The 144,179-nt window shown below is 43.2% G+C and overlaps 4 protein-coding genes and 1 pseudogene across 7 annotated transcripts; 1 reads left to right on the forward strand and 4 right to left on the reverse strand.

The window, feature by feature from the left end:
- The first annotated feature begins 8,819 nt into the window (after window positions 1-8,819).
- Window positions 8,820-52,945, forward strand: DAPP1 (dual adaptor of phosphotyrosine and 3-phosphoinositides 1). The gene is made up of 9 exons (XM_006264508.4): window positions 8,820-9,096; window positions 30,846-30,968; window positions 34,068-34,201; window positions 44,512-44,642; window positions 46,928-46,975; window positions 47,865-47,927; window positions 49,922-50,007; window positions 50,624-50,711; window positions 51,315-52,945. Exons 1-9 carry the CDS (start codon window positions 8,996-8,998, stop codon window positions 51,363-51,365), a joined length of 825 nt encoding a protein of 274 aa, XP_006264570.1. The 5' UTR covers window positions 8,820-8,995; the 3' UTR covers window positions 51,366-52,945.
- A 1,882-nt stretch (window positions 52,946-54,827) lies between these two features.
- LAMTOR3 (late endosomal/lysosomal adaptor, MAPK and MTOR activator 3) lies at window positions 54,828-62,926 on the reverse strand. 4 transcript variants are annotated; one of them, XM_059722342.1, is made up of 7 exons: window positions 62,788-62,926; window positions 62,573-62,621; window positions 62,248-62,282; window positions 60,091-61,507; window positions 58,741-58,874; window positions 57,455-57,518; window positions 54,828-55,697 (listed from the first exon to the last, which is right to left on the reverse strand). In XM_059722342.1, the coding sequence occupies exons 4-7, from the start codon at window positions 60,194-60,196 to the stop codon at window positions 55,624-55,626; spliced, it is 378 nt and encodes a 125-aa protein (XP_059578325.1). In that variant the 5' UTR covers window positions 60,197-61,507; window positions 62,248-62,282; window positions 62,573-62,621; window positions 62,788-62,926; the 3' UTR covers window positions 54,828-55,623. The 4 variants fall into 4 exon arrangements, with proteins under 4 accessions (XP_059578325.1, XP_006264562.1, XP_059578326.1 ...); XM_006264500.4 differs by having other exon boundaries at window positions 60,091-60,149; window positions 62,788-62,924; XM_059722343.1 differs by lacking the exon at window positions 62,788-62,926 and having other exon boundaries at window positions 60,091-60,149; window positions 62,573-62,781.
- Window positions 62,927-72,210: 9,284 nt separating this feature from the next.
- DNAJB14 (DnaJ heat shock protein family (Hsp40) member B14) lies at window positions 72,211-105,332 on the reverse strand. The gene is made up of 8 exons (XM_006264501.4): window positions 105,071-105,332; window positions 95,627-95,801; window positions 83,407-83,552; window positions 78,201-78,386; window positions 77,795-77,889; window positions 76,800-76,909; window positions 75,393-75,565; window positions 72,211-72,757 (listed from the first exon to the last, which is right to left on the reverse strand). The coding sequence occupies exons 1-8, from the start codon at window positions 105,201-105,203 to the stop codon at window positions 72,633-72,635; spliced, it is 1,143 nt and encodes a 380-aa protein (XP_006264563.1). The 5' UTR covers window positions 105,204-105,332; the 3' UTR covers window positions 72,211-72,632.
- A 1,501-nt stretch (window positions 105,333-106,833) lies between these two features.
- Window positions 106,834-114,291, reverse strand: LOC102562945 (histone H2A.Z). Its single transcript, XM_014600122.3, has 5 exons — window positions 114,160-114,291; window positions 113,647-113,724; window positions 112,422-112,535; window positions 107,409-107,538; window positions 106,834-107,253 (listed from the first exon to the last, which is right to left on the reverse strand). The coding sequence occupies exons 1-5, from the start codon at window positions 114,160-114,162 to the stop codon at window positions 107,192-107,194; spliced, it is 387 nt and encodes a 128-aa protein (XP_014455608.1). The 5' UTR covers window positions 114,163-114,291; the 3' UTR covers window positions 106,834-107,191.
- Window positions 114,292-115,671: 1,380 nt separating this feature from the next.
- LOC109283323 (histone H2A type 2-B-like) lies at window positions 115,672-116,015 on the reverse strand (annotated as a pseudogene).
- Window positions 116,016-144,179: the final 28,164 nt, after the last annotated feature.

Consider the following 144,179-nt stretch of genomic DNA (forward strand, 5'->3'; position numbering starts at 1 on the left):
GCTGCATTCTTCTAGTAACATAATATTGAACACCTGTACAATCTTCTGCATAAATATGTCTGTATGTAGTCAGGGTAATTTTTCGTCCCATGTTTCAAATTAACAAGGTTTTCCTGTAGTCTAGTTAGTTTCAGTGAAAATTGAAAACGAACTGGTCATTGGTTTAAAGGAATGAGATAAGAAAAAGAAACCAATGCAAATAAATACATTAAGCTTTTCATATTCTCTGGTTTCATTATCTGGAATGTTATTAGTAACAGAAGGAATAACATTTTTCAATTAATTCTTAAATTAACATTGAATAAAACAATTATATAAACCAAGTGATACTTCTTAAAACACCGATATGTCTTATGACACCAATCTTCAGATTTACACCAACAACATTTAGCTCACAATTTTTTCCTATTACTTCCATTCATGTCAATACATTTCTACTATAAGCATTTACTTTAGGTTGGTGTTTATTTGAAAGAGAATTGAAATGATTTCAAATAACTTCAAATAATTGCTTCATAGGTTTTAAAGACCATTTTGATTATCTCATAACCTACATATCCAGATAGTCCAACTTCACTTGGTATTTATTTATTATTTTCCACTTAGTAAAGCCTGTAACTTGTGATTGAATAGGAACATTTGTTTCAGAAAGGCTTCCTGTCTTGATGTAAAGACTTCAAGAGTCTGAGGCATGGGAGCCTCTAATTAGATAGTTTTATTGGGATTTAAAGTCTGTTTATTAAAGTTGTTATAACTGTGGTGGCCTTTAAGAGCCTGAAGTCAGTGATAATACATTGCAGGAAGCAAAGGAAGCTATGACGATGTGTGTGGTGTAGATTTGCATGATTCGTTTTTTTCCTCCTCACTCTTTTTCTGGCCAACAAATTCTTCCTTGTCCTTTATTATGAAGTGAACCTGAAACAGGGACAATGTGGGATAGATAGCATTTAAAAGATCTGTAATTTATGTTTTTTTAAGTATCAAAGGAAATATTTAAAAGTTATGAGGGAAAGGGAACACTTATGAGGCTGATCCTATAGTGGCTAGGTGGGTGAGTGAGGATGGGGATGCAAACAAACTATACAAACGTGTCTTATCATATTGCTTCTGTTGAGGATGATAACATGCAGCATTTCTATTAGGTGGCCCCTGAGGGCTAGAACACTGGGGTTATGTACAGGTATCTACAGTGGCTGTCCTCCATGTATGTCTCAGTCCCCATTATGGAAGTGTGCCTAGTAGCTGGAACTTTGGATCCGAGAATGAGAATGAACCCTGACACTACAGTCTATGAGAAATGTAATTTAGGACTCAGGTAACCTTTCTGATTCTGGTGTTTTTGGAATTAAAATAATGAATTGGATTTTAAGAATTATATTAGGTTGAATTAAAGTACATTGATCTGGATGGCTAGGTAACTTTCATCCACCACAATGCACCTGTAAACAGGTTATCGAGTCTGCTGGCTTTGCCCCCTGAGAAGCAGCTCAGTCAGTCCTTGAAATAACGTAGTCCTTAAATTACACACAACCACACCAGCTAAAAAAAAACAGAACAAAACCCTTGTGCCTTATTCTAGGCACTCAAAGAGGAACTCTTTGGCTCTGGCTCACAGAACTGCAGCCTGGCACCTTCCAACAGTTAGTGCTTGAACCCACCGCTTGCTTCCTCCTCTCCTGCTTCCTCTTCTGGGGGTTTATTTTAAAGCTCCTAGCAGGGCAATCCCTCTCTATCCAAATGTCCTACATCTGAGCTCTCCCAACAAGGCTGCCTGTTGCTTCTTAAAAGGACAGACCACCTTGTTATTGCACCACTATAAGGAATGCAAGAACAGGCAAAAGGGTGCATGAGCTGTGAGCTTTGGCCTATGAGTGTGTATGCCAATTTCTGATGAAGCTAGAACTCTTTAAACTGGGCTGTTGCAGTTTGTTATATGGATTTTACTAAATTTCTTATTTTGTTTTTTATCCAAATGAAGAGAAGTTTTGATAAGTAGCTTTCTTGTTCTCTCAGTAAGACAGTGCAACTAAATAGACCTATAATAGTCAGTGCAAACTTCTCTGAAAATTTTGCTAGGAACAAAATAATTCAAAAGACAAAGAGTAAAGGTCAAGGGCCCGTGTGCTTATTTTGATCAGGGCACACCAGTTCTGAGGCCAACAGCACTCAAAGGAATTATGTAGCGAGTGCTACTTTTGATTAATTAGCCTAAACAATCTTCAGCTGGGTCAACTGGGGACACACTTTGGTACAAGTCCACAGTAAGACTTGAATCCAAGTTGTATAGTAAGGAGCCAACACAGCTCCTTGATCAATGCACAGTACTTGCATATGCTATTCTTGGAATGCCAGGTAGTCTCTTTAACTTACCATGGATGCATTCAGGAGGCAGACAGTAGGCCATTCCCTTTCTCTGTGGACTGGAAAGGATACCCCATGTCATGAACCCATGCAAAGAAGGATTTATTTGAGGGGTTTGTGGGGCATCGTGTATAGGTTTTTTCCCAAATAGTATTTACTAATGTAACAGAAGAGTGGAGCAAGGCACGGTCCCGGACCATATCAGGGAGTCAGTCCTCCAAAAGAGGTGTCAGCCACAGCATCTCTTTCATTTTCCTGCTGCCTCGGCCCTCAGCATTGTCCAAGGTAAGTGGTGGGGAGTGGTGGCAGGGTAATGTGGGGGGGGGGGGGGGGGCGGTTTGGGGAGTGGCGGGGGGATGTCCCCAGGGCTCTGGAGGGTATGGACCCAGCCCAGCCCTGTGCAGCTCACTAGTCCGGCTTTGCACCAGAGCGGGTTGCAGGGCTTTGGGAGGCACGCACTGGACCCGTGCCTCCTGGAGCCCTGTGACCCACTCAGGTCCAAAGGAGGACTAGCGAGCCACATGGGGCTGGCCCAGGTCCTGCCGTGTGCCATCTCCTCCCTCCCCCCGACAGGCACAGCAGTGCAGAGGCAGGACCCGGTGCGGCATGCAGTCCCTGCATGCCACGCCCAGCCGGGTGCTACCAGCCCTGGGGTCCCTCTGCCGCCCAGCCAGGCCAGGCCCTTGGTGGCAGGACCTGGCGCAGCATGTGGGGACCATGTGCCAGGCCCAACTGGGTCCTACCACCCTTGAGGCCCCTCTGCTGACTGGCCGGGCCAGGGCCAGCAGGACCCATCTGGGCATGGCGCGTGGACCCCACGCTCCGTGCCAGGTCCTGCCACCATGGGAATGGCCCAGCTGGGTGGCAGAGGAGCCCCAAGGGTGGCAGGACCTGGCTGGGCCCAGCACGCCGTCCCCATGTGCCACGCTGGGTCCTGCCACCAAGGACCCAGCCAGGCCGGGTGGCAGATGGGCCCCAAAAGCAGCAGGACCTGGCTTGGCCCGACATGTGGTTCCCGTGTGCCGTGCCAGGTCCTGCCACTTGGCCCAGCCTGGATGGGCAGCAGAGGGGCCCCAGGGCCTGGCTGGGCCCCGCACGTGGTCCCCGCGTCCTGCTCCAGGTCCTGTCACCATGGCCCAGCCCTGCCAGGTGTCAGAGAGACCCCAGGGCTGGCAAGACCTGGCTGGGCCTGGCGCATGGTCCCCACATGCCACACCGGGTCCTGCTGCCATGGTTCAGAGTGCCCCACTCCCACTGCTGCTGATAAAGGTAAGTTATGGGCCCTGGATGGGGGGGGCTATGGCCCTCCAGGGGGATATGGAACCTTGGGCAGGGGGACTGTGGCCCTCCAGGGTGCCTGGGACCCTGGGCAGGTTGGCTGTGGCCCTCCAGGGGGGAGCTGGGACCCTGGGTAGGGGGGATGTGGCCCTCCAGGGTGCCTGGGACCCTGGGCAGGGGGGCTGGGGCCCTGTGGGGGATAGGGGCTGTGGCCCTCCAGGGGGGAGCTGGGGCCCTGTGGGGGAAGTATTCCATGTGTGGGGGGGGCTGCACCCCTCCTGAGCAGCCCCCCCACAAGGTCCCCCACACCCACAATCCCCCAGCAATCGCCCCACACCTACCCACAGACCAACCCACATCCCTCCACACACACCCACCCTCCCTCCCCTACACCCCTTCCTACCTCCTTCCTGCAAACACCACATCCCCCCATCACACACCCGTTATGTGCAAAGAAAACCAAAAGTACACATCAACACATAGATATTTAGAATGTATTTTATCATGGTGATAGAGACACTGGTAGGCTTCCACATTGCTTTAACATTGTAAATGTACCAATAAGCATTGCCCAACTGATCACTCTCTCTCTAGATATATGTGTGTGTGTGTGTGTGTGTGTGTATAGAGTGGTCTTTTGTTTTAATTGTGGAAAAACATGGATTTTGAAGTATTTTTAAAAATGGATTTGGGATGCTGCTGCAGCAGTCTAGCTGGCACAAGGGGTAGTGTCCCCAGGTACCAAGTAGCTGGGCCCCAGAAGCTCTGGAGAGCGAGTGGCCCTGAGCTGCTTGCCAGGGCAGCTTTTTGTACTGAGGGGGCCAGGACAGGGTAGCTTTTTATACTGCTGGGGACAGCACAGGTGCTGGCCCCAGGTTCTAGCTCCCCTTGGCTGCAGATCCGGGAAGAGCCGCGGCAGGGTTATTTTGCCGCAAGCGGCACAATTTGCTCCACAACAAAGTGCATGTCCGAGCATGTGCACTGAGGTAAAAAGCCCCACCTCAAATTTGCACCGCTTCTATTTGAGCTGCTGCAAGCACATGTGCTTGCATGTGTGGGTGCACCCTGAGAGTTTACTAGGCATGGGCTTGTGTAGACAAAATGAAATTTGAGGTGATAGTATGCACGTGAACATAGGCCCAACCCCAAACAACTATTGTTTACATGCTAGAGGAAAAGGCCATTAACAGGACAATCCATTCTCAGGAGAGGGACACCTGAATACAACCAAAGACTGATATTTTTTTACTTTTGATCAGAATAAGAGGGAATCTATTTATCCCCTAAATAACTGTTAGCTGAGGATATTGGATTAGATCTGCAAAGGTGTGAATATTCCTACAGTTCTTGGATAAAATTGTAAGTCAGGACTGTCCTTTGGCCTGATAGAAAAGCTGCTTATTTGGGAAGAGGAAGTCATGCTCCCTAATAATTGAATACAATATAGATGAATGGATAAGGGGAAGGTACTTAGGGGATATCTTGGGGAAAGTGTCTTGGTATAAAATTCTCCAGGCAAGGTAAATGCATCCAGATGCATTTGGATGATTTAGTCCTGCAGCTAGTGCAAGCTGGGGTAACCAGTATTACAAGGAGAAGCTGCTCCAGGATTGCCTCTTCTCTGGAAGAAGAGACCTATAATTTTTACAAATTGCAGTGGCAGGCCTCACAAGCTAGCAACACTTCCTCCACTGGAGCTGTAAACCCAGGACCTAGACAGGTGAAACTAAGATTTATTCAATAAGAAGGTAGCCCAGAAGTAAATATTAGTTGTTTTAGTGGATAAGCAGTGGAACAGTGGAGAGAAATGTGGAGCAGAAAGGCACCCCAACGTAAAACCACCTCAGTTTGTTACACTACATCCAAACCAATCAACTAAATTGATGGATGTGGCAGTTGAGTCTTGACAGGCATGGGCTGTGGGAAGAAATAGGCAACAACCAAAAAAAAAAAAAAGCCCAATCAATGTGCCATTATGGATGCACAACACCAGGAGAGGTAATGGGGACCACACCAGCACTATGCTTCCTTCCTCCTCCTTTTCCCTGTTTCAGACTTCCATAGTTTCTGCACCTCTAAACATATTGCTTAATGCACCAGACCTTCATATTTCTGAATGGTAGCTCTGCAACGTCCCACACTGCATCCTACTGTCAAAGTTGTTTGTTTGTTGATTTGAGCCATTGGGAGGAAGAGCAGGGAGTAGATGGATCATGGTCATCACCAAAACTGCCTGTCATCCAGAACCAAATTAGAGCAGAAACTGGGAAAATGAAGACCTGTAATTCACTGAAGCAGCTGCATGGGGCAGCACCATCCAAAAGGCAGTGTAGGCAAGATGCGGGTGTTTTTTGTACCTTGTAATAACCGTGCTCTGCACAGCAGGGTGGCTGTTGCTACCAGCAGTGGAATTGCACCAGTAGTGAATGGCATTCTCTAGTTTCCTTACTCTAGGAGCAGTCAGAGTACTAAAAGCTAGTGCAGCTTTTACCCCACCCTTCCTCTGTGCACTGCTGTTTCTGAGGTACAATAACTTTGTGGGCTCCCCCTGGGACAGTGTGGCTGTCAGAGAGCCATAGCCAGGCATTTTGGTGCCTGATGCAGGTCATGTGCAGAGTGCTCCCCTACATATGTCCATTTGATTTGGTGCCCCCCATGCAAATGCACCCTGCGGTGGTGCACCACTAGTACTGTCCTTTCTATGGTACTGGCAGCTGTGCATGACCCTGGGACAGCACTGAAATTGTACACTCTGTAGACAAAGAGCTAGACAATATTCTATGAGCATGGATCCAAAACACTAATGAACAAATTTAAAAAGGAGCTAGCAATCCTACTGTCAGGTCTGGACACATGCTGTCATTGGCATGTTACAGTCATATATAAAAGTAATTTATAGAGCAATGTAACCATATATCCATTAAACTGAGAGGGTCAAACATACAGCCCATGGGCTAAATCCATCCTGATGCCTGGGACATTCAACCCATGGACTTTTGCCCCATCTCTGGCCATGGTGGTGGGGCTTCCTGAGGTGGCAGCCAGAGCCCCTGGGAGAGCAGCACTGAGCAGCACCACCTGCAGAGCCCCTGCCACCACCGCCAGACCCAGGACAAAAGATCCAGCTCAGCAGGTTCTGGCTGTGCAGGTGGGGCTTCTGCCCATGGTGTTGTTGGAGCTGCCAGCCTGCCTCACAGCAAAAGCTAAGGCACTGGCTGGCGCTGCAGGAAGCCTTGCCACTGGAGCTAGAGCTAACTGCTGGGGGAACCCACAGTGCTGCTTGCTCAAGTTACGTGTCCCCAGATCTTGCTGTGCCCGGACTGCTGCTGTGGGAAGACCCACCACCACTGCCACAGTGCCAGCTCTAGTCTCAGTGAAGAGGCTTATGTATGCCAAGCTGGTGGAGCTGTAGCTGCTGGAGCTCTGGCTATAGAGGCTGAGCCTCTGACTAGTGTTGCTCGGGCTACTGGTTTGACCAGCAAAAGTGCTCCCAGCTGCTGAAGACCCAGCTCTGGCCACGTAGCAGTTTTAGTTCACTGTGCTGCTCAGGCTGCTGTGCCCTAGCTGTCACCAGAGTGCTGACTGCTGCTACAAGAAGCCAGCCAGCTTCCTGTGGCAGCCTCAGCTCTGGCCAGAATGACAGTCTTTCTCTCTCTCTCTCTCTCTCTCTCTCTCTCACACACACACACACACACACACACACACACACACACACACACACACACACACTGTGTCCCTACAGGATCAGGATGCTTGTTGCCATCATGGGTTTATGCACACGTTGCACTGCTAGGGCTGCCATTGTGAGCTAGGGTGAGGCCCATGGGCACCTGAAAAGGAGGAGATACAGCTGTCCAACCAATTTGAGTCTGACACCCCTGCATTAACCTATACAGATTTTCCTCTGTGTGTCTACTTTGCCTTCTACAAAGGGGCTCTCAAAGCAGGAAAAAGAAGTATACTAATGCGCATACACCAGTGGTAATGTGTATGATGTAATCTTCACGTGCTTGTATAATTCATATGCATACATCCTTTATACATCAGTGTAAATCATAGCTTTCTTGTGTAAGGAAAGTTTGGTCATTTTTTTTTTTTTTTAGTATTAACTCATTTTTGTGACGTCCTCAGATATTTGCATAGTATTTATAGGCTATTGCAGGAGTCATGTATCATACAGCCACTTCATTTTTTTTTGCGGGAGGAAGCAGTAGAATCATAGGCCAAACCCTTTCACCTGCTTTATATATATATATATATATATATAATTTTCCAGTTGCAATGATGCATTCAAAAGAGCATAATTAATGCTGAAAACATTATTAGAAGGGATTTCAAACCTCATGCTTTAGGGCTTGAGCCAGTCTCTACATGTTAGAGACCAGCACCAGACCTACTGCAGGGAGAAGTTGATTACCTCCATCTGTCTACTGCAGTGTTTTAATACCTTCCCCTGAGACAGCTAGTATTTTGCTGCTGCCAGAGATGGGACTAGCTCCACCTCAGGCCTGATCCAGTTGGATAACTCCTACATTAGTAAGAGCAGCACAGTAGCCAGAAAGGAACAGAAACTACAGCATCTGAAAAAGCTGGGAATGCAGGGGGAAAAAATGAATCCAACTCAGTTTTAGGAGCACATTTCCTCCTAAAACAGAACTGCCACAACAGAAATCTAAATGCTGAGTTAGGTGTGACTTAAATTATATCCTTCAAAACCTTCAGTCTCAAACTCTTGGGCACCATGCCGGTACACTTATTAGTGCACATGGCATACTGTGCATAGGTGTTTAAGTAGGGGAGAGAATACTTTCACACTTGTGTTTCCTGCATGCAAGGAACAGGGGCGCATTAGCTGTGCTAGTGATGGTGTATAAGCTCTCACTGAACTAGGATTAGTCGCTCAGTTTCTGGAATGGAGAGGGGAAGCCACTGTGAGGACAATCAGAAGTTATACATAATTAATACATCCCTGACCTGAATGGGGAGTTACTAAATGTGAAAAATCAGAGAAAAGATTGTTTAGGGAAGGGAAATTACACAGGCTTCTCCCCTGTGAATAAATCACAGCATGGTGGCACACCCACACACATGCACACCCATGCACGTGCACACACGCACACACCCACCCACCCAGGGGCCAGCCCTTCTTGTCTGCCTGCGCCTTAAAGGCTGGGTGATTTGGTGCAGGGAGGGACTTGCTCTCACTTCCTCATTGCATTTGACGTGCTGCAGCAGGTTGCTTTGCTTGTGGACTTTCCCTGCTGCTAACAGAGGAGTGGGAGAGACGGGACAGAAAGGCCCGTCTTCCTTCTCCTCTTGAAGTAGCACCCAGTGTGGGGAGCAGTTGGTGGTGCGGATGGGCAGAGTGGAGCTTGGAGAAGGAGGGAAGATGAGTCGATGCCGAGAAGACTACCCTGAGGGGCTAGAGGAAGTAGAAGAGGAGCTCCAGAACCTAGAGTAAGGGGAAAAACTGCTTTGTGCTTTCCACCGATGCAGCTTTGAGTGAACTGAGTATTTGAGACCCTATCCCACAAAAGGCATTTCTGGCACATTTGGTAACTGACTGGAGGTTGCTCTTGAGAGTTTTGTTTTGCTTGACATTGCTTTTGTCTCATTTTCTTCTCAGTTTGATGTCAGAGAAATTGAACAGTAGAGTGAATGCCATTGCTTCCCCTATATAGCCTGAAGTAAAAGCTGATCTGCTGCTACCCTGGCAGGAGAAGGGGATTTGTTTGCCACAGGAAAGGATGGAGACCTCCGAGGCAAGAAAGTAGTTGTGCGGCTGGTAGGGTTTTTCTTCCTTGGGGAAGTTCTTTCCATTAGTGCTGAGTCTTTGTTTGCTTCTCTCAGTCCAGTTGTGTGAATCTGTGAGTTGGTGTATGTACAGATGGACGTGTTTCATTGCAGATGTGCGTTTCAGAATTAAAGAAGGTGATATGTTAAATCCTCCCAAAGTGTAAAAGGCAACAGAAGTCTGCACTAAATCTTATTTATAAATTAACAAGTACCACTTAAGCAGCCATTTGGATTTCAGTTTTCTTCTGCTGAGTATTGTCAGGGACAGTGTTTTTTTAGAACATTTTAACAGATGTGACTTTTATATTTAAAACATAATTAAAAATAAGCTGCCTCTCTGAGGTGAAGGGGAAAAGAAATCAGTATGAGGGTTTTTTGGAAGACTATTTGCCTGACTAGTTGTGTTGTATTGTATGTATGCAGATACTGTTTGGTGTCTTCTCTCATATAACCCTTATGAAATGGGAGACAAGGACTACCCGAAATGTGTATCCTTTGGTTGAGCAGTAAAAAGAAACATTGTAGCACTAACATGTAGCTGGTAAATTATGGGAGCAACATTACTTCTGCCAGTGCACCTGAGCCTCCCAGTAACTTCAAAGTGTGTGTGTGGGATGCTTTGTTAACACCTAAATACATGATTTGGCCTTCTTGCTCTCTCTCTCTTGCACACGCGTACACACACACATGCACACACATGTTTTGTATGAAGCCTGAACTGTGCTAGACTCTAGCCTTTATGGTATTACAAATCCTCCAGAGCATGGGGTAGCTTGATAAGCATCTTGGACTGTTGCCAAGCCACTGGTGGAGTTTCAGAAAACAACAAAAATAATGTCTGCCTGCCTCCCCCCACTGACATCAGCTACCGCTTCTGGCAATTTCATCAGTAGCATTATTTTTAATTTTTTTTTTCCTGGTAAAATTAGCTTCACAATACTAGACGTTAGGATAGTATGCTTTTGATGACTTTTTTATGGGTGATATCTGATCACACCTGGTTATGTAATGTTTTATTGTGACGACATGCTACACCCAACATTGTGTATTATTCTAATGTTGCAAAGGTACAATCCCTGATATTGCACCTCCCTAAAACATTTTGTTGCCACAGTACATTTTCTCTTTCAGGTCTCACCCTACAATGACTAGTATTAGAGAGCTGCAGCCAAAGGGACATGGTTAAATAACATTATGAACTTGTATCAAACATACCTGTTTTAGGCATGAACTACTATATTACACACACACATACCATATAAATGCATGCACTTGCAGTGCTAAAGAGTTGCCTATTTAGATTCTTTTGCCTCAGCCCTCACCAACAGCTGAGTGCATCTGTCCCACTGCAAGACTGAGATAAAGCTATGGATGAGAATACACATTTTCCAAGGTCAAGAAACTTAAATAAAAGGGGGGGGGGGGGGAGATTGCTGCCATAAAGTTACAAGCATCCCACTTATTCTCAGTACAGTCTCCTCACAGTTTAAACATTTTCCTTCAGGACAATCCCAGAGAAAAGGTGTGTTGTTTTTGCTGGCATAGCTGCAACTCCAGAGAGGTTCCCCAAGGTGAAAAAAGAAGCAGCAGTAGAGAAAAAATGTTGGAAATCCTTCCCATTACCAGTAGCCAAACCAGGACAGCACTTTTCCCACCTGCCTTGGGTTGAGTTTTATCTGACAAAAAAGGCAAATTGAAATGCTAAAATCAGTCCTAGATTTTTCATCCAGTTTTGCTGCTCCCAGAGGTCCGGCCCACAAACTCTTCATCCCATATCCTAGGTGCTTTCTTTCTCTTTCTCTCTCCCAAACACACACCCCGAAACTCTTCCTGTCTCCTTACTACCTGCTTGAATTAATGAATCATTTGAAACAGAGGTAGTTAGCTGTGTTATTTTGAAGCCAGGCAGAAAGTAGAGCAAAGGGACACCTTGGCGACTGTCTGATTCAGAGACATGCACTTCTGTAGGCAACAATCTACTTCGACTAAACAGGCAGGGAAAAAAAGATTGTCTACAGAAAGCAAAGGGACAAAGGGTGGGACTGAAATACTGAGTTTCAGTCTGAAAGAGTTCAGTAAAATACAAAAAACATTTTCTGACAGGATCATTGTCTGTGAACCCGGTCAGGATGTCAAACACACCCAATTTGTTACACAGAACTTTTGAACACTGGAGTCCTTTTAATGCATCTCAGTATTCAAGACTGAGTCACTCAAAACCATTAGCCATTTTTTTTTAAGTTTTGGAGGGTTGTTTTTTTTTAAATTAAAGCTGCAATTCTACAGATATTAATTAGAGCCGTCACCAAGGCCAGTTTCTTGTGCTTGTTGCTGTCAAATGGCTGACAGCATTTTGCAAGACCTTCCTGTAATGCTGTCATTATGGCCTAGAAAGCAAAAACGATTATGCTTGCATCTATTTGCTGTCAGAAAGATTGGTCTGGTCAAGATGTGCATACGGAAGTGGCAGCACAAATGGGAACTGGGCAAATAAAGAAAGAGGCATGACATCTGCAGTGAAGGGGACAGACAAAGTCAAAGGGGGTGAACAAGGAGGCAGAGACCAATGAAGTCCCCCAAACAGAAAGGCTAGGCTGTCCTCTTTATATTGAAAGGAAATGGGCAAGGATTAGAAGAGCTACAACCAGTATGAAAAAGATGGAAGTGCATTGTTTAATGTATAGGTGCAGATTGGCTCTGTCATTCTTTTGTGCCCAGTTTAACTGATGATGGGAGCAAATCTTTAGAATATAGACCACATAGGCCTTATGTGGTCCACTGCTCATTAGAGGGAACCAAACCCTCCTTCCTGCTGACACAGTAGTCATTCCACCTGTGGTGAGTGCAATGGGACTTTGGCTGCTGCCTGGCAGTGAGGTGAAGGCACGTGTAGACACTCCTAGCTGCTACAGTCCATTCAGCAGCCTGTGTCTTCCTAGGGTATGCTTCACGCTCCAGAGGCACAGCTGCTGAATGGCACTGCTGGAAGCATCTGGCTGCATGCGCTCGCCTGCAGTGGCAGCAGCTGGTGGCTGCCAGAAGCTGTGGTGGCAGAGAGCAGGGCAGCGGGGTGGATACATCCTCAGAGGAGTTAAAACATCCTCCCAGCTGATGCTGTGTTCCCACGTCTGAAAGTGCTTGGCTCAGGCAGCCTGCATGTGGCAAAAGTGAAATGAAAGCACTGAGTAACAGTTCCCACTGCACCTCTATTGTATTTCTCTTTTTCAATCTATAATATTGCTGTCATGACATACAACTTGTGCCTTAGCCGTGTACAAAGAGTCTGAGTTGCAGCTCTTGTGGGAACTATTGTTTCTAATTACCTGTTTTATTTTGGTTTTTGCTTAGGCCCTGATCCCAAGTTAGTCTGTGAAAAAGGCCTGTGCCCAGCTCTCCCCAGTACCCCAACTGGGGTAGCTGGGGGAGAGGCAGCCCTGCAAGGCAAGGGGGCTCCTTTCTACTCCTCCCACCCTCTCCCTCCCCCCAGCTCTGGCCATTCAAAAGCAGCCAGCAGCTCCATGCTGCCATGAGCATTAGCCCAGCACTGTCCCTGAGTGAAAAATTAACCCTGGAGGAAAAACAAGTTCCCTAAGGTGGCCTCCTTTAGTGCACATTAATCTAATACTTCATTGGATCAGGGTTAATGTTTCATGTGCTCAGCCATTTATAAAATGCTCTACAGCCATTCATGTGTTAAGTCACAGTTGCAGAAAGCTTTCAGGGGCCCGATCACACAAAAAAATTCACTTGTATAATCACCCAAAGTTAGATTAGGTGGCCATTTTTAACACAATTTAACTTCTTCCTAATCTCCCCAAATTCTCTACCTAGCGATAGGGTTTTAGGGGGCCTGAATAATTAATGACTCTCTGTTTGCTTATTTAATGGCCTGTGTTGGCTTATTTTTTATGTTCAATGCATTGAGGGTGTTGTTTGTTTTGCTGGAGGTCTTCTAATCCTGGGGGTCATGTGCATGCTTGAAAGCTTGTATAAAATCTCTCCCAACAATGTACTTAGTCCAGTAATATATATCACCCTCCCCACTCCCACATATCTTTGCCCTTCTGAAAATGTAAGGGGACATGGTGGTGGGGAAGAAGTGGAAAGGTAAGAACACAAGTTTTTGAAAGAAAGAGATGTTATAAAAAAATAATGACTAGTTACTGGAAGAAGGCAGGGCAGGGGGCACCTTAGAGACTAACTCATTCAGCAAGGCATAATGCTATCATAGGCAAAGTAGACCATTGCCTGCAAAAGTTTATGTCTCTCTGAACAAGTTAGTCTTTAAGGCTAGGGACAAAAGACATTGCACGCAAGCCAGTTTAAGTGATCAGAAACTGGTTTAAACCTGGAACAGAACAGACGTTCAGTGCACATAAACCAGTTTGAAAATGGCTGAAACCGGTTTGAGATAAACCTGGTTGAATGTAGTATTAGACTTAATAGATTTGATTCAAACTGGTTTATGTATTTTTTGTCCCAGACCCCTTGCTGGTTTAAGATAAACCAGACCCTCCCAGCATCCCGGCATGCTCTCTGGGCTAGGTGGGGCTCTGTGCTCCACAGCAGGGCTAGCCCCTCCCCTCTGCTCCCTGGCTGGAGCTTGGCAGAGACTGCAGGTACAGCTGAGTCTGCATGGCTTCCCTCTGCTCTACACCCCCTCTCCCTCGCTGCTTGCTGGAGAAGCAGGGACCCCTGCCCTTCCTCCCTTCTATCTCCCACAGCACAGACCCCAGCCCCACAGACCCTGGGCATGTGGTATGCTAGCTAATGATGAGAGGTATCTCTGTTTGTGAGTGTCTCCAATTTCACTGGGACAGGTAGAGAGAACAATCACCGCTTAGGACCTTTTGGAGCTATTATTTTGCTGATGAAGTGATAAACACTGTTATCAGCCTCCCGCTGGCTTGCTGGCCGGTCAGTTTGCTGTAGACAGTAGAAAGAAGGAAGGAGGGAGATTGAAAAGCTCCATATCATCAGCAGATGCATGCACTGCACCCTCCCCTTTCCTCAGAGTGCTAGCAGAGGCCTGGGGTCTGGCAACACTCCCGCCCCTTGAGCAGCCAGTGAGGAAAAGCCTGGGATGGTGCAGGCAGACCTCCATAATCAGAGCGTCCTGTTGGGGTCTAGCCATGCCCCCACAGCTCAGCACTATAGAAGAGACAGGAGGGCTGCTCTAACCTGAGCCACCTGAACCTGGGCTTCTAACCTGAGCTACTGCAGGCATATGCCTGAATTTCCTCAATCCACAGAGAATGTCTGTCCAGTTACAAACTGGTTCAGCCTAGACAGGTTAGACTAACCTGCAAAGATTGAATCAATTCAGGCTCAGGCTTTTTGAATGTCTGTCACTAGCCTAAGGGTGCATCTACACATGTGCTTTAATACACATTAGCCTATTTTAATGCACATTAAAGCATCACAAAAAAAAACCATGGGCACTTTTACACATGCTCCAGGGGTGGTAGCAGGGGGAACACTTTAATTTCAGCATCTCCAAGAGCCACGCTAATTAAAGTGCCTCAGTCTCTTGTGTTTTAGTGTCCCTGTGCTTCAAAATGGTGGTGGGACATGCTTGAATGTTCAACAAACTTTAGTTCAAAAGCCCCTGCTGACATTTTGAAGCACAGGGACACTAATACACAAGATGGGGAAGCTGGCTGGAGCACAGTAATTACCATGCTTCAGCAGACTTGATTAATCGAGTCTGCTCCAAAGCACTTTAATTACAGCATGCTGGAGCAGCCCCACAGCACGTCTACAAGCACCTCATGTGCTTTAACTAATGGGCTTTAAAATAGACTAATGCATCTTTTTCTATGGTGATTTTCTCACAATAGAGATACTAAATGTAACGCACATTAGCAAAAGCACATTAATGAACATATAGGACCCAAAGGTCCTAACCTACCCTACTTTCTGGCTGACTTCAGACTAACATCTGAAGGAGAAAATCTGGTTTTAACTGATTATTCAGTGTATTTGATCTGGAAATCATGGAGATAATAAATAAAGTACTCAGTGATGCCACATTGCAATTACTTTTCAGAGTAAAGTAATCTGGTAGGCTAACAATCTCTCTCTGACCAGTTACTGTCATTGGAATAGATAAAAGTGGGTGTTTCTAACCTCTCTGCCATGATTTTGTTTCAGCTCTTGAGTAAGAACCAGTTTTCATAGTGGAAAGAAACACTGCAAAAAATTCCAGATAATTATTCTAGAACAAAATGTGCTCAATTAAATATAAGTTGAATGAGCTCTAAGATGATCAAATCATTGGCACACTTTTCTGGGTATGTAAATGTATGTGGAGGCAAGTCAGCATGGCATACCTTCTCACATTTTGCTGTGCATCACTGCTAAAATAAAATCCACTGACCAGAAGACAATCTATGTCACCGGAAAAAAAAAGCAGATGTGTGTGCCAGTGGAGAAACTGAAACAGAAACATCTTCTGCTTTCCTGCCAAGAAATAAAAGTGATGGGTAAGGTCTGAAGAAGTAGATAACAGGAATGGAAAACAATTTCAAGCTGAAGAGCGAAAAAGAAAAATACTTTGATATATTTGACAGCAGTAGGAAGGAAAGCCTCAGAAAGCATGCAAGGGCAACAAAAGTGGGCATCAGTGCCCACTAAATACCTAAAACCCATGCACCCTATTACTATGGGAGAATCGTTTCCTAGGTATACAGGGCTTGCTTACCTTAGTAACATGTAGCTTTAATTACACTGAGAACAATAGAATTGCCCAGAGAAATGTTCTAATGAATAAAAGTTAGTGCAAAAGCTTTAGTACTTCTTGCTAGTGACCCCTGTTTTACCAAAACTTTGAAAGAGCTATATGTAAAAACCCTCTTTTTATTCCCATATGCCAGGTAACTCATTCACCTTTCATTCAACATGATGTAGGATATACAAAACTAGGAGACAGATGGTTTTCTCTTAAAATTATATAATGAAATAATTTCAGGAACTTTACATTCAGACATTTGGGGTCTGCCTGAAAGTTTTCCTTCAGCTGGGAAAAACCTTGGGCATCTCAAATAACTTGGGAGAAACTGAAATCATCAGTTAAAAATCTTCTCTGAAATTATGGGAAAAATGAAAGCTAAGAATTGAAATTCACCAAGACATACACAGACATTTCTGCAAAAAAACAGTTTGCAAGACTTACAAATTTAAAGGAAATAAGGCATTTTTTAAATATTGTTTTTGATTGCAGCTGGCATCCAACATTTTCCGCAAAGTGTGTACTGTTGTTTCTGTTAATATTTGTGTTGCAAAGAAACTCTGTTATCCAATCATGGGCATTGTAAGCTCAGGGAAACTCCATTTTCTTGAAATTCATGTTTTGGGCAAGATATCAGAATGTGGATTAGCTTGTCCCCAGAGCAGCAACAGGCTAGTTCTGTAATGCATTTCCAAGAATCATGTAGAAAGGTGCCACTAGCTCATTTTCTGTTTTTCTGTATGAATGAAACTGAAGTGTATGAAACTGTTTGAAGTGTTTTCCTGTACATACCAAGTATTTCTCTCTTGTAATACATTTTCAAAATACCTCTTTTATTTTCCTTCCCTGCCTCAATAGTATTTTGTTAGGCTGAACAATAAAGTTGCTAAATATTTTAGAAGAACACAGAAGGACACTAGAACATGTTCAGAACGTTGTGCTGTGATGATAAATTGGAATTTATTCAGACATTAAGGTGATTAAAACTGGATAAAACGGCCAATGTGCCCTCTTTAACCCTCATGTATATATGTGCCTAGACAACAGAAGATTATTAGTTCATAAACAGATAAGGTCTAAATTACAAGGAAAGAGAATGAAATAAGATATAAAGAGAAGGAGGAATTGAGAAAATAGAAGTGAAAGCTAGAAGAGGGCAGGGTATAAATAAACTGAAGTAAAGAAAGAATACAGCTAAAGAACATGAGCATGGGACTTAAGGTGAGATAAATTCACTTCAGTTACTTGTTTTCTTACATTTTATTACTTTTTGGTAGCAGGACAGGGAGATGGAGGAGGAGATGCCCTTAAAGTGTGGTTTTGCTCTGAAAAAATGTCTGTGTAAGCACTTTCTTATTCAAATGATAAACTCCCTTTAGGCATTCATTTTGTGCTTACTTGTTAAAATACTTTTTTGCTTTTATCTCTGGAGTGTCCATGCAGGTAAGGGAGAATAAGGTAGATGCCCTTGAAATGCCATCCACAGAGTTCATAACTATTCTGCTTAAGGAATTCTTATTGTTATTAATATATGAGGCTGAAAGAACACAATTTGACTTTCAGGTGCTACATGTAGTTTTGAGGTTTGGCAAGTAGAAAATCTGGTTTTAACTGATTATTCAGTGCATTTGATCCAGAAATCATAGAGATAATAAATACAGTACCCCGTGATGCCACATTGCAATTACTTTTCATGGTAAAGTAATCTATTGGGCCAATGCAATCTGCTACAGTGAAAATCTTTCCCATTCACTTAAGTGGATCAGGTACTCTAGGTCAGGGATGGAAGAGAGAATTATGGATCATGGATTAGAGAGATCTTGGCCCAGCACTAGAGTAGGTGAGGGAAGGAAGGAGGACATGCCATACTATCAAGTTTCATTCATATTCTGTTTTAGAGCATAAAGCTGGGATCTCTCACCTAATGAGGAAAAAAAAGTCCTTATGGGAGTCATGTCCAGCTCACAACCACTTATTGTGAGGCTGTTCCCCTCTGAAGATGATGAGGTCACATACAGAGGTCTGCTAATCTTAGTTAATAAAGTTCATTCTTTCAGCTCAGGCAGTAGAGGCTCTGGCATTAAATTCCAGATACAGTAGAACCTGGACTTACGCATATATTGCGCTCCTGAGAAACCTTGCATATGCTGAATTCATGTGACTCGAGGTGAATTTTCCCATAGGACATAATAGAAAAGTGAGGGGTTGCATTCCTTAGACCTCACATTTATAACACCAAAGGTACCAAAATAAATCTTTTTCAACCAATACTTTATATATTGTTACAAAAACATATTGTAAACATATGCTGCTACCACAATGGCGACACTGAGACTGAGCGAGCCTCCAGAATCCTGCTTGGGAACCCAAGCTGCGCATAACTCCATTTGACTCAGTTTGCACATCTCGTAAGGTGTTCACGTATGTACACGTATATACGTGAATGACCCGTGTCTCGGGGTGTATTGTTAATATTAATTTGTGTAAATGCGAGACTCGGATAAGTTGAATATGCGTAAAACGGGGGTCTATTGTATCATGGTTCTATCCCCACTGAAAACTTAAAAGCATGGCCACTGCCTGCTTTAGACATCTGATAAGCAGGAAGACTAGCAAATATGACAGAAGACCAGCGTGACTGAGCAGGGAACTCTTCAATGAGCTAAAACACAAAAAGGAAGCTTACAAGAAGAGGAAACTTGGACAAACAACTAGGGAAGAGTATAAAAGTATTGCTTGGCCATGGAGAGCTGAAATCAGGAAGGTCAAAGCACAGTTGGAGTTGCAGTTAGCGAGGGACATGAAGAGTAACAAGAAAGGTTTTGACATGTCAGCAACAGGAGGAAGATCAGGGAAAGTGCGGGTCCCTTACAGAATGTGGAGGGCAACCTAATAACAGAGGATGCAGAAAAGGCTGAAGTACTCAATATCTTTTTTGCCTCAGTCTTCACAGACAAGGATAGCTCCCAGACTACTGCACCTGGCAACACAGTTTGGGCAGGAGGGGAGCAACTGACAGTAGCAAAAAAACAGATTAGAGACTATTTAGAAAAGCAGGACATGTACAAGTCCATGGGGCTGGACATGATGCACATGAGGGGGCTGAGGGACTTGGCCAATGTGATTGCAGAACTGTTGGCCATTATCTTTGAAAACCCGTGGCAGTCAGAAGAGGTCCTGAACTATTGGAAAAGGGAAAATATAGTGCCCACCTTTAAGAAAAGGAAAAGGAGGATCCTCTGTGAAGAAGGATGTTCCTCATTTGATGAGGGTTAATTTGTTGCATGATCAGCAACTTTAAAAACACTCAGAAGTTGTGCACATGTATCACGGCACAGCTGTACAGTGCTTTCAGGAGCCAATCATACAAAAAACATAGCTTCTGTCTGCACCCTAGAAGCACTATTAATATCTTTGTTACATCATTAACAATACTTATTTTAAATAACCACTGGGCGAAGATACACTGTCTTCTCCACATACATGTTGTTTCCTTCCAAAGCTTGCCCCAATCCTTCCTGTATTTAAAAAGTCACTAAAGTGGATGGGATTCTCAAAATCAGGGCTGTCAAATATATGGCCTGCAGACCAGATCCAGCCTACAGAACTGGTCCATCCAGCCCATTGGTAGTCCAGTGGGCTAAAGGAAATTGGGGTAGGGCTAATGAGATATGTCCTGCCATAGAAAGTGGGGTCCCTAGGCCCTGATGGACATAGCTTTTAGTGGCAGGGGAGGCAAGCAAGGGCTGTGAAAATACAGCCCTCATTTGCCCTGCTATGACCCAACTCCTGCCACTGGCTATGGACCCACTGCCTAACCCCAGATCCAAGCCACTGCGTAAACACAGACCTGGTGCCACTGGACCCACTGCAGCTGCTGCTGGCCCTGCGTATCCATATCCATCCTGGGGCCCTTCTTAAGTTTGACAACTTGGCTTGAAGTCAGTCTTCTCTCTCAGGCATTACTTAGAGTGAAAACCGAAATTAAGTTAAAGTTGACTACTGCCCAGCGTAAAGATCTATTGATCCAGATCTTCTAGCATGTTATATTACAATCAAAGCCAAAGAGCTTTGCTTCAATAGATAATTAAACAAATGTACTCTTGTTGGTAAACAGGGTTAGAATGAGTATATTATTAGATAATCACAACTTTATTTTATGCTGTCTTTTATCATTCAAAATTAAGGTATTGATTTAAAAGTTATTGCTAAATTTGAGTATTTCATAGTGTTTTCCAGGTAAGATTCAATCTTACGGTAATCTATTTGGATGTATGCCAGCCAATTACTGGGAAGTTTTGTTAGAGTTGTATGAGTCAAGCTGGTAATTATTTGTGTTTTTAAGCAATAATGGTAGTTTGATGGCTCTCTGGATTGATACAGGATGATTTAATGAGCTTTAACTTGTGACAAAAATTGCGTGGAGATAACAATCATTCTTGACTTCGTAGTGTCCAGCACAATGGTATATAATTAAGGCTCCTGACAATACAAGTACACAATATAATATAAAGGACGAGTTTTTAAAAATTAATGTTTTAACTTAATTTAATACCAAAATTTTTTTATTCATTATTAAAATAACATTATAGTAAGTCAAATACCTTTTACAATAGGCTGCCCTGTGGCTAGGGTCACACATGAAGTACCCATGCAAACCGATAACCAGCACTAACAGCGGTAAATAAAACTTTATTGCCAGATACATTTCATAGCTAGTTTGTACTGAGAATAATTCTGACCTTTTGAACATCCACACTTCTGATTGGAGGAAAAGGAGATCCAGCATCCTTTAAGAGACAAATGTAGTCCTTTTGCATACATTTTTGAGCTCAGTTACCAAGCCTGAAAGTTCATATAATCTATTTGTACATACAACTGGCTAATTATAAACCTTCTTTGTGTTTTGTTCATGCAGATATTTGATTTACTGGTGAACTTTAAAAATGTTATTTTCTAAGTATAAGCTATAGGCAAAAAGAGAAGCCCTTGAAGTGATATCTTTGGAGTGATCACTTGAGGGGCGAATCCAATAGTATAACTGGTGGTGGGCAAAGGAGACAGACCTGGTGCTAAGTGGGGGCACTAAAACAGAGTTGGGGGGCTCAAGCCTTTGGTAGCTATGGCTTCCAGCAGCATGTAACAAGCAGAAGTGGCCAGGAACCAGGAGGCAGTAGGGTTTGAGGCCCCGGAGCAAAAAGGGGGACGGGAGGAGAGGGAGCCTGAAGCCAAGGAATTAATCCTATTGCTGAATTTGGTGTTTTATATCATTGCTTGGCATGGCTTTTGGCAGTACCCTTGAGTCCCTTTGCCTATACTCCCTGGCTAGTGGGTCCTGGCTACTCCTGGTGCTCTATGCTGACAAGACCATAGCTGCTGGAGCCTGGTTCCACTATCTCACATGCCAGGTTTGCCTCTGTTGCCAAGAGTGCTGAAAATATTAGTTAATGCCTCTGGGTGTGTCAATATAATAACAACTACATTTTAAGTTTACCTAATTATCTCTGAGCACAGAGAAGGAGCCTGTTCTCTTAAGCCTGTTCTCTTCCTACCCACAGTCAGGTGGGTAGGAACCTGGCTGTGGGGTAGGACCCAGAGAGTTCTAATGAATGGATCTGTGTCGTCTTGGCAAGAAGTGGTCAGTGGTGTCCCTGAGGGGTCCAGGCTTGGTCCAGTGCTTTTCAACATCTTTATCAATGATTTGGATGCGGGGATGAAAAGCTCACTGGCCAAGTTTGCGGACGACACCAAGTTATGGAGGAGCGTGGTCACACTTGAAGATAGGCTACAGATACAGGCGGACCTGGATAGGCTGGCAAGTTGGGTGGATCGGAACCAGATGAAGTTCAACATTGAGAAGTGTAAAGTGCTCCATCTGGGGATGAACAATCCCCAACATACTTACAGGCTTGGTGGCGCCAAACTGACTAGCACCAGGACTGAAAGGGACCTAGGGGTAATAACAGACCACAGTATGAATATGAGCCATCAGTGGGATGCTGTAGCCAACAGGGCAAACACCACACTGGCATGCATCAACCAATGCATCTCAAGAAAAACGAAGGAAGCGATTCTTCCACTTTACTCGGCACTGGTGAGACCGCAGCTGGAGTACTGCATCCAGTTCTGGGTGCTGCACTTCAACAAGGATGTGGAAAAACTTGAGAGAGTCCAAAGAAGAGCCACTTATATGATCAGAGACTTGCAAGGCAAGCCATATGAGGAAAGGCTGAGGGACTTGGGTCTCTTCAGCCTAAAAAAGAGAAGGCTGAGAGGGGATTTAGTACCAGCTTACCGCTACATCAGGCGAATACATCACGGGCTCAGCAAACAACTGCTCACCAAGGCACCTTTGGGGAAAACCACAAGTAATGGCCACAAACTCCTGGAAGACCTTTTCAAGCTTAACACTAGGAAAAGCTTCTTCACAGCTAGGGTGTGCAGACTGTGGAATAAGCTCCTTCCAGAGGTGGTACAATCAGCTACCCTGGAAATCCTCAAGAGGAGACTGGATGGTCATCTTGCTGGGGTTACCTGACCCCAGTTGTCTTTCCTGCTTAGTGCACGGGGGGCTGGACCTCGTGATCTTGCAAGGTCCCTTCCAGCCCCTTATAGTCTATGAATCTATGAAGCTAAGTATGACACAGTAGTTTGGGTAGTGTAACCCGGACGGTACTCCAAGAGGTACCCCCTCTCCAATTGAAGGGATCAAAGCAGGTGCACAAGTGCTGTGGGAGGTGTAGGGACTCTCCTCCCCCTATAGAGCAGAGCCAGACCACCAATGGGGCCTTAACCATATACCTTTTAATGAGAGAACAGTACTAGGAACATAACTGGTATAAACCAGGGGGTATAGGGGACACTACAACACCCTAAGGGGGCAGGATTCAACAAAGGTTAGACACTTACGATCATGGACAAAAGACAGGGTTAACAAAATATAAAACACAAATAGCAGAACAAACAATACTGGTTGGTGAAATATAAAAGGCACAAAATACAAAATGTCAAATAACAAGGAATATAGGGCCTAGGTACCTGGAGGAGGGGAAAGAGGGAAAACACTTTCGACTTTCCTGAAGGGAGTGAAAGGGGGAAAACCCTTTCCACTGCAAAAAGGATTTCTCCCTGCTATTTCACTCACCCCAAGTCACCACAGCTGGGACTTAAATTCAGATCTCCTACGTGGTAGGCAGAAACTCTACCATACAGCCACCAGTGCTGGTGCTGCTCCAAGCTGCAAGGGGTCTTGACCTTTCAGGAGCCCTGCCCTCACATTGTGCTGCTTGGCCTCTTATTGGAGGAGCTGGAAACAAAGCTGGGAACCTCTCAGGTCGCTGTTCAGATCCTTGCTGGAGCTGGGGAGCCTCTTCTGCTGGCCACAGCTTCTCTTAGGGCACCCTGGAGCCCAGCGGGGAGCCTTTCCTGCCAGCCACATGCCGTGCTGCTGAGGGTCCAACTGCTGTCTGCAGGTCCCACTCCTTCAGGTGCTTCTGGGGCAACTGCTCCCACCCCGCTGGCCCAGCTCTTGCCAGCTCTTTGAAGCTCCTTCCTTGTGTTCCCTCACTGGTCTCTCTTGAATCAGCCATGCTGCCGCTTTTACCCCCTCCAGGTGACCCCAGGGGCCAATCAGGGGACATGAGGGGTGACTCTCTGGGGCCTGATTGGTGAGGAAAGGGAATCCCAAGTCCTCCAATCATCTTTTACCCCTTCAAAACCCCTGGGCCAAATCATTACCAGATTGGTGAGGAAAGGGAAGCCCAAGTCCTCCAATCATCTTTTGCCCTTTCAAAACCCCTGGGCTAAGTCACTGCCAGCTAGCCCGTCACATCCTCCCCCGCAATCCCGAAGCTGTTGTGCATATTGACCATGAGTCAAATGTTGTTGGTAGACTCATTCTGCCCCAAAACACAAATCTATGGGTAACCAGGGCTCCCTCCTGAACATGAGTAAATACGGACTGACCCCCGTTGCATCATTCCTAGTGGAGCTGTAGGCATGCACCAGGTATGTGATATGCTGGCTCCATGCGGCCTTCTGTTCCTGCTGGAGGGTACCCAGCATGTTCAAGAGAGTGCAATTGAAGCGCTCAGGTTGGGGACCCCCTTGGGGGTGGTAGGGTATAGTCCTCGATTTCTTTATGCCAGCCACTGTCAGTACTTCATGCAACAACTGGCTCTCAAAATCTTGCCCCTGATCGGAGTGGATTCTTTCAGGCAGCCCAAACATGGAGAAGTACTTTTCCCACAGTACTTTAGCAACTGTTCTTGCTGTTTGATCTCGTGTAGGGAAGGCCTGGGCATATCGGGTGAAGTGGTTTGTCACAACCAGAACATTCCCCTTTCGGTGCCTCTCCCCTTCTATGGCTAGGAAATCCATGCACACCAGCTCCATGGGTTTTGAACTCTGGATGGTGTGTAGATAGGCAGTTTGAGCGGGCAGGATCTTCCTCCGCACACACCGATCACCATTTGAGCATTTAGTCCTTATGTCTTCAGCCATTTTGAGCCAAAAGAACTGCTCACGGGCTAGCACCAGGGTGTGCTCCACCCCCATGTGCCCAAAGTTATCATGCAAGGTCCATAATGCAAGGGCCTTATACTTCTGAGGGAGGACCAGCTACCAATATTTTCATCCTGCTGGGTCCTGTGCCTCCCGATGTAGCACTCCATCAAACAAGTGAAGCCTTTCCCACTCCCTCAACAGGAGGTGGGCTGCTGGGGTAGCATTATTAAGGGTCGCGGGGCAGGTATTGCCTGATCTCCGGGCACACAGCACCTCTTGCACAGCTGGGTCCTGTTCTTGCGCTGTCCGCCATTCTGTGGCTATGACCTGGGGCAACGAGGAGGGAGTCAGCATGGTGTACTAAACTCAGGCCTGTGGGATCCCCTCAGGGGGCAACCCCAACACCTCAGCCATGCAAACAGTACTTTCCCTTGTCCCCACAGGGTCTTGTAGCTGCAGGTCGCAAATGGTCTTCATTGTCTCAGCGCTCCAAACATTCCTGGGGTTGCTGGGGAGTTGTTGAGACAGGGCATCCACATTCTTATGTCTCGCTCGATAGTGCAGGCTGAAGGTGTAGTTGGCTAGTGCCGCAATCCAATGTTGGCCGGTCACATCCAACTTAGCGCTGGTGAGCACATAGGTAAGGGAATTATTGTCTATCCACACCTGGAAGGTGGTTCCATATAGATAGTCCCAGAATTTCTCAGTGATGGCCCACTTGAGGGCCAGGAATTCAAGCTTATGTACCGGGTAGCGCTTCTCTCTGGGTGACAATCCCCTGCTGGCAAAAGTCACTGGTCGCCGGTGTCCATCATGTTCCTGGTACAGTACAGCCCCCAGTCCTGACAGGCTAGCATCTGTGTGCAAAATAAAAAGGTGTTTGGGGTCAGCATATGCCAGCACAGGTGCCTGAGTCAACTGCCGGATCACCTCCTGGAAGGCATCTTCACACTGTGAGTCTCACCGAGGACCAAAAGGCTCTGTGGGGCTTCGTGTCGCAGGGAGCCCCTTTAAGCCACTGTCTCACCCCTTCTTGTGGGGTGACCTCCCCCCATGGTGTCTGAGAGTCAGGGCATTTAAAGATCCAGTTATTGTAGCATAGTCTTTAACAAATCACCAATAGAAACCCGCAAATCCCAGGAACCTTTTCAATTCCCCAAAGTTCTTGGGTCGAAGCCAGGTGGTCACAGCACTTACTTTCTCTGGATCAGTGCTGACCCCTTCCTGTGATACAATATGTCCTACGTACTTCAGAGACCTGGCAGAACTTACATTTATCAATGGCCAACTTAAGTCCAGAGGTCTCCAGCTGACCAAGTACCCCAAGTAGCCATTCTTTGTGTTCCTCCAGGGTCTTTCCAAAAGCAATAATATCGTCTAAATAAACCAGTACTTGGGTCACATGCATATTGCCAACCACCTTCTCCATTGGTTGCTGGAAGGTGGCGGGAGCCCCAGATATCCCTTGGGGCATTCGCTCAAACTGATAGAATCCCAAGGGGCAAATAAAAGCAGTCTTCTCTTTGTCCTGTTCCCACAGAGGTATCTGATAGTAGCCGCTGCGGAGGTCTAGTACCAAAAACCATTTGCTCCCTACTAAACAATCCAAAGCCTCCTGCACTCGTGGGACAGTGTATTGGTCAGTGATGGTCCGGCCTTCAAAGTCCGGTAATCAACACACATATGGGGTTGGCTCTTCTTCTTCTGCACAATCACAATGGGAGAGGCATAAGGGCTTTTAGATCCCGTGATGATGTGGCGGTCCATGAGCTCCTGCAGATGACGTCTTCCTCCATCTCAGCAAGGGGAGTGCGCTGAGACGATTCGCGAAAGGGTTGTGGGTTGCTCAGATGAATGTGATGCTCCACCCTCTTAGCCTCCCCCACATCCCAGTCGTGCAGGGAGAAAACACAGGCTTTAGCCTCGAGTTTGTCCCTGAGCTGAGCTTTACAGGCTTCAAACACTGGGGAGTTCCCAAAAAAGAACCTTGAAGGGTCAATTGGAGGGAGGTTTCCCTCCTGCTCGGGACTCACCACTTCAGCTTCCTTTATCAAGGCCACTTTCTGTCCTGGGTGGACCACAATATCTTTCAAGGTTGGGTTAACCACTGTCAATGTGACCGGGTCTTGGTTGAGCCCTTTTGTCTCGATCACACCATCAGGGACCCTCAGCGCACCGGGTCTCTCTCTCTCAGTGGGAGTCTCCACCACCAGCAGCTTATTATTTTCATCCCTCTCAATCCAATTGCATACAGTAGGCAAAGCCCATTGGCCCTGTGCAGGGACTCACTGGGGCTTTGCTCCAGAAAAGTGCAGGGTCCCCACAACCTCAGGGTGACCCCACATCTTTCTATGTTCCCATCGGTCATACGCCTCTGAGCACAAGGCATGCATTGTTAACTGTTGTTGGTAACCTGGTCCAGCCTGTTGTTTACAGTAGCGAGCAAGAACCTGGAAAAGGCTGGAGTTGGTCCTTACAATGAGAGTGGCCCCTTTCATCCACCCCCAATCAGGGCATACTAGAGCAATGGTTGACACTCCTTCCTCCACCCCAGCTATTTCAGCAGGGACTTCTGCATGGGGTCCCACTAGCCCCTTTGGCAGTGAATTTACTGAGGGTAATGTGCGGGAGTCTGTCTGGGTCCGGAGCGGAGCTGACTCCATTGCTCTGCCCCTTCCCCGTTTCCCGCTGCCCACCGCCCTTTTAACCTTTCAAATACCAAACCAGGGTTCTCAGGCTGGGTGCACTCCTGAGTCATGTGCCCCGGCTCCCCACATCTATAGCAGAACCCTGGGGCCCTAGAGCGGGTATGGGGCCGAGGTCCTCCCAAGGCACAATGACGGGGCGAGGGCTGACCCCTTCACAGTAGCAAGAGCTAATTTATTTATCCACATCTCTGTGTACATTCAGCCGTAAAAAAACAGTGTTAAGGAAAATAGAGAGTCAAAGATGTGAAAATATTTTCAGCAAAGAGTAGAAAATACATTGCAACAAATCTTTTTTTTCCCATTTCATTTTCAATTTTTGATAGTGGTCCAATTCCTATTTCATTTATTGTGCTTGAAAATAAAGGTGGTTCATTTTTCATTGAAATCATTATAATTTTCAATTTAAAAGAAGATTTCTAAAAATCTTTTTTTTTTAAAGAGTGAATACATTAAATATGAATGACATTTTTACTCTGACTTCATTATGAAAATTGCCATTTTATGAAATTCTTTGGAACAACCGGTGTTTTATATTAAATTTCACAAAATAGTTTTGACCTTTGTTGTAGCTTGGTTTGAGATAGGTATTTGTGCTGATCTCGTCATTATGGTATCGGAACAACACAAATCTGACCTTAGACTGTTTTAGTTACTTTGGTGCTTAGTAACCAAGCCAGTTTTGGCTAACAGGTGTTTTAAAGGATGACACTTTGATCTTTAAACGTTCATTATGCTTACAGGTCTTACACCTAAAGCAGTCTTGGCAGTGTTAAGTTTCTGTCTCCACTAAGTTTCATAGGGGTCTATTCTTCCATAGGGCGTACAATTCTGAAGTATTTTTATGAAGGAGATATTAACTAATTGGATTTAGTTTCTTAACTAGATATCAATTTACAGTATGAAATGACAATTAAGAGGCTGTAGGTAGCCAATATAATAGTCATTTGCATTGTTGAATGAGTTTTACATATCAGCTTGGTGACAGCTATATCACAAATGCACAGAAATGCTGTGGTCCAACTTCTGCTTTCTTTTAAGCTGGACTAAAAACTAAACTATATCAATCACTAGTGGAGCTGAAAGCAAAATTTGGTCTAAGAACTTGGTAGCTCATAATGGTAAGTCAATTTGTACTCAAAATCCCCCTTTTAATCTCTTGTTGTCCTTTAAGACACTCATGTTATCACTGGTAATTTATTTACTGGTGCACAGTTCCACTTGACAGATACTGTTTTTTCAGTCTTCTGCCACCCAATTTTTCAGACAAGATTCTGTACAAATGATTATTTTTTATTCTTAGGTACAGTGACTTTTACAGTCTTTGGTACTCTGGGTTTTTAGATTTGTACCCTTTTGTGCTAAACCCAAGGTTATTCTTATTTACTCAGTTCTTTGATACTCTTCTCCAGGAACTAAGCCAGGAAACCACAAACTTTCTTCCCAATGGGAGCATCAAATGGATTATTCATGTTTTTAAAGTTAGGGGCTTTGCTGGATTGGTGCTGGAGGTTTCAGCATTTTGACTGAAACATGACCACAGAACTTTGTTTTAAATGCCATTACTCTTTTCCTCATCCCTGCAAAATGTTTTGCTTCTTCCACTGAGGAGGTCTATCAAGACAGATCTATTGATCTTTGTGTTTAGACATAGAGATAAACTGAGTTGCCAGAAATGTGTTAATTTAGAGGGGATTTCTTAATGCCATTGCCTTTGGCTACAAATAGTACATGTTGCATGAAACATTTACCCAAAAGAGGAAGTATACTACAATGTACACCAGGAAATACAGATTTAGAAAAACAGCAGACTGAACTTACAATTGTATAGAATTTTTTCCACTGAAAACATGTATTTTTGTATAATTGGGGTTTTTTTTTTTTCGATCATGCAAATTACATTCAGACTGTTGCAGCTGACACAGTAACCAATAAGCTGTTCATAAATATCTTGAGGGAGTCTATCTTGAAGATTTTTTAAAATTCATTTTCTGAAAGCGTACCTGTTAAACAGCCTATTCTATCTAAAAAGGGACGGGGGTGAGGCATCTTCACTTAGTTTCCAACTAAGCAGTCCCAGGGGGAAAGCATTTAAACAGTACACAAAATGCTGGTACACAGACACATTTATAAATTGAAAAAATAAAATGAAAAAGTGTTTGGGGTTCTTGCTCAGAATAAATACTCTTAGGTATTACTTGCATCCAGTGACTGTGGAATGCAGTTCTACCAGATCATTATTGACTTTTTCCAGAGAATCTTCTCTGCTTCACACCCTTACCAGATGAATACAGCCTCTTTTCCTCTATTACCCTACTTACACTAAGAAGAAATGTTATGAAAATTTTTCATGGTTCCTACTACTAGTTCTGCTCTATGATGGGAGCCTTGTCGTGTAGCGGAGGTGCCAGTGATCTTTTTTAGGCCTATTCAGAACACAGTCAAATGACATAGTGTTAAAATGGCTTACCCACATCTGGGCCGCCAGCATTGGGTTAACATCAATGAAGTGACAGATTGGCTTGTGGATTTACATATATTTACATTGCATTTGTTTATCCAGCTTGTCCTATCTCCTAGTGAATAGTAATAAATCCATCAGAGTGCACAACCCTGCTTTTGTCCAGTATTGTATGCCTGACACCTTTAGATGGAAACCATTGCTCCCATCAGTGTAAGTGGGTCATTCTAGGTTTTTCTGCAAATTTACTTTGATTAAAGCCTGCACTCAAGGTGTGGAAATTTATTTTCCAAAATGGAAACACTGGGTATTCAAGAAATCTGGTGCTGGCATTATTCTCCTAATGAGTCCTCAAGAGAGAAAGTCAGTGCAGGTGAAAATGTCATTAAATTCTGGGTGGATTTTTAATTAAAAAAAAATAAATGTGTAGATGTGCAGGAAGCACACTGTAGAAAGCAGGAGAGAACTTTTATTTTGCCCTACTCCGAGTCATTTACCAGGGTATCTGAAGGCCCTATTTGGGATAAGATGTTGAAATTATTTGGATTTTTGGCATAATAGGCTGCAATTTGCTACCATTGGTATCATTCAGCAGAGGAAAGCGTGTGATTCTACAGTTATGACACTTTGGGCTTCACACCAGAACTGCGTATTAGCTCCTCATTGGACTTAACTGCAAAAAAAGGTTAGCGGTCTAAAACCAACCTCTTTTTTCAGCTAAGCAAATGATAAAGGTTATACTTTTCCATTCCAAAGGTCAGAACAGTATTAAAATTTCACTTAAAATGACTAAGCCATTTATTTCAAGTTTTCCAAAGAGATTCTTCTCTTGAGAAAGATTCCAGGCCAAAAGGAGTTTTTCTTCGCACTGTGTGTGTGTAAGAGAGAAAGTATGACATTTTTAAGACTTCAGACCTGATTATAACCTTCACCGTGGAGTTATTATGGCTCTACAATTCACCAGATGCCAGACAAAATGAGTGAATCTTTAATGTTTTTTTCTTACTAGCTGGTACCATGATAATCTCACCCGTCATGCAGCGGAAGCACTGCTTCTTTCCAATGGATGTGATGGAAGCTATCTCTTAAGGAAGAGTAATGAGAAGAATAACCTGTACTCCCTTTCCGTAAGGTACAGTATGCAGAAAAGTGAATGCAATTTATCTGAACCTACACTTCCACTATTTGTATATGTTGTAATAAATACAAGATAAAATATAGGATAAACTGAAATCCTGTACTATAACATTATGCTTATTTAAGAAAAATTGACTATTATGAACAGTTTTCAGTGCAGTGGGTCCCTGAGCAAGGCCTCTCTACACATGAGGGAAATACGAACAATAAGGACAAAAAAATGCAATGAAAGAAAAAACAACTTTATAAACATCTACTTCATAAAAACAGCAAATCATTGATCTTATTGCTAAAGTTTTTTGAATTGTGAGGGAGAAAAAGAAACACTTTATCTCAGGAAAATTCCTCAATACATACCTTCTAGAACATAGAAGCTGAAACCAGAGTACATGCTAGAGTGACTCATTCAGTTTAAGGGGCATAGGTTGTAGCCATGTTGGTCTAAGGACATGGGGAGACAAGGTTCTTTGGGTAAATCTGTATCTTTTATTAGATCAACTAATAAAATATATCAGATTTACCCAAAGAACCTTGTCTACCTCATTCTGTTTAATTCCTTTCTTTGCTTAATTTGTTCTTACTCACAGAGTCCAAAGATAATGATGCTTTATCTGGATGGAAAAAAAAAAGATTTAATGGGAAAAATTAAGAATGTTTTTTTCCCCCAAAGTGTTTTCTTTGGTATTGTTTAGTTTTTCAGCAGCATTAATTTAAAAGACTCATTGTTCATTCATTCCCCTACTAAAACGGGGAAAAAGTAGGGGAAAAAACTTTTTCATTTTAAAACAAATGTATTAGGTTTTTCATTAAAAAATTACAAGCAAAATAAAAATGCTGGCTACCTTTTACCCTTTTCACTAGATTTGTCTGTTACAAAACACATGCTTTTGTTACAAAATTAAAAGTTTTCATTTTATTCAAATATTTTTTCGAAGAAAGCACTATTTTGGGCATTACTGGGTATTTCTGACCTTTTTTCCTCAATACCTTCTGTGGCTTTTATTCAACTCCCTACTCTCTACACCCACACCTGTAACTTTATCAGACATCATTAGGGGATTGTTTTAGCATGAAACTATGCTCAGATATCCCTTGGGATTTTGATTGACATTTGCAATCTGAAGCCAGTGAGCATGACAACACATGTCCTGAATTTCCTCCAGTTAACTTTAAAGAGGAACTAAGACATCGAGTAGTGGCTACTCTCATTGCCACACTTTATTTCTTGTGAAATTAGCTGAAAGAATAGAAACATGATCTCAGGGTAGCGAGAAGCTTATGTACAAGTAGGCTGTCAGCCCATGGTTTACACAGTTTTTCTGGGGAGTGACTAAGGCAGAGGGTAGTTTTAGCCACCTAAGCGGGGCATAAAAGGCTTAAATGCACACTACAGAGAAGCCAGTTATGCTTTGAGTGTGGCTTCTTATTTTTAAAAGACTTAGTAAAGTATGCTAGGCATTGTAATTTTCCACAATCAAAATTCCCCTGCTTCCTATCCCTACCACCATCAGCCTTCTTTGCTGAAGGTTCTCCAGACTGTCTTGGGTGTTAAGACAACCATTCACAATGTCAGCTTTAACAAAAGAAATGCCATATTTTCTCACATACAGCATGTCCGAGAATATAATATATACCTTGTTTTTGAAAGGCAGAATGAAGATTTTTTTTCTTGAGTTATGGTTGTAGAAGACAGAGACAGAATCTAATCTTCAGCTGGCCTACCCTCCTTTTCCTACTTAACAAAAGCTGAAACCCTATTTGCTGCTGAAGACTAGTCTCCATGGATGGATCTTTGATTTTGAAAATTGCTAAGAAGGCTCCAGGGCTATGAAATATGAGAGAGACCTGGAGCAGCAAGACAGCAAAATTGCCCTAAGAAAGGTTAGCTTGATTGGTGGAACACTGAGACCATTAAAAAGGATAGACTATTGTTAGCACCTATGGAGTGAAAAAGAATGGACCAATTAAGTCAACTGACTCCCTCAGCTGCCTAAATAGTAATGTCACAGCTTCTGTACTGCAAAGCAAGAATCAAATTGGGGAGCTTCTATCCTGGTCAGAAAATCAGCTGCTCTGCTTAACATATACACCACAATTTTCCATGGGTGATTTTTGGGGAAAGGTGCATGTTGTATGTGAGAAAATACAGTATTCATGCCTGTGCTCCTTATATTGACAGTGGTTCCTTATTAGCTACCACATATTAACTCCTTATATATTAACTGCTTTGCTGCTTACAGGTAAATAAACATCTACCCAGGAAAGCAAGACTGGTATAGCTCTTTAGCTTGTGCGTGTGTACATGCATATGTACAATACCTAGCAGAGCAGGGTCCCAAATGTAACTGGAGCTTTTGGTAGCACATGTAAATAGTAGGCTAAAACTCTGAAACATGAATGCCTAAAGTTAGACTCTCAAAATCCTTTTTAGGTGCCTAAATATAGGTGGCCTAATTTAAAAAAGTTACAGGAAGTGATTTCAATGAGATTTAGAGGGATCTCTGAAAAATATGTAAAGAGGCCACATCTTCCCTGGGTAAATGAGTGCATGCTTATGCAACAGACCAGACTTGCTTGCCCAAGAGGCCCTCGCCAGTCTTATGTTCCTGTTTTAAGAGTTAACGACACTACTAACAAGTATCATGTTGGCTAGAACAGAGGACTGCAAGTCAAAACGACTGACTTTTAGTCTCAGCTTTCTCACTAACTCACAATATGACTTAGTTCCAGTCACTTAATCTTTCTGTGCCTTCACTGCCTGTTCATCTCTAGAATAGTGATGATATTTACCCTACCAAGTCTAAATTAATTGGACTGACCTTCACAAGTGTCAAGCTCCTACAGCTCCAACTGAAGTCTGTGGGATTTGTGAACACGCTTTATCTTTGGAAATCAGGCCCAGCATTTGTAAGCGTTGGGGGTCTTCAAATAACATGGGTTGGGTAAAAGCAAAGCAACAAAGACAAAGTCCACCAAAGCATTTAGGTATCTAATCTCCCATGCCTTTTTTGGTATGGGCTTCTGAGTTTTGCCCTCAGACCTGTTGTTTATTTTCAAATCTTTCCTTTCTGGACAATTGTCTTTCTCCTTTTAGAGCAAGAGATTCTGTCAAACACTTCCACGTGGAGTACGTGAGGTCTGCATTCAAGTTTGGCTTTAATGAGTTTTCTAGCGTGAAAGATTTAGTCAACCATTTCGCAAACCAGCCTTTAATTGGAAGTGAAACAGGTAAATAATGTGTGTATTTGCAGTCATTTGTGTATGTGCTTATGTAAAGGGATATAAGAAGCTTTTAGTGAACACACTGTGTTAAAATCAGAAATATTTTTACTTAACCCCTTCCTCAAATTCATCTGTTGATCAGACGTTCCTCTTCATCAATTATTTTGTTTACCAATATTAAATGTACCTGAGGGGAATATTCCTTCCAGACATAGTATGCTTAACCTAAACACAGACCTAGCATTGGCAGGGTATGATTTTGCCAGAATAGGACAAAACCACTTAGGTCACTGGGCATATCCAATTCTTAAACAGAGTTGTTCTCCTATTCTTAAGCAACGTTGTGTCCATTTTATATTAAACCAGCTTTAAAGTACCTTGGAGTAAAGAGACCCCTGGCTTTATGAAGCAACAGATAAAAATACTGTATCTGCTTCAGCAAGTATCTGGAACAGGTTTGAAAGAGTTAAGGGATGAAGTAAAGATTTCTAAAAATTGTTCTTATCAGCAATTTATATCACCAGACTTGATATCAGTAATCTTATTATCAGACTTGATTCTGATTTATGATAGTGCTACTGAGACCAGAATTGGCCGTGGGTGAGAGAGGATGATGCTCACTATCTGTGCCTGTTATGCACTTGTCTAATAACATGCGTACACAATACATGCTTTGATAAAAAACCCATATTCTAATTCCTGACAGTAGCACAGTCTTAATCCACAATGAGCATTTCAGAACCTGCATTTGTTGGCAACAACAAGACTTAATAATAACTAATTTGTTTGATTTTTGAAAGGTTATGGAATAAAGGGTTAAAAACAACATTGATGCCCAAAATATTTTGGAATGATCTTCTTAGAGGAACATGTATCTGGAAGCATGGGCTGAAAGTAGAGGATGGCATGCTGGAAGTGTATATTTCTGCAGTTTCCTACTTAGAAATCCAAATGGTTTCCTCCCCTTCCCTGCAGTTGACATGCCCTGTACTCTCCTCTACTCTTACCGGAATGAAACAGCTGGCTTGCTAATATATTGTCCCTATACCATGGATATTCCTTTTAGTATTTCCTAAGTCAGTTGGTTATTTAAAACCACAGAGCATTGCAACAGATAAGCAGCTACTTGAATCAGCACATTAAGAACTAATTCACTTGTACTGATGAAATTTAAAGCCTCCCAGGAGAAAGAAATGGCTGTGATCTAGTGCTAAGAACATGGTGTTAGGTGCGCGGCCCTCCTGAGTTCTAATCCTGGCTGTCTGTCAACTCTGTGACATTGAGCAGGTCTTCCCTGTTGTGAGTAAATCATAGCCATAATAAAGCTGATATCTGCCAAACTCCCAGTGACATTTCAAGGATAAGTTAACATTTGTAAGGCCAAAAATGGAAGAATGGTAATAACTCAGAGACAAAAGCTTACTATTAACACAAATTATCATTTGCTTTTGTAATTATTGTGCTAGCATATAAAATAGTAAATTAGCACTAAAACACTTCTATGTATTTCTTATGCGTAAAAGGTTATGTTATATGTTACCATACCATATGTAGTCCAGAAATACTGAGGATGGGTGTGTTTTAATCTAAATATATATTTTGGGTTGTGAGATTTTTTTCCTGAAGTCAGAAATATACCCACTAGATTACCCTTCAAATACTTCAGAAGTCATATAGACAATTATGATTTTTCCCCTCCTTCACACTCCATGTGTTACATCTATTAGTAAGTAAGGGGCTGGTGTTATATGATCTCTGGGAGCTGGATCCCAACTGCTGAAGGATGTGCCTGCTGCTTAGCTAATGGCCCCCTAATCAGATTCTGCCAGCTCTGTGAAACACCTTTCATCTGTCTGAGTCAGACAAAGCTGTCAGTTGGAAATAGGTAGTGGGCATCATATCAAGGAGTGTGTCACCTTCCACTTTACTTTCCTATATGCAGCAATGTACAGGGAGAGTGAGTTAGCAGCTGAGGAACGCTAGCTTTATGTAGAGGGGGCTCAAAACCTTGTAAAGCCTGTGGGGTAATGGCCTGTTTAGAGGAGAAAGGGTACAGTCCTGCTCTCATCAAAGTCCCCTGAAATCTCCCATTGACTTCACTAAGCAGGTTGTAAGAGCTGGTCTATTTAGGCAACTTGCTCACAGAACTGTAATAGTTAGCTATTATACAGAAGTGTCACTAGACAAAGAGATGAAATAAGTGATAGGTCAGTGAGAGAACCAGAAACAGAATCCAGGTCTCCTGGCACACAATCCATTTTGCCATCCAGTAACAGGGAACATGAGAACTTTGGCTCAGGCATTAGTGGTCAGTATATAATCTTTTTTTAATGTTTATGCATGATAAATGAAAAAAGGTCAGCTCAGCAGAAAGACTGAAAAAGAAGGACTTGATAATTTTGTCCTCTTGCTTGCTTCTAGGCAAGACTCCATAAACACACAGTCATCAACAAACTGAGAATGAGATGAAATATAAATTATTTTCAATAGATCTTTAACAGTACAATTTAAAATTTTGTTACCAATAATAAGAGAACTCTGAAAGAGACCACATCACACAAAAAAAGACCAGGCTAAGTTCAAGGTTACTAGGAAAGAAAGGTAGTTTTGGGGATTATTCCTAACATTGTGGGCAAAATATTTATTAATGTAAAATGGAGGGGTTATATTAAATGTAAACATGGTGGTACAGTAGCATTATCAAATGTCTCTGTTTGTGGCTGGAATGGAAGACCTTTTCATTTACCAACACCCATTTTTTCAGTAAATTATTTTTTTTTAATGTCAGAAAGATTGAGGAAATGAAAAATGTTAACCTTTTTCTGCTTCAGATAAGCATTTTGAAAAAATGTAGAAAACCATTTATAAAATGAGAAATGGCTCCATTTCAAAGCCTTCATCGTGATGACAGCTTTGTAATGTTATATGAATATCTAGTTTTGCCATGTTACAGTGCCTGTAACTAGTCTGGAGCTCTTGTGAAGAGTGTCCAGTGCTCATGTTTATGGACTGGAGCACATTTCTAATATAGCTCAACTAGGGCATCCTGTGGAGTCAAGGAAATTCATATCACACTAACACTGACTCATGGGACTTCAGGCAAGTCATTCAGTTATCCACCTGTTGAATAAAATGAATCCTGACTGAATTCGCAAGGCTTTCTGAAATCTCTGGTTGAAGAATCCCAAAGTCCTGATCCAGCAAAGTTTTGCATGTGATGCTGGAATTCTTTCATGCTGGTCTTTTGTCAAATTTATCTAGATCTCCTTTAGTCACATCAAACAGCTGTGTGCATTCATGCTGGTTTTACACCAAGGTTGAAACATGTGCACCTGTTTGGGTACTTCAGATAATAATAAAAATGAAATGCAGGTTAGTATCTACTGTAAAGTTTCTTGAACAGAAGAGCCGATCCAGTTATAAAGGCTGTTTTCAATAACAACGGTAGAAGTAATATACTATCATATTTATTTTCTTACCATACTGACATAGGCAGGAGATTATTCTTACCTATTGGTTGCTTTGCTTCCTAGTTTTCAATTACAATGTTTTTAAAGCTACTTAGAAACTTTGAGTCATTAACCAGACACACTTGATATGAAAACCAAGTTCACTTTAATTGACTGAAACTTCTAAGAACATGGGTACATACTAATATTTCCTGTTTTGTCAGTCTCCAGAGTACTCTAATTCCTTGGAAGGTAGAGAAATATACCAGAAAAAACCCCTCCACAATCTTGGTACTGGTTAAAGGGTTCAACGTTTACTGGCCCAGTTAATTTCTTACGTATTTACTGAATGACTCAACAAAAATCTTCCTTTCAGAAAAATCCTACAGAATACTAATAAAGGCTATCATTTTAACAAAATGCTTTAAACTGCATGTGCAGCTCTGTAGCAGGGCTGTCATCTTCTATGAAATACGGGAAACATGGGAATTTACTCCCTGTTCAAGTCAATACAATTTAGAGCAATTTCTACATACAGCCTCTTGATCCTGCCCCTTTTAAACACTAAAGTATTTTTCCATATGCTTAGGGAGAATTAAACTGACAATGACCTTAGACCTATATCAAATTGAATATCACATTTACAGGCTCCCATGTTTGTGTGATCAGATGTCAGTTAATTACTTCAAATACTCTTTTTTTCCATCTCCCCCTTAGAAAAACATAAGTGATCTCATGGTTTAATAAGTCAGCAATCACTGTAGTTTATTTTGGAGCATCTCCTCGATCTGCTTTTTCAGCTAGGATTGTGGGCTTGGGGATTTGAGAGTTTGCAACTGGGGGGTGAGAGGCATTGGACCTGAAGCACCATTCTAAGTTTAGAGTTCGCTTTTGCTACTGTTTTTTTGTAAACATAAGCACTCCATTGTTTAGTTACAGTTCTGTGAAGGTTAGTCTGAAAGACATAACATGCCCTTTATATGATTTACATACTCTTACCAAATAGTAGTGTGGCAAACAACAATATTAATTTATTTTTAGAAGATTCCATATTTCTTTCTTAAAACAATTTAACCAGATCAAAGTGCTAACTGACTAATAATTTCATACAATGTGTTCTTGTTTTGATAGAGAAATAGAGTGACTGCCGGTAAATCATTGGACTGGGACTTGTATTCCTGAGAGTTGATGCAAGTTCTTCATTTGGAAACTGGGAATAACAACTGGTCCTCCCCTGTTTATGCGCCTTGAAATCTATGAAAAAAGTCTGTTGGTAGTGTTGTACATTCATAGAGCTGTGCAAGGAGTGAGAAAAGAAAATGGTAGTTCTGTTGGCTATCACCACCTTCACCTAACAAGCAAAGTTGCTGGTCCCTTTGTTTGAGCTCAGTATATATCCTGGACATCGGGGTTTCTAGAGGCCTCTTGTGGGTTAAGTGTAGGTAAGGGTAGGACATCAAGTTTTCCTTTCTTTCCTTCTAGCAAGCCCTGGTCTCTTAAGGCATGTCTACACTGCAGCTTTTTTCTGGACAAAGCTTAATGTTACCATGGCAAAACTGCTTCTGGCACCTGAATTAGGTCACTTAAAGCAGGCTGCGTAACTCTATACTAAACTTGGGCCTGCCGCAGAGATATTAGTTTTCTTGTAGCGAGGGAAGATAATAGGATCCATCTAGGAAACCTGCAACCTTGTTAACTACCAGAGCAGCCAGTTGGTAAATTATGTGGGCTTATGCAGGTAAATTATGTGAGTGCGCATCTACACATGCCTGTACGGTGATGTTGCTACTTCCTTTTCGAAGTACTAAAGTACAGCACAGTAGCAGCCTTTACTGCACTGTACGCTGGGCTCACGGTTATTTTTAGCTGCTATGGGAGCATGCCATGACAGCGAGGTAGCTGCTGGTCATGTGTAGATGCATGTGGTCACTATGTCTCCGTATTCATCACTACAGCGATGCAGCATCATGTGTACCATGCCCTGAGTTTAATTATGTGGACTAGACCTACGAGAGAAACTTCCCCTGCTGTTCAAAAGCCACCTCTAAAGGAATGCTGTGCATAAAAGAAAGGGGGAAGGCAAGGGAAAACAAAAACACACCAAACTTTTACTTGCTAGATGGGAGAGATGTGCAGCTGGGCTGTGGTCTAGTACTAGTGCCCAGAAGGACCGGTTAGGGCTGCAGCTCCTGGTTTTCCTTCTAAAAGGAACAATTTAGAGTGGAGAAGGACAGGTGTAACTAGCCATGCAGGAAGAAGGCAGTGGAGTTTAAATAATGAAGGCAGGCTTGATTATTAGCTTCTTGTAGTTAGGGTTCTTAGTGTAAATGCCCTGACTTTTAGAGTCAGAAAAGAGTTTTACACATTGCAGACGTTTATTTCCGTCTGTTGTGTTATGTTGAAGTAATACGAACTCAGATGAGTTCTGTTTCATCACCAGCTTCCTGTATTTCAGGTTTTCCTCCACGCCCTTTCACCCCAAAGCATTTCACAAGTGGGCAGATGGTAGAATATGGTCAAGGCATCAGACTTAACCTCCTTTACTTGAAAGACAAAATATAAACACATTCATGTTTCTGATTGCTCACAGGTGCTCAGGGCTGCCACACTCTCTCTCAAGACCTGATTCTGCAAAGGCTTACTCACATTGAGAATACCTCTTGGCTTAAATGGGACTTAAATATGAAACAAAAGTTTGCGTGTCTGCAGGATAAGTGTGCCTGACACAGCAGCACAGTGTCCCTTCACATATTGGGTCACTGGTGCAACACTAACTAGTTGATGTCAACACCACTTCCTGCAGCACTGGGTTTTCCTTGTGGGCCTCCTATCTCAGTCCTCTCTCACCCCAAAGATTGCTCAGCTTACAAGAACTGGCAAAATCACAAGCTCAAGGGGATATGATTCATCATTTAATGATTGGATGCTATATCCCATGCTAAGGCTGGGGCTTGGAGAATTGATTTTTTATAAGTAGACTGTTTCTTGTTCACCCAGAGAATGAAACTGCTCTAAAAACAAACAACTGCCATTTGATGATTGAAGCCTGTAATTATTGAAAAATTGCCCTAAAATCAGAATCTGTTAACTCTTCTGAAATAACTAATATGCGGCACTGACAGTAATGATAGTTGCCATCCATAGGTTAATATACCATGGTGGGCTAGCACTATTCTCATTTTGCAAAGCTCACATGGATTATAGGTATGCCTACACTGCTTCCCCAGTGCTCCCAGAGACCCCACTCCTGAGCCATCTGGTCCTACTCCACATGGACACCAGTCCAGAGATGAAGCAGTGAAGCTGACCTGAGAATGTCCCAACTGTTGCTTTCAAGCAAACTAGAGAACAAGATCTGCGGGGCAGTGGTGTGCAGCTTCACCATGTCATTTCTGGGTGCAGCGTGTTAGAAATAGCAACTTAGCAGACCTGGACAGAAAAAGCAAAATAGCAGACCTGGACAGGTTGGAGAAATGGGCAGAAAACAACAGAATGCAATTTAACAAGGAGAAATGCAAAGTGCTGCACCTAGGGAGGAAAAATGTCCAGCACACCTACTGCCTAGGAAATTACCTGCTCGGCAGCACGGAAGCGGAAAGGGATCTCGGAGTCCTAGTGGACTCCAAGATGAACATGAGTCGTCAGTGTGACAGAAGTCATCAGCAAAGCTAACTGCACTTTATCATGCATCAGTAGATGCATGACAAACAGATCCAAGGAGGTGATACTTCCCCTCTATCGGGCGCTGGTCAGACTGCAGTTGGAATACTGTGTGCAGTTTTGGGCACCGCACTTTAAGAGGGATGTGGATAACCTGGAGAGGGTCCAGAGAAGGGCCACTCATCTGGTTAAGGACTTGCAGGCCAAGCCCTATGAGGAGAGACTAGGGCACCTGGACCTCTTCAGCCTCCGCAAGAGAAGGTTGAGAGGCGACCTTGTGGCTGCCTATAAATTCATCATGGGGGCGCAGAAGGGACTTGGTGAGGCTCTACTCACCAAGGCACCCCTGGGGGTTACAAGAAACAATGGCCACAAGCTAGCAGAAACCAGATTTAGACTGGACATTAGGAAGAACTTCTTCACAGTTAGAGTGGCCAAAATCTCAGGTGGTGCTCTCCCCTACCCTGGGGGTCTTCAAGAGGAGGTTAGATAGGCATCTGGCTGGGGTCATCTGAACCCAGCACACTGTCCTGACTATGCAGGGGGTCAGACTTGATGATCTATTGAGATCCCTTCTGACCCTAGCATCTATGAATCTATGAATGTATGAAATTGAAGCAGGAGGGTGGGGCAAGCTTGACAGCCATACTCCTCAGGAGTAGCAGGAAAATGGTGTTGACATACTCCAGATGATTTGTCCAGCGTCACACACTGAGTCAGTGGCAGACAAGATGATGCCGAAGGCTTCCTGATGCCTGATCTACTTGGCTCTTCTGGCCTCTTGTTACATTTTGTATAGAGGAGGGAGGCTAATGTCTTTCCACATTTGGACTCAAGTTCAAACTGGTTCCCTATCCACTCACAACTCTTGAGTCTGGATATCTATATGCAGCTTGAACATTGAGGGCGGCTATGAAAATACTAATCAGCCCAGGATATCAGGCTCAGTCATATAGTTGTGCCTCTAAAGAGAAGGAGGCTTGTCCACATCAGAATTTTGCAGGGCAAGAAATGACTTTCAGGTGTTGTTAAATGTTGAATGTAGATGAGGTTTTTGATAACCACAACTATGAACTTAAATATTCAGCCACTTAAATATTATTTAATTATTCCATGAGCACAAAAGAGATTCAGACTGTAACACAAGAAGATTTGAAACTTTGCTGTCATCATAGTTTTTCTACCTGCAAGAAATTGAGGTAGATAAGGCAGATTTAAAAAGTTAGCAAAGTCTTGCACTAAAGAAGAGAAGAGGTGACAGTGGGCACATACAGTGGTGAGCAAGAGTCTCCAGAACTCATGTACTGTAGCTGTACAGAGGAGAGGGGCAGGGTTTGGGTAGCCCATACCCAAGTTCCTGACTTTTTGTGTCCTGTGAAACATTCATAAGAATACAACAGAGGTAAAGAGAGAGGATCCATCATGGTGGACCTACCACTACACAAGTCCATTAGTCATTGCCTGCTGCCATGCTGTAGCTTGCTTAGAAAGTTTTGTTTTGTTTTCGTTCTAGCCAACACCTTGCATGAAGTCCAGCTGCTTGGGCTGTCTGCTTTGGAAAGCATTTGCCCAAGTTTATCAATATTTCTGAGTACTGTATGACATGATATCCGATTGTCCTTGGACTTGATTGTTGTCCTCTTTGCTGAGCAACCTGAAACCACAGACATGCTATAGCAGTACATGGGATTCATAGATGTTAGGGTCGGAAGGGACCTCAATAGATCATCGAGTCCGACCCCCTGCATAGGCAGGAAAGAGTGCTGGGTCTAGATGACCCCAGCTAGATACTCATCTAACCTCCTCTTGAAGACCCCCCGGGTAGGGGAGAGCACCACCTCCCTTGGGAGCCCGTTCCAGACCTTGGCCACTCGAACTGTGAAGAAGTTCTTCCTAATGTCCAATCTAAATCTGCTCTCTGCTAGCTTGTGGCCATTGTTTCTTGTAACCCCCGGGGGCGCCTTGGTGAATAAATACTCACCAATTCCCTTCTGTGCCCCCGTGATGAACTTATAGGCAGCCACAAGGTCGCCTCTCAACCTTCTCTTGCGGAGGCTGAAAAGGTCCAGTTTCTCTAGTCTCTCCTCATAGGGCTTGGTCTGCAGGCCCTTGACCATACGAGTTGCCCTTCTCTGGACCCTCTCCAGGTTATCCACATCCTTCTTGAAGTGTGGCGCCCAGAATTGCACACAGTACTCCAACTATCATGCGGATAGTATACATGACTTAGGGTCCCTCTACCTGTTACATGTATTACACAATTGACTGGTTAGGACTGGCTAAGAGCAGTACATTTAGAATGGCTACCCATGCAAAGTGATGATCACACCATAAAAAGGTCCATCCAGCAATAAAGTTAGACCTGGAAAAATGTGTAATAGCTTTATAACTGGTTTCTGTCCAGCTTTAATTTGCATGTGTAGCAAGGTCTATGCCCTTGTGGCTGAAAGACCTGTCAGCTGTGAGATTCTCAGCCGTGACAGCAGTTGGGGTGCCACCAGGGCTGGGGTCCTGTCAGCTATGGGACCTTGCTACTTGCTGGTGCAGGAGGAGCCCAGGTTGGCAATCAAGGGCTTTCTCTGCATCAGCAATAAAGTATGATTGGATCTGATGCTGGATCCCACAATCACACCTTCTGCCATGTATGTGTGGCATGGCAGGAGGCGTGGCACCATTGTGTAGATCAGGGGTCAGCAACCCCCAGCATGCGTGCCGAGCAGGGCACGCAAGGCCATTTTGCTCAGCACACCACCGTCAGCCCAAGCTTTAAGCAACTGCTGCCAGCCACAGAGCCCAGGCTGCTCCCAGCAGGCAGCTGGGAGGCTGCAAGCCCTGCTGAAAGCAGATGGGGCTCCATGGGCTGGCTGCAGCCAGGAGGCTGCAAACAGCTGCTCCAGGCTCTGCATGTTGGCACTCTGGCATCTTCCAAGGTAGACATTGTCATTTTTTCGGCACTTCGGACAAAAAACATTGCCTACTCCTGGTGTAGATCATTCAACAGATTCTATCACACCTGTACCTGAACATCTAGAGGGGTCCTGACATAGCTTTCCTTCAAACTACAGAGATAAGAGAGATGTGCTGAGATATTCAGAAGGTTTTCAGCAATGGTACCTTCAAGTTTGATCATCTGAATAGGCAGCTGGTACTAATTATTTTGTGATATCCATTTTGCCAGGGCACTCACTAGCATGCTCTTTCTTTCAGGCACCTTGATTGTACTGAAACATCCATATCCTCGGAAAGTGGAAGAACCGTCCATTTATGAGTCTGTCCGAGTTCACACTGCCATGCAGACAGGAAAAACAGAAAACGATCTTGTCCCAAATGCTCCCTCTGTAAGTTACTATTTTACAAAGTGTCCTTTCCTTGACTCAATGTGACATGGCCAACATTATGAACCCTGGAATAAGCACTAGTGATCAGTCCTCTTAAAATGTTTATACATGTATTACAGTAATAAGAATACAAATAATAAAAAAACCACCTGGCTAGAAGCAGTGATGTGTTGAATAAGAAGCTTCCTGCCATTCTTCTCAGAGGGTGCAATGCTGACTGAAAAAGTTAATTAGAGATGTTATATGTAAATATCTGTCATAATTACATATTTTTGACTCTTGAAAAATAGAAACCTAGAAGTTCATCTTTAAGAATGTTAACATTAAAAAGTAGCCCTAAAACTATTTCCCTCCTCCCATCTTATTGTTTGACTTAGTGATTTAGAGATGTTTCTGATAGATTCAGACTGTAGGTGAAAATACGTATGTTGAGCCACAGGCCTTACTCAAGCAAATTTCCATTAAAATTACTGGGAAATTTATTTCATTTCACTTAAGAGTAAAATAAAGAGCTGCAGGACTGGCTTAGTTGAGCAGGGAGGCAAATAGTAGTTTGGTTTCAAGTCTACAAATTTACCTCAAAACAAATCAATAGCTATTTAACATCTTCATTTTATAATATTACTGTTGGCTTAAAGTAGCATTTTAATATCAGTGATGTGCCTCCCTTTGTTACGTCAAGGAAATGTACCTCTACTTTTTCTTTTAAAAAATCATGCAAATATTTGGAACAGGCAAGGACAAGTTTCCAGAAGAGGAGGACTTGAGTGAGCCCTTGTGTGCTGGAGCGCCAAGTTAACTGGGTGGGGTACCAGCTAAATATTTGCACAAGTGTTCAAAAGCTTTTCAGTAATAGCATGTTTGGACATCCATGCACAGTTCATGTAGGCCTTATCCTTATACTATTTATTTGAAGGTCACAGTTCAGATAACATTTGGGAGACATGGGGCATGCTAGCGGTGGTGAAGTATCCCCAGTGTACAGAGGGTAATTTGTACTGAGCTTTCTCTTATGAAGTTGTAGCCTGTGCTCCCTATTTTCAGCTTCTGTAATTTTGAGCATGGTAAAAGCTGTGCTGTGTTGGTATGAGAAACAAGAGAACATTTTCATATCCATTTGGTCCACCTGCCTCTGCCATCTGTGACTTGCCTGAACAGTAACTGGAGACTTTAAATCCTTAGTATCCAATGTCTAGTAGAGACAGGTGGTGTGTCCAGGATACAATCCAAATGTCCAGGACAGCAATATGCAGCACAGAGAGGAAGGTGCTGTATGCAAGTATGGAATTAATTCTTTGAGAAAAATAAAGGAAAACAAAATAACAGAGATGAGCGTTAAAAATTAGGAGGAGAGATCAGGAAAACCTGTCCCTGTCAGAGAGATGGTCAGGCATGCAAGAAAACTGCTGTGGCAATGTTCATTTTTATCCTTAAAGAAATATGTGAACCTTTCACATGCCAACATCAAAAAGGCCAGAATTTTCAAATTAGTCAAAGTCAGGTAGTTATTCATCTGATATTTGAAGGAGGTCTGAATTTCAGATGTTCACTTGGGGAAAAGTCAGACTCCTTCATGATGTTGCAAGTGAGGGATCCAGTAAGTTGAAGCTCCCCAAATTACTGACTGCTTCTGAACGTTGGCCGAAGTCATGTATCTAGGATTCCTCCTGAAGTCAAATGGACACTTGCCTGACCAAATCAAACATTCTCTGGAACATGCATTGAAGTAACACGCTGTCCATTTCCTTTATTTCTTATTGCAAGCACATTTGTTATGTGTAGAGGATGCTTAACTAAAGCAAAGAAGTTTTTTGTTGTTGTTAATCTTTTTAAAAGAGCAGTTTATATAGATAATCTCACTGGCTGGAAGAATCCCAGAATTTGATGGTTGCAGCATGTGACATCTTGCTGCACATGAACAATGAGTCAATTGTATGAATTAAAATAACTCTTCATTGGTGTGTTTCACTGAACTTGGCCCACTATGTTCTTTGAGAACTCTGTGCTGGCCAGAGTCTTCATGCACCAAAGGCCAGTTTGAATTCTGGTGTAAGAGGGTGCTGTTCTTTTAAAGTTATTGGAATTATATGTTTACATCATGGGTGAGTTTGGCTCACACAATGGGGACAGTATATAAGCCACACAATGTAAAGTAAGTAATTGTGGGAAGCATCTAGAAGAGAACTAGCTGTAGCTTGGTTTTGTTTTGCTCAAAATGAAAAGGTTCAAAAATACAAACATTGTGCAGCCCTTAACCTTGTCCTCCTTTCTCGTTTCTTCTGCAGCTGGGTACAAAAGAAGGGTATTTGATAAAACAAGGCAAAATAGTAAAGGTAAGAAAAAAAAACTTCAGAGCTTTCACACTCTTCTGTTCCATCCCAGGTCTGAAGAAGGAAATGAAAAATTAATAAGAAAATAAAAAAGCCTACTTTTATAACCCAATATCCCATTAGTTGATAGTAGAGATTTCACCATTACAATGAAATGACAGATAAATAGTCACAGGTGCCTTTGATCTCTTCTTCACAGTGTTTTGTTCACATACCAATATGCTGGAACATTTTGTACACGTACATTTGTATTTGTGTTGTTACAGATAACAGACAGTCTGATCCTCTGTTTCTTGTTTATTTAGTCCTGATAATGCATGGTGTAGAACAACCTCAGCTTCCCAAGGGGAGGAGTTCTGAACCTCGCAGGGCTGGAGTCCTTGACATGGCATATGCCAGTCCAAGCCCTCAAAACCCTTTATAAAAGGCAGCTTGTGGGAATCACAAGATCAGGGCCCTATTTCCTTGCTCTGCCTTTGATTCACTACATGGCCAGGGCCAAGTCATTCTGACATCTCTGAAACTCACTTTTCCCCATCTACCCTGCAAAATGCTGATGACTTTTTTTGTTTTTTTTATAAAGCACTTTGCAGTATTTCGAGAGAAGGTATAATAGGATTAACATTACACACACTAGTAAAGTTTGGATGTCCTTAAACAAAAATCTTGACCATTTCTTATCCACATTTTTAATACAATGCTTATATTCTCCTTTTGACAGTTATCTTAGTTTTACATGGGATATCACTGGCTAAAGGAAGTGATCAGCTATGCTTTAACTTATGTTTACCAAACTTTTTTTTTTTAAATGGAAAACTGGCTTTTTGAGATGTTTAAAACAAAAATACAGCAATTAAAAAGCAATTTCCTTTTTTTTCTTTTTCTATTTCAGAACTGGAAAACTAGGTGGTTTACACTGCATAGGAATGAACTTAAATATTTCAAAGACCAGACGGTGAGTAGCAAATTGTAATGTGCCATTATTCTAAACCATCTTATCGCAATGAGGGCCTGATCTCAAATAACACAAATATTCAACTCTGAACTTCAGTGGGATTTGCGAGTGTCATAGTATTTTTGAGGATAAAGCCAATCAACCACAATTTTCCCTATTTAAATTCCTGCTTTTTTTTTTTTTTTTTAAACACATGACATGGTTTGCCCACATTGTTTGCTAGGTGTCAGAGACACTGCACCTGCTCTCTGCAAAGTCAATAGAAGTTTTGTCAGTGACATTAGTAAAAACAGGCTAATTGATATTAGAAAGACTCTAACAGATCTTTTCTATCTTGACCATACCCCAATGCAAAATTGTTCTCTCCTACATGTTCTTAATTATTTTAGTCAGTCTAGCTTTAAATGACAAAAGGCTTTCATGAAGGGTAACGTACCACAAACTGATAGACAACATCACTAGCTTTCAATATACATTTTCTTTTTCTTGGGAGGGGGGAGGTGGTTTTGCTTTTATCCCTTTGAGTGATGTAGCATTTTGGGAGCATTTTTACTTATCTAAGCATCTACTTCCTATTGTTCCCATTATGATATGTTGCTGTAATTATTTTCCCCATACGTAACAACTTAGGTTTTCTTGGGCAATTGTTATTCTCTGTAGGGTGCACCTCTATACCCTGTCTGACTTCAGATTGACACAGCGAACTACCTTTTTATTTTCCTTGTTTAGTTTTTCCTTTGCCTAGGCCCCTGTGGATGATTATTCTGCCCTTGTAACACTAACAAGTTTAGAGGTGTCTATAAAAGTAAATACTTTCCATCCAAGATCGCCAACAGATTTTTAATCAGGCAGTGCAGCACTGGTTACCTCTGTTACAACTCCATACATTGCTCTTGTAAACATGCATGCTTCAGTCAGTTCAGTCCATGCCTTCATACTGAATCTAATTTGAATTAAGATAGCATTTCACAAGGCAGTCAAACATTTGAATAGAATTGCTTACCAAATCAGGAGCAACCTTTAACAGAGAATATCGCCTCCAGTCAGACCATCCAGTTGCTAATTTGGGGAGAAAAGAAGTAGTATACATACTGCTTCATCTCAAGTAGGAAAGGCAAAGCGTTTTTAGCATAGAATAATCTGATCTTTCACTTTAGCAAACCTCTTTGTGACCAGCTGGCTCAAGCAGAAACAAAGGCCAGATCCAGACCAGATTCTCATACCTGGAGAGAGTTCACTCACTTGCCAAAATTGTTTGTTTTTCTTCAACCATAGAGCCAGACACATCTGTACTTGGACAAAAAATGGAAAGAACAGTTTCATGGCAATGGATAGCCTTGGGTCTCATGTTTACTTTTCTTCTCACCCAGATTAAACCCATTTAGTATCCTGAGGCATTAACTGACTCTCCCTCAACTGGGTTATATATACCTGGTATGATCCGGTGAGCAAGCTTCACTGGTTCTTTTACTAAGAAGGATAAACTTTCCCTTGCTTAACCAATCCTCTGACACATGGATCCCAAAACAGCCTTTTATTTCCTTCAGCTAAAGTCCTGTTAGTTGGAAACTATGTGAAAATGGCTGCTAATCTGGTAACAGTGTTAGGTTTAATCTGGGTTTTGAGTCTGCCCACACCTCTTATCCTTCAGCTGGCAGTGCCATGACCTGTCATCAGTGCAGCTCTACTTTTCAAGTTATTTCCCTGCTTCTTACATTCAGCTAAATTTGTCTTTGAGTTACACTATTTGGATTGGCTCCAGTAGCGTCAATGGTGCTACTCTTGATTTACTTCAGTATCACTGGCCTAGTGCATGGAAAAAGGGAAGTGTGTCCATTCCCTGCTTTGGGAATGAGGTCAGCTCAGTGGCATAACTGGGGAGGGGTGACAAGGGCAACCACCCTACCTACTTGGGGTGGGAGAGTTAGGAGACCAAAAAAAAACCAAAAGCCAATTTCATAACTTTCTAATTTTTAAAGTATTTTATTTTCAAGGCCACCGAACCAATCCGGGCACTAGATTTAACAGAGTGCTCAGCGGTACAGTTTGATTACTCACAGGAAAAAGTCAACTGTTTTTGGTAAGCTGTAATGAAAAATGAACCTTTGATTCTTTTTCTAGTTTCCTTTTTTAAGGGCCTAAATATTCAGGAACCCTTACTATTTTATAGCCAGTTAATTCTAAGAGAGATGTTTGATGCTTGGTGAGTGTTATCAAGCGTCTCCCATTCCATATTTTATCCATTCATTGCAGCTATCTTGATCAAGTCTGCACAGCTTTGGCCTGGAATCCTTTTACCTGTCCAGGTACAAATTTAGCCCCATTGTAAGCATGTGTAATGATGGTCAAGCCACAACCACTGTTTAACCATGGCTGCTTTTCATAGCATGCACTAGAGATACTCTGTGCCCAGTGCTGCAAAGCAGTTAATGCAACACATTTTTTATATTAGTAAGGGACAATAAGTTAACAAGTATTGCCCTTTCAAATACCAAATTTAAAAACAGTTCTGGTTAAACACAGTTTAAACTTTCCACAGACTCACCTGAGATAGAAGCCATGTAAGTATAGCATCTTTCCATCACTGAGTCTTAACGAAAAAAATTGGCAGGTGTCAAAACAGAATTTAGCTTTGGGAAAAACTGTTGGTTATTTTGAGGGATTAATACATTATTTTAATTATGTTCCATTTACAGCTTAGTATTCCCATTAAGGACATATTACCTGTGTGCAAAGACTGGAGTAGAAGCAGATGAATGGATTAAGATACTAAGGTGGAAACTGGTAAGAACATGGTGTCATGCTGAAGGGAAATGCGGTCAGAAGACTTATGTAGGGTCTAGTCACAATGGGATTCTTACTTAGCTGCTAGGTATAAGTCATAAGGAATCATAAAATATTTATAAAATAAAATAACTTTATGGCACATATATAGTATAGTTCTCTGTAAAATCTGTCCCCCTTATAGGCAGGAAGTGTTGGTACTTTCCAGGATCTTGCTAGAATTCCCCTAACAAAGGTTATCTAACCTGGACCTATAGTTTCAAATCAGTAAATTAAGAGACATGCACAGACTTGGTCAAACATTTTAAATGTTCATTTCCTATAGTGCCCTTTCCTTGAATGTGTTTTGTGCATGCATAATCCTGTCCAGAACAAAGAAAGAAACAAGGGATTTCTCTTACTTAGGTTGTAGATAATATAGGACAATACAGTCAATATATATTAGGATGTCAGGGAGTCAGCAGGACAGTGTGGAGTGTTAAAATGTAACTTGCTCAGAAATCTGGGTCTGCCATTTGGTCTCCTTGACTCATTTTTATTACTTTGTGTATAATCCACGAGTGTACTCACACACATAAATAATGGGTTGTCTTTCTTTTTCAGTCACAAATACGAAAACAGCTGGAACAGCGTAGTGCCACTCTCACTCCATAGTTACTCCTCTCGGGATTATGGCTTCCTTCACAAGATTCTCTCTCCAGAGTTAGGAATATGCCATTTCTTCACAAGTGGGAAGTGTCTGTGCATCCAGTATCTACAGTGAACATGTATGTAACTACATCCAACTCAGCACACAAAGATTTGTTAGTTGAGCACGTTCGGAGTGTGGAACGATGCATGAACACTGTTGCCAACATTGCAATGCCAGTCCCATACCCAGTCATACTTTACATTCTGAATGTACACCTAGCTCAAACACCTGTCCCGTTCACTTGGCAAAAAGAAAAAATATTTGCCATTTAAAATTTTTATTATAATAATTTAGCACTCTCCTGTGATAAGTTCATAGCTAACCCTTGGCAACGTGTTCTGTGGTATCTAGCCTAGAATGATTAAATATTTTTTGTATTGTTTTCAAGTGCTTAAACCCTTGAAGAAATGTACAGCCCACCTTCCTGCTGATCCGTTCATGTAGCTAAAAAATTAACTAGATGATATTTTTGTAATTAGTGAGCTATTAGTGAGGAATTGAGATTGTTCTTTTAAAACCCTCCATCAGGGTGAGGGATGAATTGTTTGACTTTGCTTAAAGATGTACGTAGTATAATCTGATCTTATATTGTGTCAGTGGTAGTTAGAAGCGTATAGTGGAGAACAACTGTGTGTTAAATGAATCGGACGGAGATACAGAAACATACCATACTGAAAGTATCTTTACTGATAGTAGCTGTTCCCCAGTCCTACTATGTCCAATACAGCTGTTGAGAAAGTAAAACCAGATCCCAGAGAAAGAGAAAAGAACACCCTAGAGCAGGCATAGTTCCCCTTCCAATAGAGGTTGTAGTTGAGTCACTTGCCTATGTGACAGTTCCCCACTTATTGGAAAATGCAGGCAGCATTGGCTAGAGCATAACGTTAGTTTTACAACTGTGCACAATTTAATAAGTAGTAAAAGTAAGTAAAAATGTAACGCAAAGACAACAGCTACATTAGAAATGACCAACATCTGAAATATTTTAAAAAGAATTTCGTTCCAAATAGTGTGTGTGTTTAATTTGGATTCCAAGCATTTCTGCTACTTTGCTCTGAATGTTCAGAAGTGGATGTTTGTTTTAGCCCATTGAGTTTTGCAGAGTAGTACACAGGAGAGAGGCATTACATATTGGAAATGAATTGTTGTGCATGACAGTTACTCTCAGATAAAAAAAAAAAGATCTTGTATATTTCTCTCCAAGTATTATAAAGTTTGGCTGAATCAAGAAGTTTGATACTGCAAAAAAACAGATTATGCTCTATGTAAACCATATAGGCATCTGTATAATAAAGCTTGCCCACAGTATTAGCAATAACTGCTTTTACTACATGAAAGCAGGTACTGGGGGGGGAGGGGGAAGGAAAAAAAGAGCAAGTACCAGCCATACCAATAAAAAAAATTCAGAAGTGCAGTAAATAGGAAGTGTCCTATTTTATTTTTGCTATTTCAAATAAATATTTGTACTTTTTAAAAAGAGTTTCGAAGTTTTTAAGATGTTTAAATAAAGATCACCATAAATGTTGAAAAATGTTTGACATGATTAGAGGCCTGGAAAATCTGATTTATGTGGAAAGGCTGAAAGAATTGGGATTATTTAGTCTGAAGAAGAGAAGACGGAGGGTGTATTAGGTAACAGTCTTCACATATTTGAAGGGTTGTTATAGAGGATGAAAATGGACTATTTCCTGGTTGACTATACATGTGCTTATTCGCATTTTAATTAGAATGCATTGGAGCAGACTCAATGGATGCCCTCAATTAATTAGAACACAAACTCTGCATCTAACTAAAACACTCTAGCATTGCTTCATCATCCTATTAAACCTTCATGTTATTTTAAAATGGCCACAGAGGCGCTTTAGCTAAACCTTGAATAAGGTTTATCTTAAGTGCCCTGTGGCTATTTTTAACTGTGCAAGGGCTTAATAGACATGACAATGAGGCATTTTAATTGTAGTGCCTCACCAGGATTTGTTCTAATTAAAACACCCCCTCCACCATTGGTGACATGTACAGGCAGCCCCTGTGACTACAGGGGTCAGCACTAGGAGCAATTGTCTCAGTAAGACAAAATTGCAGCAGAGAAAATTTAGGCTGGATATTAGGAGGTACCGTCTCACTATGAGACTGGTTAAGCTTTGGAATAATTGCAACTTCTTTAGGTAGCCCATCTCTATTTGTAGAAGTTTTTTAAAAGCAGGTTGGACAAATGTCTGAATGGTGTAGTCAGGAATGATCCTGCCTTGTGGTGGAAGCTGGATTAGATGACTTCCTGAGGTCCCTCCGGCCTTATTTTTCTAGGACTTAAATTGTACCTGAAGGCCACTCGCAAAAGCCTGCTCCCTGCCATAAGAAAACACCGGGTCACAGAATTGAAGAAACAACTTTGGCACAAGGGGGCAGATCTTATTCTGCTTAGTAAGTGCCCAAGTGTAACCCTATTCCACCCATCTCACATCCTTGAAAAACAATTAATGCAACAAATGGTCAGGGTCTTCCTCCTGCTGTCCTAAAGCAGCAGCTTTTTTATGACTTTGCCTTAAGGCAAAGTGAGTTGTTGTAGAAATAGGTTATTAATGTTTTGCCAGGGACTTGAGCAAGGTGGAAGAGAATCACAATTAACTGCCTAATAAAAAGAATAGGTTCCAAACCATGCTTTTGGTTTCAGTTTGGTGTTTTTGAGGCAAGGCAGGCCAGGGTTCACTACTTCATTAAAAAAAAAAAAAAAAAAACTTCATAGGGAAACTGTTAAGCAACCTTGTCAGGCATTTACAGTAGCTGCTTACAAGTTAGAAATACAGCATTTTCCTTACAATATAAAAATGCTGTTGTGGGACTGTCAGTTGAGAAACTACCTCTTCCACATGCAGCATCAGTCAGCACAGGTGCAGAAGCTAGAGCTTAATTTAAATGAAAGTGGGCTGCTAGCAAGCCTTTCATTGTCAAAGCTTCTTTACTGTACCATTCACAGCTCCTCCATCTAGCAAAATTTAAGTGCAGTAGCTTTGGAGAGATGTTCTAGCACCCCTATCTTCCTCCTCTCAGTAAGAGCCAATCAAAAGTCATATTATTTTGATAGCAATTACCAAACAGAAGCAGGGAAGGGTCAGTACTATTTTTTTTAATCATAAATCACTTACTGAAATGAATAGATAATTGTGCCTTAACTTTAGTGTCATATGGCCCCCACATTATTTTATTCATATAATGCCCCTAGAAGGACAGATGGTGACAGCTGACAAATACGTTAAAATAGAACCCAATAACCCCAAGACCAAAATGCAATCTATTTAAAGCTATTTTTCAGCTTGTAAATTCACTAAAATGTTTGTACATTCACAGGACACTAAGGGAGAGTTATCTGCTTGGAAAGGTTGGTGCACTAGTTTAGGACAGTTATGAAAAACTAACCAGGCTACAACTTTTAAAAATACTGTATTTATTTAGATTTACTGAGGAAAACCATTAATGCACCCACACAGAGAATAGTAGAACAAAAGACAAACAAGGCTCTCACACCTACATTTTACAAAAAAGATCCATGGACGTGGAACACTGATTGGGCACTTATATCCGGGCATAATGAAAACCCTTGAAACAGTAGCTTTTATAGAAGTAACTTCCCGCCAGAAGAAGTAAGTTAACATTCAAATTAGTAGAATTCCTTTACCAAAGCATCAAATATGAGAAACATAGGATAGTTATTGATTGTACTGATAAACAACAGCTAGCAAACTTGCTTTATCACAATGCTTTCTGCCCCAGCACATGCAAAGAAGCAGTGAAGCATTCATTACAAGACAACTGGGAAAATGAAACCTTTGCCTCCCCAGTATGTAGTGGTAGCTAAATCATAGGATAAACCCTACTGCATTCCTTGCTCCCTGTGTAGCAAGGAACTCTGGGTTACTTTTATCTGAATCTACAGTTGTTGTTGCCCAACTCTGATAAGCCTGATCCTTAGCAAACGGCTGAGCTGAACTCCATGGGAGCCATTTTATTGGTCTCTCTACTACTGCCCAAGAAATGTGGCCAAAAAGTTTTTATCTACAATACACTAGTATCTCATTTCAGATTCAGCACTATATACAATTTTACTCTTATTTAGTATAAGAAGTGGTGTTTCTTCCAAGACATTTGTTATTTTGTGGACTGAATTATGGAATCTTCCTGCCCACTGGGTTGTTGAAAAATGCTGCACTTGAAGATAACATCAGGTTAGGAGACTTCCACCACCTGCCTCAGTTCCTCAAACAAGGGCGCGAGCTCCTTCTCTAAGCTTACGATCAACCCTGGAACAATAAGAAAAAAAAAAATTAAGAGGCCTCTCTGCAAAGCATTTAGTTCCTTTCAACAACATACTTTAAAAACAAAACATATTTCCCTTTGGCTTTGCAATCTCGGTGGAAGCGGCACACAGTAGCTGTTGACAGCTGTACGAGATACTGCCGAACTAAAGTGCCCTCAGTTCTCTCTTATTTGCAAATCAAATAAGAGAGCCAATGCAGCATGCTCTTGCTCTTGACTAGGAACCTTCAGTATACCCTCTACACCAGGCAGCCCCACTAGAAGAGCAGGAGGGATGCATGCTGGAAAGCCACAGAACAGTCACTTTAGATCAGGAGTGTCAAATCTGTGCACTGGATCCAGATGGCAGGGGTTCCTACAAACAGCAGGATTAATCCCAGCGTTTGAAGGAGCCACTGTTTCAGCATGGCTCCAGATGCCAGAAAGTTAACACCACTAGCTCACTTCCACCCCAAACATTTCTCTTGTTGCTCATCTTGGTCACCAGGTGCAAATAAAAGCCCAGATCTTAGAAGTGGGAGAGGAAGTTGGAAGAACACTGTTAAGTTCTGGGGTTCCAGAGTTGTGCTCAAACAGCAGAGATAAATGACATTGCTGCCTGGGCTCTGGCAGCTGCAGTAATGAGCCCTGTGGGCCAAATGCAGCCCCACCTGAGAAGCCTCATGTGCTGGATGATCCACCTCCAAAGGCAGATCTGGGCTGCAGGCTTAGTTTGACCTTGATAGTTTAGATAAACAGGCCCCTCACTACAGCATCAATGAATGCATCCAAGTGCCTGATTCACAGTTTGCCTACCAAGGCGATAAGTAGAGAGGGGGTAGAAATAGGCTTGCTGTATTTTTGCTACTGGCAGCAATGAGAAAAAAATAACATAACAGACCCCACTTAATGTGCTATGGATCCAGAGCTGCATGTTCAAGCATAACTCTGAAATCACATGGAAGGCCACTGCTAAGCCAACTGTAAATGGGTACCTGACCATTTGGAATGGGGAAAAAAAAAATCAGGCAGCAGACATGGGAACTGCATCCTTTTTGTGTGTGCCTTAACTGCTCTGTTGACCACCTGGCTTAGAGTGGGGGAATCTAAGTCACTTAAATGCTTTTGAAAAATTTTACCCAAACTATTGTTTTCTCTGCTGCTGTCCTCTGTCCCTGCCCCCACCCTCCCTGCAAAAAAATTATGACATCCTCTAACAATCCAGTGACAAATTAAAAGCAGTTTTGTAATGAACATTCAAAAAAAAAAAAAAAAAAAATCAGAGACAGGTATTTTTCCAAATTAGCCAAGTCTTAAATATAGCTATTGGCTTTAAAAACCAAACCAAAACAAAAAAACCCAGAACAAACAGGCTGCTTACAGATGTGAGAGATTCTTCCCCCCTCAAAAAAAAACCCCAAACCCCAACAACAGGGCTTTACTTTAAGCTCAGCAGGCTCTGCTAGAGCTTAGTGCATGCCCAGAGAAGGCAGTTTAACCCAGCTCACACAACTCCAGTACAGACAGTGTGCTTCAGTGGGGCTTTTTGGCGCTTTTATCTAATAGTCAGTTCAATCAGCTGTTAGATAAAAAAAAGTGCCAAAAAGTCCTGCTGAAGCACCCAATCTATACAGATGTTGGGGAGCTAGGTCAAACTAAAGTGCTTTGTCTTCTGGTAAAGTGCTGGGTTTTTTTTCCTCCTATGTGTATCAGCAGTCAAAATCTTTAACAGTTTAAATAATCATTGAAAATGAAAACATACCGGTATTGGCATTACTGCTAGCAATGAAGCTTACTACCAAGGGTAATCGATTGAACTGGACTACCTTTAAAAAAAAAAAAAAAAAGGCAAGAAAGTTCCCATAAAAAACAAAGTCAAACCTACTTTGCTTCAGAACATGATCACTAAGCTTGTTATAGTAATTCCCTATTCCTGCAGCCCTTCAGCATAAGTAGCCCCATCAACTTAAATTACAAATAGGAATAATGATGGCAGAACTAGTTGTTAAGTAAACATTTTGGAAAAACCTGTGGATTAAAGAAAGGGTTATCAGCTTTTATAAAGCTATATGATAGGACTGCCTGCATGAGCAGGGGACAGGACTTGATGATCCAAGGGGCTTACATTCCTATGAAGACAGCAAATACATACAATATATTTGACATGTGAGATCTAGTAAAACTGCAGGTCTACCCAAGAGCTGCAGAATACTGTTTATGTTGTCTAACCCTCTTGCTATCTGAACGGCTTTTTAAGCCAGTCGAGGGAAGGAGAAGTTCCCAAACTACTCATGGAGAACAGGCATGCCAAGCATAAACAACCTAAAAATATCAAGACTAATTTAGTTGGTCCAAACAATTAATTTTTGCATTATTTCTCTCTCAAACAAAGCTAAATATTGCTAAGTTATTGGCATGGGTTTTCTAGGCTACTTTTGCAATGGAACATAAAAAGCTCTTTAGTCCACTGAGACTTGAGTGGAAGGAGTGCAAATCTGCTGAAGAATAATGGGTTACTTAAAGTTGCTTGCCCTGGTGTTAATCCTGCCACAAGAGTTAAGTCTAAAATAGGGCAGTGCAACTGGGGGCCCATGGCATGCAGCCTGTGCAGCCCCCAGGCTCACCCAGCCACTGCTCCCAACAGCAGTGGAAGTCTCTAGGCTCCTCCCACCCTCCTCTGGCTGCACTGTTTTACCCCCTAGAGTAGGGAGCGCCAACACAGCATTGGGGGGTTGAAGATGAGGCTGGGGTAGAGGGGTAACATGAAGGGGGAAGGCAGCATCCGCCCATGTACCATGTTGCCTGCAACGCACTTGATGCAGCCACTAGAGCTTGTGGCCCCAGGAATTTAGAAGTCAGACAGCCCTGATTCAAAATAAGCCAGCAACATGACTAGCTGTTATTCACCATAGAAAATAAAGTCAACTAATTTAAATAATGGAACCTTAGTGAAAAATCCAACCATACAGCTTAATCTCCCCACTCCTGCCTACCCCACTTTTTAGGTATAGGTCCTGCCAGTGTCAAGACAATACTGAAATCTCTTACCTGGTATGTGTTGTAGTAACAGATGATACTTTTATTTTTTGAAAGTCCTAGTTTGCTTCCCTGGTCTGTTGCAAGCGCAAAGGTAGACAAAAAACCAGGTCTAAGAGCATGCTCTGGTGCATTATCATTGGCAACTAGAATAAATAATACAGTTTATATTCTTATACAATGTCTGTGCAGTTGGGTTACACATCTTGTGTTCAAGCAATAATACACTGGATCATAATCGGCTTTAAAATGAGCATAAACCATTACCCTTTATCTTTACAATTATCATTTCAGCAGCCAGGCTTCGTAGTGTTCTGAAGAAGCCTTATGTTTCTAGAAGTTTGATGAACAATAATCTGTACTAATACAACCTTTTTTTTTTTTTTTTTAAATCTCCTGCACAATAGGTCTGAGGTCAATCACATTTAATCTATACCAAGCTCCTGCTGTATTTCAGATGGTAGATAAAAGTGCATAGTACTGCCATTGAGCCTCTGACGGACTGTCTGTCAGTGGCATCGGGGATGGATCCACAGAAGTTGGATGCATTACATGTTTTTGAACAGAATTCAGTTAAATCGCTGTTAAAATAAAACTAGTGATGCATCACCTCCACCTTCTTACTGACTGGTGACTTACAAGACTAATTCTTTATCAGTGATACAAGACAATCAAGACCATGCAAGCACACAGCATATACCTATGTAGAGGGTTTTCTTTAATCACACTTAAACCTTCAATAAATCAATGTTAAATAGTCCCAAATTTGAAGAGCCCAATTTCTAGATCAGAGTGCAACATTAACTGTACATTCAAACCAGAACACGGGAGAAAAAAGTAAGACTTTTGTCATAGATTCATAGATGTTAGGGTCGGAAGGGACCTCAATAGATCATCGAGTCCGACCCCCTGCATAAGCAGGAAAGAGTGCTGGGTCTAGATGAGTTTAGTTTAGACCAATGATTCAACCTTTTTTGGACTTGAAGCACTGTAACTTTTGTTAATTTTCAGAACTGGGTGCCACTAAACTAATTTATATATTTTAGCGCTTACCTCCTTGTAGAGAGGCCTGGGAGTAGGGGGTTGAGGGATCATTTAGGCAGGGACAAGCCTGGGCCTGCATTTATCTACTCAAGCTATCTGCTTCTCTCCTTACACCCTTGCTTATTTTCTCACACTTCATGGCACCCTTCAAAGAATCAACTCCCCAGCTGAGAATCACTGGTTTTGACACAGACCTCCGGAAAGGCAGGATCATTTAATCTAGCGCTCCCTCTTAGCCCCCAGCCTTATTTTTCTTAAGAAAACAAAAAACCACTACTCCAAAAAAACCCTACACAACCATTAGAAGTTGTGAATTACCTTTGATAACAGGCACACCATCTCTGTCTGAGACTACAATAGCATGAAGACCTTCAACACTGTAAAAAGAGAGAAAAAGAACATGAGCATTGGGGAGAATTTCCATCCCAGCCTCCTCCCCGTCTTCCTTTCACCAGTTCTTTTTTTTCCTCAGCATTGTCCCCTTACCCATCTACCAACTCTGCTTATGTGCCTGGGGACAGGTACCAGGGTGGGGGCTTAAGCTTGCTATTGTTTTAGCAAGGACCTCATGACTAGAGGTGGAGGTAGGAGCCCTGCCCCTCTGCTCCGTAACCAGTGATGCACTTCAAGTTGGCTGGCTGGGAGCCACCAAGTGACGGCCTTCACTGGATCAGGTACATGATGTCAAAAGGCCTATATATGCCAAGACTGCCCAGGAGGAGGGGTTGTAGCCATGATGAAGACACAGAGCAGCTGAACATCTGCAGCTCTCTCATCATGTGGACACACTACAAACTGTCTGCCTCCAAAGCAACGCTCTATCAGCCTCTGGATGATACTTGAGAGTAAACCACTCGGAACCCAACTAAATATATAGCCTGTAGATCACGCACTTGTGTTACAAAAGCGACCTTGCCACTGTTTACTTAAGAGTTATTTTGTAGTATTTCTCTATCCTGCACCCTCCCCCAAGCCTCCCCTTTGTAACCAATAAAGTTCTTCACTGTATTAAGTCTGGTGGACTTGTTGGGAGAGGCATGCCTTTGTGCCCCCTTGGTCCGGCTGACTAAGGGAGGCTGCTTTTGTGCTTCAGGCTAAAGGAAGCACCCCAAGCTTTTACAGTGGGTTGAGTACCCTCAAGGACTACACGGTGTGTGTACGCAACCCTGGGCAGTGGCGGGGGTAAATGCCAAGCTAGCGGATATGCTCCAGGAAGGGGGTCAGCCAGATGTGAGGCATCCCCAGGGAGGCATTTGAAGGGTGGTAGGTGGTCAGGCGCAGTGAGGTGGGTGGCTCAGTGCAGGAGTGCCCCCTACTGGCCTGCCACAAAGTACACAAAAGCAAGTGTGAGTAAACTGCAAGGAAAAAGGATGTCACCACATTCCCACTGCTATCACTTAAAGCCTTGCTTAATCAAACAGACCTGCAAAATTCACATCGTGCTGTGTTTATGCACATCTTAGAAGTACGAAGGTAACTGTACCAAAAAAAACAAGACCCCTCATGTGGGCCTTTCAGCTTTAGAAGAGGATTACTATGGGAGATGACCCTTAGTGCAGGCTTCACTGCATTTAGAGTCACAGAGCACATCTACTTAGGGATATCAATCAATACCTTAGGCTAGCTACTTGCAGTTATGAGAAACAGAAGTTACCAAGAACCGCCGATCCTTAAAGAAACAAAACAGACGTTTCCCTTGAGTTCAGTAAGTTATCCGTTCTAGCATACTGTTTCCCTGTAGCGCACAATGAAAAGCAGGTTTGAGCTGTGTTGTGTTAAGGTTGATGGTAGTCTCATGTAGAATTCAGATAATGGATTGCATGGGGTGGCTGAGATAGGGATGATCCTGCCTCATGCAGGGGGTTGGACTAGATGGCCTCTGGAGGTCCCTTCCAGCCCTATACCTCAGCCTACTTCAAGGATGTGGGCGTCTTGTGGGTAGAGTACTACATTTTGAGCTGGCAGGGTCTATTTAAGTACTGAACTGAGTAAACACATGTGCTTTTGTGCCCAAAGACACTCTGTTAGAATGACTCCATCGTGGGGTACTGCAGCACTTTACAGAACACCCAGTGGCTCTTGAAGCATCCTGACAGCACAGACAATACAGTGAGCTCTGCTGCAGGCAGAACAGTGACTCAAATTAAATAGCAGCACACACTCTTCACAGAGCAGCACCAGGGATGATCCACCGCAGGAAATTCTGAGGAAGTCACATGACTGCCCACCATGCCCCTAGATGACACACGACACCCTGCCACACCTCCAGAGGACATGTAACACCCCAGCCTCCCTCCCCCCACAGAAGAGAACATGCTGCACCCGTCAAATTCCTGGGATGCTGTGCTGCTGCCCCCACCTGGAGGCCAGGTGGTGCCCACTCCCCCCATGTAACACCACATGCACCACCCCCCCAAAGGCCACGGGACCTCCCCCATCCACAGACCAGGAGGCCACATGATGCACGTGTGTTACCTTGGTAGCTTTTTGTACAGGAACCTTTTCAGGTCCTAGAAAGAGAGAAAAGCATGGCACAGTTCAGCTGCAGGGTCCTGGCCAGCACACGCCTGTGCCCCAAGTGTAAAACTACTTAAGAAGGGGTGTTTCCTGGTGAGGAGGGGAGGTTCCTCATCCCTTCTTCTGGGGGGGCAGCCCCCGAGAGCAAATCTGCTTCACCTCCAGGCGGGGACTCCTGGCACCAGCTCAGCCACGCGGGGAGACCTCCCCCACCACCCCTCTCCCCGGTGCAGACAGCTGGGGAGGGAGGCCGCGCCCCCCAGGCCCCTGCCCCCGCACTCACGTCGGCCATGCTGCGGCGCCTCCGCTCCGCCGTGCTGCGGCCGCTGCTTCTACAACACAAGCGCCGCGGGTCACGACCGAGCCGCGGCCCAGAACCGCCGCCGGAGCCACAGGCCAGGCCTGCCCCGGGGGTAGGAGGAGGCTTGCCCGTCGGGCCCAGCCCCCGCCAGACCCCTTCTGTGGGGAAGGGGAAGGATGGCCCCCAGCCCGCCTCACCCTGGCCACAGGCGGACGGCTCGTCCCGGGCTCGCGCAAAGCAGCCCCGACTCTACTGCTTCCTCTTCGGAAGCGAGTCACATGAGCCGCCACCTCCCTGCCCCGGAAGCGGTTGCCCGCCGCTGCCTCACTTCCGACTTCGGGGAGGACGGGGTGGGAGCTGCGCGCGCCGGGAGGAAGCTACGGGCTGCGGGAGGAGTCATAGCACGCCGGGCCGGGGGCGGCACCGCCTGGGCGTGGCTCGAAGCCGGCGCGCCGCGTCTCCACGGCAACCGCGACGGAGGGGGGCGGGGCCGGGGCCGGGGCCGGGGCCGCTGCCTGGGAAGTAGGCTGAGGCTCGCCCTGGGAAGGGAACGTGGGGCTGGGGGACCGGGCGGGCGCCCTTTGCTGTTTGCTGCTCGAAGGTCCCGTGGCAGGGTGTCAGGTCACCTGTTGTAGGGCCGAGACCGCAGAGTTGGATCACAGATAATTAGGGTTGACAAGGACCTCAGGAGGTCATCTAGTCCAACCCCCAGCTCAGAGCAGGACCAGCCCCGACTGGATCCTCCCAGCCAGGGCTTTGTCTGCCTGGGTTTCAAAAACCTCCCAGGATGGAGTCTGCAGCCTCCCTGGGTAACCTGTTCTCATGTTTTACTAGCCTCCTAGTAAGAGTTTTTCCTAATATCTAACCTAAACTTCCCTTGCTGCAGCTTGAGACTACTGCTCCTTGTTCTGTCACCTGCCACCCCTGAGAACAGTCCAGCTCCATCCTCTTTTGAACCCTCTTCAGGTAGTTAAAGGCTGCTCTCAAATGCCCCCTCAGTCAGGGCTGCAGCCAGGCCAGACCAAATGAGCAGGAGCCACCTCCATGGCCCAGTGGGCAGGACCCGGCGTGGAAGAGCAGTATGCTGCCATGACCTCCAAGGTGAGGCACCCCTTGCCCACCCAGCAGCAGGCCCAGGCCCAACTCCATGCTGCTGCACCTGTTTGGTCTCTGGTAGCACAGCGCTCCCTCCCACACTGGGTCCTGCCTGCTGTACTGCAGAGGCGGATCCTACTTGGAGCTGGTCTAGCCAGGCTGCAACCCCACACCCTGTTGTGGGCACAGAAATCCAAGGCGGACATACCCCCACTCCCCGCCACATCGCTTGTGCCTACCTCCAACCTGTTGCCTACGCCCATACACCCCCTTCCCCACACATGCACTTTGTTCCCCATACACCCACCCCCTTCCTCACACACTTGGGGGAGCTGGGGCCTGCGGGTGGGGGGCAGCAGGTCATGAGCGAGGGGCACTAGGAGGGCTGTAGGCTGGGAGTGAGGGGCAGCGGCATATTAGGGCTGCTCAGTGCCATAAAGCAGCAGGGGGCGGGCAACCACTACTGGACCCATGTTCTGATGAGTGAAGGGGGAGGGGGAGTTCTGATTTTCCATAATAAAAAAACAAAATCATATGCCAAAATATATAGGTATTTAGAATTTATTATAATGACTGAGGCGCTGGTAGGCTTTCAAATTGCTTTAGAATAGTAAATATATCAGCAAAATGTGGTGTTCAACTGATCCCTATAGAGTGTCATTTCATTTTAATTGTGTAAAAACACAGATTTTGGGGTTTATAGTCAGAGAGATTTGGATTTTTAAATAGAAAAAACCAGGATCTCTGTTCATAACCCATTCCTTTTGTCATAGTTCCTACCTACTGTATAAAATTCAGTAAAAGCTATAGGCACAGACAGTTTTTTTTGTGATCATGTATGCCACTCAACTAAACAGCATTTGTTTTAAGAAATCTAATTACTTTATTAATAAAAACAGCAATTAGGATGAAAATCAGATTATCTAATTAGAGAAGACAAGTGTGGCTGTTTAATGCCCTTTTCATTTTTCTCCCAAAATTTAAAAATAATTTTGAACTGTAAGGCAGATTTTCCAGATGAGGTTTATATTTCAGTGTCATTTATTGTTTTAAATTACAGATATTTGCAGTTATCTACTCCTTTGCAGGACTGAAATATGTAGTCATCATTATAAACAAACCTTCCCCCAACATGACAAAATTAGGTTTTAGATTTTTTTTTGTGTAACTCATTTCCATTATGAACTGCTGTGTATTCACTTTTATATGAAAGAGCTTATAGGCTATCTGGTTAGTTACATACGCTAAGCAGACATGTTGGATTATACTAAACCCCTACAGCTTCAGTTCATTGTAAAGTATAAAACTAATTCCCACCTCAGCACACAGAAGGACATTTGTGTACTGTCACTCTAGTACATAATTTTTTAATTCAAAAGTGACAGCTATAATTCCTTCTTCAGAAGCATATACAATTATAACTTTGGTATTTTTTTAACATTAGTTTAGATATGTGCACCAAATACAGGTATTCCTCACTTAATGTTGTCCTGGTTAACATTGTTTCTTTATTACCTCATTAAGCTATTAGAGAACATACTCATTTAAAGTCACATAATGTTCACTTATAACATTGTTTGGCCGCCACCTGCTAGTAGGTAACTACTGTGATGTAACTGTTAACATTGTTTCACTGAAAGTTGGATTTAGCTGTACATAATAATTATGAGCAAAATTAGGGGTGAAATACTAGCCCCACTGAAATCAATAGTAGTACATCATTGACTTCAATGGGGCCAGGATTTCACTTCATGAAATAGTTTATGGTGCATATATAAATAAATCACTGAACACAGTCCTGAGGTCTGCAAGAGGTAGAGCCCTTAATTCTGTATTCATCCCTACAAGTCTTGTTTTTTTCTCTGTCTCTTGACTACTTTTAAACTAACCACAAACTAGCATGTCATGAACACCCAATACTCTTCTTTTTCAAGTCATTTGCCAAAGGAAATATATTGGAATACACTGGAATGTTGTATTTATGAATAATACAATATTATTATAAATAAATTATTATAAATTAAAATTAAACTATAAATAATTAATTAATTATCATTATTATGTTGTTCTCAAATAAGAATCTTTGTTTCAAATAGGTGGTCATCCTTTAGGTAATTACATGCCTGTTTAGAGAAGTCTCAAGTTATAAAATAATCCATAAGGAATGGTAGTATCAAACATCTATCTAGTAGCCATAACATTTTACCCTAAAAAGGACTACTTGATTATTAAGCTGAACATTTTTTATTCTTAGCCTTTAGTTTGTGGTGCTGAGAATACCATAACATCGTTACTTCCTTTTTAAATGCAAACCACTTTTCATGAAGCAAAACTAAAATGGTTAGTCATCAGAGATGTTTTTAACAGGTAAAAAGATAAGATGGTAGCACAGTTTCACACTGAAAATAATTTTATTTTAATATAAGTCTGATATTACATTAGATATATTAGAAATCAGACAAGTATTTTTTTAAAACCTAACCTTTAAATCTTGACTGCGCTACTGAGTTAGACAAAATAATATAAGATCTTTTTTAAGATGCCAACTTCATTTCACTGCATGTCCTTTTGCAAGGCTTCCATTAAATTTATTAGAGGGGTCTTGAGCACAATTTATTTTCAGTTACTGTGGTGCTTGTTTCAAGAGTCTAGAGAACAAATATTCAAGTTCCTTCAGATTTTTAAACCAAGCAATGCTTTTAAAATATCATTGTCTCAGCTGAGCAAGAGCCAGTGCCAGCAGCAGGTTCATAAATGGATTTGAAAATGGCTTAACATTACAGATATTTCATATTTTATTCAAGCTGAGAATTGCTTTTTTACCCTGTCAGCTTTCAGATTGCAGTGCAGAATGAACAGGTATAATTTTCTTTTGAGAACAAATGTTGTAATGAGAATGTCACTCACTCACTGGAAAAAATAAGCCTTTTAAGATCAGTGACAACAGAACCCACCAAAGTTGGATGGATAATTTCTTGGTGCTAATGAAAGCCCTGTTCTGTGCAAACTTACAGAGGTACAATATTAAACAAATCACAAGTTTGAGGTATTAGCTGGATAAAAGTATGTACACCTATACATCTGTGCACATACAATAGTCACAAATCTACTGGCCCCGAGATCAGCAAACCTTGGTATTAAGAGAAAAGAAATCATGTACTGATCAGGGAAATTATACATGCAGAGAAGCTTTAAAAAAAAACACACTTCACAGAATCCTTAATATAAGGAACATTTCTTTTTAACATGCTTAGAAGAAATCAAATAATCTAGAAAAAAAAATCTATTTTAGTAGTGAGGAAGCCTGAAGTGCTCCAGAAAGATTACAAAATCATCTAAAAGATTAGGCCTGGTCCTACATACTGGGTGTATCTACACAAGATGCTAGAAGTGCAGTAGATTAATTCTACTGTGCATTACTGTGTCACGGCGAAAACCATGTTAATGTGCCATACAATTAGTTAACTGCGTATTAGCTTCATGTAAAAGATGTGTGCCAGCGTTACTACGCAGTAGCACAGATTACCATGCATTAATGCATGTGTAGGTGTACTCACTGACACTTAAACGCACAAAAAACCCAAATGTGTATGAAGACTTAAAGGCTGTTTTTTCCTCCCCATTCCAAGCTTTTCATATCTATTTCCTCCTGCCTTCTAATAGTGACAAGCAGAAACCAACATAAGTTTTGAAGTAGCTACCACTAGTCACAGATCATTGTTTACTTGTTCTTCCACTCTACTGTGTTGAAAAACCCCAAAACCTTAATTCATGGCTTATACTTATTTAACTGGATTTGAAAGTTAGGCTTATTTTTGTTCATGAAGCCATCTTTCATATCTGATTACACTCTGCATAACCCTCTAGGCCTCTTGTCATAACACTTGCCTAATTGATAGGGTAATTCAGGACACAAAGACACCAAATCAGATGCTTCATCAGTTTTAATAAACATATTTAAAAGCTCATTATCAATCTGATCACTGTCCTGAAGTTCCTAGTGGAACTGAGCTTTTTTGAACACCCACCCCCAGCCACAAACGCTGATTATTACTGAAAATCTTTCCTTGCATGTTCTCTCTAAGGGCTAAATCTTAAAATTACTTTCAAGCTCCTGAAGCATTTTGAGCTTCAGACTAGATTTCTACCAGTTAGTGGTATCACAAAAACCACAGGGAGCAAAACATGCGGTGAAATCGCGGAATATTTCTTTTTTGAACTGCACTAATATTTGCTCTCTCTGATGTGTACTCTGAAACAGGAACCAAAGTGGCTGCAGTTCAAATGTGGACATATTGGTAATAATGTTCTACATTCACAGTGCCCTTTTATCTGAGTACCTCATTGCAGTTTACAAGGAAGACAAGAAATGATGAACAAAAAATAATGTGATAGTACCAAAGTCATTTGACTACAACCAGGGCTTGTTTCTCACTCCTCATTTTAATCACCAGACCATGTTTCTTCCCATAAAATTGACTGGCTTTTTGACAAATTTGGATGTTAGGACCTAGTAACATAAATTAAGAGCTTTATAGTTTCAGATAATCATACCTAACCTTATATTCCTCTGTCAAGTTTTGGTTTCGAATACACATTTTCCTATTTATTCCTTTGTTGCTGCGTGAAAGATCCACACACAGGGGGCACTGGTCACTTTTATTCAAGGAAAAAATGAAATTAACACAAATGAAAAAATAACCTTTGAAAACAGAGATTGCTATACTGACCATTTGAAGGGAAAATGGTCTCGTGACTTGTAACAGTATATGAAAAATTTTCAGAGAAGTTTTTAAGTTTACTCTGTGCTTTTAAAATAGTGCCCGTTATATTTTAATAGTTATAAACATTTTTTTGTCTTTTGAAATCTTTCAAAAAGAATGAAGTGCATTTTTAAGAGCTCTAAATTAACCTTTAATCTGGTTTTAGATAGAACAAAGACAGTGTCAACTGAAAGGATGGGCAACATATTTTACTTTAAATTGGCCACAGATCTGATTTTATGTCTGTGTAAGATTTGTTTTACTGTTTTTAAAGGTCATCTGCAAACTAGAAAAACTGGCTTATGCCCATTTATATTCATTATGTATCAAGATGGCCCTGCAAGGACTTGATCATTTAAAATGACTTCTCCCTGTTTATTATAGCTGCGAAATTCAGGTCCTCACTGGAAAACGAATATACCGAGAACTAGTGATGCGGTAGTCACAAGTGTCAAGAAAGAAATCTGATCAGCTGAGGATAGCAAAGGTTTTCAGTAAGACTAAAATGTTAAAGAGTATTTTATGATTACATTTTGAAGAAAGGACATCTTGAAAGCTTCTAACATCCCATCCCTTCAGGTAACATCTTGCTTGCAATATAAGTATCCTGTAGTATCCAGCAGAACCTTCTAGCAAAAGAAGAAAAAAGAGACCAGCCATTCCTCACATTTTTCAAGTAGGAAAAATAATTGGATTTTTGTTGAAGTACATCATAAAGAAATATAGGAATCCACATGCTGACTTAGAAAGAATCCTTGCAGGTTACTCTTATGGTAGGCAGGAAATAATATCCATCCTTAACCATTCCCAATACTAGTATATAGAAAAGAAGACACCCTGCCAATATTTAACCTATTAAGAGCCTGGGCACACAATTCATTTGCATCAGTGTTATTTACATCATTTTTGTACACTGCTGAAAATTATACTAAGTTCTAGAGAGAAGAACAGGTATGGAGTATGGGCTGCTTACAACAAGCACTATTACAACATGTAGCTCTTAGGTTGCAGGGACCATATAACAGCTTTGGATGAATCATGTTAAAGTGGGAGTGATTCTGCTACATTTGTAACCCCACAGAGGTTGGTGCTTAGTCTGGAGCAACAGCTCCCCCACCCTTTTGGAAACTACTAGAAGCTTATGTGTTTCCTAGCAACACTGCTGTAGTTTTACCCCCCAGTTTTTTCAGGATAATTCTAGACTAGATTCAAGTACATTGCACTGGCTAGGGCTGTACATTATGTTTACCCTGGTTTAAAGGCTGATTTAGCTGGTGTAAAACGCATTGTGTGTCTGAGCTCTAGGCAAAGAGGAGCATTTTTGCTGAATGGGGTGTTCTGTGAAAAGTGGTAACTTTTTAATAAATTATTATTCACTGGAATGAATTGTCCAGAAAGTATTAGTGTGTCTATGCTGCCCTGCCAACTGCAGTAACAACTGTTGTGTAGTTTAGAGCTATACAAACTATCTTTAAACTAACTAGGTTGTTGCCAGTAACCAGCTGAGTAGAGTTCTGCACAGGTTAATTTTCCCTGATTTTCAAAGTGAAACAGAAACTACTACAATGTAGATACATCCTATTCATTTATTGTCAGCAGCTTTACTGAGTACCTCTTAACTGTAGCTTTGTAGCCCCAATATTTTTATAAACACACTACAAAATGATTCTCTTTTGTACTCTTTAAGTGTCACTGACAAGCATACTGATGTGTCTGAAGTAGGGGGCAAGAATATATAAGGTTAATTGAAACAATTCTTTTATTAAGACTAGTTTTCTATATTATTTCCCAAACGAACATAGTTGCAATGATTTCCAGAACTCATGGAATTCATGTTTGCTTTTTCTTTTTACTTCTACAACAAACATTTGGGGAAATTATAAAGTAAATAGATGATTCGTAATCCCTCTTCACTTACCCCACAGATCAAGTAGAAGGGACATACAGCAATGAAACCCCTGTTCTTCCTCAGCTCTGCTTTGTAATTCACCTTTGGCATCAACTTTGAATATTTCTTTCAAATGTCCAAAAATGTTGTGTTCTGATTACTCATTTTATGAGTCAGCAGCAAGCCTGTTCCATGTTGCACTACTATATATAACAGGGCATTTTCAGTGAGATGCTTAAGAAAAGGTATATAGAAAGGGATTTCAGGGCTACATAGCAGCATTTAAGCACCTGTAGGGCCAAATTCTGTTCTCAAGTTACATCAAATTTAAATAAAAAAATTAAAAAGTCCAGTAAAGTCAATGAGGTATTGGCTTCAGTGATATAGTTACACTGGTATAATCTGAGAACAGAATTTGGCTCCTTACAAATCAATAATTAGTACTCTCAAATGCAGCAAAGATTTTGCTACACAGCATCTACATGAGACACTTCACTGCATAGCTGATGAATTAGCTCCGCAGTAAAGCATCACTGTCTGCAGGTGTGGCACTATTAAGCCACAATAAACTAGTTAACCTCACTGCAGAATAGTACTGACTGATGCAAGTACCATCCTATGGCCGAATTATTTAGTGCGCTGCAACGAATGCATAGATGACGACTAGGGCTGGCTGGGGCACAAGAGTGACAAAGTGTGGGGTTGCCTGCCAGTTAGCCCTGCACTGGAGCACTCTAGTGCCCCTGCAAGCCCCTCCACAGCATGTTGGAGCAGGGCAGGAGCACCTCCAGACTGGCAGGCTGACCCCCACTGGGTGCCCTACCAGCTGGGGATGCACTGCCCCGGCTCAACATGCTCTGGTCCTGGGCGTATGTGTAAATGCTGTGCCCAAGAGCAATAAACTCTGGCATGAACTGTGCCAGAGTTTATTGCTGCGCATTAATAGCATATGTAGATGTGCCCCAACCATGTGGAAATTACAACTTAAAAGTGACACAAACCAAACTCAAAACTCTCTCACTCTTATGGGCACATGGTACCTTGTACTCAGTGGCTTCAAAATGCCTCTTAATTTGTGTCAGTGAGTACAACTCCATGTAATTTAAGTGTACAGCCCATAAAATTAAAGTATATTGAATTAAATAAGTAATTGATACATTTGCTCATCTACAGAAAATCAATTTAGTAAAGTTTTGGACCAAACAGCTTTACACCCTGAAACTTCCTCTAGTTCCTGTTCTTGGCCAAATGAGTAGGGCTCGTATCACAGCAGTATGTTACAAATTAGTGAAGCATTTAATAGTTGGCAAAAGTGTAACAAGGCACACGGCTTGACATTAGCGGTGATTTTCCTGCGTCCACAAATGATGCCTGTAGAAGTTTGAGGAAACTAGTTTGAAATGAATAAGAAATTACATCTCTGAAGAGGAAAAAGCTTTTTTTTTTGTTTTTTAAAGTTAAATAACTATCAAATTTCCCCCCCCCACTTTTTCAATGAAAATTAAATAAGCTGTAAAATGCATGTTAAACATATGTATGGACTTATTACTACTGGAATACCGAATGGCGGAGTTGCTATGAATTGTTTCAAGTACTAAAAGCAATGTCCATAATTTCTCTACTGCACTTTGCAACTACTTACTTTAAAAAAAAAAAAAGATGTAGTTTCTTAGCATTGCTAAGAAATGCTTAAAAACTACAACAGCTAATTGCTACTCTACACCATATCAATTTACCCCAACATATATTTAGGAATATACACTGCTATATTTAAAAATATCCTCCAAACTGGTAAAGTCAGAAGATTTTACATAAAATTAAATAATTTAAAAGTGATTATTTAAACTCCACACACTTGACATCTGCATAAGGAGTGATGTAATCAGACTATTTATTCCATCAGTGAGACAAAATGTTTTATGGAGCTAGATTTCTGAGATATTAAATAGAAAGTCATTTATCTTGTATATACACAAAGTGTTCTTTCCACAGATATTTACATGGCAAATATGTTAAGAGGAGAACCACTATGACTAAGTCTCTACAAGTATAGCATCCTTTTTGAGCTGAAACAATTCACAGAAGCTTTTGGAGTAAAATCTAAACAATTAAAATACCTATATTTCATAGTAGGTAAAGAAGCCATTAAATGATATTTCAGCATAAGGATTCTGGAAACAGCTACACAGTAGAGTTTTACATCCACCCTCTTTCCAGCTTTCGTGATGAAATTAGACTTCTTCAATGTATAGGAATGATAATAGTGTACTTCAAGATGCACATGGAAAATTCTAGTTCAGCCTCCTCGATATAAACTGGTCAGCCGCTCCAGTTCTTTGCAGTTGTCCATGGACATGGAGTCTGCTTTCCTTCGGAGACGATCATCTCGGTAGACTTTTGCCGCGTATAGTAAGTCCGTTTCTTTAAAAAAAAAAAAGTTTGGGGTTAAAAAGAGTATTTGACTTCTAACTGTCCCCATACTCTTCTGTTTTCTGCTTCCAATGGATACCCACAACAACATCATCCATATCTTAGCACTGTAACAAGGCTCCCCCCTGCTGGTTCTCCATAAGCACTGCTTCTCAGTGTAACACTTCCCATGTTTTCAGGTTTCACATAGTAGCTGTTAATTTAAGAGCTGTGTTTGCTCTGCCCGCTACTGGTTTACTATGTACTAATACAGATGTGTACTATTTCATTCAGGTGATTAATGCATTATCAATATCTTTAGAGATCTCAGCAGCAGTAAAATTAAATGTACTCCTGAAACTACATCAGGCTTCACAAATCAGTGCAGTGATCTGAGGCATTAAAACTATTCTCTCTGTATTACAGAGGTGATGTAGACCAGTGGTTCTCAACCTTTTTTATACCAGGACCCATGTGTAAACTTTGATAGCCAGTTCTGACCCAGTGCCCCTCACTCCTGAGCTGCTGCACCCTGGCCCAACCCCTCAGCGTGTGGGGCAGGAGGTAGATGAGAGAGGCAGGGCGGGCCCAAGCAGCTTCTTGCAGGGTGGAACTCTGACAGCCTGCAAGGGAGAAGACATGATTTCTCATGTTTTTCTCCATTTTTAAAGTTTACTGATCCATTTTTAAAGTTCGTTTGTGACCCTTTCATATATTCTTGCAAACCACTTTTAGGTTGCGACCCATGGGCTGAGAAACACTGCTGTAGACTACCTATATTTTTCTGGCTCCTAGGTTGAAATCAATTAACAATCCATTCTTTAAAGACAACTAACAGTGGAAGGAACATTTTAAGTACTTGGTATTTAACTACTTGATGCATAAAAACAAACGAACATGAAGCTGTTTCATAAAAAAATATAAAGTTTTAAATTACTATATACAGATAAAAACTGATGTTTAGAATTTGAAGGGAGGGGGGTTGCTTATTTGCCTGTTCAACTATTTAGGAAATTAAGAGATTTATAAAATCGCAGCCTTGTATGTACTGGAAACAATTTAATTACAACAGTGACCCTGCTTTTTTGTAGAGAGAAACATGGGGTAGCCACAAGGTACTCTCATTAGAATTCACCATTAGAAAATACTTCTGGTAGTTTTAAAAGGATCACGTGCTGGATGATGCAATTAAATTGAGTGAAATTACTGGCTCACATTTTTCAAGCCAAGAATGTCTATTGGGTGCTAATCTTAAACAAAAATTACAAGTGCATTTTTTTGGCAGATGAATGCACTCTTAGTTCTGAATAAATGACAAAGTCCTTGATTCATTTGTCCTCCATTTATTCTGTTGGCTATGTTACTGATGTGTTACTGGCTCCATGACTTACACCTCTCATGTTTGTCAGAACCATTTTTCTAGATTTGGACTGGTTTATATTTCCATGAGAGGTGTGGCAGCTACTAGCCAATGAGAAATTAATTATTTGTTTCTTTGGTTATGACAATTTCTGCTAGGAATCCTCAGGAAGATTACTGAAACAGCCTTTGGTAATGAATATCTAATAATCTGCAATATTTGGTTACAGATTACATCAGAATAACTCTCTAATGACTGAACATACACATCCACAAAAATCTAATTTTTCATGACAATTTTCCAAAACATGTCTGTGCTGAATCTAATTTTAATTCAACTGGTGCAAAGTATCATTGAAACAGCATCTTAAAAGATGCTCTACTATGCAAGACTCAGGTTAGAAATCCTCTTTCCCAAAGTTCATTCCTTTAGAACAACTTACCTATATAAATTCTTCTCTAACCATGTCACTTATGGATATTTCTTTTTAAGAAAATCTGCCTACAGCAGATTTCTTTGCTTCTTAATTCTCTCTGGAAATTAACTTTCATATAGAATGTTTCTAGATGATTGAGATACCTAGTTTGAAAGGTGTCTTTATGCATAAAGTGAATTATGAAGGTACAGGACCACGGAAGAGTGGGCCAGTTGAAGTTAGTTTTAAATTTCTAATATTAGAGAGTTGTTTTTGGTGAATAGATGGCTAATGTAAGTACTTCATGGATCTCAGCCATTTGTGATATGCCTCAAAATTTGGACTATTTGCAATAGATGCAATTGGTGAAAGAAGAGAACTTCTTTCCACCCATGGGACAGCCTTTGCTGAGGGATATGTATACATTTTTGGAAAATGTCTCAGTTAACCAATGGTGATCTCACAATAATTAAGCTACCATTCCTTTCTGGCTCAGAGTGAAGAATGAGATGGAAAATGGAGTAATGTATTTATTCATTTTAGTATACATTTGTCAATCTGGGCCAACAATCCAGGAGTTCATTTTTTAAGAAAAAAACACAGACAGCACTCCTATCATTTTGCAGGTGGCAATTATTTCCTTGGATCACTGAGGAAAAACTACATTAATTTAGACAAGGTGTAATATTTTGTTTTGAAAAAGTGGTACACATGGAATGCCTTCATATTGGTTCATTAAAAACACATGCTAACAACAACAACTTAATAAAAATAGCTGCTTCATTTCTTCCAAACATAGACATAAGACACAAGATTTTTCTTCTAGTAACATGTTTGTAAGAAGCATCAAATATTAGTCAGAGTCAACTTACTTTGCTGCCTCTCCTTCCAACAGTTATTTCGAATGTTTGACACATAATCCTCTTCCACACTCTTTTCTATCTTCTGTAAAGAGGCTCCTTTGTATTCATTTCTAAAGTCTTTGTTGACATAATAAATGACACCCAGGTTTTCTGTCTGCATTTTAATGGTCTGCCCTGTGCTCCTGTAAGAGAGGCATGTTTTGTTAGTCTGTATTTCAAATGCTCCCCTTAGTGAAAAGCAGCAGTAATTCACTATTTTCATCAAAATAAAACCTCTGCTTTTTCCATCTCAAAAATTAACTTTTGTAAGATATCTTTGTTTAATACACCTTATTCATTTATAAGATCATATAATAGCAAATTACACTGGAACCTAGCAAATTTAGAAAAAAAATAGGTCATTATGCCATAGTAATCAAACAACATTTCACTCTAAAATGTTTTCATAGAATCATAGAAGTAGGGTCGGAAGGGACCTTATAGATCTTCAAGTCCGACCCCCTGCCTGGGCAGGAGGAAAACTGGGCTCAATTGACCCCAGCCAGGCAGGCATCAAGCCGCTTCTTAAAGACCCCCAGGGTAGGAGCCAGCACCACTTCCCTTGGAAGTTGGTTCCAGATCCTAACCACCCTTACTGTGAAGTAGTTCTTATGGATGTCTAATCTAAACCTACTCTCCAACAACTTGTGGTCATTATTCCTTGTTATCCCGGGGGCGCCAGGGGAAACAAGGTCTCCCCCAAACCCTTCTGGTCCCCCCTAGTGAATTTATAGACAGTCACCAGGTCCCCCCCCTCAGCCTTCTTATGTGAAGGCTGAACAGGTTCAGGTCCCGTAGCCTCCCAACTCCTGACAAATTCCTCTGTCTGCTGATATTTTCTGGATTTAAGAGTCAAGGATTGTGGAAATAGGGTCACAGAGAGGTGTTTATTAAGCATCACAGCAGCTTAGTTTCAGAAGGAAACAGTATCTTTCCTGTCGAGCTCATGAAATCTGAAGCAGAATGAGAGAGAAGGATTTTTTCTTCTGTGGAAGTTAGGACCCTTCAGACAGTAGTGGCAAAAACGATAATCCATAGACAATTTATCTGCTGGGTGATTAGTCAATGATATCTTTCCTTAAGCCAACAGAACAAATTATAGATATTATTAGATATTTAATAGATACAGTTATAGCATCAATACTCCTTTTTGGACATTCTGGGGTAAAATACTGTTGTAGTAGACTTTGCTGCAAAGAGAATGAACAGAGAACTTGTGCCTTTATCACAGTTCAAAAAAGAATCTTCTGACCTGTATTTTTAAGAGGGGAACTTTCTGCAAAAACGTGTTAAATGCATACAAAGAAAGAAGAAAAGTTGATTAAAAGAAAATCATGCTTTCCTCTTGCTGAACAAATTTAAATCATCATTACTTACGATCTTGGGTATAAGGTGTAGGGAGGATTAGAAACCATCAACTGGCTCAATAAGGAGACAAGGATCAGTACAATAATAGGCATCAGCTGGATGAACATAGAGAAGCCTCCCTAATAGAGAAAACAGATAGATTTTAGCAGTTCATAACACGAGGACTGAGTGAACAGGCAATTTTTTTAGCAGTGCTCAGTTCTAACTAGGACAATTTTTCTTTAAACCTGAACAGCATCAATAAACCAGAAGTTGTTAGACCAACTCTGTCAGCCTACATAGTTGTGCATGCTGACAGGTATCCCGCCTCAGAGTCAATTGTAGTCTTTTTTTTTTTTTTTTTCTTTAAATCAGTATCACATCAGTGCCTAGTGGCCCTAGTCAGCATCAAGATCAAGGTCAGGCTCCGACTATGGTTGGCAGCACTGTCCACAAATGAGAGAGAGTCTTTTTCTCCAAAGCACTCAGTTTCAATATATACAACATTACTCTACCACAGCAATGTGAATACACCACCTCTCAGCATACAGCACTGATGTTTAAAGACACCAGTGGCCTCATCCAGAGATCTCTTAAGTCAACAGTTTTTTCGCTGACTTAAGACTCTAGATCAGGTCTACGTAGGTATCATATGTGTAACTAAAGTTCTCATTTACACATGGAGACATTTGGGAGCAGCTATAGTTTTTTTTAAAATATGAGCCTTACTTTAATATGAATTAGCTTACAAGTGTGGACAAACACAGAAAACAAGTGAGCAGAAATTTACTTCAGTAGGATGCAAACGACATACTTTTTTCTTCTCTCTTAAATGCTGCATCTTTTTCAAATCTGCTTATTTACAAGCACAACCAGACTGTCTCACATCAAGCCTGAAAAACATTTCACTTGCAAATGCAGGTCTTCCTACAGCATGCAAAGCTCCCCTGCAATCATACCATGCACATGACAACAGCTAACTTTCTCTCGCAGTAGATTTCAGTCAAAAAAATGTTCAAACGTACATCACCCCTCTCCTCTTCTCTTTCATGTCCACTCTGTCGGTGTTGGTTAGGATGACTGTATCCAGCCCGACCGTTAGAAAATGAATGTACGCTACCTAAGAAAACAGAGTGTAAGATCACCACCTAATTACACTTAAAATAGTGCACTTGTAAATTACTAAATACTTTGAATCGCATTAAATAAATCATGTTAAAAAAATACTTTGAATCATATTAAATAAAAGTCCGTCTTCTTTCTGTAAAGTCACCATAGTAACTGGAAAGTAACTAAAATTAAAATAATTTTAGTATTAACCACTACATAAAGAAAAATACATTGCTTACAGTAGTTTATGATAAATTGCTTTAATTACAGCCATAATAAAACATCAGAAAACATGCCCTTTAAGCATTATTGGATAAATACCTGTTGGAAACGCCCCCCCAAAGAACATGTTGAACAAATCCTCTGGAGTAATATCAGCTTCACAACCTCTGTGGAAGTTAAATCTACCATTGCCAGGGTGATTGCATACTTGCTCTTCACTGCCGGTAAGGTCATACTGCTTTCGTTTTTCTGGATTGCTCAACACAGCGTATGCATTTCCAATCTCTGGAATAAAGGAAAAAAAGAAGACAGCTCACAAATGAATGATAATAATGTTGTAATTTCAAAGTAAAAGATAATATAATGGACTTTCATATGCTTCTGAGAGGATACTGTGCTAGAACAGCATCCAGAAACAGCTGATCTTCTACCTTAGATTCCCTCCTGGTTGTCCACTAGCCCCTTCCTAGATTTTGTACACTTGTGTGATTTTGTATGCTTGTGTAAATATACTTAGATTATGTCCATATTTAAAAAGAATATCCTCCTTTTTTAAAAGAGGTTTTTCTCTCTTCTTCCAAAATTGACATTATTCATAATAGTTAACTCTAATGTAAACCCAAAAGGCAGGCAATTGCATAACTTGGCTTTCTCCAATAATTCTAACTACTATGTAGCCATTCCTCTCAATTTTATGGACGATACTAACATGCCCTACATTAAGATTTACATTCAACAAAAGAAAGAGGAATAGAAAATATTAACTATGCAGCATGATATGCTGCAAAATGTTAAAGTAACTTTAACTTCCAGAATTACCCAACTTAAATGCTTTATCTTGAAACATTAATGTTGTATAAAAAATAACCTTTTATTTAACTTCTCTGGTTTTGGAGTGGTGAAAGGAAAAAGCTCAGTAAGGCAGTCTGAAAATAATCAGTTTGAACAGCTTACAAGCTCTCCTGGTTTTACCCAGGCTCAAAAGTCCTTTAAATTCACTAAGTATTCCCAAGTATATCATGTATCCACGATGGACTGGATAATAGGGCTGCGTGAACCTTCAGTCGCTGATTTGATTCGGAGGAGATTCAGTCCAAATCGATGGCCGAACCTCTAAATTTGAATTGAATCAGGAGACCCTTTAATCTCTCCGAATCGAATCGGAGAGATTCGACATTTGGCCATAGACACAGCTTTAAATATTTTTTCTACATACCTCAAGGTACCAGGTGGCTCGTGAATGCTGAGATGCTGGGGTGGATGGAGCGTCCCATGGGAAACGCAGGGGAGTCCCAAGCACGCTTGGTGGCAGACCTGGAAGTGGACCAGAAGCATTTCCAATCCACTTCTGGGTCCGCATCCCCTTCCCCCCCCAGCTCGATGACTGGTGCCTCCTGGGTCTGGGGGGGGGGGGGGGGGGGGGGGGGGGGGGGGGGCATCCAGGTCCCCTCGCGGCTGATCGCCAAGCCAGACAGGCCACCGGGGGGGGGGAGCGGGGAGGGGGTGTCTGCTGCCGAGTATGCAGGCCCCCTGCCCCCCTACTCCTGTGGGACGTTCCGTCCGCCCCATCACTGCAGCATTCATGAGCTGTGTCTGGTACCTTGAGTTATGTAGAAAAAACATTTAAAGCTGTGTATATAGCTGAAATCGCTGATTCTCCGAATCAGTATTGAATCTTCAGATTCGGATTTGGCCGAATCGAATCAGGACAGCGATCCGAATCAACACATTGAATCACTGTCCCGATTTGGGCCGAATCCGAATTGAATATGGCTCATTTACAGTTATTCAGTTGGGGTGTGCGAAATTTACAGACCCTTTCACAGTAAGTCAGTAACACAACATTCAATCTGCTGCATTTTTAGTAATTAAAACAAAGTAATTAAACAAGAATTATCTTTAGTAAATTAAAACAATAATATCAAATCTTTTTAATACCATGACAATGGTACTACCTCTGGTCTGAAGGTTTAAATAGGTTTCTCCTCCTAAAACACACCCCCCTTCTCACAGAAAAAAATCCCAAAATCAAGAGACTGCTGACAAACACATTGCAACAATTTTGCCATAACAACCCAACTCCAAAAACTAAACAAATAATATTTTTAAAGGTTACATTCCAGTCACAAATTTAGTCTGTCTAAAACACTATTGCAAAATTTAACAATTTCAATTTATGGAAAAATCACATGGCTTGACTGAAGCAATTTTGTGTTTGGACTACAACATTTGTCTACATCAGTACATTGCCATATTGCACCTTTATTTGAGAACTAGACAGTGACTATATTAGTATATACTGCCTTCTCTGTCTGAAGAACTAGTATTAAAGGCATAAATAATGAGAGTTTGACTTTGAAAGTTAATAATTTAAGGTGCAATTAATTAGAAGGCAGATTTATTTTTAAACTAATTTATGTTTAATCTGATCATGATACATTTTAGAGAATAAGGCTATTAAGAGCTATTAAGGGAATTATTTGCTACTAACTTGGTTTTTATGAGTTATTTTCCATCTTAAAGCCTTTGGCTGCTTGTACATGCCACAGGGGTTTAATTCAGTTTAATTCTCCCTAAATTGAAGCGGTGGATTTTAAAAAACCTCGCTTCAATTTAAACTGAAGTAAACCCCTGTGGTGTGTACAAAAAGGTCAGGCCCGATCCTTACCTGCCTCACTGGCAGGAGGGGGGGAGGGCAAGCTGCTGGCAGGCCGAGCGGTTCCTGAGCTGCTGGGGGAGGGGAGGCAGCCCGGAGCTTCCCTCTGCAGTGGCGCCCCCCCCCCAGGGGGCACCTGTCTGAAGGCACCTGGCCCTGGCAGTCCCAGGGGGCATGACAGCCGTAGAGGGAAACACTAGGCCACTGCATAGCTCAGGTAGGTAGACAGGCTCCAGCAGGGGGGAGCCCAGATCCAGCCCATGGGCTGCATTTTGCCAACCCCTGCTTTAAGAGACTAGAAGTTCGGCACACATGTGTGTTCTGTTTGCTACCAGTCTAAACTATGCTACTTACAGAAAACTGTATAACTTAGATCAATTCTGCCTCAGGCTTTTTGAATGTCTGTACCTAGCCATAATGTCTTGAGTTAAGATCTGGTCAAAAGGCAGCTATAAAATTTGACCATTTTTGAAAAAAGGTGTTTTTGTCTGAAAAAAGTGAAACCACACACACACACACAATTTTAAGGAAAAGGAAACTTGGCATGCAACTGATTAAAAATTGCCCAATAACATAAAGTAGTTTTTTTAAAAGCTTCAACAAAAAGGGCACAGTCAAACTTATATTTTACATAACTCCATTGACTTCAGTGGCATTAAACCAATCTGGAATGTGCTGTGCAGAATGGCAAACAGTGCTTACAATGGAAAACAACATGTTTCTCTTTTATATACTCTAACACAGGGGTCAGCAACATTTTTGGGCAGAGTGCTGAAAACACATGCAACCTTGACTTGTAAGATACTGACATGCCAGGGGTGGATGGTGGGGGAGCCATGAGGGGGTCTGATCCTTGTTGTAGCAGCATAGCCCCCAGCCCCTGCCCTGATTGTCCACTCTGAAGCGTGCATAAGCCCACTGCCAGCAATAAGCCATACCAGGGCTCCATGGACCCCAGTGTAGCTGCTTGCAGCCTCTTGGCTGCCTGCCACAGCCTGCCCAGGCTCTGGGCAGGTCCCTGCCACCTGCCATGGAACCCACCCTGCTTGCATCAGGTGGTAAGGAGGCTGGCAAGCAGCTGCACCAGGGTCCACAGAGCCCTGACGTGGCTTCTTGCTGGCAGCAGGTGCACGTGCACCTTGAGGTGGACAGTGGGGAAGGGGCTGCACTGCCACAAGCAGCACTGGGCCCCTTGCAGCTCCCCTGCTGCCTGCCCAGAGGTACACAACATGCCAAACAAAATGCTTTCATGTGCCATACTCTGGCACGTGTGCCAGAGGTTGCCTATCCCTACTGTAATGTCTCTGATAAAGTAACATTGGATACTATAAACTTTTGTTATCTCATACAACAGTGCAAGTGATTCAGATATATCTCTTATTATGGTGTTCTTTCAAAACAGTTTTGTTTCTTGTAGAATTGTGACAGTCTATTCTCATTCATTGTTAACACCCCCCCATAAGCACCATTCCTTAGTTACATGGTCCTTCGGGCTACAAATGCCTGAGGTACACTAAGTACTGGTAAATATATAAACTTTGAAGGAACAGTATGAATATATCTTGCAAAATGTAAGATCATATTAAATTAGCCAACATAACTAAGAGTCAACTGAGTGTAAAATAGCATAAAAAGAAAGGTAATTGAGTTGTATTACTAAATATTACTTATGCTTTGCTGTTATATTTCAAGCAATCCTGAACTCACTGATTTCAAAAGTCCATATTGCCATATTCAACTTTCAAATACATGTTGAACTACCCCTGTCAAGGGTGTCAAACAAATCAGTTGGCGGGCCATATTCCCTGCCACCATTTAGGGGATTAATGCTACTACTTACACATCCCCTACACCCTCCAGGGCCATTGTAAATTCTAAAGGGGAAGAGAAAGCAGGGAAGAGGTAGGGGTAGAGTTTGTGGGGGAGAGCGTACCTACCTCAGATGGAAGCTACATTAACCTGTTAAGTGTTGGCTCTGGCAACAGTAGCTCTGAGAAGCCTTGTGAGTTGGATGACCCACCTCTGCAGGCCAGATTTGGCCTGGAGGCTGTATGTTTGACACCCTTGCCTTAGGTTATAGTAGACATTATGGCTGTTTACAGAGATTAAAAAAAAACCAACCAAACAAAAAAACTGCGCTTTACTTTAAACTTGGCATGCTCTTATGCCAAGCCCAGACCATGCCCAGAAGAGGCAATGCATTAACTCGACCCTGCTCACTCAATGTGTACATAGATCAGGTGCTTTAGTGGGCTTTCTTGGCACTTTTATCTAATAGCTGCTTGAATTGGCTTCAGATAAAAGTGACAAAAAGCCCTGCTGAAGCACCCCCGATCTATACAGATGTTGTGAAGCCAGGTTGAACTAACTCACTCCTTCTTCCAGTAAAGTACGGTGGAGGGGGCATTGTTTGTTTGTTTTTTAGCATCTGTAAGCACCCTATGTGATTATAAGGTCAGTCACTCTCTGAAAGGAAGTCATTATTTAAGGAACCTCTCTCAGCTATGTAACTTACCATGGACTTTCAATTTTACATACATAAGATTAATTCGTTATGTTTTAAAATATTCAGTTTTGCAAAACAGGTGGACCCTTTCTATTCTGATAGATTTTTCCATGTACAATGTTTAAAACAACCCAAACTTTTACTTTTGAAAGCTTCCGTTGCTCCAGGTGCATGGTTTTTGTCTGGATGAAATTTCAAAGCCAATTTTCGATAAGCCTTCTTTAGGTCTTCATCACCTGCATCTTTTGCAACTCCAAGTACTTCATAATAATTTTTACATTTCTTTATACTGTAAAAGAGTTAAAAAAAAGATTTCAAACCAAGAATATTTAAAGGCAATAGGAGGAAACAAAATACCCAAACTGTTAACTTGCTGCACAGACATCCAAATGCTTGGTATGCCATTTAAAAACAACAAAGGACTCTAGTCCAGAATTTCATTTGTAAACAGGGCATATTGTCACACAACAGATTACAGTGTACTATTAGATTATGGTAAATTCATAGATTACTTGCTTCTAATACTTTTTGATACATTTTACTCCTATTTAGACTACAGAGCAAATAATAATTGAGAAGAGGGCTTTAGATTCTATTTTGCTTTGGACAATTGCAACAGACTTATTTAATTTTCAATTGCAAAATGCTTTCCTGATAAAAAGTACATGAAACAGAAATTACCTGACTTGACTTTTCAGGACCAAGAGTCAGAAATAATATTTTTACTTTGTAAACAAATGTATATTTTCTATTAATGGTATCCAAATCTAAATGCCATACTACAGTCTCTCTTTGGCCTGGTCTATGCTGCGTCCAAGGCAAACCTGGAACTGGTGCCAAGAAACACAGTCACACCCATTTGCACTTCTTTGCACACACAAACCTGCAAATTAGGCAACCCAGACAGGGTAGAGCAGCCTGGGGTGCATGTCTGAAGGCTCAGGGCTGAGTGGTCATTAGCAGGGATCTTGGTTTCCCTGATAAAAAAACACCAAATTCACCACTAAAAATTTTTTTTAAAAAAAATCACAAGTTCTGTAATAAAAAATCCCAAATCCGTGATTAAAATTAAAGGCCCCCACACAGCTCCCCTGGCTACAGACCCAGGTCCACAACTCCCTGCCCCTACTCCCGCCTGCTATGGGCTTGGGCAGGGTGGCTCCCCGCCACTGCATGCAGTCCCAGGGGGCAGGGGATACCTGTGCCCCCCCGATCTGTACATGGGGCAGGAGCAGGCTGTGGGCTCAAGCTCCCGCCCTGTTTCCCCCCTGGGGGTCTCCACACCCCTGCAGGTATGACTTGACACAGTTGGGGACAGCTGGGCCATGTGGGGACTTTCTAGCTGCTGCAAGCACACCCCCTCCCCGCTGAGGGGTGCAGCCCCATGTTGCTGCCCTCATTGCAGCCCCATGAGCAGGAGGTGTGTCACCAAGGCAGTGCAGGACTTGCAGTGGCATGCAGCTTCTCTGCGCAGGCCCACTATTCCCTACCATCCTGCTTCACTGCTCCGGGGCCTCCAAAGCCCAGTGGGCATGACCCAGTGCAGCAGGGAGCAGAGGAGCCGTGCAGAGAACCTGCTCATTGCAAACCCTGTGCTGCCTACAAGGGGCTAAGTTGGGATTCCTGGGCTCCCACCTGGCTGCTGCTACTCTGACTGCTCCAGCTGCAACAGCAGCCAGTCTCTCCAGGCTCCTCCTCTGGCTCTGTGTTTTGGGCCCACTCCAGGGGTGGTGGGGCGCAGCATGCATAGCTCAGGCTGACACTGGGGCTTTGCAGTATGCAGTGCAATGGTATTGGTGGTGGGGCATCCATGTGGGAACATGCTGCAGTGATTCAGTTGGGGTCACTGCTGTGGTGGGGGGGGGTGCCCACATAGATACACACTTCAGTGCAGGGGAGTGAGGATGCTGCAGCAGGGAGTGTTCATACAGTTTGAGAATCCATAACCCCTCTGGTGCAGCTCGAGTGGTGTGTAGCCCCTGTTAGTGCAGCCTGCAGGGGTGTAGCCTCTGACCGCTTAAAAGCTGGACAGCCCTAGTAAAAAAGAATGAAGACCTAGGGTTTGGAAGAGCACAGCAAAACTGATATTTGGTTAACACTTGGAAAAAACCTGGGTGCAAGCAAGAAGAGTAAAGAAGTTCTTCCTTATGTCTAGCCTGAAACGGTCCTAGAGGATTTTGTGATGACAAGGTTGAATGGTCACAAACTCCTCCAGGACCATTTCAGACTGGACATAGGGAAGAACTTCTTTACTGTCCGTGCCCCCAAGGTCTGGAATTGTCTAACGTTGGAGGTGGTTCAATTACCTACTATGATTGCCTTTAAGAGAAATTTGGATGTTTATCTTGCTGGGATCCTATGCCCCTGCTGACTTCCTGCCCCTGGGGCAGGGGGCTGGACTCAAAGATCTTCTGAGGTCCCTTCCAGCTCTAATGTCTATGAAATCTATGAAGAAATGGGGAAAAAGGCTACCAGAGAAATGAAATGCAAAAGTTCCTAAGTATAGTACCTACTGACATCACCATTATGGACTCTGAGCATGTCTACATGCATCACTGATGACTCTGAAACTCATGTTAAGCTGGGGCCTGCTCACAAAAGTCAGAATACAAAATACTGATGCTAACTGCATCGTGCAAGAGGATGCAAGTTCATGGCTAAACCATCTGAGAAGAAATAATCTGGACTAGAGACTCTTCCAGTTTATCTTATAATATTCATGATGATTTCAAGCAGGCTCCGAGTTGTCTGATATGTAACCATGTGAAATGTCTATCCTTGATTAATTAGTATTGTAAATGTTTCTCCTGCAATTAACTCACATTACGTACAGGAAGAGTCATTCTCCATATATGATAGATGTCTCCTCCTGATTTACTTCCGTTTTGGCTAGTGGTTCTCTTGATTTTCCAAGGACACTCCCCAAAACCTTGCGTTTTTCCTGGTTGGTAATTAGTTTCTTGATATGTTCCAAACTTAGTAGAAACGGATAACCTCTTGTCACCGAAGAAGGTAATTCATTCAAATCAGAATTTTCTGATAACCAGTAATGAGCACTTTGATCAACAGGATTTTCCTGTCAATTACTGCTTGGGACACTCCCTTGATTTACACAACTCTCCAAGAATTCTTGGCAAGTGCTGGACTGAGGGTATACGAACAAAGTGAAACAGCTAACAGCATATGCTTCAAGAATGAAAGATCTCTCTGACAAGAACTGCTGCTGCGCCCCAGTTATCTCAAAAAGCTGGAAGAAACAGACTGTCTCTCTTGTTGCCTGTTTGGTGAGAAATCATCACCCTATAGCTAATTACTGGGCTTTGCTTTGGTTTGGGCTCATCTGACTTTGAATACTTGTAGTTAATAAAGCCTGTTTGTCACTCATTGAACGAGGCATCATGTCAATACCTAGGCTAGTCTAGAATCCTAGGTTTTTATTCGCTAACAGTCACTAATTTACACACAGATTTATGGGGACAAGCTCTACCAATACATGCATCTACACGATTTGAGACATGCTACTTTCTTAGTGGTACAGCTGTAGTGGAATCTAGGCTGTGTGTACACCAATCCTAATCTCCAAAATGGAAAGTGCAAAAGGGGAAACTGGACTCTGGCTGTCTAATGAAAAGAAGAAATTTTATACTGGAACGGCACTCCTACAGCCAAAAGAATGCCAACATTAGAAGACAGACCATGATGTCTTGTGTGGGACTGCTGCGTTCACAGATGGAAGAAGTGAAGGTTTAGTGGAGGGATCCCATTTTCTGTGTACAAGATGCAGAGACCATTTAAGAGAGCTATTTCAGGATATATTTGAGTAAAACAAAATACACAGTATGAACTCCCCATGATAAAAATATAGCCCACTGTAGAGATGACACTTGCTATACTCTAGTTAGGAGGTTTGTAAAGCTAATTAAAAATAATTACTGTGACACCAAAAAATAGAAACTATATATCTGGTTGTGCTTGTGAGCACAAGAGTTTGTTTCTTATTTTTAAGCTCAGCTTTTGGCAAGCTTTGTCCATCTGTACAGCTTACAGTCTCAAGAGGTTTATTAAATTTGGGAAATATGCCAGCTAGCCAATAATTCAACATTTAAAATAATTAGGCTAGAGAACACTTCAGATAACCATTTTTAGCTCAAACAAGAAATCATGACCTTCATTCTGAATTCAGTGTTTTTCTTTAAAATCTACAGTATCAGGATCACTTATGATGAACACACCTGCTGAATTTATTTTGATAAATGCATAGTTTGTGTTTTCTTGGTGTTAAAAATGCATTATTCAAAACATTTGAGCATACATCCAGAGTCTATCACCCTCCAAAATATCTTTCCAAATTAAGCTTTGAAAGACAGTTTATAAATTCTAACAAACCCTTGTGAAGTGCACAGGAGACAAAAGTGGAGGAAAAATAAAACAAAGAAACCAGAAAAACCCAAAGAAAGGGAATTACTACTAGGGCCCAACCTAGCCCCAAAAGCAGACAAGATGGCTTGGCATGGTGATCTCTTTCCAGAAGACATCCTGTTCAGCATGTTTCCTCTCCAACTGTAGCAAGCAGGATTCAGATATTGCCACAGCCAAAAACTGAAGCTAGCGCCTATTCATCATCATAAAGGAACTAGATCATCTGCCCTTCATATTGTCTAGTACTTTTAACTTAGCAAGAAACACCAACTCAAAGGCAAGCTTTGGAAGTTCTAGAGCTCTGCTGCCAAACTGAATAAAAGGTTTCAGAAAGCTGTTTCTCTGCATCAGGTTTTCTGTATTTAACTCATCAGTTACCATGCTGCCTTGCATATGCCTGTGAAATGTAGACGACTATGTTACTGCTAATACATTTCCCCCCAGAACTTTGTGAGTTTTCCCCCTGAGCAGTAATTAAGCTGAAGTATTGAGAACAGAAACATTTTCATAAGGCCCAGTAAGTTTTTCTATTCTGCTTTTATCTTGAAGCCTATCCACTGCAGCCTTAGGGTGCCTATACACAAGTGCAGAGACTGCTCCAACGCACTGTAATTACAGCATGCTGGAGCAGACTAGATTAATTGAGTCTTCTGGAGTGTAGTAATTACTGCACTCCAGCCAGCCTCCACGTCTCATGTATCAGCATTCTCACACTTCAAGATGTGGCAGGGATGCTTTAACTAAAGCTTGAACGAGTTTTAGTTCGTGTCCCTGACACCATTTTGAAGCACAGAGATGCTAATACATGAGACGCTGTGGCACTATAATTAGAGCAGCTCTTGGAGCTGCTCTAATTAAAGTGTCCCCCACTTTTCCCCCTCCCCAACACAACATGCAAAAGTGCTCTTACTTTCCAAATAGTTAAAAAGTGCTCTTACTTTCTAAATAGTTAAAAAAGTCATTATTTCTAACAGCCTAATAAAACATGTCCTGATTTCTTTGCTTTGGTTTTCCATTTTAGTCCATCTTGATCTCTCATTTCTCCATTTCCAGTTGATCATCTTTTTAACCCCATATTGAGAATGTAATGATGTATATTTTCTTTTGCTGAATTTGCAGCAGCAGATTAAATATATTTGGAATGGACTTCTGTGTGGCCAAATAATGTGTACTGTTTGTGGTTTGATTTTGATTTATAGAAATCTTGAGCCAATTGTTCTGACTTACTTCTAAACCTAAATAAAGTTAACTGATTCTTGTGAACTGCAAAAAGGGTACATTCTAATTCTAATTCTGTTGGGAAGACAATGTCAATAAGAACGTTCTTACTGTAACAGTTTGGCATTTTAAATTAAAATAGAGAGAACCCTCTCTCAGCCTTCCCCTTCCAAGCAGTATTCCAACAAACACTTAGCAAGAAACCATCGCAGGTCTAGCACACTTCTAATCACAGCACGAATTTTTCAAGTATCAAATGGCCGATTTGCAGTTTGTACTAAGGATGTTGATGATGAGGATGATTATTCTAATACTAGCCAATTGTCTGTCATAAATGATAGGCCTGTGCAAGTCGGCAGCAATCTGGCTTCGGATCCGGCCGCTTCGGATAGCAGTGATCCGATCCAGAACTCTGGACCGGGTTTCCGCCTCGATCTGGCTGAAGCAGCTCTGAAGTTGCAGAGCCGCCTCGGAGATCCAGCCATAGGGTATAATGGGGGAATCAATGAAATATCTACAACTTTGTTTTATTGTCCGATTTGGATGAAACGTGCAAGGATAGTAGCCTCTGCTGAGAGCATGAAACCTGCCGAGTTTCAAGAAGATCGGTGCAGGGGCTTGGGGGGAACTGCACTTCAAGCTGCAGACAAGTAAAACTCATGCCGTGGGTGACACTGCGTGTGTTAAGGCGCAGCGGGGTGAAGGCCATGACACCTGCCAGCTGTCTAGGAGATCGGTGCAGGGGGGCTTTGGGGCCCTGCACCCCTAGCTGCTGACAGACAAAACTCGTGCCACGAGTGCTCGTGGGACTGACTGTGTCCGTCTTGGGACAGTTGATTGCATTGATTCTTTTCTCTCCTTAGTCTGGTTTTGTAGGTGCTAAATGATGGCAAGTAACTGGCTACATTAGCTACATCCTGTGTATTGAGCTGGTTCCTGAGTGAATCATGATTGATTGGTAACTGGTAACACAGTAGCTTAGCAGCCAGGCCTGCAGTAGTGTCTCCCTGCTCCAAGACAGACCACCCCTGCAGCTTTCACCCCACCGCCCCCTAACACACACAGCGTCACCCATGGCACGAGTTTTGCTTGTCTGTAGCTTGAGGAGCAGTTCCCCCCAAACCCCTACACTGATCTTGAAACTCGACAGGCTTTGTGGCCTCAGTAAGAGCTACCACCCCTGCAGTTTTGACCCCCCTGTAGTGTAACACAGACATGACAGTTTTGCTTTCAAGAATTTGAGGTGCAGTTCCCCCAACCCCCCTACACCAACCTTCTTGAAACTTGGCAGGCTTCGTGCTCTTTGCAGAGTCTACCACCCCTGAAAATTTCATCCAAATCGGACAAAAAACAACAGTTATAGATATTTTATTGTTTCCCCATTATACCCTATGGCCGGATCTCTGAGGCGGCTCCGAAGCTCTTCGGGAACTCCAAACTCCTTCGGGAAACCAAACAAGGCCAGCACTTTGACCTGGATGTGCTGCTTCGGACCCTGAAGCGTCCGAAGCTTCTCTGGATCCGAAGCTCTGTCTGAAGCCTCGCACAGCCCTAATAAATGACGGAGCATTTCAGGGAGAGCTTACATGCCCCCCCCCCCCCCCCCCCCCCCCTCACCCTTTGGGGATGGCCATGTAAACCAGGGGTGGGCAATTATTTTGGGTGGGGGGCCACTTACTGAGTTTTGGCAAGCTGTTGAAGGCCGCATGGGTAGCTCTACCCCTTGGGAGGTGCCCCACGCCCTGGTTGCCATCTTGTGACTGGAAGTCCCGCCCCCTAACCCTGACCTTTGCCACCAGAAGTCTGTCCCCTTGCCCCCAGAAGTACTCCTTTCAGCAAGGGGTTGTGCCATCTTGGAACCAGAAAAATACCAAATTATATTCTCAAAAAGAAACATCTACAGCATTCATTAACTTGATTTCAAAAAATATTTTTGTCCTGATTTACATGCGTCTGTGTAGTGTACAGAGGTGACTGCACAATAGTTTAAAATTAAGTCTTACTCTTGTATGTTGTGGGGGGTGGATATAGGTTTGTGGGGGGCTGTGGGTGTGTGGGTATGTTGGGTGAGGGAGCTTGTGGGTGTGCATGTGGATATGTGGGGTGTGGGTGGGTTTGGGGTTTGTCGGGGTCTCTGTGTGGGAGGGAGGGTGCCTGGGCTGCGTGAAGGGGTGTGGATGTGGGGCTGTGTGTACGGCAATACGAGGCAAGTGTGGGTACATGTGTATGGTGGGGTGTGCGTGTGGGACACATCCTATGAACACACACACACCCCCACGCACTCTGCCCCTGGCTGCACACACCCTCCCCCTACGTACTCTACCCTGGCTGCACACACACACCCACCCTCCTACTCTGCCCCTGGCTCCACACACAACACACACCCACACCACATACCCCCACAACACACACACACACACACACACACACCCCCTACCAGCAGCTCCGCGCTCCCCGCTCTGGCAATGCAGCCAGGCCACATGGTACCAACAGTACTGGCAGCAGGGGGTGCAATTGTTGGGGGTGGGGCAGGCTGGGCTGCTCAGTCCTGCTGAGGCTCCTCCTGGGTCCTACTGCCCCTGACTCTTATCAGCTTTGACAGGAGCCGGGGCAAGTCAATACAGTTTTAAAGCCTAAGAGCTCCCTCCACCTCCGGTTCCCTGCCTGAGGGGTGGGGCCCATGCAGCCAATTGCCACCCGCCCTCTCCGGGGCGCATGCATAGTTGGCCCCCAGCATTACAAATGGATAGACACACAGACAGAAGTACTAAGCTCACATGCTCCCTCACCCAACATACCCCACACACCCACAGCCCCCCACAAACCTATACCCACCCCCCACAATATACAAGAGTAAAACTTGATTTTAAGCTATTATATACAATCACCTCTGTACACTACACAAACGCAAGTAAATCGGGACAAAAATATTTCTGAAATCAAATTAATGAATGCTGTACGTTTCCTTTTGAGAATATGATTTGGTATTTTTCTGGCTCCAAGAAAGCACAACCCCTTGCTGAAAGGAGTACTTCCAGGGGCAAGGGGACAGACTTCTGGTGGCAAAGGTTAGAGGGCAGGACTTCTGGTTACAAGATGGCAACTGGGGGGGTAGGGCACCTGCCAAGGGGAAGAGCTACCCATGCAGCCTTCAACAGTTTGCCAAAACTCAGTAAGTGGCCCTCCGCCCAAAATAATTGCTCACCACTGGTTTACATGGCCAACCCCAAAGGGTGAGTGGTGTGGGGCATGTAAGCTCTCCCTGAAATGCTCTGTTATTCATGATGGCCAATTGGCTAGTTATTATAATAAAAACCTAAGTCATGGAATACCATATGTATTTTTAATTCACACATTTTCAATTCCTTTGCAAAAGGCCAACGTAAAATGTAATATTATTTCTATGCGTGTTAGATTCTTTTGTGGTATGAGTAGACAGCTAACCATATATGCTCAATGGCATAAAAGAAAAGAAGAATTAACACTTGAATGACAACTAATTCCTCTTTAAAAGGGTGTTTTTAAAGTTGCATTAAAGTGGCTTAGAATAACTGTGATCTACGTAACACTAATAGTACATGGATTCCAAATGGCCTGCCTGGCTGTTCCTATAGGACTAGCGAGGCACATATCTATACTTTCACGCGAGTCTCCATCCCTATAGTTGCAGAGTATGCATGTAGGTAAGCATGTGATATCAAGCCTCTTTCTCCTTCCTGCTCATTGTGTTCATTTTTTATGATAATTACTAACTGTAAAATGATTGTAATGACATATTTATGTTAACAATGACAGCTGTTTTGAGGTAAGGATTATAGTGAAGCAGGGGAAAGCTTGTTTGATCAGCCCTCATTTGGGCTTCAGCCTACTGTCACCAGTTCTGAACAAGAGGATCACCAGCAGCAGGTAAGAGGGGCATGTAATAAAACATTATTTTCAGGTATATTTCAGTTCACAAATGATCAAGTGCTTGACTTTTCTAGCATAGCACTGAACAAGGAGCAGTTTTCTTTTCAACATTTCTTACTGTTCATAGAATATTGCTCAATACTTATGCAATCAGTGGAAAGATATTGCATCTTACACTTCTCCCCATCGAGCAACTTGTTTGTACAATCACACAATGTTTTACTGAAGTGCTATGTTAGCTTGTTGGTGATCAACGTCCCTTGTGTATAAGGAAGAAATTAAGAAAGCAGCACTGAGGTGTTTGTTTGTATTTGTATCTATCCACATTACTAGAGTAACACTGATGAAAATCATTGCATTAAAACCATTTGTAGGGTTGTTCTTCTCCAGACTCATCTCCATACTGTTTCTTAACTCTACTGTTATTACAAGTAAAGTGCATATAGTCTGATCACTACAGAAATTCTAATACACAGTGTCCAGCAGCAGGAGCCTCCAAGATAAAGTCAGAGAGGCCAGTCAGTACCAATGAAAACAAATTACACAAATCCCTTGTACTTTAGTACCTATTAAATTATCCATAACTAAATGAGACAGAAGAGAAGGCTACATGAGAACACGGGAAAGAAGCAATCTCACATTTCAAATGCAAAGTTTTAACTGTATAGTAACATTCATGCAAAGACTAACCCCCCAAAAACTGAGAACAGATTACAAATTGAGGATCTGCCACTTCACTAAGACAAAATAGAACAGAGTGAGAAAATCAGAGACTAATGGATTTATCCACCCACTTGAAGTGTAAAATAAAGTGTACTAATAACGTTCTAGACAAAAACCTCAACATGAAATATGAAATGGTACTATAAATTAATCTTGCCTCTACCTAAATTGTATTTCCTTATCACAGATTCAAAGGTCTGGAAACAATTCACCTGTGGTGTGGCAGCAGTTTTTGGAGAAGAGAAGTTGAGAATACCACTTCCATACTGCGATATTTCATTTAATTGGAATAGTCTGTTGTCTGACTGGAGTAATAATGCATATAATCTATCATATCCTCACCACATGAGCACCATCTTGCTATACTTGAAATATAATCCCCCGCTCCCACATTTATTGTCACTGAATTTATTCAGAGCTTATCTGAAGTTAATTTTTTCATTTAGTTGTAGTGCATCAAGTATATTCCCCTTAGGAAGGAAAGTAAAGTTTTTCCCTCCTAAGCTGCAGATTGTATGTTCTGTAAACTAATGAGAGAAATTTATCTAGAAATTATCTGGTCTGGTACAAGGGCCCCACTGAACAAAAGGACCACCTGTGCTCCAAAGAACCTCTATTCAATCTACATTACCACCAGTCATAATAACTGTTCCAAGATCCACAGGTTTAGTTACTTGCATCATTCAGAAAATTACTGTGCCTCATGGAGCTTCAAACTAGAGTCAAGTAATATACCTTTTACACTGTTGGAAGTAGGAATTCTTCAGTAACAGATGTTCTAAAAATCACAGCATGTCAAAAATTTACAGCTCATAACTTTTTTTCTGCATGTCTCAAAATGCAAACCTCCCAAGACTGACATTATCCTCTCAGGACTAATTCAGCAAGGTGTCCAATACCCAATGGCCCTTTGGGGGAAGCAACATGTTAAATGTTACATGGAGTAACCTTTGGATCTACATTTGAATCAAGATTATGAACTAAATAAAGTAATTGGATACAGGCACTCTGGTGGAAGTCAGAATGTTTGCAGGCAGCCTGATGTCAAAGTTAGCGGGTAACAGGCTGTAGTCAGTGAACACTGGCAACATTCAGTGCATTTCTTCAGCACCTTTCTGAGAACCAATGTTATGCATATCTGTTAATCTCTGCCATGTTTTATAGACAGTGGGGTTGGAGTGTTGTTGTAGCCATGACTGTCCAGGAAATATGCAAGAAGCAAGGTTTTTTTGGTGTTGGACCAATCTTTTATTGGTCCAACAACATAACTGGGAAACACTAGTTTTCTAACATTTTTTGTGCCTGAAAACTCAACACCTCCCAACCATACAGTTGGGCCAATAAAAAATATCACCAAAACCACTCTTCCTTCTCTTCATTATACATAGGCTGTTTCTGGATACAAGGAAAAACTTTCTGACTATGAGAGTAGTTAAGCACTGGAACAGGCTACCTAGAGAAGCTGTAGAATCTCCATCCCTGGACATTTTCAAGAGCCAGTTAGACAGACACTTGGCTGGGATGGTTTAGTCAGTAACAATCTTGTTCTGAGCAGGGGGCCGGACTAGATGACTTCATGAAGTCCCTTCCAGCTCTATGTTCCTATGATCCCATATTAGGCCCAGGGCTAGAGCTTGCAGTACAAGCTAAAGACTCTGGTTGTAGGGGTTACTCAGATACAGCTACCCCCAATAAGAGATAAGCTTAATAATCAGTTTATCTAAGATCCGTGATCAAGTTATCTATAAGCATATTAATATTTTTCTTGCATTTCCAATCCCTGGACTTACAATCGTACTTTAACAGGAGTGTACTGTAGACAGATAACTATAACCATCTTCAAAATAAAAAAGCAGCATTTCCCTCAGGACTTTTGCCACTTCTGTTATTTTGCCATGACTATTGACTATTTAACTGTCAGGAATATTTGCAATGTAGATTGATATAATGCTCATACAAGGGAAAATCTTATTAAATCAAACTAGCATTTCTTTTCTATGGTTAATCTAGAACTTGGCAATTCTCCTTTAGAAGCTATATTTAGAAGCAAAGGTACAAAATAAAAGCCAGCAATTTATTTAGGTAAACTCATACCTGCGTACTCCTTCCACTTGTTCTTTGTTGTAGCCTTTACCACTTTCACATGCACCAGATGCACTGCTGTCCTTTGTGTTAGCGGGCTTACTTTGATCATTGCCACCAGCTGGTTTTTGGCAATAGGGACCACCCCCAGCAGTACTTCCATTTTTCATGATGGCATCCAACAAAACTGTAAAAAGACAAAAATTGATCATAGTAGTAACTAGACACTGTTGATGGAAGATACAGAGTTCTTGCACTTTTTCATTATAAAAGCCATGTTGGGGGCAGGTAGAGAGGGAGGAAGAATCCCCTTTAGTTAACCATCACCAGGTACCACCTTCCTTCCAACTCACAAATGAACACTCCGGAAGCACTGATAGCAGTTCCTTCCTACCCTTCCCCACCATGGAAAACAACAATAGGGGAATATTTAGAGATTGGTAGCTTGTCTAATAATCATTCTTTATTCCGTCTCTCTCTTTATTAAGAGAGACACTAGGATGGCTCTTCTCAGCCTCCAGCTGCTTGTACAAGGAATCAGCCACATTCATGCAGTAAAAAGCCTAAATGCCTGAATAAGCCGTAGAAGCCAGCTCTTCGCACAGCCTCAATGGTCCAGAGTAGACTGAGAACTACCATGTACTAAATTATCTAGTCTCGAGACCCAATTCAAGACCATCTGAGCAACAGAACTGATAAAATCTCGGACTCAATTCCTGGCCTTCTTTCATACTCCCGAAGTGGGCAATACTATATAAAGCGAAGTGCTGAGACTTGGGACAAGTGCCTCACATCATAACAGGACTCGTGTCATAACAGTGGTGTGAAGAGTAGTGTTTTCAAGAAGCCTGGTGTGCCACAGTCCTAGTCAATCTTCCTCTTCTAGGAAGATTAAAGTTTTAGGAATAACAGTATGGAGCAAAAAACATGAACTGCGGTGATGACATGTAAAAGCAGATCACATCCCTGGCACTGACAGCAATGCAAATGATTCCCATAATTCTCAGGAAGAAAAGCAGTAGCTATTTTCTGAAATAGAGGTTAACTTGCATTGATGGCAACAGTTCATTTACAAAGTCAGGGAACACTTGGGCTTATATAGTCCATCTTTGTAAATGATCACTTACTTGCTAGTGATGAGTGGGAGGCTTTGCCTGACTCTGAGTCTTAAGCCAGCAATGTCTGCAGAACAGAAGTTTTTCTTCTTAAAAAAAACCCTAACATTTATGGCTGAGGTAACTTGCTGAATGCAAAGTATAGGCAGGGCATTGCACTCTCATCTACAGATGTTACTGCTACTGATTATAGCTATGATATACCATAGTAGATGGAAACAAACAAGATTCCTATCAATTTCTCTGCCATACTTTGGAACACTCAGGGCAGCAGTGAAATTAAACAATTGTGTCCCTTTCTATGAACAGTAGGCAGCTCACTCTATGCCACTGGATGACTATTCTATTTTGGACTTTTGAGATGTTTTGTACCAGCAAGACGGGAGACCATAAATCAGCCACAGGGCAAAGCAGAGTTGTGGCCTATCTCCTTTACAGTAGCTAAGATACTTGGCTTATACTTTACAGCATTTATAAATACCGTTATACTTTCCAGCACAGGAAACAGAAATCCTGATAGTCCCCATTTAACTTTGGAGTTTACTCATCTACTTAACAGTCAAACTCCTACTGAAAAATGTAAGGACGTTTGTAGAAATAAACACAGGAATCAAGAACAACCTTGGCAAGGTGCAATTTAAGCATAGTCTCCAACAGTTCACTGCATTTTTAGAAGCATCAAAAAAGAACCACGCTAATATTAGATTCTAAATATTGCACCTAAACTAGGGATTGTGTAGTTCATTAATACAAAATAGGAAGCTATAATCATGACAAACTGAGTTAAGATTTTTTTCCCCCAACTCCTGTGGGAGTAGGCCAACAGCATAAGGAAGAACACTTTTTGGCTAACAGTTTATTATACCAATTGAAAAAAAAAAAAAAAAGCAAAGAATTTACCTAAAGTGTCTTTAGAAAAAAAAGCCTTGGCCCTTAGGTGTACTTCCTCTGCCCATTATCCTTGCAGGTCATGATGATACAAAGACCAAGTGAAATAAAAAGGGAACAGGCCTATGGCCTATAATTGAAGCTGCCCCCCAAATCCAGGCATTCATCTACATTAAACATATGTTCTTTTATGCTATATGTGACACTACTGGGAAAGACTGAGACAGGACTCTGTTGATATTCAACCCTTTCTTTCCCTGAAATGAGTCTGCTGTCTCCTTGCTTTCATTTAAGTTCAGCTGGCTCACTTCAGCTCAATCTTAATAAAATGCAGGTGGGCTTGTGGCCAAGGGAATGACACGGTTATGAAAATTCCTGCTATTAAGGAGGTACTTCTAACCTTTATTTAAACAGTAGGCATTAATGAGATCTTTGTAAATCTAGGTTCCCAGACAGGAGAGGCAGAAGGCCTTTTAACACTTTCAAGAGGCAACTTTTAATATTCCATTAGTATACCCATTTGAGAGATAAAGGAGTGCATGCTGTCCTCTTGTAGAGGATGATCTAGAACTCAAGGGGTATGACTTCAATTTCTGCTTTGACCCAACTTCCAACTTGATCTAAGGCAAATCAGAATTAACCCTTTGTTTCCATTTCTGTATTTATAAAAAATGGAACTAATAGTTCCCACTTTGACAAAATCATAGCAAATAAAATGCATTAGTGATTAGACCCTATGATGATAGCAGGTAGACAAGTTGTTATGCTGTTGCCACCTCCAGGCTGGAAAGGTGTAAATGCTTAGAGACTTCCCGATTCACTGTGAAGTTAAAATCAAAGTGTTTAAGTTTGAACCCAGGGAGCCAGTGGTAGGAAGGGTATGACACAGTTTAGCCCTTAAGTATCCTTCCCTTTTATGAACTTGCCAATGTTTAACATGTAATCAAAGATGCACTTGTCCATATCTAATGTTTAATCTGAGCCTGTAGTTGTGGATCTTCATTTCATTAAACTGCAGGTGAAATGCAGCTTATCCTATGAAACAGAAAATAGTCTCTACTTTTCCTCACTGATAAAGTGACTTTTTAAACAGCAAGATGACAGGCAGCACAGAAAAACATTACATTTCATAAGGACATAGTAGTCCCTCTCAACAAAAAAAAATATGCCCTTACACATTTCTAAAGTCTACTTAACCTATGAAAGCAAGTCCATTGGCTTTAGCATCTGCTTCTTGCACTCATCCCTATCTCAGCACAATTGACCAATAGATCACATGAGACTTTTTTTTAAGCTGTGCGTAAGAAATAAGCAAGTAGCTAACAAAGTCTGAATGTCAAAATTTCCAAAGATTTTATGATTTTCCTTGTAAATGATCAGGTTTCATATTCAATGTTAAATAAAAATCCCAAAAAATAAAACAGCTATACTGTTTATGGATGAAAACTGACAATATAGACAAGAGTTTTTTCTCACAATGAGTCAAATGGAGATCATTCAATGCCTTTAGATTTACCCTTCATTTGTTCTGTAAATGTAAAAAGGGGAAATGTAAGGGATGACAGTGCCTTTAAGCTATAGCATCACTAGTTTTATTTGTCCCAAGCTAGTAACAACAAAAAACTTGTGGCTATTCAATTTCTATTTCACGGCCTATGTAGTATTTGATAATGGACATGATCAGGTTCCTACTGAATAGGTGCTCACAAAGAGAAGCAAACTGATAATTTCCAGGTTGTCTCTACACTAGCATGCATCTAAACACTTCTCGTCACTGCACTAGCACCAGGGGCAGCAGCGGTTGTAATACTGGTGTAAACTGGCAATTTGCATTTTTTGTAACCTATACCTAAGAGCAGGTCTACATGACAAGTTGATTAACACCAGTCTGTCTGCATCAGCACTCCCATGACTACTACCACCAGTGGAGGTGTATCACTGCTACTATGGTGGTAGGATGGTAGGATATGAAAATGTTCAATATGCAGAAGGCCAAAGAGGCTATGACTATTTGAAACATTCACTCATTGTCTACTGAAAATTTCCCTCCAGGTAACAACTGAGGCATGTTGGTAGGTTAAGGGTGACAAGATTAGCAATGCAAATGTTCATTCTTTTTCAAGGAAAAACAGAGAGCAAATTTGAAATTTCATAATTAATCAGGCCTATATTAGACCTGCAAAAGATCACTTAAGTCATTAGCACACACAATAATGCAAAAACCTACTATTTTAAACTAAAAAAGGTGGGGAAAAGAATCACAAAGTATTTGGGGAAGTTATTTCCTTTAAATAAAAGATGGTTTATATGTTCAAAACAAGATTTCAGCTTCACCAGGAACTACTAGTGTGAAACTGCAACTATGAGAATGGGTATACTAATGGAATTTTAAAAGTTGATTTGTGACATTGCTGTACAGATATTCAAGAGGACATAAAAGGATTTCAAGAGACATGCGAGGATTCAGTTGTTGCATCAGCAGGTATAATTCATTTTCTTTTCATCAAAAGGATACCAAGATTTTTTCCATTATTTTTTCTGTTCCTTGCTTCTGAATGAAATACTACTGCACTGTATTTGCTTTAAATATGCAATGAAGACAGCATTCACTTTCAAATAATCTTTTGGTGAAGAAAATAATTTTGATTTCATCAATCTGGCACCAATATAACAGCCCTAATGAACACTAGTTCTGCAAAGAACTCTGGAAATCTATGAAGATATAGTGCCAGATATTGTTGAAAATGATCTAAACCAACTGTGGGGAAGATCAGTATCCTCACTGAGCATGTCAGGTACCAGCCTTAGAGTCCTGCTCTGCTTAGAGAGAGACTCTTTGACTTCAAATGGAGCTGTAAACGTATTTTCCAAAACAATCTGGTTCCTGTGTGTCAAATCTAGATTTTTACTATTTGACAATTAAATTAATACCTATGGGCGACTGGTGCCTCCCAAGTCAGGGGGGCATGTGACCCCCACAGTGGCCAGTCAGTGACCAGGGGTGCCTGATCTCACCGGGGGGGGGGGGCACGGCACGCAGCCAATCACACCGACCGAAGCACTCCCATTCCCCAGCTGGCGCTCGTGGGAGGGGTGGGGGTGCCACTGGAACTCCTGCCTGCCCGTTGCCTAAGCAGGGAGCACTGGCTGTCAGGGGGTGTGCGTACACCCCCTATGCGTCAACCACTGTTAATACCACATGGATGCCTAGCAAAGACTTGAAATTATAACTTCCCATTGGGTCATGATTTAGTCAACTGGTTCTTAAAAACAATCACAATTTTAGATTTAGATTTAACAGTCCAATTTTATAATAATTTTCTAAAAAATAAATGATGGAAATATGGAACACCATTTTCATGATGTCATTAGCTGAAATCACTGGATAAACAATGATCTTATATTTCACTTGAGCAAAACTTGTGAAACAGCATCAGAGCAGTCAGCATTTTCACGCAGAAACCTTGTTTACACTAGCAAAACTAAACTTTGCTGACAGTGGGAGCCAGCACATGGCGCAGCTGAATCAGAGCTGAACTGTTTAGTTGCTCACATAGCCAACAGCAAATTCAGTACCATTTCAGAAATGGTGGCTGCAACCTTCTGAAGCCCGTCTGCAAGCCCATCTTTGTTACCACTCAGGAAGTAGCTCTGGTGCACCTGGGGTTCTGTTTTCCAAGAAAATGTAGTGCAGATGGACAACAAGCCATTAAGAACCCTCAACAAAGGCTCTCACCAGTGTCAAAACATTGTGATGGGCTAGTATATGCAAGTACCAAATATAAACAATGTGTTCCATACAAAAACTGATGAGGGTTGGGAGGCAGAAATCAAATTCCAAGGTTAGAGAGAATGAGGAATAGGGTTGATCAAGAAACTTTCATTTTGCCTCCTGTGTGAGAGAATGTCTTATGAAACAATCTTTAATTACATGATCTCTTCCAATTTTCCCCACAAGACCCCTACCTTATTCACTGCAGAAGATGATATTCAGATAATAAGACAGCTGCTCTCTATTTCAGTTTATTCTTATCATTCAGTGTGCAACTCCATCCCTTATTTATTGCACACGAACCAAGCCTGCTCTGCATACAGAATTTTTTTTGGTTGCCTCACCAGTTTTTCAATTGCACTTATCATAGAACAGCAGCTGAAGGCCTCAAAATAAAAACCCTGACTTTTTGCTGAGCTAAGGAGGTATTTTACAGGCAGGGAACTCAGATTAAGATCTTAAATTTACAATGGCCCCTAATTTAAATACCTACTTAAAAACACTCTGGGGTCTCACCATCTCACGTGAGATATGTGAAGAATGAAACATACAATTAATAGCTACTTGCCAAAATTCTGATTTAAACAGCTTGCATCAGCAGCTGCACCCTAAATGCAAGAACACAACTCTCCTGAGTTACAATCAAGGGTCACAGCCATAAGACATCCTCTTTTCCTACAGCCCACAGCCTCATTCATAGCATGACACACTTGGCAATTTCTATGGTGAACAGAAAAATGATCCTAAAGCCGCATGGTCATTAACAATTCATTCCCTACAGTGAAACGCACACTTTACCAAGATGATTATGCAGCGGTAGCTCTGCTTTCCTTTTTAAAGGGACATTCCATTCAAACACAGGTTTTGTCATCTTAATTCTGAGAAGCAGAACAGCTAAGAGGATGAAATAGATATCTGTCATACTAATCCTAAACTGAATTCCCAAAAGTGGTGTTTGTAACTGCACTACTATCTCTTCTGTGTAACAGGGGAATGACTTTGCCTGTCCAGTAAGGAAGAGGCGCAAGACCCTGACAAGTCATAAAACATAACTGGATGAAGAATGTCTTGCATTTAAAAGCTTATCTAAGTCTATCCCAACTATACAGTTGATCCAGTAAAAGATATCACCCTGATAAATCCTTGTCTCTTACATAATTGCTAACATTCGTCAGTAGGAAGAATCCAGACTGAAACTGTCACCTGGCTTCCAGGCCCGTACACCTTTCCATAGATTACATGTATTTTCATGAAGGTAATCCAATTAAACCATGGAAAGCTTTGTGTAGTATCATAGGCCCTAGGCTGTTTGTATTTCAGATGTGCATGCTATTTGACAGGAATGTAAAATATGCGAGCTATCAACTCTGTTTAGACCTCTAGTCAAGCTAAAGCAGCATTTTTTCCCTCTTTCCAATGGTCCTCAAAATGTTTATCAGGTCTTTCAGAAGAAGCCATCTAGAGTAATGGGAGGGGAGGTGGGGGGGGCAACCCCCAGCTCCCCCTCCCCACACAACATACTGACTTTATAAAGCCTTGATATGCAGCTTACTCACAAAATATAACAGGCAGGTTATGGAGGAGCAAAAGCGTTTGGTAAGTATATATGTGACACTACAGGTAAAGCTAGCACTCCGTGCTTGTTATTTTTGGAGCACTGCCCTAGAGTGCAGTTTTAACTTGAAATACTCTGTGCTGCAATTTTTAATGGGTGGGGAAAATAGCTTCAATAACATGCATTAAAAATAAGGGTTCCCTATTCCTCAAATAAGATAAAAGGAGCTTAAGTGAAACAACTCAGCAAGTTACTGCACACTATAATGTTTAGAACAGACTTCATGGCACAGCATGAGTAAGGCCACGTCTACACAGTAGCTTTACCGTGCCTCGCAGCAGTGCCTTCAAGACCTGCTGTGCTGCTCCCCTAAAGGCTGTCTGCTAAACCAGAAGCTAGCACAGCTCCTTTGCATGGTGCTGCAGGTGGTCTTTGCAGCCTCATCACTCAGCTGTGTTAATTACCCTGAACAAGGTACTACAGGGACATGGCCACACCGCACGGCTTCCCGTTTAGGAGGCAGCTGACACAAAACAGTGCAGCATGCTCCAGGGTCGGGGTGGGTAAATCAACTACACAGGCAGGCAGTGTTGCCAGGTCTTAAATATGAAATTATCCTATTGGAAGTTCAAAATTATCATATTTGCTGAAAAACTATTGTACATTAAAAAATACGCAAATAAGTCTTCTTATTTACTTTATATTGCCAGTGAGAGTGTGAGAACTGGGTCATCAAAGTTGAAACATTTCTTTGAGGCAAGCAGCTATAAGAAAGTGCTAACAGCAAACCAAGAAGTTGGTTAACTCTTTGAGAGTGACTTGGGTTTTGCATTTGCCGCATCAATTAGGTGCCTCAAAAATTATTGTACATTTTGAACTAGAAGTGTACTGATATATCTGTCCATAACAGATCAGCACTGATTGAAGGAAAATTGACATTAATAGCAATTGTCTTTTTTTGCCGGTGTAACTGATAATGTCACCAAGAAATGCATGCATGTGCACAGCTGCAGTGTATATGCGGCTAGGAATGCAGCATGACAGCTTGGAGAGCAGCATCCAGACTGTAAGTCTGTGAGGGAAGGGGTGTGTGGGGGTAGACTGAGGACCCCAGGGTGAGAAAGGGAGTGGGGGTGGAGCAGGGGCAGGCACTGCCCAGCTGAAGCAGAGGCAGGGTGCAAGACAGCCACGGGCAGCTTGTGTGGGGGGTGGGGTCCTCACTGCTACAGACACCCCTGGGGAGGCATGTGCCCCCCAGATTTGTGTGCGGGGTGAGGGCAGGCTACCTTCTGTGAGCTTGGGGTCAGGGGCTGCGCTAGCTTCTTCCTGGCAGGGGGGCTGGTCCTGTGCTGAGGATTGGGCAGGCAGCAGTGGTGCTGGGAGAGGGGGTTATGGGGTGAGCTACAGCCACAGTAAAATTCCCCATAGTCCTGCCTCCCAGGGCTGCTGACACCTGCCTAGAGTGCAGCCCTGGCCCAGCCCCCTCGCCCAGGAAGAGGCTGGTGCATCCCCTGGCCGAGCTTGCAGCAGCAGCAGCCTGCCCCTCACCCCATGCACAAATCCAGGCGGCACATGTCCCCCATGCCGCCCCAGGGGTGTGTGCAGCCATGGGGACCACGCCCCCCTCCCTGCCCACAGTTCTGTCCTGTGCCCTTCCCTGGCTGGGCAGTGCCTGCTCCTACGCCAGCCCCCACTCCCTCCACCACTGCGGGGGGGCCTCAATCTGCACCCCCACCTCCCCCCACAGACTTACCGGCCAGACGCTGCTCTCCAGGCTGCATATCGGTGGATAAGACTGGCTGATAACTGGCCACTGTTATGGGCCCAAAGAAACCTTTATCGGTGCGCTTCTCTTTTGAACGCTTTTACTCTTACTGACCGTACAAATACAGTAATCAATTATTATCCTACGCCCGGCGACACCGCACACAGCCCAACGGACTCCCCCCTCCCCCCGCAAGGCCGGAGCCACGCCGTGACCTCCCCAGAGCTGCCTTCTCGCCCCGCGGGCCCGAGAGCCGCGAAGGCGCGGGAAGAGCCCGGGGCCCGGCAGGACCTGCCCCGGCTCCCGGGCACAGCGGCGGCCTGGCCCGTGGCGGTGGTGCGCGGCCCGGCCCGGCGGTCACCTCGGGCGGCGGGGCTCGGGTAGAGCTTCTGGGCCTTGTGCAAGAAGCGCAGGGCGCGCTCGCGGTGCCCGGCCTCCAGCGCCGCGCGGGCGATGCTGATGCACTTCTCCGCCTCGTCGCGGTTGCCCTCCATCGGGGCGACGCGGGTGGGCCCGCTCAGGCGGCGCGGGCCGGATCGCCGGCGGCGACCGCGCGCATCGCCTCGTCCTATCCCGTCCCCCTCCCGGCCGGTGGCGGCGGCTTCCGGGCCCAGTTGCAACAGCGGCGCCTCTTGCGCGTGCGCCGCGGCCGGGCAGCAGCGACGGCGCAGGGGCTGAGCTCCGGGGCTTCCGTGCGGCCCGCGCCTGCCCCGGGCTCGATCTCAGGGGGAGGCGCTCCTTCCCCTCTGCGCAGAGGCCGCAGAAGGCCCTGGCCGGCCGCTTCCCCCCCCCCCACCCCACAGAGGGCCGCCCCAGGTGACACGTTACCACCGTGCAGCACCCGATTTGACTTCAATTACCCATCTGACAGCTGGATAGGAAGGGGAACGGGAGCTTTCTGGGGCTTGAGCTGCACCGCTGTGACTACCTCCAATTGCTGCTTACTCCTTACGGGGGAGGGAGAGCACGCCCCTGTAATATTAGTGTTACCATATACTAACTCCAGAAGTGACCTGAATTGAGTGTAGCAGCACATCAGCTTCGCGAATGTAAAATTGTGGCCATCTCTGCTCCATTACTGTTCCCTTCCACAATTGCACATTCACTCTAAAATCTTTGTGTAAAGGAACAGAAGTAGACTTAAGTGGCTGTAAAGCAAAGATTCAGGACTGCCAAGTCAAACATTATATCTGTCAGAAATGAACATGGAAAGCAGCAGTGGAGGCTCCATGTTGTTCCTCCTACTTCTCCTCCAACTTGTGGCACCTATGCATCCTCCAAGGAAAAACAGAAACAATTGCCTACCATAGACAAGAGCCTTGAGTTTTAGGAGATCCATCCAAACCATGTATAAAAAAAAAAAAAAGAAAAAAAAAGAAAAAAAAAGTGAATTTAAATATTCTCAAGATTTGTCAGACCACCTGCTAATTCAGAGGATGTTACGTTTTGGCCCTTGTTACTCAAATATGTTGAAGACTTACATCTGCTGCATAGATTCCTAGATCCTAGGCTTGCTTAAGATTGGTATCAGGCACTCAAGCATTTGCTTTTCACTATTGCCATTAAGACTAATTAAGTTTTAAACATGTTATAATGAGGGGTAGCATCAGCTATAATGCTGCCTTTACCTCCTGAACACTATCTTTTAAAAATAAAAATTTTTTTTTTTTTTAATGTTGACAAGTCAGAAATTAAACATCAATTCATTTAACTGCAGCAATCCAAGAATGTGCATGGGAAGAGGGCAGTTTGTGGTGCAGGAAGGAAAAAGAAATGCTTGGATACATTTTAAAGTAGTTTCTCCCTTCCTGCTTTCAACACTTTTTTTGAAAACACAATTCCACCTCCACTGAAGATGGGTTAATTAGTTCTCCCCCCCCCGCAGTATCGTTATGCCTTCAAGACATTGACCTTTTAGCCATCTTGCTTTAAGACAGCTATAGATGAGAGCAAGTTGTAAGCAAGAGCAGAATGATATTAAAAGTAGTTTCCTCCAACTTAAGGTGTTTTCAAGCCTGCAGCTTTTGATTAGAAGGTGTCATCTTACTACTAGATCTTTTATGGGAAGAGAATCCATCACACCTCTTGTTAAAGGCAGATTTAAAGAAAGAAAGAGACCATTACTGCTATTGATATAACATTTATTGAACATTTCCACTCTAGTGGATGAAAAGTCTGTACAAAACCAAAACATTTCCTTTTACTTCTGCTTCACATTAAAAAAATCAACCGATCTAAAACAGTCAGCTCAATCAAAACCCACTACAAATACAATAGCTTCTTTGAAGCCATGGTAACACTTAAATATGGTTAAGACTTCAATGCAGAAATTTGGTTTGTTAGACAGCTCAGTGAGCTTTAGCTTCTCAAGTTACAAAAAGGCAAAATTGTGTTTCACAGATACAGTCCACTGGAATCACCAACACTGGACAATTGTTTGAGTACTTAAGAGTCCTGAGATAACAAGGAATCCTGGTATTCTTTAGACAGTTTTCTGTTGTCCTTTCTTTCCAATAAGCGATTTGTGGATATGTGGTATTACACCTAAAATAAAAACCACAAGGCAAGAAATTAAATGGAAGTTATTTCCTAGTCATGTAAAACCCAGAAAAAGAGTATATATACAAAATCAGGATGTGTATATTAGAAACATGATCTGTTAGACTTTAATGCAAGGGTAAGAGGACAGTATTACATACCACCACCAGCAATTGTTGCCTTAATGAGAGAGTCCAGTTCTTCATCTCCTCTGATTGCAAGCTGCAAGTGACGGGGAGTGATACGCTTCACCTTTAAGTCTTTGGATGCATTTCCTGCCAGCTCAAGAACCTGCAGGCACAAAAACTCATTCACTCAGCTAACTCACTGAATTAGAAGAGAGTTATCCAATGGAGAGATTTAAACAGGACTCTGAAAACAGGTGAAGACCTTTATGCATCAACACCTACAAATAAATGCTTTCCCTACCTTCTCAGAGAAGGTTTTTGGAAGCTAGAAGGAATCTACAGACTTGTACCTTTCTGAACTGCTGTTCAGTCAGAGGCCAATGGGACCCCTGGACTTAATGAAGGAGAAATAAGGGGGAAAAAAAATTTCTCCAGAGGGAAAACTGGAATTATGTGTTTATTTCATGAAAGACCCACCAAGCTCATGCATTTGGCTCAAAAAAGCCTAGCCAAAGCACAGAAGAAACAAGAGGTTTAGTATGCTTGCTGTGTGATCAGCAGGTCACATGGAATAGATAGTGGTGCTCAAATTTCCAGCCTGCAGGGCTCCCCAGGAGTCTAGATATTGTGGCAGGGGAGGTGTGGCAGTGTTAATTGCCACTCCTCTACTGCCACATTTCTAGACCCATGAGGAGCCCTGGGGCTAGCACACAGCTGTATTCAAGTACATAACCAGGTCAGTGTGCAAGACAAACGCATGTACTGATGTCACGTGCCAAACCTCCATGTGATCTGGCTCTTGGACCAATCCTACACCACTCATCTGGCCCACGGCGGTGGAAAGTTGGGCATCAATAAACCAGGTATCAATACCATGACTTTGTTTTCTGTGTGATGAAAAAGTTCCAGGCTGGCTGGGAAGGTCAAAGAGCTGAATAATGTAAAAGGGGGAGAAAACACACTTGCCATTAGACAGCAAGTCATGTAATTGTTATGAAACCTTATTATGACAGAAAGATTGTTTTTCCACTGTGGGGGAACTGGGAAGGGACTGAAGACCCTCTTTTAGATCCGATAATGGAAACAGGAGACAACTCTGGTGGAATCTATTCTACTCTGACAAATTACCTCCTGCCCAGGAGTTGGAAATCAGAGTGCTTCTGCAAAGCTACAGGTATTTCTCCAGCAAGCTAGGACACACTTAGTCATGCACTGAGTGAAAACAGGGGACAAAAATCTATCAGGTGTTCACCACCTTTCAGAATCACTGGGAAAATAGGCTAGGTAGGACCTGGAAAAGGGAATCAGGGACATGCTGGCACCGGAGCAGGAGGCAATTCAATAAAACAGCCCATAGGCCTCACTTGTGATGTTGGTGCCCAAGGATGGCACCAATAGGTTCTGTGCAGACTGTCACAAGCTTAATGCCATTAGTGCCAGGTGCTCATCTCATACCCAGAATAGTAAACTTGGAGGTGCCTGGTATCTGACAACTACAGACCTCACGAAGGACTACTGACAAGTGCCACTAGATGTCTGGGTTTTTGTTTTTTTAAGCCTAACACCAAAACAAACCAATGCAAGATCAATTTTCACCATGATTTTTTTTTTAATTCCTGGTGCTACTCTTGGCCTCCAGCATTTTGCAGTACACATGCAGGGACCATGAACTAGGGTATGTTGCACTTACTGACATCCATGCATCCTCAGGCACCTCCAGAAAGGCTCGAGATGTCTAAGCACACTCCACAGACATTTTACAGCTGCTGACCTAGTGAACAGTTCCTTCTAAGCATCCAGACACCTAGTGAAAGGCTTCATTAGCCAGGGGTACAGGGTAGGATGGGTCTCTTATTAGTATCAAGGGTAGTCATTCCTCAGCCTGGGGGCCAGGCAGGGGCAAGCTCTCTCTCTGACCCAAAGTGAGAAAGGGAATGCCTATATATCCTAGCATTGCGCACCCAGTCTGACCAACTGGCATGTACATGGCTCAAATGCCCATGGTGATCCTCAACTGTCCAAATCATTATTGGGAAGTACCCCTTCCAGTTAGTGAATTCATAGCCAGAATCCACAAGGGAAAGGATGGAGATGTGTGTGCTCAAGAGCCCTAACATAGCTGGGAAACCACAGGCTGGTAAGCTCATCTAAAGCCTCCTGTGGGTTGGCAAGACATATGGTATACAAGGCCATCACCCAGTCTCTTGCACAGCCTTTCCAACAGTCAACTTGCCTATGACAAAACAGTTTGCCACAGATCAGAGGCTGTCTGGGGTCATAAACGTCTATGTAACACAAGGAACGCAGTTCTCTACAGGTAAGGGCAAACTCATCATCACTGTCCATGGCTGTATGCGCAAGACAATTTTGGCACAAATCTCCATAAAGGTACACTTCTGCATGTCCAGGGGTATGCACTATTGCCTATCATCAGGTGGCCAAAACAATCTGCTCCTACCAGTTGCTGCTTATCTCCTTGGCCCAGAAACACCGCTTCATGACTTGGAGTCGATCCCCTATACGCTCAGCCAGATGCTGAGCTGCAGCCAAAACAGCTTTAGGGGAGCAGTATCTACTGCTGCCCAGTACAAGCCAGATGTAGACACAGCCCCACCTACTGTTTGGCAGCAAGCACACATGAGCTTCTCCCCCAACCTTTGTTCTTGAGGGCTAATGAAAGTAGTAACAGCAGCCATTGAGGCCCACAAGTTAATGACACTGGGCCAGCAAGGCTATTACTATATACAGATCCATAGCAGGTGTTGCTGGTGAAAGCTCTGGCTTATGATCAATGATGGCCACATCAGTACACCAGAAATAAGGGCAGATATTCAAAAGGCACAAGCTGCAGTGACCAACACCAAAATTCATCCTACAAAAATGTCACCACCTACCCAAAATGTAAAAGCAGGTGCTCTGTCAGCACTTGCAGCCAAGGGATCCTATGGAACTTGACCAGCACCAGGCATACTGTGATGTGTGCTCTCTCCAGCCACCTACTGGTGGAAAAGCAGCAGTGTAATCAGCCACTTTGAAGGGAGATGTGTAGAGATGTCAAACCCACAACTTCTCCATTCTAGAAGATGGAGCACAACCAGTCCCACAAGAAATACCATGTCTTGTTTATAGCTTTAGTAGTTACTTCTCCTACAGATAGGTACTCTTAATAGTGTGACTCACAGGATAGGGCTCCTTAAAAAGGGTTAAACACAGCTCTATGCCACAGCACAGATAGCCCATGTTTTGTACAATTCTGATTTAACATTGACTGTATTATGCAACATCCTTCACTCCCACACCATGGCCTCCATCAAAATGCCAACTTAACTCCCTTCCTGCTGATCCTCAAGACTCACTAAAATAGTTCACTGAAGTATTTTTAGATGAAAGCAAATTCTGATTACAGCAGAAAATCTGTTATCCTAAAACCTCAGAATACAAGTGGCAATGATTATGCAGCTTTTATTTGTCCGAGTTAAGCAAAAAAAGTTGGATTTAAATGAATAATTAAGTTTCCCTTTAAAAAAGTATGCCACTTTAAAATGAACCCTGAATTTAACACAGTATAGACTAAGGTACAAGATATAAATATAATTTAAATAAAATATTGAGTCAATAAAAAAACCCTCTGGACTTAAAGGTTGATTTTCTTCAAAGGTTTGGGGGTAGGGAAGCCATTTAACTTTTGAGGTCAAGCTTTAAAAGAAATACAGCACAATATTTCATGTATTAGGGGTTTGGCCCTGCAAGGTTATATAATGCTGGATACAAAGCATCAACGAAGTAATCACAAGTGTTTGAACCTGGCCTCTTCTAGCTGTGTACTCCTTGATCAGCATCATCTACCAGGCCCACCTAGAAGGTATCAAAACTCCTGCCTGTCTGTGTCTTTACCCGATCCAATTGGCTCAGTTCTCAGTTTATGAATATCGATGACTGTACCCATAATGGAGGCTTATTTCTCAGCTCATGGCAAAGCAACCATCTGCTCAGTAATTACCAACCCCCTGGGGCTTCTTAAGGGTTTGGGTACTTCAGTTAAACGGCCCTTCTTGGTTCCTTTGGCTATGCAGAGATGCAAGCAGACTTGAAGTTCATGCAATTCATGGTCTCCAAACTAAAATATTGTAGCCCCCTAGCCTTGTGTGCTGCAACAGCAGAAAGCATGGCTTGTTGGGACGAGGGAAAAGCTAGGGAGGGTATGGTGGATTACATCACAGGGAGAAGCACTGGTTTGGTGTTCATCTCCTGTGTGGAGGAGAAACAGGGAGGAATAAGCAGGAGTGTGAGCAAAGGACCAACACTGGGCTCAAGTGTACAAAGTGGTAGACTGGTCTTGAAATCAAGACCTAGACATTTTAGAAAGTTTTCCCCAGGGTGATCCGAAATAACTGGTTTAATTCACTAAATTGCAGTTCATGGCATACTATAACAGTTAATACTAGTGTTTAATAAATTAGTTATCCAAGTGTTAATCAAGTCTTGATAATGATTTCTATTTCCAAAACATTAAAGTTGCTTTTAAACACACAACCAACACCAAATTAAACAAGTCACCATCTTAATAAAAAAAGAGCACATTAAATCTACTGAACAACATACAATTCACATTTAGGATGCCAAAATAGTACATTCAGATTGTTAGCAATGCTGTAAGTTATACATTTAAGACCATATTGTTTATCTATCATTGGTTGATACAATAAAAACACACTGACCTACTGTAAAAACTGCAGTTAACTAAGTTTGGAACATGTGTTTCTAGGTACACAAGCTATGAAGAGAGAGTTTGAGTACCTAGGAAACATGTATACAACTTGCAACTTAATCCAGTTTTTACAGTAGGACAAGTTCTGTTAGATCAACCAATGATGATACAACCTTTCTGTAAAAAAGGAAGGAAACAAAAATACAATGGGAAACTTGATAAAATTATTTAAATTTGGGCTACTGATTTATAGCAATTTAAAGGGACTCAATTTAAGTCAATTTACCCCTTTTAAGAATATTAACTGCCTTTCCCAGTCTCTCCAACAGTATCCTTACCTCAGCTGTCAGGTACTCCAAGATAGCAGCACTGTACACAGCAGCAGTAGCTCCTACACGTCCATGGCTAGTGGTCCTGGACTTCAGATGACGGTGAATGCGGCCAACCGGGAACTGCAAGACATCAAGAGCAGGAAGAACATAGTGTAAACACCATAAAAGGTTTGGCAAATGAAAGACTGAAACCCTGCCAACAGCTACCATAAAATAAATCACAGGAAGGCCTGTTTGTTATTTGATGTAACAAAAGCTGATCAGATTTAAAGCATAGTGATTTTGAATACACTTCTTGCATGATTCCTTATCCTATAAAACAGCAATTCTCAGCTTTTTTAGCCTCAAAACAGCCCTTTTTATTTTTTCCAGAGTTTAGGAGCATCCTGGCTGAGAACTATTGAGTTAGAAGCCAACTTACACCAGGTAAGAGTGTCAAGGCAAGACCTCACCCCACTGTACCCTTTTGCCAGCATCTGCCCCCTCCCAGCCATTGATCTGTGCATGAAGGGGTAAGCACTAGGCTTCCAATGCCAGCAACTGAAGCCAGATGCACTTGCAGCCTCTCACCACGCCAGGCACATTGGGGGGGGGGGGGGGAAGGAGGGGGCAGAAAGAGAGAAACAGACAGGGGATAACTCAGGATTTAAATTGTAGTCCTCTACCTATATCTGGCCACCTGCTCATGCACTTCACATGCACACACATTGGAGCAACTGTTAGGAGCAGGGTGGCCAGTGCAAGAGCTGCCAGGCATGGGGACTAGCTACAAGTACTGCTGGACAGATTTTAGAGGTGCCCAACCCCAGCAAGGAGAAAGAGCAATTGCTCATCTTTTGGCACAGGACACATGGGTGCCACAGCCCCTTTGGAAGCATCTCATAGCACTCTGGTTGAAGACCCCTGCCATATAGTAGCAGCAGCAGCATTATGGTTCAAGCTGTTCATTCCCAGTCCAAGCTGTTACTCCTTAACTGCACTGAAACAAACAAAAAAAAACCTCTTCAAGTAATGCAAAACCTAGGCGCTGAAAATAGCACCCTCCAAAGACTAGCCTTTTAAAAATCATGACAATCAGTGGACTTCAACTGCAGCTGTTCTAACATGGAAGCCTGCTGCTCCTGAAGCAGACTGCCCCATAGCAGACAAGCAGCAAACAGAGAAAAACTCCCAAACAAAAAGGCAAAAGGCTTAAAGGACAAATAAATGGGATGAAGCCCTGCAGACTCACCTGCAGCCCAGCTCTCTGCGAGCGAGACACTGCTTTGGTCTTGGTCTTCCCAGAGTCCTTCCCAGCTTTACCACCAGCCTACAAAACAGGGAGGAAGGCGGTAGTCAGAAGCGAACTCCTACCCACTGGAGCCAGCTTCTTCCTCCTATAAGCTCACCTGGAAGCAAGTCAGTCACTCGGGTCTCAGGCAAGAACCGCCCAACAGCCCCGCGCATGCGCTCCCCGCCCAGCAGCCCGAGCCAAGGCGCCGCGCATGCGCTCTTCCCCCACGCCCAGCAGTCCGAGTCCCTTGCTAGGCGCAGGCGCTGAGCGCTCCCGCCGGCCCGCCGCGCATGCGCACCCCCTCCCCCACAGCCCAGCGGCCGGCGAGACGCGAGGGCGCCCCAACGCGTGCCAGCTTTCCAACCATTGCGCCCAGTCTCCCCATGCAGCCGCCACCACCTCCTCCCCGCCGCTGCAGCGCGGTTGAGCAACCCCCACCCCCAACCGTCCCCCGCCTCCGTGGCCTCCTACCATCGTAAGCGGCGCTGCAGCACCGCGCGGGAGAGGGAGGAAGCAGCGAGCGGCTCTCACACACAACAAGACCCCAGCAGCACCGCACACCTGTACCCGCCGCGATTCAAACTGCGCCGGCTCCCGCCTTCCCCCGGTGCTTTATAACCGCCGAACGTGCCCACATCCGGGCACCCGGATCCCACCGCCAGCCAATCGCCGCCGAGGGGGGCGTGGCGACTCTGCGGCCCAGGAGCCAATCGGAGCCCAGCCGCCGGGCGGGGAGGAGAGGGGTGGGGTGGGGCGGGAGGCTCGTGCGCCCGGGCCTCAATGGAAGGCACGCCCACACTTAAAGTGACAGGCGCGGCCCTGCGGAGCCGTCGGCTGCCTGGCGAACCCCGCGGGGCGAAGGGGGGGGGCGGTGTAGGCCCAGTGACCCGGCGCGTCGCGGCGCGAGGGCCCGCGTGCGCGCCCTGCTCCACCCCTCTGCTGGCTCCCGCGCGCCCGGCTCCGCCCGCCATTTTGTCTGGCGCTGGCGGCGCTGCCCGCGGGCACCTACAGCCTCCGAGGCCCCGCGCCCAGGCTCAGGCACAGCTACGGGCCTTTTTGCGACCCGGACACCTGCCTCTGCCCTGCCCCACCCCGTCCCACACATGGGACTTGCAAGTGCCTCCCCTCCACCCCCGGGCGGGGCTTAGGGCAGCTGCTGGGTAAGGAATTGCGGGGGTGAATCCCCCGGGGGAGATGCAGACACGTTGTCTTTTTCTGCAAGCTTTCGGACACACACGCCCTTCCTCAGGCGCAGGGAAAATTAAAGACACCCCAGGGAGAGGCACCAGAGCCTGCCCTAGGTCACTGGAGGAGTTGCAGCCCAACACCTGTACCTGGCCACCCCAACTTGTGTCCCTGCAAAGAAGGGGTCTTTGGAGGATGCAGATCTCCCGCCCCGGGTGCAGCAGGTGGGACGGGCAGACAGGTGGTGTTGCCCTCCTTGGCACGGTGACTCTCAGCCAGGGGTCGTGCAGTAGCAGCACTGCGCGTTTCATTAAAGCGACCCGGAGATTTCAAATAGGCACCCGTAGTGTCAAAAACACCCTGGCCTGCTGCAAAGGAAGGGTATTGGTAGCTATTGAGTGAGGGAGTTAGGGGTCCAGCCTTTGAATCAGAACTGCCTAGACCAGGGATCAGCAATGTTTTTGGTCACAGTGGCAAAAACACCCGCAACCTTGGCTTGAAAGGTGTTGGCGTCCCCAGGGCAGAAGGTGGGGGAGCTGCAAGGGGCCTGATCCTTGTTGTGGCGGTACCGGCAGGCCTGGCCCCTTCCCAGAGGTGTGACTGCCAAGCAAAATGACTGCTCTGATTGCCTACCCTTGGTCTAGACCTTAAATGCTGGAGGCTGCAAGGTAGGGAATCCCTGCTCATACTCAGTTTGCTCTCCCTTTTAGCATATACTTTCTGCCCCTCTGTGACGTGGGGAGGTGTGGGGGTTGTGTTATGAATGTTTCCAAGTCTAGGCCTGAATCTGCACAGGTTTCACATGCCCTTGGGTTTGTGGCTCTCCGTTTTCTTAGGCAGCAGAACCACCTAGATGTTGGGTGGGACCCTGCCTTGAGCAGTGTGACCTCCCCCCAGGAGCTTGTCGTTGTGGATCGCCAGCTAGAGGTGGTGCAAATGATGCGAGTTTTCTTGTCCCGTGCAGCATTCCCAGCCAATTCCAGGGTTTCAGTCATCAGGCTTTCCATCACTGAAGCATAATTGCCCTTGTAAAGCATACAGTGCACACGGCCTACAGGGAACTGCAGCCCTGCCTGGGAAGACCTAGGCTTGCAGACTATGCCTCCCTGCTTTCCACAGCCAGACATGATTTCACTCTTATGTGATGCTACCCCTCTGCAGAAACCTGGCAAGACAGACCTATGGTCTGACCCAGCAAATGGCAGTTCTTATGTTCTTATGGTCTTTCTGTGTTCCTTGCAGTAAAAGAATTGCTCTAGTCATGGGCGTTGCGGTGCACCCCCTGGAAAAAGGCACCACTTACACTCAGCGGCGCCTATGGGCAATCGCCGCTTGCCACCCCACTGCTGCCACCACCAGTGGCATCTGTGGGCAGTCCGCGATTCCTGCTGACTGCTGCTGCCGATGTTGACAGCAGCTGCAGGTGGTCGCCAACCCTTGGTCCGTGTTCGCCATCCTCCCCTGCTGCCAACAGTGCTGGTGGAGTCTTCAGGAGCTCTCCCACTTACTGCCACAGGCTCTTGCTGCTCTTGCCACCACACTCCTGCCACCGCCGTGCCCCCACAGCTACCGGGGGCACATGCCATTCATGGCTCTAGTACTTTTTGTTTTTCAGTCAAACAAGTGAAAGCCAAGAGCTAGCATTTCCCAAGGGTTGTGCTGAGTCTAAGAAGGTTGAAAGGTTGGACTCCACAATTCAGGAAGGACATGGAGAAGCTTGAGAGAGTCCAGAGGAGAGCCACGTGCATGATCAGAGGCCAAGAGAACAGGCCTTATGAAGGGAGGCTGAGAGCCATGGGACTCTTCATCCTGGAGAAGCACAGGCTCAGGGGTGACTTGGTGGCAGCCTATAAGTACATTAGGGGTATGCATCAGGATCTGGGAGAATGCCTGTTCAGCAAAGCGCCCCAAGGGATGACAAGGTCCAATGGTCACAAACTCCTACAAGACCATTTTAGGCTGGACATAAGGACAAAGTTCTTTACTGTATGAGCCCCCCAGGCCTGGAATAGACTCCCCCCAGACGTGGTGCAAGCACCTATTCTGAACACTTTTAAGAAACATTTGGATGCTTATCTTGCTGGGATCCTTTGACCCTAGCTGACTTCCTGCCCCTTGGGCAGGGGGCTGGGCCTGATGACCTTACGAGGTCTCTTCCAGCCCTAATGCCTATGAAATCTATGAAACCTGCTAATGATGTGGTTCTCAAACTTTCCTTGTGCTCTGTAGAGGAGGTATAGGGAACTTAACACCAGATCCTAGAGCAGAATACAGAACCAAGAGCCTAAATCCTTTACTAGATCTAGCCCTAGGTCTAGGTGCTTCTTCATATTTTTAGACACTTGAAAAACTACTAGAAATTTAACCAAGGTTGTGAAGCAGCTATACTTTCCATCCTCATGAAGAATTTCTGCTGGTAGCAAGTTTTGTTAAGCAGCAGAACATGAAAATGAAATATTTGAGCTATGCTTAAGAAGTACAAGCAGTCCCCAGCAACCATTTACTCCAAGAGCATTTTTGATTCTTTGGAATTTTTTTCATGCATCTTTGCATGATTTCAAGTCTTTACCTATTCCATGCCAAGTGGAAGAGATTCCATCAGGAGGCTTGCTTTATTATACCATAGGTTAAACCTATTTCCTTTAGATCTTGGAATTCACATTCACTGCAGGCCACCTGCACAGATTTCCAGAAAAGGGGTTTTCTTCATCTTGAAGATCTCCCATTACTGCTGGTCATTGCACAGCTGCAAAAGAGTTCTCTCCCAACACCAGTCTGCTGTATACTACATCCCCACCTTCATCCAGAACCAGGAGCAAGCCTCCCTTGGTCACTGCCAGAATATTTTAATTTTTCCAGTAGCTTGGCATATTAGGTAACAGCAGACAATGTAGGTCCAAAGTGCTACATAATAAAGCACCGATCTCATCTCCTTGACACTAGCCCTGCCTGCACAGCTTGCTTTGCAATTGCTTGTTCACGTGGGGAAGAGTTTTCAGGGAACGACTCACTTGGTAGTATGAAGCTATACACGTTATCACAAGCTGGTGCTAGTTGGCATTTGGCAAGTTAGGGAGAGGTGGCAGCATGAAAATGGTATTAAATCCTTCTCAGAAAAGTTTCTCAGCAATTGAGGATTTTGTGGCTGGCCCACAGACATCTAAATCAGAAGCTTCTATGCACCCACCTTCACATGGGGAAGGCCAGGCCACTAAAGGGCAATGGACTAGCAGACCCCCATCTTGCTGGCATAGTTCATTGAAAACTCTTGCCCTATATCAGGGTTAGGCAACGTTTTTTGGCTGGAGTGCCACAAAAAACACAATGTCTACCTTGGAAGGTGTCAGAGTGCCTACATGCCAGAGGCCAGAGCAGTTGTTTGCAGCCTCCCGGCTGCAGCCAGCCCACGGAGCCTGGTCTGCTTGCAGCCTCCCAGGCACCTGCTAGGAGCAGCCTGAGCTCTGTGGCTGGCAGCAGCTGCTTAGAGCCCAGACTGGCAGTGGTGTGCTGAGCAAAATGGCCTTGCGTGCCATGCTTGGCACGTGTGCCGGGGGTTGCTGACCCCTGCCCTATATGAATGCTCATATTTGTGACAGCTGAGTACAGTCTGCTTATTTGTCAATGGCTGCTGGGCCAGGCTGAATTTTGATATTGCTTTATGATCTCCTACTTTGATATAGTTTACTTACATCATTACGCTATTGATACCATCTGTTCATTCATCAGGCTTTCAAGTGCACAGCCTCCTTGTTTGTGCACAGCTGTCATGGTGCTATTTGCTCTATTTTGTGCCTCAAGCATATCCTTTTCATTAAGAGGGATCTAAACACTCCATTTGCCCCTGGAGTATTGGTTTATCTAATTGATTAGCTGGGTTTAAGCCTGTATAGGAGTATCCACACAGAGCATCTATCAGTTTATGTACATGTTTATTCCTGTATCAGATAAAAACAATGCTTCAATAAACATTTAAAAAAACTAGTATACCTCTGTTCAGACAAGCCCTAAGATAGCCAACAATGCTTCAGTAGGCAGACTTGTGTATTAATCAAAAAGGCACCATGTTATTCTACATCTAATTCAGGTACCCTAAGGGCTCCCCAGTGAAGAAGGAGCAAACTGCTCAGATACACAAGAATAAACAAAAATATTTCACACTGGCAATAGCAACAGCAGCTTCCCACATCCTACATGTTAATGACACATTCAAAGGGTATATTCCATGTTCCTGAAGGAATGGGTTTATAAAAACATTTTGAGAAACAATCCCTTTAGTGGGGAGAAAAATCCCTTTAAATTAGAAGGTTTACTGAGAAATAGGGAAAGTATTAAGTGTTAACTCAAATGAGTTTAAAAAGTGTTTGGATCTGTAAAGAAAGGGATTAGGCTTGATAATTGAACTTGTGTGGCCCCTGACCTCAAATATCCTCTCTCCAGCAGCAAATACCTAACTCCAAATCTCACCAAGCCACTCGGTCTTGCTACAGACCCAGATACCAGCTGTGCTCCCTCATCAACATACACCACATCGTTATTGGACCAAACAACGTGAATTATAACATCCAGGGTTCATGCACCTGCTCCTCTGCCAATGTCATAAATGCCATCACCTACTTACAATGCCCCTCTACAGTCTATGTTGGCTAGGTGGGGACATTCCTATATAAAAAAAATGAATGGATATCAGTTTGATATCAATTCCAGAAACACGCAAAAAGCACATGGCGAAATACTTTAACCTCCCTGGATATTCCATCACTGATCTCAGAGGAGCCATCCTTAAGCAATAAAACTTAAAAAAAAATTTGAACATAAATTACATAACAAGAAATCATCCATATATTGGATTGTGTTAAACATGGGCACTCACCGCCCATGAAGAAGTCCAACTACAAATATTCATGAATTGCCACTCCCATGCTTGCAGGATGTTTCCCCTGACCGTGACAATCAAGAAGACTGTGGTCCTAGGACAGGGTGTTCGCTAGTCATGATCTATCAGCCTTGACAACATATCTCTTGAGGCAGTGAACACATTCTGGAGCAGTCTCAGCTCTCCCTGCCTCCTGCCCTCGGGCTGCACTCTGTGGGACTGGCAGAGCCGATCAGAGTGCAGTGCTGGCTCTCCCCGCCTCCCCACACCAGGCTGCACTCCAACTGGCTCCGGCGCTGCGCTCTGATTTGGTTCGCTTTTGTTTTGTTGTGAGAGGCATTCATTGTTAAAGCACTGGAGATGTACAGGCAGTCCTCAACTTAGAACGTTTTGAGTTACAAAGTTTTGCACTTACAATGTTTATAAATTGATATCCTGTTTCAACTTTCTGATGTCAGTTTTGACTTTACAATGCTTTATACAATACGACGCCACGCCAATGTACAAGTTCTCTGCATTGCCCATCTACCTGGAGAATGTCTGTCCAAACTTCCTTGGAACACTTTCTTTAAGAAATCAGACAAGACTCCAGAAAAATCTGCAACCAAGACTCCTCAGAAGACTCTAGCCAAAAACCCTTCAAAAAGTCCTGCAAAGTCTCCTTAAAGAAGTCCTTCCAAATCAATATGATTGCTATTTACAATATAAATACTTCAATGTAGCTATATTACTCATCTATGATTGAGTGAGTACAAAATTCTGGTTTATTTTTGGTGAAAATAGGGTATCGGACCTTGGTTCAGGAACCAATCCCTCATTTATAACATTATTTCCTATGGGAAAATCTGTTCCAAGTTACAATGTTTTGACTTGAGACAGTTTTCAGGAACCAATTGTGTCGTAAATCTGAGGACTGTCTGTATTGATGGGTTTTGCATTGATTGTTGAGGCAGGGTTTTGTCCCATTTTCAGTCTTTTGATCAGAGGGGAGTTTACTTTTAATGATTAATTAGTCCAGGTTTGGGGATTTCTTGAAGGCCAGGAGTACACCGGTGTACCAGATACTCCCATGGAAACTACCTGGGTGAAATAGACAGGAACTACACACCAGAATGACCTCTCACAAAAAAATATAAAGGCCAGAGACAATCCTTGTTCAGAAAAGCTTGGGCAAGCCTGCAGCTTTTTATAGACATTATATTTTTCTAGGTTTAACCCAGACTACTGTAGCTGTCACTACCTATCTGATGGATCACATGGATGTCTGTAGTCAAAATTGGCTCTGCTCCAAATTAACTAAACCTAATTGAATGAGGATTAAAAACTAGTGCAGACTAGAGCAGTCTGAATTAGACAATTCAAACTGTATCAATTAACATATATATAAAAGTCCTTAGGAACTCAGAAGATAAGCACTGCAAATATTAAGCTCAGCAAGGGAAACTCAGGTGGGTTTTTTCAACACAACAGAGGTTATCAGGCAAAAAGTAACACCTTTACAAAGTCAAATGTGCCCAAAACACCTCATCCTAAGTATCAGTTGCAGGTCAATTGTACACATTACTGCTTCTGGAACAGCACTTTAGATAACTGTCAGTAGGATTGCAACAATGTAGCAGTGGTTAAACACATTTATTATTGCCTCCTAATTACTTCCAAGCACAAGCCCACAAACAAAGGCTGTGAATTGGGTCTGTTAAGGGTCTGCCAAGTATATAGACTGTGTATAGCCAGGGCCCTCTGCCATGATGGTTAATGATCATCTATGAACCCTTAACTTGAATCAAAATTTGATTTGAACTGTGTGATGCAAATCAGTTAACACAATTTAGAAAACAGTGAGCACATCTACAAATAGTAGGCGTGTGCGAAGCAGCAAGTATTTGATTTAGATTTGGCTGATTTGGAGGGACAGTGATTTGATTCGGTGATTCAAATCACTGTCCCAGTTCAATTCGGCCAATTCGAATTCAGGGATTTGGCGCTGATTCAGAGATTTGGCCATAGACTACAATGGGGAATGACTAAAAGACCTATAACTTTGTCATTTTTTTGCAGATTTGAATGAAAACAGCAGGGATGGTAGCCCCTTCTAAGGGCATGAAGTCTGCCAAGTTTCAAGGAGATAGGTGCAGGGGTTTCTGTGGAAGTGCCTCTCAAACTGTTGAAAGCAAAAATCATATCACTTGTACGTGTTAAGGCAGAGTGGGACAAGAACAGCAGGGATGGTAGCCCCTCATGCAGGCATGAGGCTTGCCAGGTTTCAGGTAGAGTGGTGCAGGGATTTCTGGGAAAATGTACCTCAAGGCTCTGAAAGAAAACAAAAAAAGCAAGTAGGTGTGCAGTGAGGGTGGCACTAAGTCCATCTGCACACGGAGCATGGGGAACCCCAGCAGCAGGAGGTTCACCTTCAGGAACACCAGCTGCTCCACCAAACCAGGATCCAAGGAGGTGCAGTGGGGTGTCACAACATCACCAGCAATGCTGAATACCCGCTTGCTTGTAACATTGGTCAGTGAACAGGACAGGTGTTCCTAGGCAACCATGGACAGATTCTGCCACACCTGGCTGCAGGTTGCCCAATAGGCCAAGGGGTCGTGGTGCAGCGGCTCCACGTCCTCAGCGAGATAGGTAGCCACCAAGGCCTCTGCGCTACCTGCTTGATGGTGGGGTCTGGTGCCTCTGCCCTGCCAGCTACTTCTGCTGCTATAGCTTTAAAGCTGATACTGCTGCAGGGCAGTTGAAATAGGCTATTAGACTACTGCTGCCCAAAATACTACTGTGCATTTGGGCAAATACCCGCCAAACAAGCCTGCTGTAAGAAACTTATGTCATATACTCTTCAGTGCTGTAGCACCAGATCTAACAAAAGACTTAGCTACCTAACGTGGGGTATTATGGTACCTACTTTAGGTACCCAGTACCCAGAGTGGAATCCAGAACCCTGTGATAGGCACTTGAGCTCTGTGTACAGTGGACAGACAGAGTTAGATCAGGATGGGATCCAAGAGTCAGCATAGGGATAGGGAGCTGCCTAAAGTCAGCATGCACAACATACATCTGCCTAGGACAGTGATTCTCAACCATTCTTTGGACTCAAGGCACCTTTATTGGATTCAAAGCATCCTTCCATAACTTTTGTGAATTATATGGTAGTGGCATCCCATTTCAAAAACTAATTTATATATTACAGTACTTACCTCCTTACACAGGGGCTGAGCAGTGGGGATTGGGGAATTGTCCAGTTATGGATAAGCTTGTCTGCTTAGTTTATCTGCTTATCTCCTCACACCTAGCAGCACCCTTCAAAGGATCTGGCATCACCCTAGAGTACTCTGACACCTTGGTTGACAATTACAGGCTTACGACTAGCCAACAGGGAAAACTTAGGAGAGGTGAAAACTGTTATTTTCCAAGCCTGTAAGGGTACTTTACTAAGGGTTTCAGGAAGGGTACTTTGGATCTCCTAGGGCTCCTACAGACATGTGGGGAGCCTGCTCTGATGCACTGGAAATCCAGCATGTGGGAGCAGATTCAATTAATTGAGTCTGCTGGAGCACGGAAATTGACTTGCTCCAGCAGCCTTCCGCGTCACGTGTGTCAGAATTCCTGTGTGTCCCCACACTGAAAAAATGGCAGCAGGGCACTTTGAAATAAAACACGTTCAAGGAGCTTTAGTTCAAAGCACCCCACTTTCATTTTTTTTAGTGTGGGGACGCTGATACACATGACATGCAGGCACTTTTAATTCGTGCGGCTCACTAACTAAAGTGCCTGGCACCTTGTTCTAGAGCACATATAAAAATGCCCTTAGGATCCATAGCTCTGAAGCTTCTCCCAAGGATAGGCTCCTAGGCCCCTTCTTGTCAAGAACTAAGCAGGGCTCCTCCTTTTCTTTTAAAGTGTGGTGGGTGGCGGAGGTGGTGCCATTGCTCTCTTATATTTTAGTAATTAGAGCAGTCTCCTGAGAAGCTAGGCTCAGTTCCAGGAATTTTTCTGTATATTACATTAAACAGTTATTAAATAAAATACACAAACAGCTCTGGCAGCAGAACCAAAGCTTCCCTCTCCTAGCTGAATGCCCTACCAGGTAGGTGAGAAACTCTTAATTCCTCTTTTGCTCTCTTTCCAGTCCAATGCATTACATATTTTCTGCAGAGGGGCATAGGTAGAGTTTGAAATCTGGTGATAAGAACCCTCCCCTGGGTCAGCAAAGATATGGTGTGGACACTGCAGGCAGAGGAAAGGCTTCCATTTCTTGGCTGGTAGCTCTAACAATCAGGATTTTATATAAAACAATACCAGTGGCAGTACCTCTTCTTTAGGCTTTGTTTTGAAGACAGGAGCCAGCCCTAGAATATGAGAGGAGCTCTGTGCTCTGAGCATGCCGACAGCATTGATCCCCTTGGGGGAGCTCCTCAGTGAGGTCAAGACCAGGGCAGTTCTGGGCATGAAAAGAAGTACCTGGGGAACTTCAAAGTAAAAAAGGATCCTCATCTGCCTTGAGAGTTAAATGGCACCAGATTTTTAGGATTGCAATTTCATGTAGGTACCTAATTTCTATCCAAGTCCTATATTAAGGATCCAAAAATTTTTTTGGACCTGGCCCTTTAATTGTAGTTACCGTTCACAAGTCACTTCACCTCTGTTTATGCACTTAGATCAGCTAGTCTGGACAGTGAACAGAAATATGGTCTCTTGTCTTCATCTACATATAAGCAATTAAAACATTGTTTGATATTGCAGCATAGATAGAACCAAAGTATATATTAACTCTGTTCCTGTATTGAGGTACTGCTTGGCAAAAACCAAAACTTAGCATGACTTTGCCTGCCTACCCCACTAAAGCAGATTTTAAATGTCTTGGATGATGTAGTAGAAGACGATCCTGTTTTAATTGGCTTTCTTGAGAGGATTTTTGCAGTGTAGATAGGACCATTGTCAATCAACAGAGTTTTGCATTAGTTAAATATTACTGCTGATGGCTAAATTTGAGTTAAGGAAAATAATCTGCTTCCTGGTGGCACTGTTATATTGCATGATGCTATAAAGATCATAAAATCATAGAAAAGTAGGGCTGAAAGAGACCTCAGAAAGTCACCTAGTCCAACCCCCTGCTCAAGGCAGGGTCATTCCTGGCTAACAATCCCAGACAAGTTTTTGTTTATACAATCATAGAAAAAATATTTGGGGTTAACTTATACAACACATTAGCTACAAACAGAAAAATCTGGTGTGGCTTTGTGCTGTGTCCTGATAAGCAGAAATACATGAACTCCCCTTTATTCATGATCAGATGTACATTATATGTTCTTATATTTCCTGTTTGTAGCATCCTGATGATGGACTAGAATAATTCTTTTTTTTTTATCCTTCTTTAGTCCAGTTTTGGAAGGATGTTTTGTCTACTGTGAGGGAGGACCAACACCAGATGTGATCTGTGTTCGTCATATCATCTACCAAATTGTAAGTCCTTACATTCCCACACGACCTCGCCATCCTCAGCAGAAGATCTTCCTCTTCGTTTCTTTTCCTCTGCTTGATCTTGATCCTTAATGTTTATCCTTTATGTTTATCTCCTTAATATTTCCCCTTAGTTGGCATCTTGAGACCCAATTATTATTTGTATGTGAACTCTATTTCATATAGAAACTGATGGGTGAGTCTCAAGTGTAAATTGGAGCAGTCTCAGGGTTGGTGTAACTTACATTTTGTTACCTATGGCCCCAGAAGCCTGTTCTAGCAATAAATTTAGGTGATGCTACAGGTTACCTTTAAATCATCATAAAGGCACTTAAAACAGGAGTATTTTCCCATTAAAGGGCATTAACCTGTCCTAAGTACTCTCTAAATGTATCTTACTGCCACTCTAGTTGAGGTTTATCTTTGATCCATTTTGCCCAGGTCATTACAGGGTATTGTTAGGGTGCTGTTACAGGTTACCTTTAAAACATGTTATATCTGTGGAATGTTATGCTGTAATAAAATTAGAATAGTTTTAGAGCGCTCGGAGGTTAAGGCTTAATGCCATCTCAGACCTAAACAACAGCGACTTGCAAGTAGAAGGCCTTAGAAGCAGGGGCACGGACAGAGCCAGGACTCTATTCCCCTCCTGGGGTGGGAAGGCAGAGGGGAGGGTGGCATGTAGCTTAGAGGTGGAGAAACCAGAATGGGGTCTGGGGCTTCCCCTTCTCCACAGCAGCAGGGTGAGAGGGGAGAAAACCCAGCCAAAGCAGAGGGTGAGAGGAGAGAAAACTTGAAAAACTGTTTGAAGTGAAGGGGGAAGTAAAGAGAAAGGAGTGAAAAAAAGATTGAAAAAAAATTAAAGGACCAAAATCTTGTGTTTCAGTGACCTGGGATTGGATCAGAGGGAGAGGGGAGTTGGGCTAGGGGCAGCAGGGGTCATGCTGGCTGGGATAAGGGAGCTGTCCTGACCTGGGTACTGTGACAGAGGAGAAATAGCCAAGGTACTAGGCTGAAAACCAGCATGCTCGCTGCATGGCACAAAGCACACACCAGCGCAGAGCTGAGAACCAGAGGGTTTGCAGGCAAGGGGAAATGAAGCATGATGATGTGGCCAGTCAACTGCAGTGAGGAATGCGGGGCTGGCTGGTGTGGAGAGGAGGAGGTATAGCCATGGAGGGAGACACCTAAGCATCAGCCTACCTTGGTCTCTCTAAATCCTTTAGGGTTGTGGTAAAGCATTTTAATGTAATTACTTAAAGTATTTTAATTTGAAATGAAATAAAGGAACTGAAAAAAATAAAGACTCTTATGAGTTAATGAATTGTGGGTGGTGGTAGAAGGTTGGTCCTGAGGAGCCCCTAGATGAGCCAGCTGGCTGGTCCCACACCAGACTGCTGCAATGAGCCCCCCAGCACTGTCTTCTTTGGGGAAGGCTGGATGGGCCAGGATCAGGTCAGGGGTAGGGGTTAGGCTGAGCCACAGGGGACTGTGTGTTTTTGTCCTGGCTGAGAGGGAGGAGGCTGGCAAGCACCAGCTGGCTGCAACAGACCCAGCTGAGCCCCCATGGTTTCCTCCCAGGTGTTGGGGTTTATGGTGGGGCCCAGCTTTCTCCCCCCAACTCCCTGAGTCCTCCACAGCCCTGCCTATCATAGAAGGGAGGCAGCTGGCTCCATCCCAGCTGCCTGAAAACTGGACCTCAGGCCCCCTATCTCATCTCAGCCTCCCCAAGCCTTCTTCAGGGCTGCCTGCACCTTTAAGTCTGGCACAAAGCATATACAAACTTCAGTTAATTCATTTTACCTGAGGTTAATTGAAATTTTCTCACATCTCCTGGCCCTTTTCCTCTGCTTTCTCCTGGCCAGGTGGGGAGCGGGGAGAGACAGCTTTTCTTTGAGCCCTCCCAAGTGTGTTCCTGGGTGAGGAGGGCTATGGAAGGCTTGGAGTGGGGGAACAGGGGGAGAGACAGGGTAGGCATAGAGAGGCTTGCTTCCCCATCACCTAGCATAACACTCAGCAGCCAGAAGTGGTGCCACTGGATGGCCAGACCATACCTGGAGCCTGCACTTCTCGGCTCCAGGGTCTCACTGCACTTCAGACAAGTGACCCTGTGCTGAATGTGGAGCCATCAGGAAGCAAGAATCATAGAATCATAGAATCATAGAAGTAGGGTAGGAAGGGTCCTTGTAGATCTTCTAGTCCGACCCCCTGCCTGGGCAGGAGGGAAACTGGGCTCAAGTAACCCCAGCCAGGTAGGCATCAAGCTGCTTCTTAAAGACCCCCAGGGTAGGAGCCAGCACCACTTCCCTTGGAAGTTGGTTCCAGATCCTAGCCTCCCTAACTGTGAAATAGTTCCTACGGATGTCTAATCGAAACCTACTCTCCAACAACTTGTGGTCATTATTCCTTGTTATCCCGGGGGGTGCTAGGGGAAACAAGGTCTCCCCCAAACCCTTCTGGCCCCCCTAGTGTGTTTATAGATGGTCACAAGGTCACAAGGCCTTCTCTTGTGAAGGCTGAACAGGTTCAGGTCCCGTAGCCTCTCATTGTAGGGTCTGCCCTGCTGTCCCCAGATCATGCGGGTGGCCCTCCTCTGGACCCTCTCAATGTTGTCCACATCCCTCTTGAAGTGGAGTGCCCAGAACTGGACACAGTACTCCAGCTGTGGCCTGACCAGTGTCACGTAGAGGGGGAGGATCACCTCCTTGGCCCTACTTGAGATGCACCTGTGGATGCACGATAGGGTCCGGTTAGCCCTGCCGACCGTGACCTCGCATTGTCGGCCCATGTTCATCTTGGAGTCAATGATGACTCCAAGATCCCTTTCTGCCTCCGTGCTCTCAAGAAGGGAGTTTCCCATCTTATAAGTGTGCTGCTGGTTACTACTGCCCAAGTGCAGCACCCTGGTGCTGGAGAAAACATAGTTCCCCTGGCTCCAAGGTCTCACTGAACATAAGCCCAGCCGCCCTATGCTCAACATGGAGCTGCATGATGGCAAGACCCTGGAGCTGGGAAATACTTTCCCTGACTCCATGGTCTTGCTGCGGTTAAGTTGGGCAGCCTAGCTGCTCTCAGCATGGAGGTATAAGGCAGGGGTTTGGAACCACTAGATGTTTGGAAGGCAGAAAGGGGTAGAGTGGCTGACAGATATGCATCCTGGGATGCTAGAGGTCTGCAAGTTGATTTTGTTATCTCCAGGAAGAAATAACAAAAGTCTTCCCAGGGGAAGGACCCCCTCTTGTCCCAGGCTGGACTGGGCAAGATGCAGCTCCCTGGAAGGACTGGGGAGTAGTCAGTTGAAACTGTGGCCCCCACAGGTCAGAGAATATGTATTTTAAGTGTAATTAGGTTTATTTGTGAATATTTTAAAAGTGTTTAATATTTTAAATCATTGATATATTAGGTTAAATAATGTTAACAGGTATTTGATATTTGGGGTAATTAATATTTAAGGGGCAAATATGTTGTAGGGTTGGACATTTGGGGATTGTTATTGAGGAGTATTGGGTATTTGGGGTATTTTCTGTTTGGGGTTATAATAGCTGAGGAGTTTAAAGGGGAATTAGATAAGGATTAATTATTTCATTTATTTATTTACATTTTAATAAGCTGTTCACTTTAAGTTGCTTGTAAGCAGGGAAGCTGTTCCTTTCGGGCTCCAGTATCATAGGTTTTCCCAGGTTCCTGGGGCTCAAGCCAAACTCCCAAATTGGAAGCCAGCCCTTGTAGTGCCATCATGGCATTGCAGGAGGGTTACATTACTACATAGTGAATTTGCTATATTACAATACAGTAAATTCCTAATTTACTATTGGAGAGAGATCGAAAAATCACAGCTATGCAATTCTTTAATCAGTTAATTGCAGTACTCCTTCACTCAGTCTGTTTGCCACACCAACTGCAATGCAATAAGGACAAAGTCAATCAAATATTAAAGCCAAACCGAGGAAGCCAGAACAGGAAGAGTTTTATATCCAGTGTAGAAGACCTAGCTGTGCCATGAAAGCAAAATTGCAGTCCCTCTCTCTGCACTGGATAGTCTCCTTTAAATTAATCCGCCACAATTTAGAAGGAAAGGAAGGAACCCAAAACAGGTATAGTCCTGGGAGGTAAATCTGTTAAGTTCTGCAACTTAGCAGGCTGGCTCCACTTCACAGGGGTCCACCATCCCCATCCCCTGTCCTTACCACACCAGGTGTTTCAGTGTTGATCTCATTAGCTCTCCCCTAGGGAGTTGTAATCGATATGCTCCCTTGCTTAATGTCTTGGCAACCAGTCTCTTGCCACGGGCCTCTTGTCACATTCTTTGCCCCACCAGTCTCAAATATAAAGTTACACAATCTCCCCACCCTTTTTCCTTTAGGGAAGGACTATCTTGGGCCTGCGCCAAACTCACTCTGTCGATCCATCTTTCTTTCTTTCTTCTTCAGGTCTCAGGAATGTAGACCCCATACTCAATGGACTCGAACGCACCGGCTTGGATGTGGCAACTCCCTCTTTGTCCCTGCTGTCTAGTAAGTCTGTCTGCAGAATACTCTTCTGCTGATTCCTGGTTGGTCACACGCCACCGCCGAACCTCCATGTGCTCCTATGAAGTTCTACTTGTGCTGCTCCCCTCATTGGAAGGGACCCAACTGCTTAGCCGTCTCTCCTTTAACTTCCCGCGCAGATCAGCTGTATGTCCAGCCATAGCTCTCTATTTGCTGCCCTGCTGCCTCCCCAAGCTGATTGTGCTAATTAACATCCAGGGACTCTTGCTTGGCTTTCCCTCTGTCCAGGCTCGCCACCACAGTACATTTCTTTTTTCCCTTTGTTCTTTTAGCATTTTATGACAGGGTATACTTACTGCTCTGTCACATCCAGTTTTCCAGTCAAGTTTCTTTGATCTCCATTCCATTCCTCCTCCTGTTGGGTATCCATCCAATTAGCAGCTTTCCCAGAAGTTGACAATTGATGTTTTACTATTAATTCTTCAGATCTGAAGTAATCCATTCTTTCTTCAGTAACAAAGCTGGGCAGCTATATACACAATTGTAAAGTACATCAAATTCATATAGCATTTCAGAGTTATCTAGATAGTAACTTTCAGTTTAAAATTGAATACATTTGACAAGTCTCTAGTTCTAACCATTTTATATTTTTATTATACATCACTGATAATAATATCTTAGCTATGTTTTGTCTTTGAATAAAGTAGTCAGGGTCAGGACTTGTAGAAGTTATTACATTTAAACTGAAAGACAACACGTTCTGTGGAAAAAAACTGGGAAGAGATGGAGGGAGTAAATTGTTCTATGCTTGTCTGAATACAGCTTTCACCTAACTTTTTATGAAAAGGCTCTCCTTATGACAGCAGGCATTGGACTGAACCATGATTCACCATAGGAAGATAGAAGAGAAAATGCAAATACTGTCCTTTCCTGTTTAAAACCACAAGAGGTGAAAATCAATCATGGGATCCTCGGATTTTCCCTTCCATTAGCACCAATTGTTCACTTTGCTGGTGAAGTAGATGATCTATCTTATACTTATTAGTAGGAAGCTGCTAAAAAGTTGCATGAATATATACATTACTATACTGGGCATTTGATTCTGGAATCTTGTGTCAATAACCTGAGTTACTTTGTTTCTGTGTTCATAGAAATATACAAAGGTGGAGCTGGAAGGGATCTCTGGAGGTCATCTATGCCAACCCCTTGCTCAAGGCAAAATCACCCCTATCCAAACCACCCATTATAGGCATTTGTCCACATGATAGCTGTGCAGTGCTGGGCGGTTTTAAAAGCGTCCGGCGCTGAGGTGCGTGCATTTATATAAATGGCAAAATGCACATCAGCGCTGAGAAAATGGTGATGGTGTGCTTTTGAACTAAAACACATTGAAGGTGTTTTAGTTCAAAAGCACACTGCAGCCATTTTCTCAGTGCTAACATGCGTTTTGCCATTTATACAATTGTATGTGATGCAGCGCTGGGCACATCAGCTCATAGGCGGAGCAGACTTGATTGATTGATTTTTCCAGATTTCCAGCACATTGGACAAATGTATGTGTATAAATGTCCTACGTGTCCTTGTCTAACCTATTCCTAAAACTACATAATCAACACTTTTGCAGAACTACAAGACCTATTGCCCAAAGACACTGAAAACATCCTAACCTTTCACAGGTAAAGCAGGAGGACAAGGGCTGTCAGTTTTCCACCACTACAAAGATTGTTAAAATGCACTGGATAGATCCAAGGAAGAGGGCCATACTCCCTACTACAGAGGAAGGCAAATTCCCGAATAGTCTGTACCAATCTGACTATGGGTAAAAAAAAATCCTTCCTGAGCCCATTGTTACATCAGCCAGAGCCACCCAATTCTTCTGAGGAAGACAAGCCCCCTCCCCCACAAAACAAAATTACCCCTAACACCCATAACAACAGGAAGGGAAAAAATTACTTCCCAGCCCCATGTGGCAACCAGCAAGTCCTAGAAGCATCTGTTGGCAACCACCAATTCTTCTGGATCATTGTATATGCATGAGATGTCATCTAGACCTTTGATGCACATACCTAGGTAGGAGTTTGGAGGAGTAGAGGCTGCCCAGACCTTTCATCCCCTCTTTAGGCCACTGACAGAATCCAAAGGCCAAACTGAGTCCAGATGTTTGGTGCCTCCATGGCTGTAGTTGTATAAGCATCCGGGAATCAAACCCAGGTCTCCTGTATGACAGACAAGGATTCTACCACAGATTCACAGGAAACTCCAAGCCCAGAAGCATGGGCAAAAACAAAGACCCTTTATTCTGCTCTGCAACCTGGGAATAGCAAGTTGAATTCCACGTACCACACCCTTTAACTGGACAGTCATACCTCCTCTTTCTGTATCCCCCTCATAAACTTATTCCAATTGCTGTAATCTTCTTTTATAACTAAGCCAGATATGAAGCTCTGCTTCATTCTACTGCTGAGCATGGTTCTTTCCAATATCCACCTGGTTTAGGGTGCAGAGCTTCTTCTCATTATCTCCCAGCCTAGGGACAGACATTCAAAAAGCCTGAACATGAATTGATTCAATCTTTGCAGATTACTCTAAACTGTCTAGGCTGAATCAGTTTGTAACTGTATGGATACCCCCTCTGAACTGAAGAAATGCAGGCACATGCCTGTAGTGGCTCAGGCTAGAAGCTGGGGGATGCTAGAGCAGCCTTCTCATCTCTTCTACAGTGCTGAGCTGAAGGGGGCATGGCCAGGCCACACAGGAAACTCAGATTAGGGAGGGATTCCTCCCCTCGCTGGTCAGGGAGAGAGCCAGCAAGGATTTACACAGCATTTATCGCTCCATCGACAAAACAAAAGGATCTCCCATTAGTTCAAGCTCTTCTTAAACAACTTTTTTCAAGGAAGGAACAGAGGGACGTTACCAGCTATCTGTTGATTAGCTCCAAAAAGCCCTAAGCTGATGCTGTCCTGTCTGCCTTTGTCCCATCTCCCACAACATGGATGTAGCCAGCCTGTGGTATGCTACCTAATGCTAAGAAGTGTCTGTGTAAGGCAGAGGGGAGGGGGAAATCCCTGCTTGATCAGGGAGTGGTGACGGGGAGGGAGGTGAGCAGGAGGAAGCCAGGCAGACACCCTATACCTTCAGTCTCTTCTGGAGCCCCAGCCAGGGGGCAGAGGACTGGAGTAGAGCTCCACCCAGTGTTGCAAAGCATCTGGGGTTTGAGGGGACTGTAATTTAACTTAAACCAGGAAGGGGCCTGGGACAACCAGTTGGACTCAAATCAATTAAATCTGATACTACCTTCAACCAGGTTGATCTCAAAACAGTTTCTGCCAGTTTCAAACCAGTATATGTGCACTGAACGTCTGTTCTGTTACAAGTTTAAATCAGTTTCTGATCACTTAAACTGGTTTATGTGTAATGTCTGTTCCTAGCCCCAGTGATCCATGGAGAGGTTGGGGACACTCCTGGGCTTCCAACTGTTGCTTGTTATAGAGCACTCCAGGCATAGCTACTCCTAGACCAGCCCTAACCAATGCTTATCCAATCTTTTCTTGAAAACCTTTGATGATTATTTTAGTAGACAGTCTGTTCCACCGTTTTACTGTTCCAGCAGTGAAAACATTTTCCCTGATTTCCAATCTAAAGCTATTTCACTTCAACTTCAAGCCATTGGTACACATCCTTCTCTCTGCAGCAACAGAAAAAGGTATTTTCTCTCTTCTTTATGGCAGCTCTTCTGATATTTGAAGACTTCCTTTATGTCTCCTCCTAATCACCTTTTCTGTAAGCTGAACATGCCTATTTCTTTCAACTTCTCCTCATTTGGCCTGCTTTCTAAGAGCAGACAGAAATAATTATCTGTGTTAGTCTGAAGTCAGGCAGAAGGCAGGGTATATTTGCACCTTACAGACTAACTAAATCAGAGATGCATAGCATAAACTTTCATAAGCAATGGCTTCTTTCATCAGATGCTGTGAAGAGACTGCAGGAAGCAGGGCTTCTAAATAGAAAGAAGAGATTTATTTGTAAGAGATGGGATATAACTTTGCTGCCAAGTCCTTCAAATAGCACAGTCAGTTTTCAAACATGTTATCAACATCTATTTACGCTTGTAAGGGCAAGAGCCCCATTCTGCCTCATACTGGTTTTATAAATCCATCATTCCATTGATTTCAGCAAAGTTAATGGATAGTGCACTGTACTATAGACCACTTTTAAGTGAGACGAAAGCATCTGTTTTCACTTTTTCTGCAGAAAAAGGTATTTTATTAAGAACATCTATTATACATCTGTAATATTCTTTCAAGGAGAAATGTTGCTATAGGAAGTGATGAGGATACAGCTTTTACAGACAAATTTCCTCCAAAAACTTTCTGCCTATTCTGCTAAAAACTCTGGATTTTACCAAATTTACAGGATTATATGGACCCCAGGTTTTTGGGTTAGCACTCTATAGAGATCTAGGTAAATTGTGGTGCTTGTAAGATCTCAGTTTTACCAAAAGTCTGACCCTCAGCTTAAGTTTAGCCCACTCTCACAATGAATGATCCTGTGGGAAGATTTAAAAAAAATTTCATACACTTCTAAAACAAGTAGTTGAAGAACAACACTGATATACAGACTGGAGAGAAGTCAGATTGATTTGCATTTATCCTTTACTGTGATCTATGGTGACTTAAATTGGTGGCACTAGGGGAGTGTCGCTGACAAAGATCCTTCCCAACAGAGCTTCATTTTAAATTTATGGGTTGTTTCTCTGTTTTAGGAAAACTAACTCATACCCAGAGAGCACGTAATCCTGCAAGCCGACTGGTAAAGCAGCTTGCATTCAACACACTTCTAAATTGGATTTCAACCCTGCTATTCCCTGATTAATTGTTTTGTTCAATAGCATGGGATAAGCTGGTAACACGTGTTGTCCTTTTAATCGAATGACCTGACTTGGCCCCAAGGTGGCAGCATAACATAAGAAATGAGCATGGGCATTTTAAATATAAAACAGTGCAAGCCCAACTCTTGTAGGTCCTTGAGGCTACATCTTCACTGCCAAAAAGACTAATATTAACCTCAGTTCATCATCTTATGGAAAAAGGCTTTTTTTTCAGCAATAAGGATGAATCCTTAATGTTTAACATTTTTAGAAGTCAGCTGATGGTGTTATTGCAGATGTTATTTTTCTGTTTATCCATTATGAACTAATGACATCTTCCTACCAGCATCCCATAAGCCCCCTCTCAGAAACAGCACAGAAATCAACCTGAACCTATTTCCTTAAGCTCAAATAACTGACACTTAGCCAGTGTGCTCTGTGCATGTTCTTTCACAGCTCCTGATGAAGCAAGCTTAGACTCTCAAAAGCTTGTGTTGTACATCTCTGATTCAATCAGTCTATAACATTCATATCTACCCTGCCTTCTGTACCTTTATTCACCTTTTATTATGTACAGACACTACCTTTATGATACCCAGGCTTCTTTGGGGAAAGGGACTGACTTCATATGTGTTTGTATAATGCCTAGCATAGAGCGATGGTATCCTGACTAGACACAATGCACTATGAACATTAAATAATAATATTAGGCATTTCATGTAGCAATGTCACCAGCTGAGAAATATTTTCTGTTGCTCCTACATGATGAGCACTGGATAAAATAAATAAATAAATTTACTGCTTTATTGTGTGTTTTAAGCTTTTCTTTTCTTGGTTGCATTCGCCAGATATTAAAACTCAACTATTAAAGGGACAGGTTTGTAACACATGAGCAAAAAAAAAAAAAACAGTGGACATGCAGCACTGAGAGGGTTAAATGTGAATTGCTCTAATGTATTCAACAGGGAGATCTATTTCTTCTCTGTGTCACCATGAAGGATACATATCCATTCTCCTTATCTTGGTGAGGCAGCTAGGTTATCAGTGCCATAAATCAACAGTGAGAACAATATGGAATATTACCAACAATAAGGATGCCTTGGGATTGGGTAGGGAGCTGCAAGGGAGCTGGGAGAGGGGAGCAGATTGCACTGGCTTAAAACAAGATTGTTCAAACCAGGTAAGAAAGAGAGACGAGCAACATGAAGCCAGTGGTACAGCGGAAATGGAAAGGAAAGAGCCAGTCAGGAGGTGCCGAGACGTGGGAGACAAATCTTTCCCAGAGGAGTAAGAAACCATCTCATTCTGAATGGAATAAATGGGAGGTGAGTGTACAGCCTTGGGGCATTGGGTTGGTGGTGGCGCTAGCAACATCTGGGTATTAAATTATGCACCATGTTTCAGTTGGATGAATTCTCAACTTTTTTTTCTCTGAGCTTGCACAAATGTTTCAAAACAGCAGTTTATAGAATGTCTCCACTCATTTCCATTGCACATGGAGATACAGTGCACTATCTCATCACCCCTCTTCATTGGTGTTGTGTATAAACAGTAAGTCCTTTATAGTTAGCTCCAATTTGGGGTTAGATCCTATGGTGAACTCAGCATCCAAAATTGTGCCTCCAGTTCCTGCTAACAGTAGGAATTGAGGCACTTGGAAGGATACAGAAAGCATCTTAAGCCTTGGCAGGCATGGGCCCTTACAAAGCTTTTGACACTTTCATAGTTTCTCAAATGTGAGCCCTATCTGTTTTATTCTCTATTCCCTTTCTCAGCATTGTGACATCACAGGTATTGAATTATGTCATCCCTGAAGACCTCCACAAAATCCCCTAGGCTGATTAGGAAGGATAAAGCTTGAGTTTAGACAAATATAGAACATAAGGGAGATCTCAATGACTGTTTACTATACAAGCAAAGTATGTGGACATTTGCTAGCATGTGATAGTTTATTTTAAAAATCTACTGGAATGTGACAAAAGCTCTTTACTGTATATACCTTTCAATCTTGACTCCCTATGCTGTGTGCAATATATTGAAAACAGCCCTAAACTATGGTATACGGTGGACAAGGCAGATAGATGACTGAAGTAGCTTTTTGAGAACTGAAATGTCCTTAGAAGTATGCTGGTATAAGGGCCAAGGCTGGAGTTCACAGAGGGCAGGCTTTCAGAAAAGACCAATCTCCTACTTTATCCCCAAGGCAGATTAAGGCCAAGTCCTTGGAACATTGAGGCTTCCTTCTACCTTGAAATGTGAAGCCTTAACCACAAGCACAGGACTTTCATGCTCTGCTACCTGCAGAGGAGAAACAGCAGCAGCTCATGTAGTGATTTTACTTTGGTGCTGAACAGACTGGATGATGCTCAGTTTGCCTTAGATTTAATGGTGGCAGCTGTATTTTGTTTACCGAAAAATCACAAATTTAGTTGCATGTAATACATCTATAGCCAGATTCTTCTTACAGGCTATTCTGGTCTGAATCAGGTGTAATTCTATAGATGCCAATGCAGTTTAGAATGATGTAAATGGAAATACATTTTAAAATGAAATAAGAGCACCAGAAAAGATATACAGAGGGAGGAGTAGCAGATTGCTCAGCAGAAGGACCTAGAAGGATTTTGGAGCTAGTAGTCTGACTTTCCCTGTCAGTTAGGAGGGACAAATAGGCTTTGAGCACTTCCTAAATCTGGGATCAATTTAAAGTTATTCCACCTTTCCTACTGTGGCAACCTTACATCTCTGGGAAGCGTTTATTATTTGTAACCATTGGCATTATATGAATTTGTGTTTTCACCTCATTCATTTATATAATGTCCACATCTCAAAGTCAACTCTTTACATTGATTGAGTTTCACAAATACCTGCTCACTGGGGCTATCCCCTGCCAAAGGTTTATTTGTGCCATTGGTGTGTGTTAATGGTTGTAGAAGACCAAGGAGTCTGAGACTTGTTCAGGAGTTCTCATGTTCCTTCTCCTATTATTGTTACAGTGAAATTCTAATTTATCACTGTGCTTCCTCATTGGCAATTACTTTCCGGGATAGAGAGATATATCTCCTCTGCTCTCTGCTAGCATTCATTTTGAACAACTGTGTGCAGCATAATAAATCCATCAGGGCTTTGTGTAAGGAGTTGCACAGCTTCTTTCTAATGAGAGGCAGTCTGATAGATGTGTAAATCCACTGTGAATACAGACCTTTCTTACTCTTGCTTTGTCTGAACTGACAGCAAGCACCTGCAGACATGCTGATAAGCTGCCTCCTCAGTGACCTAAACAAACAGATGATTGAAGACATGTGAGCCAGCCAATCATTTCACACATCTAAAAAAGCATGGACTCAAACACTAACAAACCACTTCAAGATAGAAGCATCTACCCACACTTACAAAGCCCACGCACACAGCATCACTAGAAAACAGCAAAAAGACCTCTAGCAACATCTATAATTTCTTCTCTTTTGCCATCAGGTCTGCAGAGCTGGAGTTGGAGTTTGAAGACCCACTCAGTGAGGTTATCTTGGGCTATTTCTTCCTACTTTCTTTAACGGTCCCTTAGTATTACACACACAGTGCACATCTACACATGTTATTAACATGGTATAGGTTTACTGCGCAGTAAAATACTGCACAGTAAGCCTTCCCTGGGAACACATGTACATGTGCACCCTGTTGGGAGCAGTCCACTTCTGCTGTGCTCCCCTGCAACAGCCCAGGGCAGCTCCGGGCTCCCCCAGAGTACTAGCCTGGGGGCTGATAGGGAGTACGGGGACTGGTCCTAATGTATTTGGGGCCAGGAGACCTCTGCCGGCTGTAGCGGCAACTGTCTCTTGGCCCCATGCACATCAGGAGAGGTCCTGATGTGCATGAGGCCAAACAGCTGTGGCTGCAGCCAGCAGAGCTCTCCCAGCCCCAGGCACATCAGGACACACAGCTGCCAGGGAGCCTACTGCTGAGCAGGGAAGCAGATAGCTCTCCAGTCCCAGCACGGCTCAGCTTCTGGCTCCTGAAGGGAGCTGGGAGCTGAGTAGCACCAGGACCAGGGACAGAGAACTCACCTGTCCCTTTTGGCCCCCTGCTGGCGTGGCTGACAGGGAGCAAATTTGCTCCTGGTCAGAGTCTACGCAAGTGCTACTCTGCAGTAACTACTGGGCAGTAACTACTGCATAGTTAATCTAGTACCTGTATTTACAGGTATTAGCTAACTGTATAGTACACTAATTTACTGTGCAGCAAATGCCATACACATGTGTGATGCTGTACTGCGCAGTAGATTAGTCTGCTGCACAGTAAAGCATCTCATGTAGACACATCTGCAGTGTCCTGCTCTTTAATTTTGATTGCTGGCTTTAACAGAGTATTTACTATTACTCATTTCTAAGTTGCTGTATTTCTACATATATATGTAAAGAATATGCCCTGAATCCTGAAGATGTGTACATATATATATTTTTTTCAGGTGTGTATATATTATACACCTGTATATTATATGTCCTTATAAATATTCAGGTTTCAGGTCATATTCTTCATCTTCTTTAATGTGTAATACATGGCAAGGATAGTCTACATGACTATAACAGTAACACTTGTTTTCTGTGACGTTTCCTGAAGCATAAATCATAAAGACTTGTCTATTGTGGGGGAAGGGAGAGAAAGGAGTTAGTTCACACTAACCATAGTATATTCACACAGAAATTACCTGCATCCATATGACATAGGTTTGTGGGTGAAATAGCTGGCCAGATCATGTGAATTCTTATTTTTGTCTGAATGCCAATTAAGTTTACCTCACAGTGGCCATGACTACATGAGACACTGACTGCACAGTCATTACTGCAATCATTTAGTACTTGTATAAACAAATACTAAATGACTGCTCAGTAACCCAAGTTACTATGCAGTAGCACCATCAAACATCTTTTTCATGACACTACTGCATAGTAGTAGCCTAATACTACTGTGCAGTAGCACTGTGTCACTGTTGTTGCCACAGTTTTTCAGCATCTCATGTAGGTGCAGCCAGCATGCTGGATGGCCTGGGTGTTTGTTTGCATGTCTCTCTACTTAAGTTACTCCAGCTGTTGTCTTTATCAGAATCAACCTGTTTGCTTCTGTGCCCTCTGCTTCTCTGGCGTCATGCTGACTATATGTCACCTCTCTGTCTGAGTGCTGGCACACTGCTAGGATTGAGCCATTTGTGGTTTTATGCACCTGGAGTCCAGATCATCACAATCTAGCACCATAGCACTACACTGGGTTTGTGTGCCTGCCTGGAATGATACATATTGCCTGGATCTCCTTGCCCTTCAAAGAACAGCAGAGATTCTCATGTCAAAAACACCAGAATAGAGATGTATGAAGCCATTATTAAAGGAATGGCCAAGAGGGGTTACACTCAAGAGAAACAGCAATGCTGGATCAAGAACATGGATCTGAAAGCAGCCCCACAAGCCAAGGACAAAAAACAGATCTCCAGAAGTGCTTTTGTCATCTCTCCTTGTAATGAATCTGTTTTGTCCCAGAGCACCAACATTTAGCCACAGTGCAGAGGCCAAAGTCGTTTGATGACTGTGACTCTGACAATGAGATGATCTCACATTTAAGCCAGAATCTCCTCCTAACTCAAGAGGCAGATTGTGAGTATCTACAGGGATCTTAGTTTTCTGTTTAAAAACTGCAAATTCTCTGATAAAAATTGCAGGTTCTCTGATTAAAAATCCCCAAATCTGTGTTTTTCCATGATTAAAATGAAACACTGCTAAATATAGGTATCAGTTGAACACAAAGTTTTATTGATATATTTACAGTTTTAAAGCAATTTGGCAGCCTACCAGTGCCTTAATCATTATAATACAATACATTCTAAATACCTATACATTTTGGTGTTTGATTTTGGGTTTTTTTTATCATGGAAAATCAGAGGTCCCCCTGCCCCCTTTGCTCAGCAGGCTATGGGTCCAGCTGCGGCTGCCTCCCCCACCTTCCCCCGCTTTGTGGCACTGAGCAGCCCTGATATGCCGTTGCCCCTTATTCCCAAGCTACAGCTCCCCCAGCTCTGCTGGTGGCCCTGACTCCTAACCCCCAGCCCTCCAGCCCTGCTGGTGCTCTTCACTCTCAACCCACAGCCCCCTTGCCCTGCCAGTGCCCATCACTCCTGACCCACAGCTCCTCAGCCCTGCTGGTGCCCCTCACTCCCAAACCGCTGCCCCCAACCCCCAGCATGTGAGCAAGGGAGTGGATGTGTGGGGAATGGGGTGTATGTGTGGAAAAGGGGGATGGGGGCACAGGTGATGTGTAGGGAGGTGGGAGAGAGCACAAGCGATGTAGCAGGGGTGTGGGGGAGCATGTACCCCTCTGAGATTTCTGAGCCCACCTCCTTAGTGGCCATGGCAGCATGTCTGGAACTCTGCCAGTCTGCAAGGGGAAACCTGCTGTTTCCTGCATTTTTCTCCTTTAAAGGGGAAAATCTATGATTTTCTCCCTTAAAAGAGAAAATATATGTTTTTCTCTGTTAAAGGAGAAAATCCTCATTTTTCCACAGTAGATGGAAAATCTGGAATTTTTTGTCTCCTTCCCTCTTTTATTTTGTTAAAAGGACACTCTCAAACTGCTGCTGGAGCAGATGCTGCTGCAGCAGATGTTGCTGCTGACTCAACTTAAGGGTGTCTCAGCTGTATTTCCTTGCTTAAGAAACACACCCTGAGCTCTAGCAGCGGAATTTTGGAAAAAAAACAGTGCATGTGGTAAGCAAGAAAAGTGGTATAAAAACAAAGCATTAAATGCTATGAGATAACATTTGGCTTTATTTTATTCAGATTAAAACAGCCACTGTGGATGGATGTGACCTAGTAGCTTTCCAAATTCTTTCTGCCTATCCACATGCTCAAAACATCAGCTATGTTGGGATGACTTTGGTGGGACGATTGGCACCGATATGAGGAAAATTGAGAGTACTGGCAATTGGCTTTTTTTATCTGATTTGGCCAATGGCACAGCCCATAAATGCCCTGTGCATGCACACAGGAGTGCAGCCCAGCAGTTTGGAGAGCAACCATGTCCAGCTGGTAAGTCTGTTGTGGAGGAAGGGGTGATGAGGGAGGGAAGGGGCATGGAGGGGCAGATCAAGGCCCCGCAGTGAGGGAGGGAGTGGGGCTGAGGCAGGGGCAGGTGCTGCCCAGCCAGGGCAGAGCAGAGCATGGGACTGAGCCACAGCTCATCCGGGGGCGCAGGGAAGCAGAAGTGGCTCCCGCTGCTACATGCACCATGGGAGGGCATGCAGGGGTATGTGCCCCCAGATCTGCATGCAGGGCGAGGGCAGACTGCTGCCCTGGCCTGAGGCTGGGGCTGGGCTGGGCTGTGATTGGGGCAGATGGCGGTGGCACTGGGAGCAGGGGTTGGGGGAGTTGCAGCCACCTCAAAATTCACTGTAGCCCTGCTCCCAGTGCCGCCACCACCTGCCCTGAGTGCAGCCCAATCCAGGCCCCCCCCCGGGAAGGACCTGGCATGCCTCAGCCTGCCCTTGCCCCAGCCCCAGTGCCACTCCCTGCCTCACTGCGGGGGCCTTGATCTGTGGCCCCCCCATGCCCCTTCTCTCCCCCACCCCTCCCCCCACAATAGACTTATCAGCCGGACCCAGCTGCTCCCCATGCTGTGGGGCTACATATATGAATCAGATTGGTATTGGCCGATATGGCTCATTAAAAATTGGCTATCGGTATCAGCTCAAAAAATCTCTATCGGTGCACCCCTACAAGTTACCTGGTTCAGACAAGACTGGCTCCAAAGCTCAAGCTCTTATTTATTTTTTACTGTATCCTGTATGATATGTCACCCACTCCTACCTTCTTAGCACCCACATATTCAAATAGCAACTGTACCAGGAAAAAGGGGCTGGAGGAAGGGGGGAAGAGAAGATCAGTTCTAACATACAATGCCAATCTGCATAGGCGATGCATGCCTCCTGAGGCTGTGGTGGGGCATGGTGACGTGGGTGTTGGTGGTGAGGGTGGGCCAAGCGGGGATGATCTGCAGGCAGCCATGATGGTGTCAGCAGTGGTGGGGGGAGGGGAGGTCCCCCTGAGGCTGGATGCAGAGCCTGGACAGAAATGCACAGAAATGCCAGTGGCACCTCTAGGTGGGGGGGCACCAGTGCTCCACCTGCCCCCCCGCCCGTCACCTAAGCTGAGAGTGGTTGCTCTCGGAGGGGGGGGAGGCACCAGTGCTCTCAGGGGAACCCCTACACATCACCTATGCTGATCTGGGAATGTATGAGTTGTCTGGCCTTGGCTAGGCCATGAGTAAGCCCCAGAACTCTCTCTTCTCAGTCCCCTTCTGGCTGCCCACCACACCTCCGTTTTTCTTCCTGCATGCCCAAGACGGTAGCATCATACTGCCCATCCTTCCCTCCACATTTTCAGTATGGGAGATTCAAGAAGTAAATCTTTACAGTTTGAATTATTTGGAATACTGGGAAAAGGAGGCAGCATCCAAATTAATTTGTCCCTGTGAAGAGAGGAGAGGGGTTCCAGAGGAAAGCCATACTTACTCACAGTGATGGCGGCAGAACCATGGGAAAGGCAAGAGCCCCATTTTGTGAGCTTCTGCTCACTCCAAATTGGAGGATGTTCAGGAGCCAGCAGGATTTCCAGCGGTCCAATGCAACTGGGGGGAGAGAAGGGACCCATGTGAAGTGGGCAGATGGAGCTGTGCTGTAGCACGAGTGTGATCAGCAGCATCAGGACAGGGGACAAGAAAAGCTCTATAGTCTGGGAGCTCAGAGGATCACCCAGCATGCCGTGCCACAGCACAGAAGAAGCTGAAGCAATGGAGAGCCTTAAGAAGTACCCCTTTGAGCCAGGTAGCTAATGGGAAGGCTTACGGTTAAATGAACTTGATCTTTCCCCTGGAAAGAGGAAGTACCAGTGAAGCTGGGGGTGGGGACTTGATATCTTAGTTTGAAGGAACTATTCAGGAAATTGATTGGCTTATTTGATTTGCCTGGAACATGGATGGACTGAATTGATTTATTCAAGCCTGGAAATTTGATGGGCTTAATTGATTGATGGACTAAATTAATTTATTTAAGCCCGGGACCTTGATGAACTTAATTGATTTATTCAGGGAACTGCCAGAGAAGCTGGATGGATCTAATTCATTTATTTGAGAGAAGCTAATTGGTCAGTTTGGTTCATCTTGAGAGAATTTGTGGTCTTAAAGGTTTTGTTTAAAGAACTGCCTGAGAAGGAACTGGCTTAATTGATTTGTCTAATTGGGCCACCAGCAAGGGGATTGGACTCACTGATTTAGTTGTTGAACTGTAGGGGCATTACCCGTATTCTTGGGCAGACCATAGAGGAGTCCCCGAAAGCTAGGGGGCTAGCCCTGAAAAGACTGACTTAGATTTTCAATAAAGCCAGTCTTAGACCGAAGGTGGATTGTCATGTCACGTAGTTATTTTTTCTTCCCTTTTTAAAATTTTATTGATATGGAAACCAACAATGTAAATGCAACATCCAGAGCAGCCAATGGTTTACTGGCCCTAGTGAGCACAGGATGAGGTGAAGGTGTGGTGTGAGGGGAGGAAGGAGCCTCACTAAGAGGAGATGGCCTG

The sequence above is a fragment of the Alligator mississippiensis genome, chromosome 2 (assembly GCF_030867095.1).
Source record: "Alligator mississippiensis isolate rAllMis1 chromosome 2, rAllMis1, whole genome shotgun sequence".
NCBI lineage: Eukaryota > Metazoa > Chordata > Crocodylia > Alligatoridae > Alligator > Alligator mississippiensis.

Excerpts from the sequence above, each read along its gene's own strand:
- DAPP1 (XM_006264508.4), top strand. The coding sequence starts at position 8,996 with ATGGGCAGAGTGGAGCTTGGAGAAGGAGGGAAGATGAGTCGATGCCGA. Across the intron at positions 34,202-44,511 it reads TTTAATTGGAAGTGAAACAG|GCACCTTGATTGTACTGAAA; the intron begins GTAAATAATGTG and ends TCTTTCTTTCAG. Across the intron at positions 46,976-47,864 it reads AACAAGGCAAAATAGTAAAG|AACTGGAAAACTAGGTGGTT; the intron begins GTAAGAAAAAAA and ends TTTCTATTTCAG.
- DNAJB14 (XM_006264501.4), bottom strand. The coding sequence starts at position 105,203 with ATGGAGGGCAACCGCGACGAGGCGGAGAAGTGCATCAGCATCGCCCGC. Across the intron at positions 76,910-77,794 it reads GAGAAGAGGAGAGGGGTGAT|GGAGGCTTCTCTATGTTCAT; the intron begins GTACGTTTGAAC and ends TTTCTCTATTAG. Across the intron at positions 75,566-76,799 it reads TACACCTTATACCCAAGATC|GAGCACAGGGCAGACCATTA; the intron begins GTAAGTAATGAT and ends CCTCTCTTACAG.
- LAMTOR3 (XM_059722342.1), bottom strand. The coding sequence starts at position 60,196 with ATGGAAATTCTCCCCAATGCTCATGTTCTTTTTCTCTCTTTTTACAGT. Across the intron at positions 57,519-58,740 it reads GTTACTACAACACATACCAG|GTAGTCCAGTTCAATCGATT; the intron begins GTAAGAGATTTC and ends TTTTTTTTAAAG. Across the intron at positions 55,698-57,454 it reads TAGCAGTAATGCCAATACCG|GGTTGATCGTAAGCTTAGAG; the intron begins GTATGTTTTCAT and ends TTATTGTTCCAG.
- LOC102562945 (XM_014600122.3), bottom strand. Across the intron at positions 112,536-113,646 it reads CGCAGAGAGCTGGGCTGCAG|TTCCCGGTTGGCCGCATTCA; the intron begins GTGAGTCTGCAG and ends GATGTCTTGCAG. Across the intron at positions 107,254-107,408 it reads GGCAACAATTGCTGGTGGTG|GTGTAATACCACATATCCAC; the intron begins GTATGTAATACT and ends TTTTTATTTTAG.